Here is a 144,179-nt window from a genome sequence, read left to right as displayed (position 1 = left end):
TGCCTTTCTAAAGTGACCTTGACTGCTGGACTGACCAGATGTACCACAGCACAGAAGCTGCAGAATTTGAGAAAAAATCCCCGAAAGAGCAAGGAAGACATGCTGAGAACTATTATTGCTCACTCTGCTAGAGAGAGTAAAAACTTGCAGGAGTGGAGAGAAAAGGAAAGCAGGATCCGCCAGAGGGAAAGCAGGACCCGGCAGAGAAATGCAGTGGCCAAGAGGAAAAGCACAGAGAAGCTGCTAAGCATCCTGTCGTGCCAAGCGGACTCTATCGAGTCACTCGTTGCCATGCAAGCAGAGCACTACCGTGCTACTCCCCCACCCCCCCCGTCCCAAAGCTTTTTGCCTTGTGCACCAATGTCAGTTCAACCCCCCCTTCCCCAGCATCCAGGTTCTTACCACCACCAGCTGCCTCCAACACCTGTACGTTCACCAACCAGCCCTGATAACTACAACCCTTACCCTCTGCACTCAACCCCCATCACCATGCAGTTTATGCACCCTGAAGTGCATGATTCATTGCACAGCACTCCAGACAGGACGTATACAAACTTGTGACTGTGCAGTTCACCAACCCACACCCCTGCCCTCTTGTGTTCATGAAATGTTGTGTGTGTCTGTCTGTCTGTCTGTCAAGGAAGTTTTTTTCTTTTCAATAAAACAATTCTTGGCTTTGAAAACAGTCTTTATTATAGCAGATAGTGAAAGATACCGTAGCCCAGTAAAGAAACAGGCACTGCAAATCATTTTAGGGATACTAGAATAACAGTGTAAACAGTGCACTTCACTCCCATGCAAGGCAGCAAACATTACTGTTGGCTTTCAGCCTCAAATTCTTCCCTCAAGGCATCCCTAATCCTTGAAGCCCTGTGCTGGGCCTCTCTATTAGCCCTGCTCTCTGGCTGTGCATATTCAGCCTCCAGGACTTGAACCTCGGTGGTCCATGCCTGACTGAATGTTTCACCCTTCCCTTCACAAATATTATGGAGGGTACAGCAAGCGCATATAACCGCGGGGATGCTGCTTTCCCCCAAGTCTAGCTTCCCATAGAGACATCTCCAGCGAGCTTTTAAACGCCCAAAAGCACACTCCACAGTCATTCGGCACCGGCTCAGCCTGTAGTTGAACCGGTCCTTGCTCCTGTCAAGCTTCCCTGTATAGGGTTTCATGAGCCAAGGCAGTAACGGGTAAGCGTTACTTAAAAAAGAATCTGGCACATCAGAAAAAGGCAGGCTAATAAACAGGGACAAGTTTTTAAAGTGCTTGTACACAAATGCCAGAAGTCTAAATAATAAGATGGGTGAACTAGAGTGCCTTGTGATAAAGGAGGATATAGATATAATAGGCATCACAGAAACCTGGTGGACTGAGAGCAATCAATGGGACACAATCATTCCGGGGTACAAAATATATCGGAAGGACAGAACAGGCCGTGCGGGGGGAGGAGTGGCACTATATGTTAAAGAAAGTGTAGATTCAAATGAAGTAAAAATCTTAAGCGAATCCACAGGTTCCATAGAGTCTCTATGGATAGAAATTTCATGCTCTAGTAAAAATATAACAGTAGGGATCTATTATCGACCACCTGACCAGGACAGTAATAGTGATGATGAAATGCTAAGGGAAATTAGAGAGGCTATCAAAATTAAGAACCCAATAATAGTGGGGGATTTCAATTATCCCCATATTGACTGGGAATATTTCACTTCAGGACGAAATGCAGAGATAAAATTTCTCGATACTTTAAATGACTGCTTCATGGAGCAGCTGGTACGGGAACCCACAAGGGGAGAGGCGACTCTAGATTTAATCCTGAGTGGAGCGCAGGAGCTGGTCCAAGAGGTAACTGTAGCAGGACCGCTTGGAAATAGTGACCATAATACAATAGCATTCAACATCCCTGTGGTGGGAAGAACATCTCAACTGCCCAACACTGTGGCCTTTAATTTCAAAAGGGGGAACTATACAAAAATGAGGGGGTTAGTTAGACAAAAGTTAAAAGGTACAGTGACTAAAGTGAAATCCCTGCAAGTTGCGTGGGCCCTTTTTAAAGACACCATAATAGAGGCCCAACTTCAATGTATACCCCAAATTAAGAAAAACAGTAAAAGAACTAAAAAAGAGCCACCATGGCTTAACAACCATGTAAAAGAAGCAGTGAGAGATAAAAAGACTTCCTTTAAAAAGTGGAAGTCAAATCCTAGTGAGGCAAATAGAAAGGAGCACAAACACTGCCAACTTAAGTGCAAGAGTGTAATAAGAAAAGCCAAAGAGGAGTTTGAAGAACGGCTAGCCAAAAACTCCAAAGGTAATAACAAAATGTTTTTTAAGTACATCAGAAGCAGGAAGCCTGCTAAACAACCAGTGGGGCCCCTTGACGATCAAAATTCAAAAGGAGCGCTTAAAGATGATAAAGTCATTGCGGAGAAACTAAATGGATTCTTTGCTTCAGTCTTCACGGCTGAGGATGTTAGGGAGATTCCCAAACCTGAGCTGGCTTTTGTAGGTGACAAATCTGAGGAACTGTCACAGATTGAAGTGTCACTAGAGGAGGTTTTGGAATTAATTGATAAACTCAACATTAACAAGTCACCGGGACCAGATGGCATTCACCCAAGAGTTCTGAAAGAACTCAAATGTGAAGTTGCGGAACTATTAACTAAGGTTTGTAACCTGTCCTTTAAATCGGCTTCGGTACCTGTAGACGGGCTACTCACCGCCGCGGCGCCTCCTGCTGGTTTTCCCGGGGAATTGGCTCTTTTCCAGCCCGGAGCGCCCTCTGCAGGCCGGTGATCCCCCTTTTTACTATCGGCCCCGTGTCCCTCCCAGGACCCGGTGCCCCTTTTACTATAATTGGGTCTCCCCCTCCCAGGGGAACCCCCACCCTACTATCCCCACTTCGTCTCAGTAGTGGCCACTGACAGTCATGGTCTAGCCCCACACCCTGGGGCAGACTGCAGTATCAGCCCACTCATCACAGGCAAAGGGGGTTTGGACCTGCTGCTTTGTCCTACCCCTGGGCTGCCCTCTGCAACCCCCAGTACCTTTGGCCCTTTGCTAGGCCGCAGCCTGGGGCTTTCCAGGCTGGAGCTTCCCTAGCTCCTCAGCCTGTTCCCAGCCCTGCTTCACCCAGGTACTTTACCTCTGCTCATAAGCAGCCAGGCCCATCCCTCTCTGAAGGCAGAGAGAGACTGCCTGGGCTCTGGCTTCCCTGCCCTCTTATAAGGCCCTGCTCCTCAGTTTGGGGCGTGGCCCCCAGCTGCAGCCACTTTCCCAATCAGCCCAGCCAAAAGCCCCTTCCCAGGGCTGTTTTAAAGCCCCACTGGGCGGGAGCGGATAGCCACTCCGCTACACACCTCCCCCCTTAAAACCCCCACCCTTGGGGATAGGGAGGTTTCTTGGCCTGGCTCAGGCGCCCACATGCCTCCAGGGCCACTCGCTTTTTCTCTGAGTCCTGCAGCAGCTTCCTCAGGCGGACCTCCTCTTCTACCACGGCCGCATAGTCCTTAGCGAGTTCCACGCCACTCGCTTCAGACTCGCGGAGGGCCCGCTCTGCAGCTTCGAGCCGGGCCCGTAGACTTGAGTCCCCCAGGCCCTCTTCCCTCAGGGTCTGGGTTCCGGTGGTGGTCTGTCCCAGCACCACCTGTGTCCAATTTATCCCCTGGACACGTTGCTCCTGGGCCCCAGCCTCTTGCTGGGCCCACTCCATCTGGGTCTCTCTGTTTATGACAGGCGGGGTGATGGTCTGGGTCCCAGCCTCCTGCGGGGTCCCCACGATTGCCCCCTCCGCGGGTGTCACCTTCTCTACATTCAGCAGGGCCCCTTCTGGACCTCCAGGCACCTCCCTTGGCCAATCCTCAACTTTCTTGAGGGGGCAGTGCCTCTTAATGTGGCCCAGCTTCTGACAGCCCCAGCAGATTCCTTGCCTCCTCACTGCTTTGGGCCCTCTCTGACCCTTCATGGGCCTAGCCTTCCCTGGGCTGCTTGACACCATGTTCTCTGGGCCTGGACAATCCCTCCAAATGTGGCCCGTCTGCCCACAGGCCCAACATACAGGGAGCTGCCTGGGTTCCCTCACCCGGCGGACTGCCCAAGGGATTCGGCACCGTCCCACTCTGGGGTGAGGCACCCTGCCCCCAGCCCCATAGGGACAGTCCCGTTTTATGTCCCCTCTCCTGGCACAGAGGAAACAAGTCCTTTGTTCTTCCCTGGGCCTCCTGGCCCTAGAGCTGGGTTTCCCCCTCAGCCCTTTTCGATTCCTCCCGACCATCTGTCGTAGGAGCTTCCTCAAGGCCCGCTGTTCCTCCACCAGCGGGGCCATCTGTCTTTGGAGGGCCCATTGTACCTCCTGCAGTCCCTGTGGGTCTCCAGCCCCCTTCCACTGGGGCGCTGCCTCAAAACCCCACCCTGGGACAACACCTGGAGTCTCTGCCAAGAAGACCCCGGTGTAACAGGGATCCATTTCCCTCTGCCTCAGTTTCTCCACCTTCTTTTCAAGTCTCTACTTCGGGGCAACTGTCCCACAGTCCTTGCCCTGGCCCTTTGTATCAGGGGTGGACCGCTAGTGCCTGCATTCTCCACCATATGTAGACGGGCTACTCACCGCCGCGGCGCCTCCTGCTGGTTTTCCCGGGGAATTGGCTCTTTTCCAGCCCGGAGCGCCCTCTGCAGGCCAGTGATCCCCCTTTTTACTATCGGCCCCGTGTCCCTCCCAGGACCCGGTGCCCCTTTTACTATAATTGGGTCTCCCCCTCCCAGGGGAACCCCCACCCTACTATCCCCACTTCGTCTCAGTAGTGGCCACTGACAGTCATGGTCTAGCCCCACACCCTGGGGCAGACTGCAGTATCAGCCCACTCATCACAGGCAAAGGGGGTTTGGACCTGCTGCTTTGTCCTACCCCTGGGCTGCCCTCTGCAACCCCCAGTACCTTTGGCCCTTTGCTAGGCCGCAGCCTGGGGCTTTCCAGGCTGGAGCTTCCCTAGCTCCTCAGCCTGTTCCCAGCCCTGCTTCACCCAGGTACTTTACCTCTGCTCATAAGCAGCCAGGCCCATCCCTCTCTGAAGGCAGAGAGAGACTGCCTGGGCTCTGGCTTCCCTGCCCTCTTATAAGGCCCTGCTCCTCAGTTTGGGGCGTGGCCCCCAGCTGCAGCCACTTTCCCAATCAGTCCAGCCAAAAGCCCCTTCCCAGGGCTGTTTTAAAGCCCCACCGGGCGGGAGCGGATAGCCACTCCGCTACAGTACCCAATGACTGGAAGTTAGCTAATGTAACGCCAATATTTAAAAAGGGCTCTAGGGGTGATCCCGGCAATTACAGACCGGTAAATCTAACGTCGGTACCGGGCAAATTAGTTGAAACAATAGTAAAGAATAAAATTGTCAGACACATAGAAAAACATAAACTCTTGAGCAATAGTCAACATGGTTTCTGTAAAGGGAAATCGTGTCTTACTAATCTATTAGAGTTCTTTGAAGGGGTCAACAAACATGTGGACAAGGAGGATCCGGTGGACATAGTGTACTTAGATTTCCAGAAAGCCTTTGACAAGGTCCCTCACCAAAGGCTCTTACGTAAATTAAGCTGTCATGGGATAAAAGGAAAGGTCCTTTCATGGATTGAGAACTGGTTAAAGGACAGGGAACAAAGGGTAGGAATTAATTGTAAATTCTCAGAATGGAGAGGGGTAACTAGTGGTGTTCCCCAAGGGTCAGTCCTAGGACCAATCCTATTCAATTTATTCATAAATGATCTGGAGAAAGGGGTAAACAGTGAGGTGGCAAAGTTTGCAGATGATACTAAACTACTCAAGATAGTTAAGACCAAAGCAGATTGTGAAGAACTTCAAAAAGATCTCACAAAACTAAGTGATTGGGCAACAAAATGGCAAATGAAATTTAATGTGGATAAATGTAAAGTAATGCACATTGGAAAAAATAACCCCAACTATACATACAACATGATGGGGGCTAATTTAGCTACAACGAGTCAGGAAAAAGATCTTGGAGTTATCGTGGATAGTTCTCTGAAGATGTCCACGCAGTGTGCAGAGGCGGTCAAAAAAGCAAACAGGATGTTAGGAATCATTAAAAAGGGGATAGAGAATAAGACTGAGACTATATTATTGCCCTTATATAAATCCATGGTACGCCCACATCTCGAATACTGTGTACAGATGTGGTCTCCTCACCTCAAAAAAGATATTCTAGCACTAGAAAAGGTTCAGAAAAGAGCAACTAAAATGATTAGGGGTTTAGAGAGGGTCCCATATGAGGAAAGATTAAAGAGGCTAGGACTCTTCAGTTTGGAAAAGAGAAGACTAAGGGGGGACATGATAGAGGTATATAAAATCATGAGTGATGTTGAGAAAGTGGATAAGGAAAAGTTATTTACTTATTCCCATAATACAAGAACTAGGGGTCACCAAATGAAATTAATAGGCAGCAGGTTTAAAACAAATAAAAGGAAGTTCTTCTTCACGCAGCGCACAGTCAACTTGTGGAACTCCTTACCTGAGGAGGTTGTGAAGGCTAGGACTATAACAATGTTTAAAAGGGGACTGGATAAATTCATGGTGGGTAAGTCCATAAATGGCTATTAGCCAGGATGGGTAAGAATGGTGTCCCTAGCCTCTGTTCGTCAGAGGATGGAGATGGATGGCAGGAGAGAGATCACTTGATCATTGCCTGTTAGGTTCACTCCCTCAGGGGCACCTGGCATTGGCCACTGTCGGTAGACAGATACTGGGCTAGATGGACCTTTGGTCTGACCCGGTACGGCCTTTCTTATGTTCTTATGTTCTTATGTTCTTAAGCGGGGTCTCCAAGGATCACAATGGGCATTTCGACGTCCCCTACTGTGATCTTCCTGTCTGGGAAAAAAGTCCCTGCCTGCATCTTCCTGAACAGGCCACTGTTCCGAAAGATGCGTGCATCATGCACCTTTCCAGGCCAGCCTGTGTAAATGTCAATGAAACGCCCACGGTGATCCACAAGCGCCTGGAGAACCATAGAGAAATACCCCTTACGATTAACGTACTCTGATGCCAGGTGGGGGGGGGGGGGCCAGAATAGGAATATGTGTCCCATCTATCGCCCCTCCACAGTTAGGGAAACCCATTTGTGCAAAGCCATCCACAATGTCCTGCACGTTCCCCAGAGTCACGGTCTTTCTTAGCAGGATGCGATTAATTGCCTTGCAAACTTGCATCAACACGATTCCAACGGTCGACTTTCCCACTCCAAACTGGTTCCCGACCGACCGGTAGCTGTCTGGAGTTGCCAGCTTCCAGATTGCAATAGCCACCCGCTTTTCCACCGTCAGGGCAGCTCTCAATCTTGTGTCCTTGCGCCGCAGAGTGGGGGCGAGCTCAGCACACAGTCCCATGAAAGTGGCTTTTCTCATACGAAAGTTCTGTAGCCACTGCTCGTCATCCCAGACTTCCATGACGATGTGATCCCACCAGTCAGTGCTTGTTTCCCGAGCCCAAAAGCGGCGTTCAACAGTGCTGAGCATTTCCGTGAATGCCACAAGCACTGTAGTGTCACACGCGGCAGGCAAATCCATATCGATATCATCGTCGGACTCCTCACTGTCACTTTGGAGCTGAAGGAATAGCTCGACTGCCAAACGTGTTGTGCTGGCGACACTCATCAGCACAGTCCTCAGCAGCTCGGGCTCCATTTCCCACAGAAATCGCGATTCACACACAGAGTAAAACAGAAAGACACTCACAATGGCGCCAAACGTTGCCGGAAAGACAGAATGCTGGGATGTGAAGCGATGCACCACGGGGCGTTGGAACAGGAAGCGGAATGACCCACACACTTCCTTCCCCTTCCCACAATACTCAGCGCCAAAACGGCGCCAAAACGGGATGAGGTGCTCTGTTGGATAGCTGCCCACAATGCACCTCTCAATACAGCGCTGGAAAGTGCTGCAAGTGTGGCCACACTGCAGCGCTGGTAGCTGTCAGTGTGGCCACACTCCAGCGCTGGCCCTACACAGCTGCATGACCAGCGCTGTAACTCCCAGCGCTGCAACTTGTAAGTGTAGCCAAGCCCAGAGTGGCTGGTATGCTGCACTAATTGCTACTAAGGTTGAAACTGGTCAAGATTTGTGGGGGAAGGAGGGGTCATTTAATCACTGGGTAGAGGCAGATGCCTGTATTGCTAATTGGATTGTGTTTCGTTGTTCTGCATGTGAACCAAGCCCTAAGAAGAATTGCATCTGAAGAAGTGAGCTGCAGCTCACGAAAGCTCATGCTAAAATAAATTTGTTAGTCTTTAAGGTGCCACAAGTACTCCTGTTCTTTTTGCGGATACAGACTAACACGGCTGCTACTCTGAAGCCCTAAAGATGTTTATCTCCTCATTTTCTGTGGAGGGAATTCTGCTGCATTTAGAACTACTTACCAGTGCTCTCTGTAAGCACATAACACTAGCTGCACTTTCCCTATCCCTCTCGTGTATCCTTGGGACTTCAGCTATTTCTTAACCCTGGGAGAAAGCGGGGGGCGTTGTGGGTGCGGGGCAGAGAGAAAAGTGTTTGTAGTATGAAGGGACCACACAGTTACACCATTCCAGCTCCTGTAGTGTGAATCCTGGGGTATAATCCTGAACCTGAAACCATCTTAGGCTCATCATACTTAGGAAGGAGAGTCCACACAGAAGTCAAGGAAATGCTAACATTGATTAAAAGTACTATATTAGGCAGGTAAGTAAAATATTTTTAAAAAGAGAGGGAAACCAACAAAACCTAATGGGACTGAATCCCTGAATGGCCAAATATTAATGTCTCTGCACCCATTTCCTTGTCCTCCCCTGGCAAGGAGGAGGGGACAATGAGGGATAATTGTTCTTGGGGACAAACTGGGATGTCTCTTGCATGGAATTTGGGGGACAGGCCCTTGGTGGGCTTCAGGGACTCCCGCAGGCTCATCATTCCCCTCCTGGATGCTCAGGGGGTTCCCACTGGGAGGGATTTCAGGTGTCGGTGTTTAGACCAGAATCTTTCTAAACCCGCCCTCTTCCTTCCCCCAGTCTGTGTGGCCCTAGGAGCACCATTGCCTGAGAGCTGGCCGAAAAATGCACAGATACGGGAGCACAATGATTGTTCATTAATAATCTGCTTTATAGCTTCTGCCAAATGCCTAACAGTGGCTCATCAGCAATCAGTAAAATCATTTATTTATAGCTGTGTTTTGCATGGGGCTAGGCTTAAAATCTAGTCTGAGGCAACCAGAGCAAGAGGAGATATTGGCAGGAAGTGTGGGTGTCCACTGTAACTTACCAGCCTTAAGTTCCAGCTCCTGCCGCAGCTCAGACTCCTGCTCATGGGGCTTCCTCAACTGGTTCCTTTGGTAGAGATGCAGAATCACATGTTCCTCATCCTCCAGGTCTTCATCCTCTGTGCCCCCTCATCAGCATCCCTTCAGACAAAGAGGCTGGTGGGGTTGTGGAGAGGGTCATGAGCCACTTCAGGATCTGACAACACCAGTCCCGCTCATCATAGAAAGGGCACGTATGAGGAGCCCTCTTTGAGCAACTCTTGAAATCTTTTGCCCTCCAGTACAGGAGCCTCAGGTGCATGATGCATTCCCACACGGGACTGGAGTTCGCACAATGCTGGCCTGCTCCAGCCTCTGAAATTTCCCTGTAGAGAGGAATGTTCCCGTTGCTCCAGGCAAAGCCATGGAGGACAATGTACTCCAACCACACACTGATCAGCATCCGGTGTGGTCGGCAGACCAGGCAGCTGCTCTCGGAGCAGGATCCATGTTCACCTGTATTGATCAGAAGAGTGCAGCAGAAAGCTGTTTTAATATGGTCAGTGCAGCTCGCTATCATCAGTGAAAATGGGGGACAGGGACCTTTGTAGATTGGAAAGGGTCAGGCAGAAAAGGGTTCAGTGCATTCTGGCAATGGGGTGGAGGACTACTAAAACTTGAGACCTGGTACACACTTCTTACCCCCCCATCCACACTGCACACTGGTATGGGTATGGGGCCATGCCACAGCCTGAGAATGTACTTACCTACACCCCTCAGGCATACTAGCTTACTCCCCCTCTACTCACTTCAGACATGTGCTTCTGGAGATTAGATGTTGACAGCACAGGGATTGTGGCACGACCATGCTCATAGACATGTAAAAACATAGAGAATCAAAAAAGAGCCAGCATGCCTAAACAACAAAATAAGAGAAGCAGTGAGAGGCAAAAAGGCGTCCTTTAAAAAGTGGAAGTTAAATCCTAGTGAGGACAATAGAAAGGAGCATAAATTCTGGCAAATGAGGTGTAAATATATAATTAGGAAAACCACACCAAAAAAAAATGGAAGAACAGCTAGCCAAAGACTCAAAAAGTAATAGCAAAATTTTTTTAAGTACATCAGAAGCAGGGAGCTTGCTAAACAACCAGTGCGGCCACTGGACGATCGAGATGCTAAAGGAACACTTAAGGATGATAAGACTATTGTGGAGAAACTAAATGAATTGTTTGCATTGGTCTTCATGGTTGAGGATGTGAGGGAGATTCCCAAACCTGAGCCATTCTTTTTAGGTGACAAAGCTGAGGAACTGTCCCAGATTGAGGTGTCAGTAGAGGAGGTTTTGGAACAAACTGATGAACTAAACAGTAATAAGTCACCAGGACCAGATGGTATTCACCCAAAAGTTCTGAAAGAACTCAAATGTGAAATTGCAGGACTATTAACTGTAGTCTGTAACCTATCATTTAAATCAGCTTCTGTACCAAATGACTGGAGGATAGCTAATGTGAAGCCAATTTTTAAAAAGAGCTCCAAAGGTGACACCAGCAATTACAGGCCACTAAGCCTGACTTCAGTACCAGGTGAACTGTTTGAAACTACAGTAAAGAACAAAATTGTCAGACACATAGATTGACATAATTATTTGGGGAAGAGTCAACATGGTTTTTGTAAAGGGAAATCATGCCTCACCAATCTACTAGAATTTTTTGTGGGGATCAACAAGCATGTAGAAAAGGGGGATCCAGTGGATATAGTATATTTAGATTTTCAGAAAGCCTTTGACAAGATCCCTCACCAAAGTCTCTTAAGCAAAGTAAGCGGTCATGGGATAAGAGGGAAGGTTCTCTCATGGATTGGTGTCTGGTTAAAAGATAGGAAACAAAGTGTAGGAATAAATGGTCAGTTTTCAGAATGGAGAGAGGTAAATAGTGGTGTTCCCCAGTGGTCTCTACTGGGCCCAGTCCTATTCAACATATTCATAAATGATCTGGGAAAAGGGGTAAATGGTGAGGTGGCAAAATTTGCAGATGATACAAAACTAGATAACTTAACTCAAGATAGTTAAGTCCCAGGCAGACTGCGAAGAACTACAAAAGGATCTCTCAAAACTGGTTGACTGGGCAACAAAATGGCAGATGAAATTCAATGTTGCTAAAAGCAAAGTAATACACATGGAAAATATAATCTCAATTGTACATATAAAATGACACGGTCTAAATTAGCTGTTACCACTCAAGAAAGAGATCTTGGAGTCATTGTGGATAGTTCTCTGAAAACATCCACTTAATGTGCAGCGACAGTCAAAAAAGCTAACAGAATGTTGGGAATCATTAAGGAAGGGATAGATAATAAGACAGAAAACACCATATTGCCTCTATATAAACCCATGGCATGTCCACATCTTGAATACTGCGTGCAGATGTGGTCGCTCCATCTCAAAAAAATATATTGGAATTGGAAAAGGTTCAGAAAAGGGCAACAAAAATTATAAGGGGTATGGAACGGCTGCCGTATGAGGAGAGATTAATAAAACAGGGAGTTTTCAGCTTGGAAAAGGGACGACTAAGAGGGGATATGATAGAGGTCTATAAAATCATGACTGGTGTGAAGAAAGTAAATAAGAAAGTGTTATTTCTTCCTTCTCATAACACAAGAACTAGGGGTCACCAAATGAAATTAATAGGCAGCAGGTTTAAAACAAACAAAAGGAAATGTTTTTTCCACACAACACATAGTCAATCTGTGGAACTTCTTGCCAGAGAATGTTGTGAAGGCCAAGACTATAACAGGGTTCAAAAAAGAACTAGATAAGTTCATGGAGAATAGATCCATCAAAGGCTATTAGCCGTTCCATACCCCTTATAATTTTTGTAAGCCAGGATGGGCAGGGATGGTGTCCCTAGCCTCTGTTTGCCAGAAGCTGGAAATGGGCAACAGGGGATGGATCACTTGATGGTTACCTTTTCTGTTCATTCCCTCTGGGGCACCTGGCATTGGTCACTGTCAGAAGACAGGATACTAGGCTAGATGGACCTTTGGTCTGACCCAGTATGGCCGTTCTTATGTTCTTATGGATACACATACAGTTGCTAATGTACATGTAGCCTGCCGGAGTCCACAGTACAGCCTTGAAAGGGTTTGCTGGTAGGGGGTAGAGATACACCAGTAAAGCTCTACCAGAAAACTCTCCTTGAGGAGACACAGCTTTTACTGGCAAAAGAATTTCCCAAGTGGAACATGCTATACAAGCAAAAGGACTTGTTGCCAGTATAGCTGCATCTACAATAGGGATTTTGCTAGCATAGCTGTGTTGGTAAGGGGTGTGATTTTTTTTCACACTTCTAACCAAATTGGCTATGCTGGTAAAACTTTTAGGTATACACAAAACTGGATGGATGGAGGGGTAGGGGTAGGGGCGTGGGCGGTGGGTATAATAGGCTTGGCACTGCTGCAGCCGCCGGAACCCCAGTTGCAGGGTGTTGGGGGGGAAGGTTTTTTTTTATTATGCCCCATGCATGTTCTGGGGCAGCTGAGGAGGCAGTATATACTATTCAGCTTCCTGGGTTCATCAGTAATCTCTCTGGACTCCAGAGAGATTATTGGTGAACCCAGGAAGCTGAGTAGCAAACAGGGGCGGCTCTATGTATTTCGCCGCCCCAAGCACGGCAGTCAGGCGGCTTTCGGTGGCGCGCCTGCGGGAGGTCCGCTGGTAACGCAGATTCGGTGGCATGCCTACGGGAGGTCCACCAGTCCCGCTCCTTCGGCGTACCCGCCGCCAAATTGCCGCCGAAGCTGCGGGACTGGCGGACTGCAGGCAACCCGCCGAAGGCAGCCTGACTGCCGCCCTCATGGCAACTGGCAGGCTGCCCCCCGTGGCATGCACTTGGTGTGCTGGTGCCTGGAGCCACCCCGGTAGTAAATATCGCCTCCTTAGCTGCCCCAGAACCTGTATGGGGCATAGCAAAACCCTGTGGTGGTTTGGGGTCCTGGAAGGGGTCTGTTAGAGGATGTGGAGGGGGCGCTCAGGCCTCCGGCCAGCCCAAGACTCCTCTGGCTGGGGCGGGGCACTCTGGCCAGGCCGAGGGCGGGGTGCTCGTGGCTCCTTTGGGTGGGGGGAGGGCTCATGGCTTTCTGACCGTGGGGCTCCACCCGCTACCTATCAGTAGGAGGAGTTCCACTTTTGCTATATTCGTATAAATAAAGCAAAACAATTGTGGGTTGACAAGTCCTAGTTAAAACATTTCCACAATATCTCCTTATAACTCACAGTAATGTGTGTGATTCCCTGCTAATTTAAAGCCCAATCCTGCAAGCTTTCACTACCAGACTAAGGCCTGGTCTGTGCTACCAAGTTAGGTCGACGTAGGTTGCCTTGCATTGACCTATCTTTGAATGTATCTACATTAAAATTTGTCGCCAGGCAATGTAAGCACTTCGTTACAGTAATGCAGTAAAACCACCTCCCCAAACAGTGTTGAGCCAGGGTCAATCTAAGGTCAATGTAGTAGTGCAAGTGTAGACACTGTGTGACCTCTGTTGACCCTAACAGTCCTAGTCCAGCAGCTGTCCTGATTTTTAAACTGACAGAGCCTCCTTAACAAAGCCTACTGTATGTTAAAGAGATGAGGTGGGTGAGGTAATATCTTTTATTGGATCAACTTCTGCTCGTGAAAAGAGACAAGCTTTTGAGTTTACACAGAGCAACTCAGCTGAATACAAGATGGAACAGATTGTTTAGCATAAATAGTTAACACATATTTCAATCTGTCTCACCTTGCATTTAGCTGTGACACTCTGAGTAAGCTCTATGTAGCTGGAAAGCTTCTCTCTCTGGTCCAATAAAAGATATTACCTCACCCCCCTTGTCTCTAACATTCTGGATTGACAAGGCTACAACACTGCATACTGTATGTTAAATACATTAATTTCACCTTTTATATTTTAAGGTTTCCCAATGTAGTGTTTAAAGGAACTCCCCATGTAGTCCTGTTGGTAGACTGGAGGTTCTCCTGCTCTCACCTTGTGTTTTGGCTTGACAAACAGGGTTCCCTGCTGTGAACTTTAGTGTGGCATGATAGAAAGGGCCAAATGCCAACAAATCAAGGGTTGATGCAAGCTGCCCTGAGGCTGTCCCTGTGTACACACGCACAGTACTTAAATATAGCAAAGGCCCTTTTCCCCTCTAAATCTGCACTGGATCCTTACAACATCTACCAGAACCCTTTTTTGAATAACATCTTATTGACAATGAAAAGATAGTGTTATGCTGAGGCACTGGTGACTGCATTGATCACAAACCTCTCTGATATACACATCCTTCACTTAACATACCTCTCAGGATGAGTTAATCAGAAGCCTTCCCCTCCCACCTAAAACAAAAGCGGGTCGTAAACCTACTCAGGAGTTTGGGCTGAGTGGATGAAGGGCTTTTGTTGAGTTATGTGTGTGGGCTCATGTCTGTCTATGAAGGCAGAACACGCACAAAAACTGAGAACAGACAAGAACAGAGAGAGAGGCAGAGCAGAGGCAAAAGCCAAGACAGCCAAGCAGAAGCCTGTGAGCATAGTGTGACCCTCGAAAGGGGAGGCCCTTTGGGAGCAGTAAGCTAGGAAACTGCTCCTCTTGATCAGCCTATTGATTGAATGCAAGTTATAATGTTTGCAGAGAGTCTATAGTGACTCTTTCCATTATCCACTTGACAACAACAACAACAACAAAAGCCATTACAGAATCTCTGTATTTTTCAGCAGTTCAGATTTTTTTTTCCAATTATCCATCAGGGGAAGATGACAACCTTCACTCAGTGCTGCTGTCATGAGTAATTGAGTAACAACAAATGTCACCAGAAGGCTACTGAACATTGATTTGTTGACCTCCCAATATGATTAGCAATGTGAAATTTATTAGGAGTCCTTGTTTGGGACAGCACCAAAGCTACTCACTGGCTCACCAATCTGGACTTGGGTATTTGAATATTGTTAATCACCTCTTTTGCCATACAAAAGAAGAAGTTTTCTACTCAGGATAATTCAATACTATTGTTATTGTTACTGTTTCTAATACAATAGACGATAGAAACCTTACTAAGGATTGGTGCCCCATTGTGGTAGATCTTTGAGTGTAAGTAAGATCTCAGAACATTTCCTTGAACCCTAATGCAATGCAATATATTTGGAGTTCTCAGATCAACCCAATTTGGAATTTTGAGTAATGCAATAGTAAAAAAATGTATCAGACTCTTCCAAAAACGGATATTTGTCATTTTTTGGAGGTTGCATAGTTCAAAAATAGCTGGTCCAAATAATCAAACACTTGGCAACATGATCATTCTCTGGCAAGAGACCACACATGCAAAGTGTTTGTTAGAAAGAATAGTGTGTGTGTGTGTGTGTGTGTAAACTATATAGTGGAGGGATCATAATAATGCTTTGCACTTCTATATTAATTTGATTGGAGGATATCAAAGTGCTTTACAAACTTCAATGAATTAAGTCTCTAACTCTGTGGTGAGATAGAGAAGTAATATTATCTCCATTTTATAGCTGAGGAAACTGAAAAGAGAGAGGTAAGTAACTCACAGCGGAAGAGATGGGAACGGAACCCATTCATCTTGATTTTCAGTTCTCAGGACACAATGCTCCTCCATTATGAATTCAGCAACGCTTTAGCTGATAAACCGTGGAACTATAGAATCGCAGGACTGGAAGGGACCTCAAGAGGTCATCTAGTCCAGTCCCCTGCACTCATGGCAGAACTAAGTATTATCTAGACCATCCCTGACAGGTTTTTGTCTAACCTGCTCTTAAAAATCTCCAATGTCAGAGATTCCACAACCTCCCTAGGCAATTAATTCCAGTGCTTAACCTCCCTGACAGGAAGTTTATCCCAATGTCCAGTCTAATCTGTCCTTGCTGCAATTTAAACCCATTGCTTCTTGTCCTATTCTCAGAGGTTAAGAAAAACAATTTTTCTCCCTCCTTGTAACAACCTTTTATGTATTTGAAAACTATTATATCCCCTCTCAGTCTTTTCTTCTCCCAGTTTTTTCAATCTTCCCTCAAAGATCGTGTTTTCTAGGCCTTTAATCATTTTTGTTGCTCTTCTCTGCACTCTCTCCAACTTGTCCACATCTTTCCTGAAATGTGAACACAATATTCCAGTTGAGGCCTAATCAGCACGGAGTAGAGCAGAAGAATTACTTCTTGTGTCTTGCTTACAACACACCTGCTAATACAGCCCAGAATGATGTTTGCTTTTTTTTTTTTTTTGCAACAGCGTTACAACTGTTGACTCATATTTAGCTTGTAGTCCACTATGATCCCCAGATCCCTTTCCATAGTACTCCTTCCTAAGCAATCATTTCCTATTTTGTATGTGTGCAACTGATTGTTCCTTCCTAAGTGGAGTACTTTGCATTTGGCCTTACTGAATTTCAGGCTATTTACTTCAGACCATTTCTCCAGTTTGTCCAGATCATTTTGAATTTTAATCCTATCCTTCAAAGCACTTGCAACTCCTCCCAGCTTGGTATCATCCACAAACTTTGTAAGTGTACTCTCTATGCCATTATTTAAATAATTGATGAAGATATTGAATAGAATTGGATCCATAACTGATCTCTGTGGGACCCCACTCAGTATGCCCTTCCAGCTTGACTGTGAACCACTGATAACTAGTCTCTGGGAATGGTTTTCCAACCAGTTATGCACCCATCTTATAGTAGCTCCATCTAGGTTGTATTTCCCTAGTTTTTTTATGAGAAGGTATGGGAGACAGTATCAAAAGCTTTACTAAAGTCAAGATATACCACGACTATCACTTGCCCCCCATCCACAAGGCTTGTTACCCCGACAAAGAAAGCTATTAGGTTGGTTTGATATGATTTGTTCTTGGCAAATCCATGCTGACTGTTACTTATCACCTTATTATTGTCTACTCTAGATGGTCACAAATTGGTTGCTTAATTATTTGCTGCATTATCGTTCCTGGTACTGAAGTTAAGCTGACTGGTCTGTAATTCCCCCGGTTGTCTTTATTTCCCTTTTTATAGGTCAGCACTATATTTGCCCTTTTCCAGTTCTCTGGAATCTCACCCGTCTTCCATGATTTTTCAAATCAGTAATGGCTCAGATAGCTCCTCAGTCAGCTCCTTGAGTGTTCTAGGATATATTTCATGAGGTCCTGGTGACTTGAAGACATCTAACTTGTCTGGCTAGTCTACACTGGCACCTCAATGAGGGGGCGTAGCTCCCAGTGCTGGGGCACTGTTTACACTGGTGCTTTACAGCGCTGCAACTTGCTGTGCTATGGGGTGTGTTTTTTCACACCCCTGATTGAGAAAGTTGCAGCACTGTTAATTGCCAGTGTAGACAAGCCCTATTTTTTAACTTGTTCTTTCCCTATTTTAGCCTCTAATCCTACCTCATTTTCACTGGCATTCACTATGTTAGACATCCAATCACCAACAACCTTTTTACTATCAGAGGGGTAGCCGTGTTAGTCTGGTTCTGTAGAAGCAGCAAAGAATCCTGTGGCACCTTATAGACTAACAGACGTTTTGCAGCATGAGCTTTCGTGGGTGAATACCCACTTCTTCAGATGCAAGTCTTGCATCTGAAGAAGTGGGTATTCACCCACAAAAGCTCATGCTGCAAAACGTCTGTTAGTCTATAAGGTGCCACAGGATTCTTTGCTGCTTCAACCTTTTTACTGAAAATTGAAACAAAAATGTCATTTAGCACTTCTGCTATTTCCACATTTTATGTTATTGTCTTCCCCCCTCAAATTGAGTAACGGGCCTACCCTGTCCTTGGTCTTCCTCTTGCTTCTAATTTATTTGTAGAATGTTTTCTTGTTACCCATTATGTCTCTAGCTAGTTTGATCTCGTTTTGTGCCTTGGCCTTTCTAATTTTGTCCCTATATACTTGTGTTATTTGTTTAGATTCATCCTTTGTCATTTGACCTAGTTTCCACTTTTTGTAGGACTCTTTTTTGAATTTCAGATCACTGAAGATCTGAAAGATAAAGTGAGAGGATCAGACAGTACAACAAAACCTATAAGCCTGATTCTCCTCTCATGCCATTGACTGCAATGGAGATACTCCTGATTCATACACCAGTGTAAGGGAGAGGAGAATCAAGCCATGTGAGGGGAAAAAAGATACAGATCAAAACTGAATTGAAGCTGGAGGACTAAGGGCCTGATGCTGGTCTCCCTTATGCCTGTTTTACACCAGTGTAACTCCACTGATTTTCATAAATGGAGTTACTCTTAATATATTACTTGGATTATTTTATTGTCTGGACCCATAGTGCCTAGAGACCCCAGCCAAGGTCAGGGTTGCGTTGTGCTGGATGCTGTACAAACACACAGTGAGAAAAAGTCAAGTTGGAAAGGTAAACAGCAGCCCAGAGAGCTGAGGTGACCTAAAGTCACAGTAAGTCAGTGGCAGAGCACAGACTGGAACCTAGGTGTCCTGACTTCCAGGCCATTGCCCGACTCACTAGACTGCCTTTCTGCTTACCTCTGGCCCAAGCGAGTGAAAACAGAACCAGTCTTTAGGGCTAGATAAGGGATCAGATGACAAATACATCAACATGAGGCATTTTCTAGACTAAGAGAAACCTTACATGAAGAGACTCAGGTACCTGCGAGGGGAGATGGGAAATTGCTTTTACTGCCATGTGATTCCATTGTTAGAATAGTCGTTCAGCCCACTATTCTTCTTTGTATGTCCCCCCTTTTCCACTGCTCCTAGCCTTCCAGTTCCCCCGGGTACGGAGAGAGTATGGATTAGACATGCATTCTGGAAAACAGACTGTTCTTTGGTACAGTGTACTCTGAACCCACTACTGAGAAAAAGAGAATTACTCCCAGAAGGACTGGAATAGCTATTTATCCACAGCGAGGAACTGGTATTTGGGGGCAAAGGGCAGCTGTAATGTTTCCTTGGTACTGTAGTTGGCAGTATTTCTCTATATCCAACACTCTTTTTTAATGGACTCTTTACTCATTACTGTAACTGTAATAGAGGGAGACAATTACAAAAACCATTGTTGGGATTAAAAGGAAATACAATTAAAATAAGAATGTTTTAAACCCTTGAATTTCAAGAAGCCCTCCAGCAATGGAGCGAGATAAGGACAGAATGAGTCCCCCAAATCCAGGAGGTTGATCAGAGTGGGAGGCAGTGGCTAAGTAGTGGGAAGTATTTGTATTTGTGTTTAGCATTTTTCAGAGGGCAGACTGTTTGGAATCGTAACAATGGGGACATTAGCTTGTATCTATTTCTGAGTTCAGTGAGTGCTCAACTTAATAAAGTGGAGTGACTGCATGGATGTTGAACAAGCGGTGGGAGTTAGTTGAGGTAATTGAATTGATTGGGCCCATCAAGAAAGTTGAAAGTGTGGAGAGGAGTTGAGTGATTTACTGCATGTACTTAATAAAGCCAGACAGTGATCAGCCTCTCTTAAAGATGTGATTTTAGGCCCCAGCGCCAGAGACCACCTCTTAACCCTGAACTCGACAATTATCAATTTGTCTCTAATCGTCCTTTTTTCAGGGAAGGCTATTAAGAACGTTATGTTGAGTTAGCTCTGGCAGTACCTGCCATCACATGTAGCTTGGTTTTATGGTGGCTGGGTTAACCAGACATTGGCCACAAATGAATTCTTCATTAAATAAATTAACAGTCCTATACCGCAAGAAAAATCACAAAAGGATTGTTGAGTAAGTGATTTAAGTCATCTAGAGTTGGGAGAATCTTTCTCCTCTAATAAGTCAATAGCCCAGCTTGTGACATCAATGACTGATACAATGAGAGTACAAACAGCTCTTCCTTTTGAAGATACAGCATCATATAAACATGATACGGTAGGTGCTAGTATTAACACACATTTTGCAATGCACATTTCCAGTATGGTAACAGAGAAGCCATAGTGCATATTGCTTGTTTGATAAGATATTACAAATCTTTGCCCTAAGTGCTATGTAAAAAAATAGCTCATTTAAATGTCTGTTTGTCCTGTAGCATCATTCCCAAGCAGATGGTTGTCAAACACCCCTATCTGTATTTTCAAAGGGACTAGGGGAGCTCCTGGATAATTACCCAGGGCAAGTTTCCGCCCTAAGTGCCCACACATATGCTGGAGGGGGAAGCAAGAGCCAAATGTATCTGGAACTCACTCAGTCAAAATTACTCTTGGTTGGGGGCTCCCAAAGAATAATTTTAAGACAAATGGAGTCTGAGACAAATGAAGAAGACATCATAGTAACAGCTCCCCCACCCTTTGAGAGAGTCCAGCATGCTCTGTGCGGGCCGTTAGTGAACAGGCATCAGGTAGTGTCCCTTTACATTTAAAGAGCAGCCCTCAATGTCTACTATAGTTCAAAAGCCACAAGAACAGCAGTGTGTATATGTAGCCAGGCCTTGCATATTATACACAGTTATCTAGACCCCAGCTTGCCCATGTATTTCCTTTGTGTTATGGATGGTGTGTACACAGCAGAAGACACAACACTGGCCACTTCCATAGGACAGTGGGGACATGGAAAGGGGACCATGATCCTGCCCCCCTTTCAGGCAGCTAGCGCCCACTGGGGCACTAGCTGAGTGCAAGCAGCGTAGGCCCCAAAGAGATTCTTGCCTGCCCCTGTGCAAGGAAGGAGTGGCTCCTGGCACTATCCCTGTCTCTTGTGAATATATGCAGGGAATGGCCTGAAATAAAGTCTGCAAATGACTCAAAAATTATTCTTCTTTTCATCCCGGAGCTTCTTTGCAGACACGAGGAGTAGTATAGTGTCACCATTCATTCCTGTCCATGGCTTGTTCCTGCATTAAGCCCAGCCTGGTTATGTCCCCACATAAGATGTCCATGTCCCATCATCTAGCTGGTGGTCAGCTTCAGGGGCGGCTCCAGGCCCCAGCACGCCAAGTGCGTGCTTGGGGCGGCAAGCCGCGGGGGGCGCTCTGCCGACGCCGCGAGGGCGGCAGGCAGGCTGCCTCCGGCGGCTTGCCTGCGGAGGGTCCGCTGGTCCCGCGGCTTCGGTGGACTTCCCGCAGGCTTGCCTGCGGAGGGTCCGCTGGTCCCGCGGCTTCGGTGGACCTCCCGCAGGCACGCCTGCGGAGGGTCCGCTAGTCTTGCGGCTTCGATGGACCTCCCGCAGGCACACCTGCGGGAGGTCCACCGAAGCCACGGGACCAGCGGACCCTCTGCAGGCTAACTGCTGGAGGCAGCCTGCCTGCCATGCTTAGGGCGGCACAATCCCTAGAGCCACCCCTGGTCAGCTTCTAGGTCAGACTGACCTTGGTTGTATTTGCATTATTTTCTTTGCCATATCATCTGCTTGTCTTCTACAGTGTCCCCACCATAAGAATCTTTCTGATTGCAGCCAATCCTATACCTACTCTCCTTCTAACTTCTTCATTTGTCTTAAAATCATTCCATTTTACACCTGCCATCTTTTGAAGAACTTTCATCTCTACTGTCTCGAACTTTCTGCTCTCCATTTCATTTAATGCAGTTGCTTCCAGACTATACAGCAATACTTTTAGTATGCTGGTTTGATACATTTTCACTTTGATACCAGACATAATGTTTTTATCAATCCATAATTTCATTTTTTAAGCTCATCCTTAATGGAGCCATCAGTACTGGGAGGGATAGTTCAGTGGTTTGAGCATTGGCCTGCTAAACCCAGGGTTGTGAGTCAAGCCTTGAGGGGGCCATTTAGGGATCTGGGGCAAAAATCTGTTTGCGGATTGGTCCTGCTTTGAGCAGGGGGTTGGACTAGATGACCTCCTGAGGTCCCTTCCAACCATGATATTCTATGTTTCCTAGGTACACATAAGATTCTACTTGTTCACTGTTGCTAAATTTCAACACTTTATTCCCTGACCCTTTTCAAAATGCAACCATTTTGTCTTCTTGGCATTTACTGCACGTCGACTACACCAATTTTCCAAAGTAGAGAAAAGTATCATCATTAATACAAGCACATCTGCCAACAAAGGTTGCGAGAATGGTAAATAATTAAAGGGGAAAGTCGCTGATACAGAGTGATTTGGGTCACTTGGTAAGCTGGGCGCAAGCAATGTGTTTTCATATGGCCAATGTAAAGTCATACATCTAGGAACAAAGAATGTAGGATACACTTGTAAGATGGGGGACTCTGTCCAAGGAAGCAGTGAGTCTAAAAAAGACTTGGGGGTCATGGTGGATAATCAGCTGAACATGAGCTCCCAGTACGATGCTGTGGCCAAAATGGGAAATGTGATCCTTGGATGCATATAGGGGAATCTCAAGTAGGAGTTAGGAAGTTAGATTACCTCTGTATTTGGCACTGGTGTGACTGCTGCTGCTGGAACAGTGTATGTAGTTCTGGTGCCCACAGTTAAGAAGGATGTTGATATATTAGAGAGGTTTCAAACTTCAGAGAAGGGCCATGAGGATGATTAAGGGATTGGAAAACATTCCTTCTAGCAATAAACTCAAGGAGTTCATTCTATTTAGCTGAACAAAGAGAAGGTTAAAGAGTGACTTGATCACAGTTTCTAAGTGCCTACATGGGGAACAAATATTTAATAATAGGCTCTTCAATCTAGCAGAGAAAAGTACTACACAATCCAATGGCTGGAAGTTTCAACTAGACAAATTCAGCCTGGAAATAAAGTGTAAATCTTTACCCGTGACAATCATTAACCACTGGAACAACTTACCATGGCTTGTGGTGGAGTCTCCATCTAGGGTGACCAGATGTCCCGATTTTATAGGGACAGTCCCGTTTTTGGGGTCTTTTTCTTATATAGGCTCCTATTACTCCCACCCCCGTCCTGATTTTTCACATTTGTTGTCTGGTCACCCTATCTCCATCACTGATCATTTTAAAATCAAGATTGGATGTTTTTTTCCAAAAATATGCTCTAATTCAAACAGGAGGTGTTTGAGGGACGTTCTGTGGCCTGTGTTACACAGGAGGTCAGACTAGATGATCACAGTGGTCCCTTGTGATGTTGGAATCTATGACTCTATGAAAATTTAGGCCTGTGTCTTCATGTTGTTAACGTATGTTATAGCCACACAGAAACTTCAGACCAAATTCAGCCTAACTATAGCTTTCACTTTTTAACTTTCCACTACAATTCATAGTTGTGTGCCACCTACTGATACAACCAAGAATTGCTGTTCACTTATTAAATTTACGTTATCTACAGCAAGCAACAAACAGAAGAACAAAAGCTTACAATACTGGAGTGGAAAGTAGGTTATTTTTCAACATTTAAAAGGCACTTGTTTTTAAAATAGAACTATGATCACATTTCCCAGTGCAAGAGACTGGCACAAGCTTGTGCAAGATGGGGCACTTGTCTGGGGCACAGTGATTTGATAGATACCTGTGAAGCAAGCCAGATCTTAGGAAAGAAATTGCTTAGCACGACAAGAAAGGCTACTGAAAACCTCAGAAGTGCTTGTAATGGAGAAAGTAAACTTTTTCCATAAAGGTAGCTATGGTTAGTTAGAAAGCAATGTTGCCAACTCTCATGATTTTGTCATGATCCTCGTGATAATTATTGGTTTTTTTAAGCCCCAGCTCCTGGGGTCAAGTGGATATGTGATGATTTTAGCCTTCATTCTTAAAAAAATAAAGTAAGTTTCCAGCCCTTGTGGCTGTGGAGAAAGCTTCAAAATGTGATCCCAGTACACCCTAAAGGCTCAAAAAGCAGAAGGCAAATAAAAAGAACTCCAAATCTATTAGTTTTACATGAACACATGATTTTAAAGCCAATCTCATGATTTTTGGTGAGCCTGACTCATGATTTTTGAACATTTGGGGTTGCTAATACTGCAAAAGGCAGTTCTGTAACCACCTTTGTCTTACTCCATATTAATTCTCCATCAATGACTTCCAAAATAGAACTGCAAGCTTTGCAAGTCAAAACTGGATTTCTCTTAACTGATGGCAGTACAATCGCCACTTGGCAGCTGAAAAAAATCCATCTAAATTCCTCCTGCTCTAGTGTACACCATCTGCTCTGTACACGAGCTAAGGATTGTGTTGCTACTGTGGGAGGCACAATAGAATACAGGCTCAGTTCCCTCTTCCTGTGCTTCATTGACCTTGCCATATTGACAGTAGTAAACCCATCTCTTTGTCAGTGAACTAAGCAGATAGCATGAGACTCAAAAGACTTATAGGTATAACACCTCAATGTTCTGCACTTGGTTTTACCCTCACTCAACTCCTATTTACTTTAATAGGAGTCATGCAGATAATACCCTGTGCAATGCTTTGAAAATTTACCCCATGGGGAGTGGATAATATGCGAAGTAACAAGGTGCCATTTCCCACAGAATGAGTTTTCTGACCATAACCACCCTGTAATGGTACAATTTAGGGCTTCACTGGATTGATGTATCTATTTACCAATTACTCTAACACTAAATCAGTTAAACTATTCAATCAAGCTATCCCAAAGGGTTCAGTTTGCAGTGGTGCTGCTGTAACCTATTGACCCAAGATGCCTGTTGCTGCATGGTTTGGATATTTCCAGTAATTATGCCACTTTCTTCTGTTTTCATCTCTGCCAAAAAGTCATTTATTCTTTTTATGCACTTTTATTAGCCACTAGTATGTCTGATTAGGTTCTTTCATTATGCTCTAAAATAATTTCCTTGCCTTACTCCTGGTGAGACTCATTTCAAGGAAGAGAAGGAGTGTTTAAAAAGGCACGTTCTGTTTCTAAATCAAACAGCTCGAGGATGTGCATTCCAAACTCGAAGGTTCAAGTGCGATCTCACTTAAAAACATCTCCAAAAACAGTAGCCACCTGGTAAAGGGAGATGATATCTTTAAAATCAGAAGTCAAAGTACACATCAGACTTATTTTTCAGATGAAAAAAAAGAGAGAGGTAAGATACGAAAGTGACAACATTACAGTGTGATTTTCCTTTCTGTCCAAAACAAGGTCAGAATTTTATGCTGGTGGTGCTAGACTCATAGGTCCAGTAGATTTATCTTACCTAGGGTGACCAGATGTACCAATTTTATAGGGACAGTCCTGATTTTTGGGTCTTTTTCTTATATAGGCTCCTATTACCCCCCACTCCCGTCCCAGTTTTTCACACTTGCTGTCTGGTCACCCTAATCTTACCAGTTGAATGGTCTTCCACATAATTAGCTAGTGCCGTGGGACAAAATAGCTCCAGAGACCACGTTATCCATGACATGGCAGAAATCCTGTCTTCTATGTAGGGAGTTGCATAATGCTACCAAACCCCATTTCCTCCCCAGAGTTTTGCTCATTCTGATATTTGTGTCAGAGGATTGAAATCTAGCCTTGATAACTTCAAGATGGAACATCAGGAATGGCAGGAGCTGAGTTCTGCCCCAATACCATCTACTGTTTGCTCAACTCCCAAAATGGAAATGGAATGGCAAAATATCACATTAAAAAACCTCCAAACAAGACACACAAGCAACATAGCAAAGCAATTCTCTTGATACATCTCCCTGGAATCCTTGCCCTTCCCTTCCCCAGTCGCAGCTACCACTCCACCAACTCTGATAGTCACTGTAATGAGGCTGATTCTCCAGTGCCTTGCAAATTGGGTAATGTTTTACCCCTCTTCAAAGCAAGTGCTAAATGCTACCATCTATTGGCCGTTTACACCCATGTTGCACATGTGTAAATGACTAAGCAAGTAAAAGGAAGTGGAGGATCAAATCCACTCTGTCTAACTCAGGGCTTGAGCCTGCTTTCATTCAGATAAATGGCACCTCTCACCCCCTTGGTTTAATAAAACAAGATCAGACCCTTCACACTGTATTTCCTCAGGGCAAGGGACTGTGTAAAGTTTATACAAAGTGCAATGTACAGCTGTGTGACCACGTGGATAATAACAGTAACTGAGTCCTTCAGACTCAATGCAGGACTTTAGCTGAGAATCTGCCATAGCATCCATCTAAAGGAAGCAGTTCATTCAGATCATAAATTGGCTGAGCTTGCAGGGCCTTACACTCAACTTGCCAGCATTTGTCTGTCTGTTTGTATGTATGTAACAGGATAACTTTTGAACACCACATCCAATCAATTCCAAAATCTCAGGGAACGTTCTAGGCATCAGTGAGCGGAATTCTATTGATCTGGGGGGGGGGGAATAGAATATTGAGGAAAATACAGTAAATGGGGGACACATGGAGTTGTCATCTGTTCAGCAGAGCCACAGCTTCAAACACCCCAGCAATTGTCTGGAGATCAAAGCATCAGTTGATGACATCCATTAAACACCTTCATGCATAACAATATCTCCTATTTCAGCTCTGCCCATCCTCCCACTAGTGTGTAACATGTCCACACCCTGAATGACTTATCTTCCAGATAGAAAACAAATAATTATGTTGGGGGAAGGGAAGAATGGAGCTCTGCACACATCCCCTGGCTTGGGGAGGCAGGGCAGAAGGGGAGGCTCTGGTATGGAGGGAGATTGGGGGACCCTAATGTGATGAATTGAGGGCACTGGCTGTACTACTCCTGAATAGAGAATTATTTTATGATCTTGTATCATGAAATTACTATGGCATGGAATGCCTATATGTATGTGAGCCACCGTGAATTAACAGGGTTGTGTCATGTGTCTGCCAGGCCGGAGACAATGGTGAGCGATCAGCTCTCACCAAGTCAAAGTAAAATACCTTGGGACAGTGGATTTGCTTTGCCTGGGAGAAGACACATCCTGTCTGAAAGGCGAGGGGGTTGGGAGTACTGGAAAGTAACCAAAAGAGAGAAAAAGAAGAAGCAGGTGACTCTACCAGCAGTCTGGAAAGGGACTCAGGGCTGGGGGGAGGGGAGAAACACTACAGTGTGGGGATAGCCATTTTGCAGCAGATTAAGATGAGGGAGGCTGCTGGGGCAGGGTAGGCAATGGGGCAGAGGGCCTTGCCTGCCTGACAGAAAAAAAACAAACAGAAAACAAAAAACACAGAGGGTCTCACAAGGACTCCCAAGGGAAGGGTGATCTAGTGAGGGACATAGCGCTTAGGGTGTTCCATTGTTTTGTGTGATCTGTGCGTTATCTGTTAAGTGTGTGTGTATTATCAGCTTCACAACTGTGGCATACCCCTGAGACAGTTAAGCTGGAAACCAGATGCTTCGCAAATCGTACCTCTGGGAGAGTGGTGTGTTTAGGCGGTTTGCCAGAGGATTCTGAAACTCAGCTGGGGGTGCCAGACAGAAAGTCTGCAGCATCCTGAGAGTGCCTGGGAACCCCAAGATTGGGGCAAGGGCTAATGGGGCACACACAGCCCCTACTGGGAGGGAATGGGGGAATGGTGGTACACAGCACTCCTGCCAGGGGGTAGAAGGAATAGGCAATGTGAGGGGGAAGGGAGCTGTACACAGAGCCACTGGCTTGAGGGAGAAAATGGGAGACCTGGCATGTTGTGGACAGGGATAGGGTTACACAGAGCCCCTGCCATAGGGAGGGGGAGGAATTGGGGACACACAGAGCCCTTGGCATGAAGGAGATGCTAAGCAGAGTTGCAGAGAGTCTCTGAAATAGAAGGGGATGGGAGGGTGGCACACAGGGAGCCTGGAGGGTGGGGAAAATGGAGGCTGCAAGGGGCCGGCAGTGGATGCAATGAGCTCAGCCCACTGATGCTTTGAAGTGCTTGGCTTCTCAACAGTGTCCTCAAACCACTAGAGATAATCTCGTAGTGTTAGAAAAGTTAATTTTCATGTGGTGCAGCAGGTACCATCCAGGTAAAGGGCTTTATAGAGGGCTGAGTGGGGTGTCATCTTTCACCCATTTTGTATCCTTCATCCATTTTGTGGCTGCCAACATAGCAGCAGAAACCTCTCACTGATGCAACAGCTGAACAGCTGCATTAAACAGTTGTTGGTTTAGAGGAAGGAATTCTCTCACTTTGAAACCCTCCTGTACAAATATGACGGTGCAGAGGCTCAAAGTGCAGCTTGAGGGAGCTGACAGCACAGACTCATCACTTCTTCAGGAACCCAGACCTCTTTCTGTGTACCACAGGGAAGGAGCGGGTTTGGGTTCTTCCACTCAGACACGGCCCCAGACTTACCACTAAAAACAGATGTCTCTGTAAAAAGGCTTCACACCTGCCAAACCACCAGCCTCAAGCTTCCTTCCTTGTTTCTTCAGGCCTCAGAATAACGAGAGCATTTGAGCAACGTGCAGCATGCTCTGTGGTTTTCCCTGAAGACATGCTATCTAATCTGCTCAGAGCAAGAAATCCTACTGCAGGCCTTCTACAATAGGAGAAAAAGAGGTCAATTGTGCAGCAATGTGCACTTTATTCAGAGGGTTTCACTTTTCAACGCAAAATGCTTAGAACAGGAGAAGTGTAGGTCAGTGTTACAAATCTTGCAGGAGCGGAGCTCAAATTATACAAAATCAAAGTGGTTCTCCTCAGTCTTTTTCTATGGGGTGCAGCAGGTGACCTGCAAACCACGAAGACAGAACAACTGTGCTAACTGAAAGTTGTCAAGAGTCAGAATGTTTTAACCGTGATTCTTTTTAAAAGCAACGGCATGAATTTTGAATTGTAGTGCTGGTTTGCTTTTAGTTCCTGTTTTTGTTAACATTGAGAAATGAGGGGCTGCAGCAGAAAGCCAAGTAATGTGCAACATACAGAATACAAAAAAAGGAAAATGGTGTAGCAGGACCGTGTTGAGAAAAGATCTTATTTGTATAGTGAGTTGACGAAAAGTCATCCAAAACAGACTAGAGAGCCAGAGAGAAATGAAAGGAAACAGAATAAAGGAAATAAAACCCAAACTATAGCAAACACTGATTGTGCACAAAAGTCTAACAGGTCACAGTGAAACCTTGTAAAAATATGGCTTTTTTTTCCCTCTTTCTATATTTCATCATGATTAACTGGGAAAAAAAACAAAAAAACCAACCACCTTTGGTACTTCTTTTCTTCTGTATAAATGCCCAGTCCTGTAACTGTTGGAAATCTTCCAGTAATTCCAGTGGCAGTTATGTCTGCACTGGACTGGCAAACCAGAAACAAAGTTTTTCAAGAATGATTCCTGACTACTTTTTATCCCAAAGACGCTGACTTTCAGGGCCTTATTCTAGAGAACCTAGAATTTACAGCTGTGATTATTATTGCAGAGATGAAAAAAGCCTTCTTCTACCTTATTTTTCATAGAATAATTACATGTTTTCAGGAGCTTCAGTTCTTGGCTTATATTTGGCCTTTTCCAAAATTTGTCATGCTTCATTTCTAATACAGTGAAACTCTTTGCCTGAAATATTTGCGCATTCCAGATTATGTACAGTTATGTTAGCCTATTTCAAAATGAGTCCATTTTAAATCATCACACACTCTAACCATCTCTAGAATACAGTTTTAGTTAAACACACAAGTTCAGTGTCATATAAAATAACCTTGCAATGGAGTGTCTTGTCTCTGCAATGGGAAAATCATGTACTGCATAATCTGCATGATGCTGCAAAATGGTTTCTTCAGAATTGTTTCAAGCAGTTTATGGTCAAATTTAGCAGCCATACATATACAGAGGAAGATACTTGCAGCCAAATACAAGTGCACATAGTTCCTTTTTATTTGTGCACAGTGTTCCTGGGTGGGTGTGAGTGAGTGACTGATGTGTAATATCATGACCAGCCTCTCTGGAGCAGTACATCACAAAAGTCCCTCTTAACTGCATTGGTTATTAGAGTCAACTATTTATTAGAGTCAAAGAAGGCATGTAATACATGCAGTTCCTTTGTATTCTGGAGCGTAGTGTCATGGTGATTATCTCAGATTAATTCATTGGCTTACTTCAGCAACTGCTCCAATGGTCCATTGATTTAAAAAAAAGTTTGGTGCAAACTTGGACAGGGAGGTAAACATGCCAAGGATTGTATTTAGTGACAGTTTATGGGGTAGTTCTATGTTCTTCACCAGAGTGACTTTAGATGAGCCTATCTACAGCAAGGCATTGTGCAAAATATCTTCCCTCTGTACTTATTATTTGTATTATAGTAGCACCCAAAGGTCCCAGCTGAGATCAGAGCCCCATTGTGCTACCCATTGTGTACATATATGGTAAGAGGCAATCCCTGCCCCAAAGAATTTCTAATCTAAGTAGACAACACTGACAGGGAAACAGATGCAGGGAAGTGAAGTGACTTTCAGATGATGCCGTTCTCTGGGTTCAAACATACCTGTTTTATCATGTGACTTCTGGAGGACAGTATGAACATTTGCATCATGTTCTTCCTTTGAACAGTCAGAGACAAGAAGATCATCAACAGTGCCTGCAACTCCATTGAGTTCCATATGAAGCACCTAGATACCATGGTGATTGGTGCAATATGAACAGATGATAGATAAATGCTGGCACAGTTTCAGGTAACTCCAGCTGCATCCCACCCATGCGGTCCATTCCAGGCGTGCCCAGTAAGGTCTCAGGTCTCCATCAGTCACCTGTCTTGGGGCAGGGACGCTTGTCCCTCCCTCGCTCTGACTGGAGGTGTTAATGCTGCACAGGCCCCTGCCATCTACTGTGATAGCTGTAGCAAGCCAGTCTGCCTAAAGGAATCGCCTATCAGTCTTATGAGGCCCTAGCAGGCTAAAGTCTTTCCAACCCTTCCTCAAGGACGAGGGCCCCCTAGGTCTGGAGGTCCCATCCCTTTACTGGATCAGAAAGAAGGCTCTGTGTCTGTTCCAGCTCATCCTTTTATACCAAAAGCCCTAATCTCTGGAGAACCCAGCTTGCTCTATGGTATATGCAAACCTCTCCAGGGGGTGGTACCTCTGCAGTTGTTTAGTCTCAATGAGTCACCTTATCATCCCCTAGTGTTTTGAGTTCCTGAAGACGCCATTGTGACCCTTCCATGGAGCAGAACACAATCACACATAAGCAATTCATCATTTTAATACACAGGTCCCCAAAGATACTGCATGGGGTTGCAATATCTGCCACAGATGTGTCTCATGAATCTGGCATTGGAATCTCCCTGGTGCTGAGATTTTGCATTAAAGATGGGCAGTAAGCTGTATCAGCCAAAATCAGACGAAAGTGCTAAGGGCTTGTCTATGCACAAACCACTACAGCAGAACCGCTGCAGGGCTTCAGTGAAGAAGCTACCTACACGCATGGGAGAACCCTTCCTGTCAGCATAGGCCAGTGGTTCCCAAACTGGGGTTCGTGAAATGTTACAGGGGTTTCTCCGAGAAAAATTCCCTAATGGTGGACAGAGCTGTCCCTAGGGACCCCGGGCAGCAGCGTAGCTAGCGGGGTTCAGTGGAAGCAGCTGCTTCCCCTCAGGGCGGCAAGTGCGGAAGTGGCGCCTGCCGGCCGGCGCTACCAACAGCATGACCAGAGGAGCCATGTGGGGGCGGCAGACGCAGTCGGAGGAGGGAGGGGGCCGGCTCCTCGGCTCAGTGCTCGGCAGCCAAGCACTCCCCTCGCCCCTTGCTAATGTGGCAGGCAGGGGGAGGCGAAAGGGCCCCTGTGCCTTTAAGGCTGCCTGGCTGGCAAGCCCCATGTGGAGCGCGCCGAGCGCTGGGAGCAGGCCGGGGACAGGCGGCGGCGCAGGACGGAAGGTGAGCGGGGGGAAGTCCGGTCGGGGGGCGTGGCCAGAGGAGGAGCCAAGGGGGCATGGCCAGAGGAGGAGCCAAGGGGGGGGCGCCTTTTTTATGTTTGCACCCCCTACACTGAAAACCTGGCTACGCCACTGAGCACGGGGCCAGCAGCCCAGAGCCCCTGGACTTCCCCGAGTTAAGCAGATCAAAGCAAGTATATCTATCACACTGAGGAGATTTAAATTTCAAGACTCCTTAGAAGAAATGGAAAGGGAGGTGGATATTTTTTGCTGTTTTTTAAATTAAATAGGCAGCTAGTATTGTTTTAAAAATTATTATGAAGAACAAATTTAAGCTTTGTTGTAACATGCGTTGTTTGCCTGGACTGCTCAAGATCTGAATACTTGTGTAGGAGGAACTCTTTGAGTTGGCTTCTTAAATACCTTCCTGCTGTTTCACATCTGATACTCCTTGATGAAACATAGGAGCCTTGTCTTATAACAGGCTTATTCAAAGTGATACAAAAGTGAGATCCTGGAAGAGTGTTGCCATTTTCATAATGTAATAATAATACTGTAATGATAAATAATAATTAATAATAAATAGTGTGTAATAAGCATGTCATAAAACAACATTTTATATTTCCAAGACCAATGCTTTTATAATTTATACTCCGGTAAAAGAGAAAATCCCTTGAAATATTTATTTTTAGGAGGGGGTTTGCGAGACTTGACATTTTAGTGAAAGGGATTCAGAGGTTGTTAAAGTTTGGGAACCACTGGCGTAGGCAATCAACCTCTCTGAGAGGTGGAATTCTCCTATTGACCTAGCACTGTCTGTACCAGAGGCTAGGTAGGTTTAACGGCATTGCTCAGGGGTGTGTGGATTTTTCACAGCCCCTGAATGACAGTTATACCAACTTAATTTCCTAGTATAGACCAGGCCTAAGTTATGATGATTTTTTCCACCCCTGAGCGATGTATTTATACAGACATGGGTCTGTAGTATAGCCCTGGCCTTACAGTCTAATAGGACAAGGAGCCATCTGCAGCTGAAAGCCTGCAAAGCAGTCTTAGGGCTACACTTGCGAGTTAGAGCGCATTAAAGCAGCCCCGTGTGCTCTAACTCAGGACGCGTCCACACTGGCAAGGCACTTAAAGTGCCTGGACTCCATGGCTAGAGCGCTCCTGGTACTCCACCTCAGCGAGTGGAATAATGTTTGATGTGCCCCCGCTGGAGCGCTGCAGCACCAGTGTGGACGCCCTGGTCTGTTAATGCGCTCTTGTAGATGGGCCAGACTCACCCCTGTGGCGCCTCCTGCTGGTGACTCCGGGAATTAGCTCGTTCCAGCACTGGAGCACCCTCTGCAGGCTGGTGATCCACCTGTCCTCAGGCCCCTCCATGTCCCTCCCTGGACCCAGTGCCCTTTTACATGGGGGTGCTGCCCCCTGGCAGTAACCCCTTTTCTCTCAGGGCTTCCCCTTCTCAGGGAACCCCCTCCCTCTATCCCTACCTCACCTCAGTGTATGGCTACTGCCAGTCATTGTCTAGCCCCACATCCTGGGGTAGACTGCAGTATCAGCCAACTCATCACTGGCAAGGAGGGTTTGGACCTGCTGCTTTGGCCTACCCCTGGGCTGCCCTCTGCAACCCCCAGTACCTGTTAGCCCTCTGCTAGGCCGCAGCCTGGGGCTTTCCAGGCTGGAGCTCCTCAGCCCTGCTTCACTCAGGTATCCAGTCTCAAGCTCCCTGCAGCTAGGCCCTTCTCTCTCTGAAAACAGAGAGAGACTGCCTGTGCTTCTGGCTTCCCTGGCCTTTTATAGGGGCCAGCTGTGGCCTGATTGGGGTGTGGCCCAGCTGCAGCCACTTCCCCAATCAGCCCAGCCTAAAGGCTGTTTACTCCTGCCACAGCCCCTTCCCAGGGCTGTTTTTAACCCCTTCAGGGAAGGAGCAGGTGTTCACCCTGCTACAGCTCTGATCGGCCTCCAGAAGTGTCCCACAATGCCTGTTCTAGCCACTCTGGTCATCACTTTGAACCCTACTGCCCTGGCCTCAGGTGACCAACCGTCAGACCAGCCCTTTAAATTCTCTGGGAATTTTGAAAATCTCCTTCCTGTTTGCTCAGCCAAGTGTGGAGTGCTCTCAGCGAATCTTTCCAGGTAACCATGCCTCCATGCACCAGGCGATCCCCAGTATGGAGCAATGGCGAGGTGCTGGACCACATCAGTGTTTGGAGGGAGGAAGTTGTCCAGTCCCAGCTGTGCTCCAGCCATAGGAATTACGATACCTTCAGGCAGATATCAAGGGACATGATGTAAAGAAGCCATGACTGGGACGTACTGCAGTGCAGGGTTAAAGTGAAGGAGCTGCGGAATGCCTACTGCAAAGCCAACAAGGCAAACCGCCGCTCCGCTGCTGCCCCCACAACCCGCTGTTTCTACAAAGACCTGGACATGATACTTGGGGGCGACCCCACCTCCACGCCGAGGGCCACCATGGACACTTCATAGCCCAGTTCAGCAAGGCAGGAGGAGGAGGAGGAAAGCGGCAGTGAGGGTGCTGAGGAGGAGGAAGGCACCCTGGAGTTCCTAGATCCATGCAGCCAGGAGCTTTTCTCAAGCCAGGAGAAAGGTAGCCAGTCACGGCAGCCGGTGCTTGGGGAAGGTCAAACACCAGAGGAGGTTCCCAGTAAGCGGCTTTTATTTTGGGAAGGAAGTTATTTGGTGTGGGTTCTTGGAGTGAGGAGGGTTTGGGCTGCAGGCATGCCTAGATGCGGAATAGGGCATTGATGTGCTCTCTCACATCATTGTAATCAGCCTCAGTGATCTCTTCAAAGGTCTCATCCAGGAGTTGGGCAATGCACTTGCACAGATTTCTTGAGAGAGCCACTGTGGTCCTTGTCCCAGTCAGGCTAACATGTCCGCACCACTGTGCTGTGAGAGGTTGGGGGACCATTGCTGCACACGTGAAAGCTGCATATGGGCCAGGGCAGAAGCCACATTGCAGTAGAAGACCCTCCCTTGCTTCCCAGGTCACCCTCAGCAGCGAGATATCTTCCAGGATGAACTCCTGTGGAAAATGTGGGGACAGTGATCATTATAGGGGCCCCCTGCAGCTGTTGGCTCTCCCCAAGGCACAGAAACCCAGAGGACAGTATGGCTGTGAAATAATCAGTCCCCCTTGACCCTGTGCTTACTCACTATTTTGGGGTTCCCGGGGGTTATGTGCGCTTGCTTTAGGAGGGGCAAATTATGCTATTGTGTAGACTGTGCTTGCCCTTAAGTACGGGGGAATCATTGCTCTGTCTGGTGTGAACAATGCTGCCTCTGTTAAGTGTTGCATTTTGCCTCTACAGATGCAACCTTGAGATTTCAGCCGTCTGTGTTATCACTGCCGAAAGACTCCAAAGAATTAGGAAGAGCCCATGTAGAAGCAAAGAAGACATGCTGCATGAAGTAATGCAGCAGTCACTTAACAAGAATCTAAAAGTGCAGGAGGGGAGGGAGAGTGAAAGGCGGATCCGCCAGCAGAATGAGGAGCGCCGGCACAAAAGCACAGTGCTCTGGCAGCAAAGAAGAGATAAGCATCACGGAGTGCCAAGCGGACTTGATCTAGATGCTCATAGCTATGCAGGCAGAGCACTACCATGCCCCCCCCCCCGCAGCCCCTGCCCCAAAACTCCTTCCCTTGTGCCCTCATGTCACCTCCAACCCACTTTCCCCAACATCTGGGTTCTTATCGTCACCAGCAGCCTCCAACACCTGTAGCTTCACCACCCAGCCCTGAAAACTACGACCCTTACCCACTGCACTCAACCCCCATCACCATGCAGTATAGCCATCCTGAAGTGCAGCACTCATTGCACAGCACTCCAGACAGGAAGGCTGAATATGATAACAGGACATACGCAAATCTGTGATTGTACCAATCCCCATTCCATCCCCTTGCCCTTTCTGTTTCCCAAGCAGTTGTATTTCTTTTCAATAAATGGAGTTTTTGGCTTTGAAAACATTCTTTATTATTGCATAAAGTAAAAGATACCTTATCCCAGGAAAGCACCAGGCACTGCAAGTCAGCATAGGGGGAGGGATAGCTCAGTAGTTTGAGCATTGGCCTTCTAAACCCAGGGGTGTGAGCTCAACCCTTGAGGGGGCTGTTTGGGGATTTAGTTGGGGATTGCTCCTGCATTGAGCAGGGAGTTGGACTAGATGATCTCCTGAGGTCCCTGACAGTCTATGATTTTAAACACAGATGCCTACTAACATTGGAACTACTGCACTTCACTCCCGTGCAGGGCACCAGACATTACTGGTGGCTTTTAGCCTCAAATTGCTCCCTCAAGGCATCCCTAATCCTTGCAGCCCCGCGCTGGGCCCCTCTAATAGCCTTGCTCTCTGGCTGTGTAAATTCAGCCTCCAGGTGCTGAACCTCCTGAGTGAAGCTTTCACCCTTCCCTTCACAAATGTTATGGAGGGTACAGCACACGGATATAACCGCGGGGATGTTGTCATAGGCCAGGTCCAGTTTCTTATACAGAGAGCACCAGCAGCCCTTTAAATGGCCAAAAACACACTCCACAGTCATTCTGCACTGGCCCAGCCTGTTGTTGAAATGCTCCTTGCTGCTGTCAAGGCTCCCTGTGTAGGGTTTCATGAGCCATGCTATTAAAGGGTAAGTGGGGTCTCCGAAGATCACAATGGGGGCATTTCGACTTCCCCAATGGTGATCTTCTCATCTGTGAAAAAAGTCCCAGTTTGAAGCTTCCTGAACAGGCCAGTGTTCTGAAAGATGCATGCGTCATGCACCTTTCCGGGCCAGCCTGTGTTAATGTCAATGAAATATCCATGGTGATCCACAAACGCCTGGAGAACCATAGAGAAATCCCCCTTCCGATTCATGTACTCGGAGGCTAGGTGGGCTGGTGCCAGAATTGGAATATGCGTCCCATAGAATCATAGAATATCAGGGTTGGAAGGGACCTCAGAAGGTCATCTAGTCCAACCCCCTGCTCAAAGCAGGACCAATCCCCAACTAAATTATCCCAGCCAGGGCTTTGTCAGACCTGACCTTAAAAACCTCTAAGGAAGGAGATTCCACCACCTCTCTAGGTATTGGTAACCCATCTCTCGCCCCTCTGCAGTTAGGGAAACCCATTTGTGCAAAGCCAGCCACAATGTCATGCACGTTACCCAGAGTCACGGTTCGTCTGAGCAGGAAGCAATTAATGGCCCTGCAAACTTGCATCAACACAATTCCAACAGTCGACTTTCCCACTCCAAAATGGTTAGCGACCGATGGGTAGCCATCTGGAGTTGCCAGCTTCCAGATAGCCACCATCAGGGCAGCTCTCAATCTATGTCCTTGCGCCGCAGGATGGAGGCGAGCTCCTCACACAGTCCCATGAAAGTGGCTTTTCTCATCCGAAAGTTCTGCAGCCACTGCTCGTCATCCCAGACTTGCAGGACGATGTGATCCTACGACTCAGTGCTTGTTTCTCGAGCCCAAAAGTGGTGTTCCACGTCGGTGAGCGTGTCCGTGAATGCCACAAGCAATCTTGTGTCGTATGCGTTACTCAAGTCCATATCATTGTCGGAGTCTTCACTGTCAGTTTGGATCTTAAGGAGTAAATCGACTGTCAAATGTGACGTGCTCGTGAGACTTGTCAGCATATTCCTCAGAAGTTTGGGCTCCATTCCCGCAGACCGAAAGGGAAGACAGAGCATGCAGTACAAAAAACGTTGAAAGATGGTGCCAAATGTGGACGGAAGCATAGGGATTGTTGGGATGCGAACCGATGCATCACGGGGCATTGGGATACCCACCCCCCCATCCTCTTCCCACAAGCCACAGTGGGAAGAGATGCTCTGTGGGATAGCTGCCCATAATGCACTACTCCCAATGCCACTGCAAGTGCTACAAATGTGGCCACGCCAGTGCGCTTGCAGCTGTCAGTATGGACAGACTGCAGCGCTTTCCCTACTCAGCTGTATGAAGGCTGGTTTAACTCAAAGCACTCCACATTTGCAAGTGTAGCTATGCCCTTAACATTAGCAGTATCATCATCCATAATGGGGTGTGGTTTTCTGGCAAACACTGCCAGCCTGTGATTTTTCCTTGCAAGGTTGTTAAGGAATAATAATAATATGAAATAAGAGAGAGTGTGAATGTGTGTTATTGAAAGGTAGCAGATATGAGATTTGCCAGAACCAAAGTCGCAAATCTGAAGATTCCCAACCTTTGAGAAAATCCAAGTGTGACGCTGAATTGTGCAGCTCAGGCCAATCTGTAAGAAAGACAGCTAGATCTATGAAATACATGAACATGTACATTGCTTCCAAGTATCATTTCAAATCTGGATTCCTAGACGTTCTTTAGCCTTTTCTTTAGTTTTACTCTGTGTCTGTTGCATGTTAGTACTGTCGTAGGTGCTGACTTTTACTTTTCCCCAGGGAAAAGGACTTTTACTCTACCCCTGCTCTGCCCAGAGGCCCACCCCCACTCCATCCCTTCCCCTAAGGCCCCACCTTCACTCTGCCTCTTCCCAGCCCCACTCTGCCCCCTCCCTGAGGCCCCGTTGCTCTCCGCCCTCCCTCAAACCCCTTCCCAAGCCACCAAACAGCTGATCAGCAGCGCCACCAAATAGCTGTGGCTGGTGGGTGCTGAGCACCCCTGTTATCAGCACCTCTAAAGGCTATAGTCTCTTGCCTTGTCACGTTGAAGTATGTACAAAATATTAAACATTTCTAGGACATTAATTTTAGATTCAGTGGCAGGGATGTTCCCTGTTTCCCCTTGAGAATTAGAGTGAACGGGGCGCTGGGTGAGTTTTCCCCAGAACATGGTGAGAAGGAGGGGACAGAGGGATGCTGATATTCAGATCACTCCACAGACATATGGAGAGAGCAGGCATATCTATCCCACTGGAAGATGGAGAGGGATGGAAAAAGGAGATTCATGTGGCTCTGCTACTGGATCTGTTCCTGTTATGGTAGTTCTGTGCTAATAGCAGGAGAGTTACAGCACTAGAATGGGACTATGGACAATATAATCTCAATTCATTATTTATATCCTGATGCTCCAGGCTGACATTTCTTTCCCCAGTATCCTCTGCTGTAATATGGGCTGTTGCATTCCACAGCCTTCGAATGCTCTCTCTAGCTGATTGAATCAAAAGTTTTTGAAGTTAAACAAGGATAAAAGTGAAATGTAGTTGCTTGGTTCAGCCAATCAGTTTTTCACATCTGAATCCCATTTCTTGGTGCTAATTCCTCTTGCTCATTCTTTATTTCAACTGTGTGGAATTCTCAAGACCTTTTTGACCCTGTTTTATCATTTCCTGCTGTTTTATTGCAAAGTCATATAGGATTCATTGAGCTGACATTTCCAAATCGTGTACATCTTTGATTGTATCAGTGACCAAAATACACTTTCACATATGTCCTGGCTAGATCATTATAACCAAAGTCCTGTGCGCTTTGCAGTTTCACAGCTCCAGGCACTTGTCCTCTGACCCAGCAAGTCTCCCTTCAAATTTGTTAATTATTTACGTTTTTTTCAAAACGTAACCTTTCTGTACTCACAAAACTTGCTCTGAGCAAGTGTCCCCTCTCGTAAAATCATATTCATGCTCCCTTCATATGTTTCCTTTTTCCTCTCTCCTTGTCAGTTGGCACATCCACATCACATGCTGTTCCTCATTTGCTCCTGAAGGGTGGAATAGTCTCATTGAGGCCATCTATAAAGGTGAGTTTCTCTGCTCAAAACGTGTAAGCTCAAAACATGTTTCTACTTTAATTAACGTTCGAGCTTTACTTGTTTTGTAAGGCCAGATCTTCAAAAGTGTATGTATGTGCACATTTGCTTACCCCCACAATACATGTATCATTGAGGTATTTGTGCTTCTAAACTGGGTCTGCATAAACGGGCATATACATTTTTTGCAAACACTTTTGAAAATATGGCTCTGAATGTTTTATTGTGCCTCATGTTTAAAGCAATTTTTATGTAGGTGTAATGATTTTGTTTATTGCCACATTAGTAGAATATAGTATTACTAAAATTGGGGGATTGGATCTTCAGTGGCAACTATTTTGTGATCTACAATAACTTTCTGATCCTGCAACCCTGGGGCTGAACCAGCTCCTGGCATAATTTATAGCATCTTAATGACTGCTCCAAACTGTGCCAGCAGGAGTGGTCCTGGTCTCATAGGTAGGGCCCTACCAAATTCACACTCTGTTTTGGTCAATTTCATGGTCACAAGATTTTAAAAATTGTAAATTTCATGATTTCAGCTATTTAAATCTGCAATTTCACAGTGATGTAATTGTAGGGGTCCTGACCCAAAAAGGAGTTTGGGGGGGGGGGGTGTTGTGTTACTGCTACCCTTACTTCTGCACTGCTGCTGGTGGCACCGCTGCCTTCAGAGCTGAGAAGCTGGACAGCAGCAGCTGCTGGCCAGGAGTCCAGCTTTGAAGGCAGAGCCACTGCCAGCAGCAGCTCAGACGTAAGGATGGCATGGTCCAGTGGTTTCCCCAGGAATTGAAATTAGGGGGGGTGTTCGAATTTACAGGGGGGGTATCAGGACCAATGAGATATAGAAGAGAGATATGAATAAAGTAAATGTTTTGTTAGGATGATGCAAATTTAACATAAGAATAATGCAAGTTACACCAAAATGCATAACAGGTCTAGATTTCTAAAAAAATATAAATTAAAATTTTTTTTATTAAATTGACTTTTGAAAAGTAAGGGAAGTCTTCTCATGGATAAGTAACTGGTTAAAAGGGTAGGAATAAATTATCAGTTTTCAGAATGGAGAGAGATTAACAGTGGTATCCTTGAGGGGTCAGTACTGGGACCGGTACTGTTCAACATATTCATCTGGAAAAATGGGTAAACAGTGAGGTGGCAAAATGTGCAGATGATACAAAACTATTCAAGATAGTTAAGTCCCAGGCAGGGGCGGCTCTAGAAATTCCGCTGCCCCAAGCAGGGCGGCGCGCCGCGCCGCTCGCACCGCCCTTCCCCGGTCCCGCGGCCGGGGCAGAAGTGCCTGCGGACGGTCCCGTGGTCCCGCGGCTCCGGTGGAGCATCTGCAGGCATGCCTGTGGGAGCTCCGTCCAAGCCGCGGGACCAGCGCACCCACCGCAGTCATGCCTGCGGGAGCTCAAGCGGAGCCGCGGGAAGAGGGGACCCTCCGCAGTCATGCCTGCAGCAGGTCCGCTCGTCCTGGGGCTCCGGTGGACCTCCCACAGGCATGACTGCGGAAGGTCCGCCGGAGCCAAATGCCGCCCTGCCACGACAATGCCGCCCCACGCGCCTGCTTGGCACGCTGGGGTCTGGAGCCGGCCCTGGTCCCAGGCAGACTGCGAAGAATTACAAAGGGATCTCACAAAACTTGGTGACTGGGCTACAAAATGGCAAATGAAATTCAATGTTGATAAATGCAAAGTAATGCACATTGGAAAACAATCTCAACTATACATACAAAATGATGGCATCTGAATTAGCTGTTAACACTCAAGGAAGAGATCTTGGAGTCATTGTGGATAGTTCTCTGAAAACATCCACTCAATGTGCAGCAGCAGTCACAAAAGCAAACAGAATGTTGGGAATCATTAAGAAAGGGATAAATAATAAGACAGAAAATATCATATTGCCTCTATATAAATCTATGGTATACATGCACACGTTGAATAGTGTGTGCAGATTATAGAATCATAGAATCATAGAATCTCAGGGTTGGAAGGGACCTCAGGAGGTCATCTAGTCCAACCCCCTGCTCAAAGCAGGACCAAACCCAACTAAATCATCCCAGCCAGGGCTTTGTCAAGCCTGACCTTAAAAACCTCTAAGGAAGGAGATTCCACTACCTCCCTAGGTAACCCATTCCAATTCTTCACCACCCTACTAGTGAAAAAGTTTTTCCTAATATCCAACCTAAACCTCCCCCTCTGCAACTTGAGACCATTAATCCTTGTTCTGTCATCTTCTACCACTGAGAACAGTCTAGATCCATCCTCTTTGGAACCCCCTTTCAGGTAGTTGAAAGCAGCTATCAAATCCCCCCTCATTCTTCTCTTCTGCAGACTAAACAATCCCAGTTCCCTCAGCCTCTCCTCATAAGTCATGTGCTCCAGCCCCCTAATCATTTTTGTTGTCCTCCGCTGGACTCTCTCCAATTTATCCACATCCTTCTTGTAGTGTGGGGCCCAAAACTGGACACAGTATTCCAAATGAGGCCTCACCAGTGCTGAGTAGAGGGGAATGATCACATCCCTTGATCTGGTCACCCATCCTAAAAATATATATATTGGAATTGGAAAAGGTACAGAGATGAGCAACTAAAATGATCAGGGGTATGAAACAGGAGGAGAGATTAAAATGACTGGGAATTTTCAACTTAGAAAAGAGATGACTAAGGGGGATATGATAGAGGTCTATAAAATCTTGACTGGTGCAAAGAAAGTGAATAAGGAGATGTTATTTAATCCTTCACATAACACAAGAACTAGCAGTCACCCAATTAAATTAATAGGCAGGTTTTAAAAAAATAAAAGGAAGTACTTCTTCACACAATATAAAGTCAACCCAGGGAACTCTTTGCCAGGGGATGGTGTGAAGACCAAAACTATAACAGGATTAAAAAAAGAACTAGATAAATTCCTGGAGAATAGGTCCATCAGTGGCTATTAGCCAGGATGGGGAGGGATGCGACACCATGCTCTGAGTGTCCCTAGCCTGTTTGCCAGAAGCTGGGAATGGGCAACAGGGGATGGTCACTTGATGATTACTTGTTCTGTTCATTCCCTCTGAAGCACCTGGCCTTGACCACTGTTGTAAGACAGGGTACTGGACTATATGGACCATTGGTCTGACCCAGTATGACCATTCTTATGTAAAAATTAATTATAATAATAAAAATGTTTAGTACAGAAACTTCCCAACATAATGACCTCTCAAGATAGCAACAATGTGAGATAACAACCTTGGCAAATACTGCATTTTAAAAATCTTGGCCTACTGGGAAACATATTTATATAAGTTTCCATTCCCAGTCACAAATCTAGCATTCTGGAGCAAAGTGACTAAAATGTAGTCCAACAAACAAATGTTTATTTAACGTGCCCCTCACTTTTCCCTCCACCGCACTCCACTCACCGGTGTTGTCCTTGGTCAGTGGAGAGTAGACTCAGAGTTCAGAGGTGCTTTCACGTGAGTACACCTTCCAGGTGGGGGACAAGAAGGCACCTTGCTTGTTCATCCAGCTGCTCACTGTTCGCTCTGGCCACGGCTGTTCGTTGTGCCACCGTTCACTCCACCGCTCTGTTGCCAATGGCCCTGCGCAGTCACCTTCTGCTGCCACCTGCCACTGTGACCTCTGCGAGTTGGTCTCTTGAGGTTCCACCAGCTCTCAGTGATTTCAGCTGAGCTCTCAGTGGGGGATCCTCACTGCTAGTGCAGTCTGGGCTGTCTCTTTCACAAAAACATTGTACCCACAGGAACACTGTCCCCACAACAGGACTAAGCACTTAGACCTGATTGTCAGTGATTTCAGCTGCAGTGGTCACTTACCAAAACAAAAGACTATCTATGGAGCCTAATCAGCTCTGTCTTTAAACAGTGGAGAGGGACAGGTCCCCACCCTTTCTCTTGATGCCTTCAAATCATCACAGGCTAAGTACAGTTCTACTGCCCTTTACTCACACAATAAGACAACATTTCGTCCCCCATACTCCCCACATTCAAGTGGTTTGTAACCCAACCCCAGCCAAAAATCTATCACTTGGACAACACAGCTCTGTTTGCTGGATACCTAGGTACATTAGGTGTGAATGTAAATATAATCTGGCCCTGAAGCCTTTCCCTGCAGTCCCAGCTCATCACTAGCAGTCAGGGAGAGCTCATTTAGCCTTTGCTTACAAATCATCATTTGAAATTATTAGGTTGGCCAACATCACCGAAATTAATGCACTGACATCATAAAAAACAACAGCTGTATAAGGAAGCTGGTCTATGTTCATACTTTTCAAATCTATTATACTTTTTCAGATACACATATTTTATCATACACTGTATAAGCTTTTAAAGTGTGTATTAATGTTTCAATTTAAATTCAGATTTCCAAACAGTCACTAAATTGGTATGTAACTAGCTCACAAAACTGGGGGGGAGGGTGTTGGGGAAATTCAGAGGGGGTGTAGGGAAATCACTGGCATGGTCTGGTATTGCCACTTTTACTTCTGTGCTGCTGTCTTCAGAGCTGGGCCCTCAGTCAGCAGCCATGACTCTCCAGTCACCCAGCTCTGCAGGCAGCAGTGCAGAAGTAAGGGTGCATGGTATGGTGTTGCCACCCTTACTTCTGTGCTGCTGCTGGCAGGGCGCTGCCTTCAAAGCTGGACCCCTGGCCAACAGGTGCCACTTTCTGGCCGCCCAGCTCTGAAGGCAGCACAGAAGTAGTGGTGGCAATACCGTGACTCCCCTAAAATAACCTTGTGACCCCCTGCAATTCCCTTTTGGGTCAGGACCCCCAATTTGAGAAACGCTGGTCTCCCTTGTGAAATCTGTATAGGGGAAAAGCACACAAAAGGCCAGATTTCACGGTGGAAGACCAGATTTTATGGTCCATGATGTGTTTTTCACGGCCATGAATTTGGTAAGGCCCTACCCATAGGGATTGCTCCACCCATGGAGGATTGGCTGGAGTACTGTGCACTCTGTGGTCCTGCCTCCAAGACACCCCCAGCGTGGGGGGAGTGAGAGGACACAATAGAATAGTCAAATCTGAATTCTGCAGCTGGGCTAAACTTTCTTCCCAGTATCTGGGCTCAGCCCTGGAGATTTCCATGAAATCCTGTCTCCTACGGTACGTTCACACTACCCACCAGATCGGCGGGTAGTGATCGATCTATCGGGGATTGATTTATCACATCTCATCTAGACGCAATAAATCGATCCCCAAATGCTCTGCTGTCAACTCTGGAACTCCACCAGAGCAAGAGGCGGAAGCGGAGTCGACGGGGAGCCACGGCCGTCGATCCCACGCCGTGAGGACGGGAGGTAAGTCGATCTAAGATACGTCAACTTCAACTATGCTATTCTTATAGCTGAAGTTGCGTATCTTAGATCAATTCCCACCCTCCAGTGTAGACCAGGCCCTAGGATGCAGCAGTATCAGAGCTGTCCCACAGTCAGTACTTCAGGGTTAGAGCTGGGTAGCCAGCAGAGTCTGAGCACTCCCAGTCAGTGTAGGGTTATAGCAGGTGGATTTGTCCAGAGGCGCATTCAGTGGAGCCATTTCAGAACTTTCCCATCAACCCTTGCTACATCTCTGCAGGGAGACAGTAGTATGCCATGGTAAATTGTATCAAATGCTGCAACAGGCCTACGAGGACTAGATCGATGTCCTTCACATGCACCACCAGTGTTAAACTCTATACCATGACCTGGCCTGAACCCCAGCCGGGAGAAGGCTAAGATATGGGCAGTTAATATGTGTGCTTGGACGTGGTTCTTCACTAGCTTCTCAAGTAACTTGTTCAAAAATTGGAGGCTTGAGACAGGGAGATGGTTTATGAGGTCTGCTGAGTCCACAGAGGTAAAGTTGGCTGGGCTATGGCTTCCTTTAGGGGGGATGGTAGGTTTCCCTCTTTAAAGCTGGAGCCAGAGCCCCAGATTCTGCAAACTCTGCTTAGTGCAATTCCCTAATCCTGGAGCTATCCATCAATGCAACTTAGAGCAGCCTCAGGGTTTCTCTGAATAGCCTTTAAGGAACTGTTACACCAACTGAGGAATGTGAGGGAACACCCAATATGGTTCCTACACCGAGGTGTCTGTGGAAGGGATATAGAGCAGTTACACTAGCTTTATGCTACACAGCGATTCCTCTATATCAGAGGAAATCGGCAGCTGGCCTGATCCCCTGGCTTTCCAGATGCAGGGGCCAAGGATCTGTCCCATGGTCTCTGTCAGTAAGGATGCTAAGGGCCCCTGAGTGCCAGTCATGAAGGACATAGGCCCAATTTATTTCTGAAGTTCATTAGGATTAATGTTATTTCCTCTCCAAGGAGAGTGCTTACTTCTCAACAGCTGCTAATTTTAGCATTACATAGTCAACCCTTCCCTGGTCCCATGCCCAGAGCCAAAAGCCCCAACTGGCATACTCACTATGCAACCAAACTGTCTCAACAGAATGAATCAGGGCTCCCTACAGCTAACTGACAGGCAACAAACTCGAAAGGTACTGCATAGCCCTAAGGAAACATCTCCCAGGTTGAAACTTCATTCTGGAGCTCAGCCAGGAACCCATAAAGCCAAAGATTCCCACCCTCCTGCAAAAAAAATCACTTCCTCTTAAGTTTGGAGGCAAAGCTCAAGGAGAAAGAGGACCCCATCTGACCCCACCCTCCCCCATTCTCCTCCAACACGCTGTTCTTCCTAGTGACTGGGGGCAGGGGGCGGGGAACCAGGGTTTCTCCTTTCCCAGAAACAGCAGGGAGGAGAGACCAGGTTTTACTAGCATTGAAGAATGTGTCTTTCTTGGATACCGATGCACTAAGACCAGCTGCTGACACTGTGTATTCAAACTCCCAACCTATTAATTATTTCCTGAATGCCAACAGTGTGCTCACTGGCATGCAGTGCATGGGCCGGGCCCAAAAAGTTTCCATTTTAAGAGGGCACATGTAGGCGACAATTAAAGTGTTCAACGCACAACTGGCTTTGGCTTTCGGTTTGGTTTCATACTTCGTGAGCCATTCCGTCTCGAAGGGTGAGGCCACTGGTGGGCCGCAGGGGAGAAGGGGGGCTTGGGGAGGGATTTGAGAGAGAAGAGGGTTGGGAAGAGCGTGTAGTGAAGCAAACTATTCCAGATAAATATTGGGGGACGGTGGGAACAGACGTGACAATCTTGCTCTAAACAGTTACCCAGAAAAGACAGAGCCTTAGGGTGTGTCTGCACTGGAGCTGGAGGTGTCGTTTCCAGCTCAGGTAGAGGTGCATACTCTAGCTTTGACTGAGCCTGTGTGCTAAAAATAGCAGCTTAGCCGGGGCTGCACAGGCAGCAGGAAGAACTAGCCCCCTTAAGTATGTACCTGGGGTTTCAGATGGGGTTTGATCTATCCCATCACCTGCGCAGCTGCCCTGAAACTGCTATTTTCAGCGTGCTCACTCACTCAGGGGTTGTCAATGATACTAATGTTGCCAAGGAAAAATCGACAAAAGCGAAGTCGCCAAAGCATGTCTACATTTGCTCCCTTTCTCGATAGATCATGTCCACATTTGGACCACCTTTGTCAACAGTGAGAGCAATGGACTGTGGGTATGTATCTCACAGTGCCTGGCCACAACATCTGTCGCTAGGTGTTGTGGGAATGCGGAAATGGAGCGTGACGCATCCTGGGATGTGCAAAATGTACCTTCGTGCACTGCTTTGTGTCCCACCTCTCCAAAGATCTCTGGCTTCCTTTCGTGCCGTTTTTCCAAATGTCATTCTTTTGTAGTGCGCGCCAGCAGCTGCAGTGAGAGAGGATGGCTCCCACACTTCTCTCTTATGCACTGTTAACTCTCGTGAGGACATCGCGCATGGCAGCACAGTTACTTGCAAAGTTACTGACAGAGGATGAATCGTAGGCACCCGAGTGTGATTCCCCAGCAGCAATGTATCAGTGCTTTGTGCATTCACAGAGCAGCTACATATGGTAGACTGTGACTTTTGGCCTAGGGAAACAAGCACTGATTGGTGGGATCACACTGCCATGCAGGTGTGGGATGATGACCAGTGGGTACAGAACTTCAGGATGCGTAAAGCAACCTTCCTGGAGCTATATGCTGAGCTGTCCCGTGACCTGCGGCACAAGGGCACCAGATTGAGAGCGGCCCTTCCGGTAGAGAAGTGTGTTGCAATCGCTGTGTGGAAGCTGAGGGATCCAGACTGCTACTGGTCAGTCACAAATCAATTTGGAGTAGGAAAGTCCACTGTTGGGGTTGTATTACTCCAAGGGTGCAGGGCAATAAATCACATACTGCTGCAGAGGACCGTGACTCGGGGAAATGTGCATGAAATAGTGGATGGCTTTGCAGAGATGGGTTTCCCTAACTGTGGTGGGTTGATTGATGGCACACACATTCCAATTTTAGCACCAGACCACCTTGCCTCTGAATACATCAGTGGGAAGGGATACTTCTCCATGGTGTTGCAGGTGCTTGTGGATCACTGGGGGCATTTCATGGACACCAATGCAGGCTGGTCTGGAAAGGTGTGTGAGACATGCATCTTCAGGAACAGAGGCCTGTAAGAAAGCTGCAGGCGGGGACTTCCTTTCCAGACCACAAGTTAACAGTGGGGGATGTGGAAATGCCCATACTAATCCTGGGAGACCCAGCTTACCCCTTCCAGCCCTGGCTCATGAAACCTTACACAGGGCATCTGGACAGCAGCAAGGAGCATTTTAACAACAGGCTGAGCAGGTGCCACATGGTAGTTGAATGTGCCTTTGGCCATTTGAAAGCTTGCTGGAGGTGTTTAAATGGCAGGCTAGACCTTATCGAGGATAATATTCCTGTGGTCATAGCCGCGTGCTGCACTTTGCATGATCTGTGTGAATCTAAAGGTGAAATGTTTGCTCAGATGTGGCACACTGAGGCAGAACACTTGGCTGCACAGTTTGAACAGCCAGATGCTGGGGCTGTCAGAGGAGCCCAGAGGGCTGCTATTAACATCAGAGAGGCTTTGAGGAACCACTTTGACAATGAGGGGCACTAACACATGTCTGCTTTGGAGTTGCTTCCCTGGTGTATCCATGTACAATTTTGGGGCCCAAGATCCGTGCAACACAATGCTTTAGGAACCTGTTCCTGAGAGTGAATTGATTGCTATAGGCTTTTGTAGAACACAGAATAAAAACGCTGTACCATTAAATACCCTAGCCTTTATTTATTGTTAAAAAGGGTAAAACCTCACAACGGTGTGTAGCTCCAGCTATCATGAGAGGGGGTGGAGTGATGGGGAAACTCAGGAGTGCTGTGAAGTGAAAAGGAATGTGTGGGCATAGAGGGGGGTGAGGTTGGCAAAGAACTGTGCATCTGCTGCAGTGGTGCTCAAACTCAGATCTGCTCTGTCTGCAGATGTATCAGAGACTTGAGCATCTCTGTCTGATCCTCCATAACTTTTATCATCCACTCTGTCGCTTGCCTAGCAAAAGCGGCATTCTCTCTTCTGTCCTGCCTTTCGGCTTCCCAGCACTCTTTCCGTCCCCTGGTCTGTCTCTGATCGCGCTGTTTAACCTCGCAGAACATGTCTTCTTTGCTGCACCTAGTTTTTTTTCTTATCTGCCAGAGCCAGTCCGTGTGGGTGCGTGGTGTGTTCTTCAAGGTCTCTGCTGAACAGAAGAGGGAGTGTTACATTGCAGCAAATGATTGAAACACTTTAGTAAAAATGGCATTTTGCTAGTAGAAATCACTTCCTCTCTGAGACTCTAGGCAGGCACACAGCTCCATGAGCATCTCAATCATGGTGAGTTTCAGGAGTGGGGGAAGGTGGTTGTGCGTACGGACAAAAAGGTCCCAGCTTGCAGGGCACCTTAGCAGGGATCTCATTCTAAAATTATTCCATACCTTTTCACAGGCGGCCAACCTGCTGGCTGACATCTCGCTGCTGAGGGTGACCAGAGAAACTAGGGCTCAGCTGCTGAATGCTTGCGGCTTTCACCCTGGTCTATATGCAGCTCAGCAATGTGCCGTTTTGGTCCTAGCTCCAGTGATTGCTAAATGGCATGGTGCAGTTTCCTACAATGGGGGAACTAACAAAACTGTAATCCCTTGAATCTGTGGCAGAGGATTAACAAATATCTCTTGGAAACTTTCTAGAGCCTCTCTCTGGAGGATTCCCTGCAGGTCTCGATATCCATCGTCACCCTGCTTGGCCATGCAGATTAGCTACACAGGGCAATGTCCAGCTCGCAGAAAACACTACCCGCCTCCCACTTTTTGATTCCCTACATAAGCCACAGCAATTTACCCGGCATCTCATCTGCTTTCTGCTCCCCACAGAGCACTTCTGGAGTGGAGAAAAGTTCTTGGCTGCCTGCCCCACTGGGCAACCCCACTGGGAGCACCACATCTTCTTCTAGCTCGACTTTTTCATCCACAATTTCAGCCTCTGGGTATCCCCCCTTTCAGCTGCATGTGAAGTATCCACGGGGCAATCGGCAATGGAGGTGGGGTCACCACCGAGGATAGCATTCAGCTCCTTATAGAAGCGGCAGGTCTTAGGTGCACCACCGGAGCAATGGCTTGCCTCCCATGCCTTATGGTACGCCTGCCTCAGCTCCTTTATCTTCGCTCTGCACTGCATCGGGTCCCCATCATAGCCCTTTTCGCACAAGCGCCGAGAAGTTTGCCCATATGTGTCCTGATTCCTACGGGTCACTTGCAGCTGCGACTGAACAGACTCCTTCCCCCATATACTGATCAGATCCAACAACTCAGCGGTGGTTGAAGCGGGAGCGCGTTTGGTGTGATAGCCAGCCATGCTCACCTGGGAAGCTCCTCCGGGAAGCCAGCAAATAGGAAATGAGATTTAAAAATCGCAGGGCTTGCAAGGGGGAGGGGCAGGTTGGCTGCAGGGCAGCGGAGTTCAAACTGCTGACCAGAGTGGCAGCATGGGAATTGTGAGATACTTTCTGGAGGCCAATAAAATAATAATAAAAAAACCTGTGATGTCTACACTGGCTCTTTGTCGACAATAAAGGGAGGAGAAAAGACAAAAGTCTCTCACAGGGGTGGAAGTTTTTTGTCACCAAATCTAGGCGTTTTTTCCCTAAAGAAGTGACCTTGCAGTGTGTACACTATCGCTGTTTTGTCCCCAAAAGGCAGTTTTAGCAACAAAACTTGCCAGTGTAGACAAGCCCTCAGATGTAGCATCCATCCCACAGCTGGAAATTATGCCTTCAGCTCCAGCATAGCTATACCCTTAAAGCAGTGGTTCCCAAACTGGGGTTCGTGAACCCCTGGGGGTTCATGAAATGTTACAGGGGGTTCTCAGGGAAAAATTTCCTAATGGCGGACAGAGTTGTCCCTAGGGACCCCGGGCAGCATGGGGGCAGCAGCCCGGAGTGCCTGGACTTCCAAGAGCTAAGCAGATCAAAGCAAGCCTATCTATCACACTGAGGAGATTTAAACTTCAAGACTCCTTATAAGTAATGGAAAGGGAGGTGGATATTTTTTGCTGTTTTTTAAATTAACTAGGCAGCTAGTATTGTTTTTAAAATTATTATGAAGAACAAGTTTAAGCTTTGTTGTAACGTGCATTGTTTGTCTGGACTGCTCAAGAGATGAATGCTAGTGTAGGAGGAACTCTGAGTTGGCTTCTTAAATACCTTCATGCTGTTTCACATCTGATACTCCTTGATGAAACATAGGAGCCTTGTCTTATAACAAGCTTATTCAAAGTGATACAAGCTACAAAAGTGAGATCTTGGACAGAGTGGTGTAATAAAAAATATTGTAATGATAAATAATAATTAATAATAATAGTGTGTAATAAGCATGTCATAAAAACAAATTTAATATTTCCAAGATCACTGCTTTTATAACTTATACTCAGGTAAAGGAGAAAATCCCTTGAAATATTTATTCTTAGGAGGGGGTTCGCAAGACTTGACATTTTAGTGAAAGGGATTCACAAATTGTTAAAGTTTGGGAACCACTGCCTTAAAGGGACCCATCAGCATAGGACCTCAGGATCCATGGCTCTCTCAGTTGTTGTTTAGATCGATAAAAGCACTGGTGATTGCTGGAGTCTGAACAGTCATCTGGGGCTGAGTGTCTGGTCTCAGTCAGATTGGTCAGTGAATGCACATGAGAGACTATCTATTCACTCAGCCTGCAGGTCCACTGGCAAAAGAGATCTTATTTTATGGACCTTGACCTTTGTTGAAAGTTGCACTGCACGGGCTTTGGGTGTACAGTTTAGTAGATTATGCCTGGGACTCAATAAATTTAGGTTTGATTCCCTGTTCTCCCACAGACTTCCTGTGTGCCTTCGGGCAAGTCATTTGATTCTCTCTGGACCTCATTTCCTCATCTGTCAAATGGAGATAATAGTTCCTACCCTCCCTACCTCACAGGAGTGTCATGAGGATCACCACAGGAAGATTGTAGGGTGCTTAGATACTACCATGAGAGTGGGCCACATAAGTACCTAAAAGATAGAAAAAGAGACGTCTTAGATATCTCTAGATGAGCACCCAAATCAGTAGTGAATTTTGAAATTTAACATTTTCTGTTACGTTTTCACATATTCTGCCCTGCACTTTTCTGATTCAAGCCCTTCCTCTGAGCTGCACCGCTTAAGAAAAATCAATCTTTACCCAAGGATGATTGGCTGTAGAGGGCCAGTCCCTTCTGCAACGGGCTCAGCACCTCACAGGATCAAGCCCTAGAAGACATGCATCTGAGCTTCCATCATGTAATTTTACACCCCGTACAAATCTTGCTTTTTTTTTTTAAATCACAACGAAATAATATAGGAAAAAAGTGTGTGTCAGATTACTTTTTTGTTGTTGTTGTTCAGAAAAATATAAATGCTTTAAAGTGTGAAATCTACCTTGCTTGGTTGGGTTGTTCTCCAACAGATTTTTAAATGTTATAATTCTTGACGTCTGATTTGAGTCCATTTATTCTTTTGCATAGAGACTGTCCGGTTTGGCCAATGTACATGGCAGAGGGGCATTGCTGGCACATGACGGCATATATCACACATTGGTAGACGTGCAGGTGAATGAGCCCCTGATGGCGTGGCTGATGTGATTAGGTCCTATGATGGTGTCACTTGAAGATATATGTGGACAGAGTTGGCATCGGGCTTTGTTGCTAGGTTCCTGGGTTAGTGTTTTTGTTCTGTGATGTGTGGTTGCTGGTGAGTATTTGCTTCAGGTTGGGGGGCTGTTTGTAAGCGAGGACTGGTCTGTCTCCCAAGATCTGTGAGAGTGAGGGATCATCTTTCAGGATAGGTTGTAGATATTTGATGATATAGACCAAGTCAGCGGCACCTTCCTGTGGTACCTAACCATCCAGAGATTGGTTAGGTGCTGCTTTGCATGGCTCCCAGTGGTGACGTGGAGGTATTGGTCACACAGGACTCCACAGCCCCCTATTGAGCCATGAATCTTAATGCTCCTCATCCACTCTCAGAGTACGCACCAGCAAGGGTGCTAGACTTGTGCTCCCTGAAACCAAGAAGGGCATTTGGGCCTCACTTGGGCATAAGTGTCAACACGGGGCTGTGTAGTAGTAAGCCCTATGTAATGTATGGCATCTCTCAGACCTGTTTTATGACACGGGGAAGAGGAAGGAGCTCTATGGAAATATAGAGAAACTTGAGTTGTTCTGTGTTTGTGTGTATGTCTGCTTCAGTCTCATCCTATAAAATACTACCAAACAGAGGGCCAGAAAATATAACAGATCTCAGCTAACCAGGCTTGCACAGAATAAATGCAAGGTTTTTCTGACTGAAGTAGGTAGCCGTGAAGAAACCAGAAATAATAGTGCTTCTCGAAGGCTTTGCCAAGCCCCAGGCAAGAATTCTAAAGCAAACTCTCCATTCAAATAAAAATAAAATCAATAAATAGACAGTGGCACGATGGATGGCAGAAGGTTGTGTGTGAAATTCACAACTGTGTGTGGTTCTTGCGATTGCTGTCTTTCATATGAAATTGAATGTAAAGAATTGTTTTGCCTTGGCCACACACTGTGAGGCTCCTCCCAGCCCCCAGTCATCCCAGGTGGGAGATACTGGAAGCTGTGGATGTGTACACAATGCGTGGCTCTGACAAGCAAAGGCATGAGAGTGAAGACAAGCTGGGGAAATGAACATGGGTCCCATCTTGACCAGCTGAGAGGTCAAAGCATGTGGATCCCAAGGTGACTGGTGCTGTAGAAAGCCCTGAGAAGTGGGAAGCTAAGAACAGGAAGAGGAATGGTGTTGGCAGGTGTACACACCCAGCTAGGCACAGGAGATGTAGTGCCTAGAGACCACAAGGATGGGCACCCTAGAAATAGAGAGAGTTCAGAAAGACTAGGAAAAATGGAAACTCTCTGAATAGTACTCATGTCACAGTCAACTAGATCAAATATGATGGAGTAGGAACAAGTTTTGTAAACTAGATCTAGGAGACTTTTTTATAAGATAAGGACGCCCTTACTTCTAAAAGCTGGGCTTTCTCAGTTCGTATACAATCCCATTGCCCTGGATCCACTGTGACCACCAATATCAGGAGTAAACAGTGGGCTGGGCAATCAAGAGGGGGAAATATATGAACCCTGCCAGGATCAGCCCTCTTTACATTTGCCAAGCTACATCTGTATACATGGTGGGTTTCAGTTCAACAGTTCCCAAATTGAAGATGACATAATGTCATAACCAAGGGCATTCACGTCTCTACACAACATGACAAGGTCTGTCATGACCCTGTCCCAGGAGACTCAATGTTCTAGGATGGAATCCCATGCCCAAAGAAGGCAAGCTGCAGGAGGAAGTGTCTGTATGGGTGTTTTATAGGTCCTGCCCCCTGGGATCCTCCCCAGCCTCCTGCTGCAAAAGTTGCTCTCTGCACAAGGAAAAAAAAAAGACACTTTTTAAAAGGAAAACCTAGATTCTCCTTTCCATTCTGATTCTGCCAAGCCAGGGGCCTCGGGGACATGAGCTTTGCAGGACCCAAAAGCTACCACCCTGCCACCAGAGATAATGCTGCCTGGTCTCCACACAGTTATTCTACCAGTATAACTATTTTAGTTGAAGTTTTCTTTTAACCACTGAGGACAGAAGTAGTAACAGAAGTTAAATTGCAGCAAGGGAAATTTAGGTTAGATGTTAGGAAAAACTTCCTAACTGTCAGGGAAGTTAAGCACTGGAACAAATTACCTAGGGAGGTTGTAGAATCTCCGTCATTATCTAACCTGTTCTTCAAAACCTCCAAACACCTGTCAGGGATGGTCCAGATAATACTTAATCCTGCTGCAGTGCAGGGGCGTGAACTAGATGGCCTGTCCAGGTCCTTTTACTGTAGACATGGCCTGAGTGTATCTTGCTAATTTCAGACCACAATGATAAAGGCTACTACATGGTGGGGAGGGGTGGCATTTTTACAGCATTAACCACCATTATTATCTGCTCCTATGAAGGCTAAGTGTTTCAAAAATTAACATCTATAGTTAGACAACTGAATAAGTAGGAATGACAGAATATACCCCTGTATTAACACCCTATACACTATTATAATAATCTTTGTGCAAAGTATGCCTTATTTGGTATCATTTGAAAAGTCATAATTTGCTGGTCATTATTGTCCTGGTAAAATTTGTGTGGCAGCATTGTATGTGAAAGATTCCCCTCTGTGATGTTATTAACACATGTTCCAAAACCCACAGTCCTGCCCAAACTGAGGTTGGCAAACAGGTCTGACCTAAACAAAGGAATGTGTGTTCTGCTTAATTTGCATTTAAGCAGTAAACAGAGTCTTCAAGCAGGAAAGGAAACAAAGGAAGCTCAAACAGGTGAGAAAAAAAAACAATAGAGAGCAACCTTCCCCATAGACTTTTTGTCTCCTGGTGCCCAGCTGGAAATGTTTTTCAAGAGGGGGACTGAAACTATAAAAAGGAGGGACAAACACCCCGCCCAAGGCACCCCTCTCTCTCCTTCCCCATCACAATCACTGCACCTGAAGCAACATAGGAGGCCTCCATTGGGCTCTGGGAGAAAGGGTCCTGACCTACAAGATTTGGCCAGTAAGACTGCAGAAAGCATGTGGTGAGAAAACTTTGCTTGGAATGTAACATAGTTGGTTAAGTTAGGCAGTGGTAAGCGTTTTATCTTCATTTTTCTTGTAACCATTTCTGGTTTGTATGGCTCATTACTTGTACTCACTTAAAAATCTCTCTCTTTGTAGTTAAGAAACTTGTTTTATCTAATTCAGTGTGTCTAAGTTGAAGTGTCTGGAAAACTTCATTTGGGGTGATAAGTTGTGTGCATATTATTCTTTTAAAGAAATAAAGGACTTAAGACTGGGGGTGTGTTTGAGGTCACCCTGAAGTTTAACCAAGGCTGGTCAGTGCCAGAGTGTCACCCAAGTGTGGCTGGCAGGTTGCAGTTACACACAGACACTCAGGGTGTTGCTTTCATGTTGGAAAGCTGTTTGTGAATACTCCAGGTGGGAGCTGCTTCAGCAAGGCATTGTAATGGGCATCCAAGGTTGCAGGGATACAGCTGCTCATTAGTCTGGATTATACCCTAGTATTTCACAGCAGGGTTGGTAGAAAAACAGTAAGAATTTCCCATGACAAACATTTGTTGGTTTTGGTTCCCCTGCAACTTTGGAAACAAAATTCTTCATTCACAAAAGTCAGGCAATACGATTTTGAAAAGCCATTTTCCATTGAAAAAGCTTTGACCAAATAAATGTTGACTAGCTCTATAAATACATTACCTATTTTTCCAAGAAGTACTGAGCACCCAGCAGCCCCTATCACCTTGGAGGGGGACTGGCTCAGTACTGACAGAGGTAAGGAAGTCAACTAGCAAATCATCAATATCACTTCTTGCAGCACCTAGGTATTGGTGGGAGGCCTTTCAGCCAAGCACCAACTCCCCAAGTCTATACTCTCAGATGCATTACGGTAAAATTGGACCCTGGTGCCAAAAATTCTGCCCAGGCCAAAAACACCTAGTGGCTCTTCTCCTAGCTGAACAGACTCTTCCTTCCAACATTCCCTCCCAAGATGGACTCTTGCCATCTTCCACCCCCAAGACCTTAATCTTCCTGCCACATAAGGCAGCCCAATGCCCTCCAGCAGGTAGCTGGCTAGCAGCAATCGATTATGTCATGCCCTGCTGCCCACAGTTGTGTCAGGCAATGATCTTGCCTTAATCTTCCCCAGTCCTGCTCAGCTGGTGAAGTCTGACAAGATTATAACCAAAGGAGTTATAGCTCCAGAGTAACGTCGCCTCGGGCTTTGTAAGGTCCTGAAATGCAGCAGCTCTAACAGCTCTGGCAGAGTTTGAGAAGTCCCAGTGTGCTTCAGAGAAAACGAGAGGAATGCTTCTGAAGATGTTATTTTCCCTTCTGGCAAGCAGCAAAGGGCCCCACCCTAAACTCACTCAGTTGTCATCACTCCCATCTTATATGAAAAAACCCACTAACATTTGCTACTGTATCTTGTCACTTGTGCCACGTGACCCGACCTTGTGATTATGTTGTTGTTACTTGTTATTTTAAAAGAGAAGGATCAAATTCACTGTAGCTGTAAAAGCTTGTGTAACTTGTCAGTGCAATTCACCGCCCTGACAAGTTACACAACGAGTCGTGGAGCCTGTCATTGCCCCAGGGCATCCTACATGTATGTACTTTATCTCTTGCCAGTTTTTACAATGGTTTTAAAAAGTAGTGACTAGGCTCATTTTTCTAAACATGGGGACAATTCTTTTTAGACATGTAAGATGCACTGCAAGGAGCCTGTGTTAATAAAGTAGCAGCTTCTGGCCTTTACTCAGTTTGGCCCTTGTTGCCCCAGTGTACATTATACAAAAATGACTGGGCACCAACTTTCAACCCAGTAGTTTCCCCAACATGGTTAAAACACTTGGTTGGTCTTGCAGTGTGCACAGAGCTGAGCCCTGTTTAAATTCTGAATCACGTTACATGACTGGGCTTTGCAGGGCTGTATGGTTTGGAGATACTGTTCATTCCCAGCTACCCAGAAAGACCATATTGGCAGACTGCCATATTGTAACTGGGTCCCCCCCACCGCCCGTGATGTCATTTTGTACAGCGTGGATAGGACCTACAGAAGGGTGCCATGGAGCCCTTTCGTAAGAGGACAAATATTAAAAAAACCAAAAACAAACCAACCCCCCCGCCACCAGAATTCCCTTTTACTGGAGACTTAGGTGCCTGCTTTAGATGGTGTCTTGCAATAGTCACAGTGATCAAAAATGGACCAGATACGATTCTGACACTCCTCTCCAGTCCCTTCAGTTCCTGTCAAACTGAAACTTGCATTGGACTAGCTTCCCAGGTCCAGCCAACGTGCATTTTATACAAGACCTGGGCAGGAGGGAAAGGTGACTTTAAACCGCTTTTATGATCCTCTAGTCCTGGAGCTGGTCTGGGATTGGTCCAGTATCTGGTGTAAGTTTGAGTGTTAGGTTGCTTACCCACAGCTGTCCATGGTCCCAAGGGGTTTTTCCAGCAGCTCCAGATCATCCAGGTGTAGCTGCAATCTATGCCTGTTTTGCTTTGGCCTCGTGGTACAGGGATGGGGAAATAGGAACTGCTCTGTCAGCCCTACTATAGGTGAGGATTTCTATATACAAAGGCAATCCTCAGGCAGACGAGCTTTCCAGCTGCTTTGTGCTGCTGGATGGAGCAGGGACCAGAATCTGGCCCTATGTTTTTAGATATTATGGTTGCAAAAACCTGAATGTGAAGCATTGCACTGTCTGTTTTTCAGTGTGGAGGTAAGGGAGATGTGAACTACCCTCATTCACCACAGTGGAGCATTAAGACTGAAGCCTAATGGTGAAGTGTGACTGTTGTTAATCCCAATCACTGTAGCAGAAACCTGGAGTTGATGTGCAAATCCATTGTAGACAGATATCACATAAAAGAGCAATGGAAGAGATGAGGGGAGCAATTCAGCCCCCGGTCACAGCAGGATTGTTCCCTGGAATATATTATCCAGTGTTCTGTCCAGTCCCGTTTTAAATAACTCCGTTTACCAGGTGTTCAGCACTTCACTTGTGAGACTAATCCCCAGGCAAATAAACCTCATTTCTAAATTCTGTGTTGGGACACAATATTTCACCTATTGTTACTTAAAGTCCAGCAGCCCCATTGCGCTCTCAAGGAAAGGTAAAGGGGGCATCAACCATCGAGGGAGGGGGCAGATGGGAAATACAGTAGGTGGCTTTCCCACCCAAGCTCTCTAGAGCCTCAACTCAGGCCTTACCAGGGATTTGGCTTCATTTACAAAGAAACAAATAGTATCATAACAAATGCCAGCCCAAGCTTTCTCCTGCAGATAGAGGCTCATCTGTTCAGAACCTTCCACTCAAAACCATTCCCACCTCCTTTGTATCTGGGTTGGAGTTAATGAGCATCACCTGCTGCAGTGGGATAGCAGGGGTCTTTCTGCAGCTCTGTGCTGGGCTTCATCATCCGTCAACAGAAAAACCCACACACTGTTACAGAGAATTACTTGGGATTGGGAGCTGTACAGTTCTATCACCTTCCCATCCTCACCTCCCCAGCACAAAAAAATGGATCCCTGTCTAGACCTGTGCTACTGACCCATTAGCCCATGCTGTCCACAGACCTGTGCAGAATGACTGAGAAGTCTATAACCTTCTGTAATCCCCGCCCCATGTCACGTGACTTCAACTACTAAGCCAAGATCAGTATTTCTGACTAGGGAATATGCTATCTTCTTAGGACATTCTGTTTTGCTTCTTTCAAACATAAAGCCCTGAGGCAAATAGCTGAGAAACAGCTTGTCCAGTCATCAGTATGTTTCCAGCTCTCTTACTTTGCACCTCTATTTTAGATGGTGACTGCTTGACAAGGATATTTATAAACAGGCCAGCATTTAGAGGGTAGCAAGTTTTGATTGGTACCAGCGGGATACTCAGGCCACTTATTTATGTGCCTAAATACAACTTTGGTGCCTAACTTTGTGGTCAAAATTTTCAAACTTGTGCCCCAAATGTATACGGTAGAATTGTGAATTATTACTTTTGCATTCCCCTAGTGCTTAGTTTTACTGTATTCCTACCTTACCTTTCAGTCATATGCTACATGAGGAAGAGTCTGCTTCTCTGCTGCCCTTGGAGAGAAAGGTAGCAAAGTCACACACACAAAAATCTATAAATGCTCCTCTGCCTTACACCTGAGCACTGGAGGTTTGGCTGTAGGTGACCGAAAAGCTGGGTACCATGTAAAAGATTAAATTATCTGCAGCCACTTAGCATGATCTTCCTTGGCAGGTCACTCATCTACTTACGTCCTCCTCCTGGCTCAGCCTTTTATACTGCATTCACTTGAAACTTCCTGCCCTCACCTTCACGAACAGAGCCGTGTAGAGCTTCTCTTACATCCATGTATCTTATCACCTTCATCCTACTCTCTCACCAACTATATCAGTGCCCACACCACACTGTTTCCATGTATGGAATTCCCATGTACCCCAATTCACCAAGCCACTGGCACAAGAGTGCTACATATATATGTAAATGCTAGTTAGTTAAGAGTGGCCGCTGCTCAAGAATATGTATTATAGTTCCTGAGTTTTCTGCAAATGACTACCTCTGGCAACTCGGCATATCAGCTTTCAATAGCTACCACCCTCTCATTCAAAACTAATGATATCTTTTTTGGATGAGATTACAAGTTTGCTTGATAAAAGGTAATAATGTTGATGTGGTATATTTAGACTTCTGTAAGGCATTTAACTTGGTATCACGTGACATTTTGATTAAAAAACTAGGAAGACATAACGCTACCATGGCACATATTAGATGGACTCAAAGCTGGCTAGCTGATGGGTCTCAAAATGCATTTGTAAACAGGGAACCGTCATTGAGTAGGTATGTTTCTAGTAGTAGAGTCCTGCTGGGATCTGTTCTTGGCCCTACACCAGGGGTGGGCAAACTACGGCCCGCAGGCCACATCCGGCCCGCGGGACTGTCCTACCCGGCCCCCGAGCTCCCGGCCTGGGTGGCTAGCCCCCGGCCCCTCCCCCGCTGTTCCCCCTTGCCCGCAGCCTCAGCTCGCTCGCTCCGCCACTGGTGCAATGCTCTAGGTGGTGGGACTATGAGCTCCAGGGGCAGCGCAGCTGCAGAGCCCGGCCTGACCCGGTCTCTGTGCTGCGTGGTGGCGGCCATGCAGCTGTTGCACCACCAGCCACCGGTGCTTCAGGCAGTGCGGTAAGGGGGCAGGGAGTGGGGGGGGTGGATAGAGGGCAGGGGAGTTTGGGGTGGTGATGGTCAGGGGGGTGGGGGTGTGGATGGTGGTCAGGGGGGAAACAGGGTTGAATGGGGGCAGGGGTCCCGGGGTGGCAGTCAGGAAGGAGGGGGGGTTGGATGGAGCGGCAGGGGGCAGTCAAGGGCAGGGGTTCCGGGGACAGGGAGAATGGGTGGTTGGATGGGGCAGGGGTCCCGGGGGGGGCCGTCAGGAATGAGAGGAGGGGTTGGATGGGGCAGCGGGGGTCCAGGGACAGTCAGGGGACAGGGAGCGGAGGTGTGTGGCTGGGGCAGGGGTCCCAGAGGGGCCGTCAGGAAACAGGGGGGGTGGATGGGGCAGGAGTCCCAGGGGAGGCAGATGGGAGCGGGGCCACGACCCCCTCCCCTAACTGGCCCTCCATACAATTTACAAAACCCGATGTGGCCCTCAGGCCAAATAGTTTGCCTGCCCCTGCCCTACACTATTTAACATTTTTATCAATGACCTGGAAGAAAACAAAATCATCACTGACAAAGTTCGCAAGAGACTCAAAAATTGGAGAAGTTGTAAATAATGAAGAGAACAAGTCACTCAAATGAAGTGATCTGGATCACTTGATAAAATGGGCACAAACAAATAATGTGCATTTTAATATGGCTAAATAGAATTATATACATCTAGAAACAAGAACGTGGGCCATACTTATAGGACAGGGGACTCTATCTGGGAAAGCAGTGACTCTGAAAAAAGATTTGGAATCTTGGTCGATAATCTGGTGAACACATGTTCCCAGAGGAACACTGGGAATGTCTACACTGCAATAAGACCCCTGCCAGGTGACTTGGGCTCACGGTTCTTGGCCTAAAGGGCTGTTTAACTGTGGTGTAGACATTTGGGCCAGGGCTGGAGCCCAAACTCTAGGACCCTGTGAGGGGAGGAGTGTCTCAGATCTCAGGTTCCAGCCCTAACCTGAACACCTACACTGCATTTAAACAGCCCCTTAGCCTGAGCCCAAGTCAACATGGGTGTCTAATTGCAGTGTAGACATACCCTAAGTGGCCAAAAGGGCTAATGCAATCCTTGGATGCATAGCCAGGGGGATCTAAATAGGTTATTTTACTTCTATATTTTGCACTGGCACAACTTCTGCTGACATACTGCACTGAGCTGTGCAGTGCACAATTCAAGAAGGATCTTGATAAACTGGAGCAAGTTCAGAGAAAATCCACAAGAATGATTAAAGGATTAGAAAATATGCTTTAGAGTGATAGATGCAAGGAGCTCAATCTATTTAGCTTAACAAAGAGAATGTTAATGGATGAGTTGATTGCAGTCTGTAAGAACTTACATAGGGAACAAAGATTTAATAACGGGCTTTTCAATCTAGCAAAGAAAGGAATAACAGTCCAAGGCTAGAAGTTCAAGCTAAACTGGAGGAGAAATTAGGTGTAAGTTTTTAACAGTGAGAGTTATTAATCACTGGAACAACTTACCCAAGGTAGTGGTGGATTCTCCATCACTGACAATTTTTAAATCAGTATTGGATGCTTATCTAAAAGATGAGCCCTAGGAATTACTTTGGGAGAGTTTTGTGTTATATAGGAGGTCAGACTAGAGGATCGCAATTGTCCCTTCTGGCAGTGGAATCTATGAAATCCCTGCTAAGATGCCTTTCCTCTGAGGTGTTTATAGTAAGAATAAGCAACATAAATATTTACAATAGAGCTGGTTGACATTTTCCAAATGTCATTTTCAAAAACATTACAAATTTCAACACAAAATGATTTTTGTGAAAAATTTACACGTTTTCAACCTTCAAATTCACTGTTTCATAATAGTAGGTTATGCAAACTTCAAAGCAAATGGAGAGACAAAGAATCCAAATCCTTCTAAAGCTGTCCTCATGCCTAACTTAAAACTGTTACCAAAGGTTACATTTTCACTGCCCCAGAGCCTCACTATGCAGCAGTATGTAGCAATGCTGAGAGGTGCCCATTTAGAACCAAGCATCCAGAATCTAAATTGCAGCTCTGTTGCTATAGCACAGTTGATCAAATAAAAATTCTGTTCACACAGAAGAGCCAAAAACATTTTTGATTACAGCCTCAAGGGGTATTTCTTGGCTCAGATTTCTGGATGTTTTAAGCAATATACAGCTCTACAAGTCTTTAACAACATTTGAAATATCTTCTTATTTCGTATTATCTGAGGATATGTGGGATGGAGACTATTTGCCTTCCCTTCATAGCTAATTATCATTATTAAACCACAGGAATGAAGACATGTACATGAGAATTTATTATATCAAGGCTCTTCGCGTTAACATTATTTCCAGAAGAGCAAAGTATATTCACCTGCTTTAGTCCACTTTTTAATCTGTCTTCTCTTATAATTGTATTTACGTGCAAAGGTTTCATATTTTTTGTGTGTAATAATTTACTATTCATTACAGTAGTAATATAAAGGTTCTCATTGCCATATTATCTAGACACTTAAACAAATCCCTTCACTAGTCTAATTGTCTTAGCTTCAACTTCACTTCCTCACCTTTACCTGCCTCTGACCCTGCCTGCAGCTCAGCTGTCCTCTCTCCCTAAGCTCTTTGCTTTTGTTTCTTCCACCCTCATCTTCTCACTGCCTTCGTGTATGGAAACCCTGCCCCTTCCTACTCACTTACAGTGCCCTCATCACAGCATTATTTTAGCCCTTCACAGTCATTAATGGAGTTTGATTCTTACAACATCCCTGTGAGGTAGGGAAGGGCTAAACCCATTTTACATATAGGGAACCAAGGCCCAGAGTAGATTAAATGACTTACCCCAGGGCACTAAGGAAGCCTCTTTCTGAATCAGGAATTGAATCCAGATCCGCTCAATCAGAGCCAGCGCCCAATCCGTTGGACCATCATTCCCACATCTATGGGTGCCAAATGAACATCTCTTAATTCAGCAGTTTCCTTCTCAAAAACTCTACCAATGTTAATCCAGCAAGGGCTGCATGTTCACCAGAGCAGTAGGTGTAATTTCCAGCTTGGGTAGACATGCACAGTAGCTTTGACTGAGCTAACACACTAAAAACAGCAGCATAGCCACATTAGCTTGGGTGGCAGGATGGGTTAGCTGCCCAGCTACATACCTAGGGCCTTGGACAGGATTGTACACGGGGCAGGTATCCCCCGTTCCACTATCTGTGCTGCTGTGGCTAACTTGCTATTTTTAGTGTGCTAGTTCCATCCAAACTAGAAGTAAAAGTGGTGGGGTCTCCCAGGGAACCTGATGACAAAGGGGATTGAAAATGAACTATGGAGTCTTTCATCTCTAGCTCACTGGCTTCAGTCTATCCTATGCTGATGATTGCTATTGTTTTACCAACTAAGAGGAAGGGTAAACTCATGATTCAATTTCTGGGCCAGGGATCAGGAGGTGTAGGATCTATTCCTGGCTCTGCCACAGACCTTCTGTGTGATTTAAGGCCAAACACAGTTTCCCCATCTCTGAAATGAGAATACTACTTCCCTACCTCACAGGAGCATTATGCAGCTAATGTTAATGTTCAGGTTCAGATATTAAAGTGTTCAGCCTATAAGTATCTACATAAAATAAATAAGGGTAAAAGTTTCAAGGGTGTATAAGTGACTTAGGCACTGAGGACTTTCAATGAGATTAAGACTCCAAAGTCCCTGAGTTTCTTTCGAAAATGAGACTTAGGAGCCTAACTCATGTAGGCACTTTTGAAAATTTTACCCAAAATCTGATGGATTCTACAAGTGCATTGGTTACATCAGTCCAATGCTTGGAGGACAGGAACCCCACCATCCAGTTGGCACCCCTGAGGGCAGTCTCAGTAGAGAGGCCAAAGACTGAATGAGCAGAGATGGCACTACTCCTGCAGGTAGCCCCTTGAACATTAGGTTTGGGAGGTCACCCTGGAGAAACTTGACCTACTGCTGGACTTGTGCTGTAGCTGAAGAGAGGACTTTATTCACCTAGGCTTTTAGCCTATCTCCTTTCATCAGCACAACATTTAAATTCAATCAAGCTGAGATACCCCCCTCTGCCCCATGTGATATTTTAAATCTTCTTCATTTTCCTACTGAGTGATAAACCAGTGCACTTGGTCACTGCCCACTCTGAAAATGTGCTTGTTTGTCTGCTACCCCGCCCTTCCACCAGCGGTGTGCCTATCTTACACGCCCATTGCATCTTATCATAAGTCTACAGTGTGAGCTCTCTGGGCTGGAAACCGCCTTATTACTTGTGTGTATAGGGCCCAGCAAAGTGGGGCCCTGATCCTTGATTGGGACCCTTAGGTGCTCTACTGTAATATATATAATAAAAACTAGTAATCTGGGACCCCCGATCACTGCTCTAATAACCCATTACAAGCTATATGAAAGCTAGAATACACTCTGGCTCCTAACTCAGTTTAATTCTAAGATAAACATACTCTTCTCCTGGCTGCCAAAAGCATACAGAATAAAAACTTATATGCAAGGAACAATGCCAGTAGCATAATTAAACTTCAGAAGCATCTCAGTGGCAACCTCCAGGGCGAGACTCAAGAACTTTTCCTTCCCTACAGATGTTTTGTGGTGTTTATACAACGTTGTTGGGTGTTGGGTTACATAGAGGTTAAAGGTTTCCCCTCTCTTCATGGCAGTTCAGACATTTTATTTAAAGGACAAAACCTGACTGCCTAGTAAGAATGACATTTAAATTATTTCCTATAGAGCCCTTAACAGCAGACTAGCAGCACTATTTAGTTACATCGTGCTAAGAAAAAGTCAGCATGATTAATTCATTATTGTTATTTGTATTATGGTGGTGCCCAGGAGCCCAAGTCACACACCAGGACCCCACTGGGCTAGGTGCTGTACAACCCCAGAACAAACGGATGGTCCCTGCCCCAAAGAGCTTTCAATGTAAGTAGAAGACAAGAAACAGGCAGATACAGACAGAGACTGGCATGTAGAGCCAAGTGTAAAACACACCTGTTCACTCTGGCTTTCCCCTAATAGTATCCTCATTCACGTACATTAATTCATTAAACATGCCCTGGTCCTGCCTCTGGGGGACAGCAAGGAAGAACGAGAGAATGCACATCTTTTAAGTAATAGGTTATCATAAACAGATAGTTAAGGGTTAAGGTCTCTTTTACCTGTAAAGGGTTAACAAGCTCAGTAACCTGACGAACACCTGACCAGAGGACCAATCAAGGGACAAGATAATTTCAAATCTCTGTGGAGGGAAGTTTTTGTCTGTGTTCTTTGTTTGGGTTGTTGTTCTCTCTTTGGCTCTAAGAGAGGCCAGACATATCTCCAAGTTTTTCTGAAGTATTTTCTACTATCCAGTATAGAAAGGTGGATTAGTCTTATAATTAATTTCTGCATTTGCAATTGTGTGTTTGCTGGAGAAATATCTTATTTCTGTTTGCTGTTACTTTGATTATTCTGAGAAAGGGGGGGAGAAGTCTCTCCAGTTTTATAAGTTAGACCCTGTAATTTTTTCCATCCTGGTGTTACAGAGATAGAGTAATTTCTTTCTTTCTTTTAATAAAATCCTTTTTTTAGAACCTGATTGATTTCTTCCCTTGTTTGGATTCTCAGGGGAAGGGAGGGGGGAAAGTGAATCCCTCTTTGTTTTGATTCAAGAAGTTTGAATCAAGGTATCTCTCCCAACGACTAGGGGAGTGGGAGGAAGGTGGGGGAATGGTTTTTTTCCCTTTGTGTTAAAATTCAAGGAATTTGGATCTGTGTTCCCCAGGGAAAGTTTTGAGGGAACAGAGTGTGTGCCAGACACTAAAACCTGGCTGGTGGCAGCTTTACCAGATCTAAACTAGGATTTAAGTTTAGAGGAGCCCATGCAGGTCCCCATCTTGTGAACGCTAAAGTTCAGAGTGGGGAATAAACCTATGACATAGGTGTTCAGATACTAAGCTATTGCGGACCATTTCAGTGCCTGCCTGCCTGGATTGAGAAAGAAAGAGAAGTACTAGTGTGTGACGCTGGCCAAGGCTGTAGGCAAACTAGCTCACCTGTATGTTATTTTGTTCAAAATAGGTATTAGTCTTACAAGAGTTTATTTAGCGTTTAGACTCTATGAAATGCTTGTAAGTTGCTGCATGCATTAATCTCGTTTGTAATGCCTATATCCATGCTATAAGGAAAGATGTAAGTTTTGCTTTATAACTTTGAAAATGTTTGCTCTAAGTTTGTAAACCCAGGCACGGAAATCGTCCCACCACCACCCAGGCAGGAGTCCTATCAAGATTAAATGGGCCATTAAGGAACATCACAATACAAAGGATTGGTGAATGGCACACCTTGGAAGTGATACATGCAAGGAAGCTTGTCTCGTGGACTGAAAGGCCAAATGTAATAGATAAAACAGGGTCAAAATAAATGTTTTCATTTCGTTCAAACAACAAACTAAAGCAGAGATCCCCAGGGTCAGCCTGGGTCCATCCTGAATGACACTGAAAGGACAGATTACTACATCTCTGTCACCTTTAGGGACCATAGATAACTCATTTGTGTGTATGTTTGCTTGCTTTAACCTGAAATAACTCTCATTTCTTTTTCCTAGTTAATAAACCTTTGATAGTTTATTACAGGATTGGCTACAGGTGTTGTCTTTAGTGTAAGATCTAGGTACCAATTGATCTGGGTAAGTGACTGGTCCCTTGGGACTAGAAGCAACCTGAATCTTTTGTGATTTTTGGGGTAAGTGACCATTTATCGCTGTTTCCAACTTGCCTTGGTGGTAAGATAGATTGGAGAGCCCAAGAGGATTGTCTGTGACTAATACAACGATCCAGGAGTCCATATTTGTTACTGCGTTGGTAAAATCTAATTATAGACCATACAACCAGCTAGGGGCGTCTGCCCTGTTTTTGACCGTTTGCCCTGAGGTAGGCAGTCAGTCATGAGACATTCCAGCCATTGTGACATAGTGAAAGAAGTTCTCCAGAATGACTGCTTATCTAAAATGTCATGCCTCCAAATGTTGTGTTTCTGTAACATCAGGGGTTTCAGATTATAGCAGGGGTCGGCAACCTTTCAGAAGTGGTGTGCCGTGTCTTCATTTATTCACTCTGATTTAAGGTTTCACATGCCAGTAATACATTTTAACCTTTTTAGAAGGTCTCTTTCTATAAGTCTATAATATATAACTAAACTATTGTTGAAGCAGCAAAGAGTCCAGTGGCACCTTATAGACTAACAGACATATTTGAGCATGATGCATCCGACGAAGTGGGTATTCACCCACGAAAGCTCATGCTCCAATACGTCTGTTAGTCTATAAGGTGCCACAGGACTCTTTGCTGCTTTTACAGATCCAGACTAACATGGCTACCCCTCTGATACTAAACTATTGTTGTATGTAAAGTAAATAAGGTTTCAGAATGTTTAAGAAGCTTCATTTAAAATTAAATTAAAATGCAGAGCCCCCCGGATCAGTGGCCAGGACCTGGGCAGTGTGAGTGCCACTGAAAATCAGCTCACGTGCCGCCTTCGGCACCCGTGCCATAGATTGCCTACCCCTGGATTATAGGGTCATATCCTCAGCTGGTGTAAAGGGACACAGCTGCATTGAGATAATCACTGCTGGATTCCTTCTCACCACCAAAGGAACTGGCCCATAAGTGTAACAATGCAGGTCAATGTATGTCTTATTTTACATATTAGTATTACTATACTTAGTAAAAAGTTTCAGAATCCAATTTCATAGATGCACAGATTGCATTAATCTTTTGTAATAGCTAAGTAATTCAGTTTTGAAGATAAGAACAAGGCACAGAATATTCTCTGGTGGTTCAAAATTACCTAAACCAGCCTTAAAATCCTAACTAATGAGCTCCTAACAATGGAATTGATTGTATCTCTTCAAACAGTAACTCTGAGAAACTTAAGTGAGCTCCTCCTTTTAGAATATCATGTAGTTGTCTGGGCTTGTCTGTTAGGAAGCAAGCACAGACTGACTTTACTTTCAAACAAACACTCCCACATCTCACAATGTGATTTTGTGGCTTGTGGAATGATAACTCAGGTTATCAAAAACAACTGCAGACTGGCTTCTAGTTTGAATGCCTCCTTGTATCTGGGCTCTTTGCCTTAAGATGGCTGTTCTCTTTGGCCATGTCTTGATGGGTGAAAAGAGTGTGGTTTTTCATTCATGTCCACTCTATTGAGTTAGCATCATGTGATTGAAAAGCCCACTCAACACTTAAGTCAGGTCTCTGGCTAAGGCCCGTTCGATACTGGAAATTTTTGCAGCTATAGCAATGTCGGTTGGGAGGGGTGTTATTTGGTGACATTTTTATACCTGAAAAAGCCCAGCTGTAGACACAGGTATAGCAATATAAATGTGCTTTTGCCAATATAATTCATTTCAGTCAATGAACCTATCTAAGCTATACCCACATAACCATCTTTTTTTACTGGTATAATCCATGTCTACACTAGGAGGACTTGCCAGCATACCTATACTAGCATAGCTAGCCTGGGAAACCTTTTAAATGCAAACTAGACTTAACATGTTTCAAGTTGTTACTGGCTGTGTTGCAGGTTAGGCTCTCCCCTAGACTACATGGTCAGCTAATAGGACTTCAAATGTATGAGGAAATCACCCCTCAGATTCCACTCAGGAATATCCCACTGGAGTAGGAAGCCTCCACAGCAGGAGCAGGACCAGGACCAGCATAGCTGGTGCTATGTTCCCCCATAAGAGCTTTTGGTATGTGGGCATGAGAAGTGACTGACAGGTGGGAGGCATGCCTCAGCCCCACCTCATCTTGAGTGGCAGCGACAAGTAGGGACCATTGCATATTAGGTGCAAATTAGGGCAGCCCAAGGAACTGCTCTAACCTGTGAGAAGGTCCCCGGGGTAGAGGAGGCACAAGCTACCCCTCCACAATCTCTGGGCTCAGTGCTGACACAGGGCTGAATCAGCAGCTTTTGATTTCAGTGGGAACAGCACTGGGCCTTAAATATACAACCAAAAAGAACAAACCTCACCTATAAGATTTTCCAGGCTATGCTGTTAATATTTAAGATGCTGTTTAATACCTTTTAGAATTCACTTTCGCCTCAGAGCTATAGACAAGTACGGTATGTGCTGCTCTGTGCTAAATACTTGCACAGTAAGTACAAACAGATGTTTGAAGATATGCTTTGAAGCAAAACTTTACCCCCCAGATTCTCTCCCAGGAATTTTTAGAAACAATATACATGAATGTACCCAAGCTAAAAGACTTGAAGAGCTGAAGACCAGCAAAGTTGGTGGAGGGGGATGTGCAGGAGCAGCAACTGATGGAGCAGGAGCACATGCTCATATCTCCACCGCATAAAACTCTTTATAGCAGTGCTTAGGCATCTTTCCATCACTAGTTAATTGGCTTGGCCCATTTCTAAAATGCATCTGCAGTTTGTGTGTGGATCTTTCTGGGCACCTTTTGAGCATTAACACCTCTAGGCCAGATTCTGCCCCTTTAACCATTGAGAGTTATCACCAATACACAAGGAGTCCCATTAATGTCAACAGACAAGATGCTACTTGTTGTGAAAATGGCTGGTAAAATGTGGTCCATGTGCACAGAAGGATCTGACACATGTCAGTTCTATTGACTGCATACACAGGTGTTAAGTAAGGGTGTTAAATATTTGGATCCCAGAGGGCTCTAGAGACCCACAATCAGGGTCCCATTGTGCAAACTTCTGTACATGCATTAAACAGGACAGGTAATCCCTACTTCAAAGGGCTCACAATCTCATGTCAAGATACAATAGGGGACAGAAGGGACTGCAAGAGAAAGATGACAAGGTAATGGTGAAACAAGCCAATGTTGCACAATCAACAGTAGTCATCATTTGGAAGGCCAGGCTGAGGACAATCCAGTGCATTACAGTAGGTCTTTGGTTTTGTCTCTTCTGGCCCCTTCTTTTGGTCCAGTGGCTGGGCATTAACTTAGGACTTGGGAGACCTGGGTTCAAGTCCCTGTTCCTCCACAGATTTCCTGTGTGATTTTGGGCAAATCACTGAGCCTCGGTTCCCCATTTATAAATCAGGGATAATAGCAATTCCCTACCTCACAGGTTGTTGAGAGGATAAGTACTTTAAAGATTGTGAGGTGCTCAGAAACTATATTAAAGGAGGCCAAATAAATATCTAGATAAATTCACTCTGTTTTATCTTTCTACTGTATACAATGGACTATTAAGTAACTTTTAAACATCAACTATTCTAAGTGCTCTAAACAGAAAGTGATGCTCGGTCTTAACTATATTGCAGTGCTGGTGCACTACTATACATCTTTCTACCATATACCTTCAAATATTTTCCCCTTCGTCTTTTTTTAATTTCCCCTTTCCCTGATAAGCCTTGTTCCATGCTTGTGAAAATCCACTTATTTTTAATTCTAAGACCATTGTTCTTCCCTTTCTCACCCACTACACTTTTTCCTCTATCCAGATTCTACCTCACCCTTTGCTTGCGTTCCTTATCTGCTTTTCCTTTCAATAGTCCTGCCCCCTCTCCTTGACTTCTCTTCCTCCAGAGCGTTTCTGTCCCTAATTTCCCCTCTCAGTCGCTCCCCATTATGGCAGAAAGGATGGCCTGGTAGATAAAGCACAGGCGTAGGCCTCAAGAGACTGGGGCTCAATCACTGTTCAGCCACGGACACCCTGCATGGCTTTGGGTGAGTCACTCAGTCTAATTTGGGTCTTAGTTCCCCATTTGTTAAGTCAGAGGAACATGCGGGAGGGTTGTGAGGATCAAACCCATTAATGATCATGAGATACACTTAGATACACTGGGAGCAAGGGCCATATAAGTACTTAGGTAGAGTCCTTCTAACCCAAGCCCATGTCTCCATTTACTCAATCCCCACTAATGGAGCTTTAGGGAGGGCATGATGGAGAAAAACCTTTCCTGTTCTTAGGGTAGCATGTTACTGCTACCTGCTTCTTTGTGGACAGCAGCAAGGCCAGGCAGAGCTATCTTGCCACTTCCCCTAAAGCGGTGTCTGCAGAGGGTGTCTTCTCTGAAAACATCCCTCCATTGCTTACATCCGTGCAGCTGGTAGCAACAGTGTGCATGCTTGTGTAGACAAGGCTGCAGGAGTCTGCCCTGTCATCACAGCTGCTCAGAAAAACTCTTCATGGCATGGTGGTGAAAATGCTGATGCCTTGTCTTCTGTTAGCTCCTTATTCTAATACAACAAGGCAGGAATTAAACAGGAAAAGGGGACAGCAGATCATATTCCACCTTGTGTTTACGATTTTCAGTTCAATTCCATTTCTTTGTTAAGGAATAACTCCCTGCTAAAAACAGCTTCCTCTGTCAAGCTGTGACTAGTTTTGGATACTGGCAACTTGATCTAAGTTCATGGAACTAAGTGTCTGAGTGACATGTTCACACACTGTAGGACAATACCAAACACCAGAGCACAGTCTACATTTAGGCCATTTCCTTTTTCAAATTGGGGTGCCTAAAGTCAGACATCTAGATTCATATTTAGGCATCAGTGAACTGATTTTAAGTGGTGCTGAGCACCCACAAAAGACAGGCCACTTTTATTTAGTCCTTATTTAAGCAGTTTAGGTGCCTAACTTTAGGCATCCCAGTTTGAAAACTTGGGCCTTATTCTCTGCTTAAGGGCACATTCAGTGATTTCACTGAGTAAAACCAGAAAAGTGTGCAATGGATTTATATAATATCACTGGCGTAATGTGCTGGGCATGTATTGACCCCCATTGGTTTATGGGTTAATTTAATCTAAAGCAGGAGTCCTTCATTTCTAGCCACACTATCTTTCTAAATAAAGTGTCTCCTCATAAACTAGACTGAATATTTCCCTCGAACGGTGTATTCATAGTTCACTCCCTAGAAATCGAGAGCTCTCCCAGTGTGCTTTATTCATGTGTGCTGCACATGACAGCTGCTCTGCATAACTGGCAACCATAGTCTGGTTTTGGGTTGTGACAGGACAGCTTGGACTTTAATTTTTAAATCTCATAAAATAGTGAATGACCGATTAAGATTTAAACACAACTGTATCAAAAATTTGGCAACCACTCCAGGAGCAAGTTAATTCATTGGTTGCAGTAAATATCATTAGAAAAGCCTGACAAAAGAAAATGGGAAGCAGCTGGGGAAAAAAAAAAGTTGGAAATGAGTTGCAGAAGACTTCTAGTGGACCCTGGGGCCCCAGGCTTTAGAGACCAGACAGGGCAGACTGGTGAAAAGAAATAAAAATCTGAGTGATAGGCAGGAACTGATTGATATTAGAGGGAACAAACTTTACCATTCTGGGGACAAGTTCAGATACCACAGCTACGATATTTAGAGCTTCCTGGAAAAGGATGTCTCCCATTTATCCCCAGTCCTGTCAGGAGCACATCATATATTCTCCCTTCATCCTGTTTAATAGGAAACTTTCATCCACTATTCTCCTAATTCCCGCCACAAACACACCAGAGGTTAATTCCTGATCCCAATGAAGTTAAGGGCAAAACTTCCACTGATTTCAATGGGGCCAGCCTTTCACCCAAGGTCTGGGCATGATACCTATTCTTACCAGTCCTTACTTCATCCTTTCTGGAACTGAACTCCATAGCTGGCATGGCACAGGAGTTTGGGGCATGTGAGAGAAAGTATCTTGAGCCTGTAGTTTCGGTACCCCAGCTGAACAGCTTTACAGGAAGCCTGAATTTTTCTGAAGCTAAGTTCTGCTAATGAACATGCAGAAGAGAAAAGGAACTAGTTTGTTTTGACCTATTGAATAAACTATTTCAAGAGTCTTTTCTACCTCCTATGGGACAAGTTCTGATCTCACTTGCAGTGGTCTTAGGAGTAACTCCACAGAAGTGAATGGTGTTACTCCAGATTTACATTGATCAGATGGAGCAGAATGTGACCACATGTAAAAAACAGAGCAAGCAAACTAAGCCATGGAATTCAAACTGAGATAATAATGAAAATTCCCATCCCAGCAACCACCTGGCAAAGTCTACAGGTGGACATTATGAGTTTAGTCACAATGGTACAAAATCTGCCGGGGTTGCTGGAGGTGTATTTACAAACACCTCCTATCAACCAAAGGATTGTTATACTGCCCACTCCCTGCTGCACTAAATAACCACTTCTAGAAATACTGGATCCCGACTGACTGACAGGGGCTGACATACTTCCAGAAGTGCCAATTATGTGCAGCAGGGAGCAATGGTCAAGCCAGAAACGAGCATTTGCTAACTCATTGGCAAAGCTACGTTAAAGCTACAGAATCATTTGTTTGGGAAAGGACCTACAGCAAATCATCTTGACTCTCTCCCGGCTTCCTGGCAGAATTAGCTTTGGTACCTGTCATCCCTGATACATTTGGTTCAAGTCTAGCCTTGCACATTTCCAGTGCAGATGATTCAAGACAGCCTTAACAGTTCCAGAGTGCAACTATTCTTATGCAGGGGTTGGGGGGTGTGAGGAATTATTTTCCTAATATTTAAGCTGAGTTAAGCACTTATCACTCAGCAGTGAAGTGCCACACCCTGAATTCTTACCCAGTGCTCATGCTGTTCTGTACAGATGGTCTTCCACCATGCCTAGGCCCATGGTATATGAGCATCTGAAATCAATGGGCATTTGACCTGCTTAAGGATTGTGTAAAAACTGAGTAAAGACCTCAGCGTTTGTCCCATTTAAGAATGGGATCTACAGGTGCTCAAAAAAGGTAGCCTAACAAGTTGCTGCTATTGTTGTATCCGGGAAGCCTCTGCAGCAACAGTGACTTCAGCCAGTCTGGAGGATGTTATAGGGCGGAAAACAATCAAAGCCAAACAAAATAAACATACTTTATAACATGCCCTGAAAACAGCCAGGTTAAGCCTCAGGAGAAGAGGCCCAGCTACTCCACAGAGCAAGCTCTGCCACCAGTCCCTGAAGTGTCACCCTTAGGAAGTGAGAGCAATTTCTATGATGAGACACAGGGCAAGAGGTGGTCCCTGAAGTAACTGGGTCCCAGATCATTTCAGGTTTTAAGGACTTAGTCAACACTTTCAATTGCACCCAGAAGAAAATGAGTAGCCAGTGCTGCTGAACACAGGTAGTTGTGCACCCATAACAAGCTGTCCCATATAGAAGATGAGAAACTATCCTTCACTGTCTAAATCTGCTGGGGGTATCCATAGCAAGTCCTAAGACTAGGCTATTGCAATAGCATAATGTCAGTCTCCGACATTAGCAGGGACTCTGGAAAGATTTGGGGGTCATGGTGGGTAATCAGCTGAACATGAGCTCCCAGTGCAACACGGTGGCCAAAAAAGCTAATGCTATCCTTGGATAAATAAACAGAGGAATATCAAGTAGGAGTAGATAGTTATTTTACCTTGGTGTTTGGCCCTAATGTGACTGCTGATGGAATACTGTGTCCAGTTCTGGTGTCGACTACTCAAGGCAGATATCCATAAATTGGAGAGGGTTCAGAGAAGAGCCACGAGAGGTATTAAAGGATTAGAAAACATGTCCTATAGTGATACACTCAAGGAGTACAATCTATTTTGCTTACCAAGGAGAAAGTTAAGAGGTGACTTGATTGCCATCTAAGTGCCCATATGGCAAACAAATATTTGATAATGGGCCTTCAATCTAGCAGAGAAAGGCAATGACTGGAGGCTGAAGACAAATTCAGACTGGAAATGAGCATAAAGTCTCAACAGTGAGAGTAATCATTGGAACAATTTACCAAGGGTTGTGGTGGATTCTACATCACTGACAATTTTTAAATCAAGGTTGGATGTTTTTCTAAAAGAGCTGCTCTAGGAATCATTTTGGAAATTTCTATGGCTTGTGCTATATAGGAGGTCTGACTAAGTGATCACGTTGGTCCCTGCTGGCCTTGGAATCTATAAGTTTCTTGTGACAAAAGCATGACTGACTTCTGGATGATCTGAATTAGAGAGGAAAGTTTACAACTTCTTGGCTAGTCACAGATGTAAAAAGTCCCTATAGGCTAACCCTACTATCTGATATTTCAGGAGCAGCAGTGGCTCCAATCTGGCCAAATATGACCACACACTCTCAATAGATGGTGAAGGCAGCATGAAAATAAAACTTAGAGGCTTGACTTTCGTAGGGACCAGGCTCTGGCCATTTTGACCTTCATGTAAACAAGAGAACACATCACCCACCTTTTTGATGGCATCTAGAATTCCCCCTACACAGACCTTCAAATTCAGCAACATCATGTGGCAAACAATAAAATAGACCCTTGTTTAAAGCATAAAGTGCATAATAAATTTGCAACTTAATCTTAACACATCACCCAAAACCAAAACCAGCACCAACACTCAAAATTTAAGACCTAAAGATAGACAATATGCTGATATTCTATCTGGGGGATCCATTCTTTGGCCTTGTCCCCACAGAACCCCATTCCCTGGATTCAGCGGGGAGAAGAGATCTTCTAGTGCCCAGTGGCCCTCCCTTCCATATAAGCCCAGTACAAGAAGTGTGAAGATGTCTCACTGACCACATATAGGCCCCAGCCTGGGACCAGCTTCAGACACGGGGTGGGAAATGATCATTCTGAAGTTCCCCCTTTTTCTTGGCCCCTTGTGGCAAGGGGAATGTTCTTTTTTACCTTCTCCAGTTTCCCCTCTCTCAAGATGAGGGAAGATTTCCAGATCCCTTCCCTCACATATTCCCACCACCCTTAAAAGGGAGGGGAAGGGGATTTTTCCAGCATTTCTGAGAGGAGAAGTGTCAAGAAGTATCCTTGGCTCCATGTGTTGGTACCAACTGTGATGGGTTCGGTCACAGAGAACCCCTGGGGACTGTCACCTGATGTGCTGAGATTAGCTCTAAGCCAGTTTTCCCCGCCAGCTTGGGACTCCAGAACCCTGCCTTGTTGAGCCAAACACACTAGCCTGTTGCAACACAGACCCAGATCTGGTTCATGCCCCCAAAGCTGAAGAGTTTAACCAAGAACTGCTCAATGGGTCACCGATCTCCAGCACCCAGTTCCCAATGGGATCCAAACCCCAAATAAATCCGTTTTACGCTATGTGAAACTGATAGTGATTTTATTAAGTATAAAAAGTAGGATTTAAGTGGTTCCAAGTAATAACAGACAGAACAAAGTAAGTTACCAAACAAAATAAAACAAAACACGCAAGTCTAAGCCTAATACATTAAGAAACTGATCACAGGTAAATCTCACCCTCAGAGATGTTCCAATAAGCTTCTTTCACAGACTAGACTCCTTCCTAGTCTGAGCCCAATCCTTTCCCCTGGTACAGTCCTTGTTAGTTCCAGCAGACATCTTAGGTGGAAAGCAGGGGTTCTCTCATGACTGGAAGCCCCCTTTGTTCTGTTCCACCCCCTTTTATAGCTTTGGCACAGGTGGGAATCTTTTGTCTCTCTGGGTTCCCACCCCTCCTTCTAAATGGAAAAGCACCAGGTTTAAGATGGATTCCAGTATCAGGTGACATGTTCACATGTCCTGTGAGACCCCCTCCATTCAACCAGGGCTGACCCGCACATATATAGTGGAGGCTTGCAGGTAAACAGAGACATTTACAGTCAATTATCCTAATCAATGGGAGCCATCAAGATTCTAAACCACTATTAATGGCCCATACTTTGCATAGTTACAGTAGGATCTCAGAGTTATACTTCATATTTCTAGTTTTAGTTCCAAGAATGATACATACATCCAAATAGGATGAACACACTCAGTAGATTATAAGCTTTGTAATGATACCTTACAAGAGATCTTTTGCATAAAGCATCAAAGAGTCCTGTGGCACCTTATAGACTAACAGACGTATTGGAGCATGAGCTTTCGTGGGTGAATACCCACTTTGTCAGATGAATAAAGCATATTCCAGTTACATTATATTTACACTCCTAAGCATATTTCCATAAAACATTATGGAGTGCAACATCACACCAATGATGGGGGAACAAAGACCCTTTCTCTCCACACTTAAGACCTTGGTCCTTCCTACAGATGCCAAGTTCCCTCTCCCTTACATGGAGTTATCTTCTACAAGGCATGGTGGCCTGCCCCCATTTGCCATTGTTTTCAGGTTCCTCTTTCTCATCTTCTGTCTGAAAAGGAGGGCATGGGAGGCATCCTGTCATCCAATCTCAGTCACAGAAGAAAGGAGTGGCAGGTGGGCATTAGTATGTGGTGCATTTTGAGGGAAGAAGTGAGACACCAGCAGGTGGGGGAAGGAATGAAACGAATGATACGGTGAAAGATACGGAGTACTCTAATGGAGATTCAGTGGGAGTACTCCAAAATCTTTGCAGGATCTGGGCCTTAGTTAGAAAGTGCACAGCAGTTTCTTTCTGTAACTAATTGATAAAGACTTTGCACCTTGGATTTTTACAGTCTTTCCTTTCTGTTATTTATTACTGGATAAGTGTGCATTCCCTGGGTACTCCTAAGGACTAGCGGCTAGTATTTGAAGGGCCGTTGCCAGCTATCTAAAAGGGCTTGTATACAACACACCCAGCAACACCCTCAAAAGGGTTAGGGATCCCCAAACTAATTCATATAACAGCAACCCTGTCCACAAATCCATCCTCAAACCTAAATCTACTGTGAGACACAAGGTAACTTGCCAGCTGATAATGGCTGGATAGGCAATCAGTGAAGATTATGGACATCATCAACATCTTCTGTTCATTTATAGATATAAAAAAAGTCCTGCAAAGTGAGCACACAACCTGGTGTTCCTATTACTTTTACCCTCATCTGCCACCCTCCTCCACCCCATTTCTTTGTTACTTCAGTTTGTTGTGTCTTAATTTATATTGTAAACGCCTCTGTGACTAACCAGCCCTTCCACAATGGGGTCTCAATCCCTGTTGGGGCCTTTGGACAATACTATCATTATTCAGTTACATCTCTATAATACAAAGGGCTGGCACCTATCCAAGGCTGCAGATGCCCCTACCATAAATTACAAAGGCAGATCAAATTCAGCAGCCAGCAGAAAGCCAAAGTCTCCTTCTCACCACAAACTATATCCCCCTAAGATGGCTACACACCAACTAAACACCCACCACTGGCCCATGACAGCCAACTTGGGCTTATGGGTAGGGTTGCCAATTTTAGTTGGACGTATTCCTAGAGGTTTATTTAATATTAATCTTTAATTCCTGGAGACACCAGGACAATCCTGGAGGGTTGACAACACTACTCATGTGGCTTGGGCTGTGTGGACGTCTGTGTTTGTGCTAGAGTCTCGACTCTAGGACCTTGCGAGGTAGGAGGGTCCCAGAGCTTGGGCTCCACCCCAAGCCTGGAAGTCTACACAGCAACAAAACAGCCCTGCAAGCCCAAGTCAGCTGGCATGGGCCAGCCATGGGTTTTTCTTTGCTGTGTAGATATACCCTCAGATAGATGTGCCTTACTGTCGGCTCTGATGGTCAGACCTGAGGGAAAACTTGTTCCAGAGTTGAGGAGTCCCTGACAAAGAATGGTCTACCACAAGGCTCTGTTAAGTTGAGGAGCATCCAGCTCACATGTCTCAGCTGGTTGCACTATGGTAATATTACTTAAGTAAATAACATTTAGAAACAAACAATGTGTCAAACATGGCCTTTTACAAAAACAGATGTTTGTATGGAAAAATCTATTTATTCCAATATTTTCCTCAATGTTCTATTTATCTGCTTCTCCAACAGCATCTTCACACCAACTTCCATGCAGCCTCACGCTCATCCATGGCACATTGTTCTTGAACTGGTCCATAAGGCCACCCCATTCAAGCCCTCCTGAAGACTCACTACTTACCGTGACACCTACAAGAACTTAACCAAGTACAAACAGCTAGCTCAAGGGACAACTGGATAGATTATGCAAATTTCATCTCTATCTGTATAGAATGTACGTAGAACTAGCGGTATGTGCGGCAGTCATCCCCACGAACCCTCCGCTTGACTGTTTCATTCCCCCTTTTCCCCTCCCTACATCTGATTCAGGAAAACGTTCCTATTCAGGAAAACACTTAACCATGTGCTGAACTTTGAGCATATGGTTAAGTGCTTTCCTGAATCTGGGCCTCAAACCGTAAGCTCTTTGGAAGGACTGAAATTCCTCTTGACTCTTTGTACAGCACCTAGCACTTTTTGCACGCTATGGTAACATGAATAAATAATAATTTCAGAATTGTTACTACTAATGATCAAGTGTGAACCAAAAAACAACACAGCTTGACTGCCAGGTCCTAGGGGAAAGAATTGGCAATTAGAAAACCAACATCTTTTTACTTGTAAGCTAAGCACATTTGCTATAGAGTTACCAGTATATACTATGGAATACCTTAATGCCATATTCATAAGAACAGGTAAGGTAAGGTAAGAAGTGGAGATATACCAATATCCTAGAACTGGAAGGGACCTTGAAAGGTCATGGAGTCCAGCCCCCTGCCTTCACTAGCAGGCCCAATTTTTGCCCCAGATCCCTAAGTGGCCCCCTCGAGGATTGAACTCACAACTGTGGGTTTAGCAGGCTAATGCTCAAACTACTGAGCTATCCCTCCCCCAGACATACAAACAGACAACAAAGGTCCATCCAGGCCAGTATCCTGTCTTCCAACTGTGGCCAATGCCAGGTGCTTCAGAGGGAATGAATCATCAAGTGACCCATCCTCTGTCACCCATTCCAAGCTTCTGGAAAACAGAGGCTAAGGACACCACCCTCACCCATCCTGGCTAATAGCCATTGATGGACCTATCCTCCATGAACTTACCTAGTTCTTTTTTGAACCCTGTTATACTCTTGGCCGTTCACAGGGCCACTTTTCAGAGGGTAGCTGCACATTAATGTTAATGGAGTTCACATTACATTCAAAAGAAAACCAGTGTGTTTTCCTCTTTAACCACTAGAACATAAAGTGTCTGGGTGAGTAATGGACAGGTAGGAAGCAGATCTAAGATCCTAACCCCGTCCTCAGTCTGGTCTCCCTGTGCTGGGCAAAGGGGCTGGAGCAAAGTAAAGGAGCTCCAGGAGTCCTGGATTCAGCCAGGGAGGATTTCCCTGGCACAGGTACCGCAAAAGACAATTACAGTCTATCCTCTGAGGACCCCCTCGCAAGCCCAGAATCAGGAGAGTACAGGGGTGGCTTAAAGTCCCATTAGCCTCCCCCACACACACACTCCTCCTGGGCTGAGAGTTCTGTGCTGCGCCGGATATCATCCCTGCAAAGTGAAGGTGTGGTTGTAGCACAGAAAGACTAGCTACCAGGTAAAAATAGCAGTAAAGACTTGGTGGCATGCAGGCTAGCCACCCAACTATAGACTTGGATTCATACTTGGGTTGCCAGCCTGCACTGAAACCCATGCCACCATATCTTCACCACTGTTACTCGTGCTGGCTAGCATGGTATGCCTACCTGTGCTCCAATCATACCATCACTTGCAGTGAAGACATACACTCAGAATCTTAGAAACCGGAACAGAATCTCACCCCTAGGTTCTATTCCCAACTCTGACAGACCTGGGTAGGTAGTTCATATAACTTCTTGCCTCAGTTTCCCTTTCTGGTAAATGAGGCTTGTAATGTTTAGCCACTTTTATAATGCGCTGTGTGATTTTGGACAAAAGCGGCAAGTGCTGTACAAAACATACATTATAAAAACAAACAAACAAACACCAAACTCTCTCCCCCTGTGAAGGTATTTATTTTTCTGCCTAAAATGACAAGCAAGTTCTAGTACAGTGTTACAGGCCTCAGGGAAAATGCAGATCACATGCAACGGTTGAGATAAAGAAAGGGAGGAGAGAATTTTTTGACTTCTGTAAGGGGAGGGAAAAAGGGAAAGAGAAGTCTCTTAACATGACACTTACAGTCACTCCTGACTTAACTTTCTTGAACATCAGACCTGAAACATCAGCACAACTCTCTCAGAGTTTAGAGGAGTGGGCCTTGTTCAGTGGCAATCTACATCTGTCCAAAATAAATTTAATCTATTTCAAAATGTGTATACAAGGTTAAAAAAAAAACAGACATAAAAAGTAGTTCTGCTGTGTGGAAGTTGTATTTCAGTGATTTGTTACTGCTGTGAAGCTTCTGTAGAATTGCTCACCCTTGACACACTATGTAAGAGCCAGTATTGTATTTTTTCCTGTTTAACGGAGAGTTGTAACCCTACTTAACCTTTCTTTTTCTAGCTGCCAACACTGGGTGGCACTAAATAACTCCTCCTGACGTTTACAAAATCAGCTCGAAATACAGCACTTGCAAAACAGACTTTTGGCTTCAGCCTATCCTACCAGCAAATGGTTTTGTTTGAGAAACTTTTTGATCATATGGTTGTTACAGTAGAAACATCTGACTCACATGGCATATTTTGTAGTTAGTTGGTTTGTTAGATTGTTAGACTGCTCCTGAAAAACGCTTGCTTCAGCAGTCTTGCTGGGAATGGGGAGGGCAGGGAGGGCGGGGGGAGGAGTGACTGTGCTGCCTGGGCTTTAAAGTTACATTTCCTGTATTGAGTTGCTGAAATACTTTAAAAAATGTCTTGCTGGATGCTAGAGACAAACCAACTCCCTTAAATACTTCAAAAATAAATCAACTTTGGAAAGGACTGAATCAATTGATTTTACTTCCCAAAGTTAGTGTTTATGGTACAGATGCTGAAGATGCCAATCTTATAACATAGTAAAGGCTTGCAGTTCTACTTTGTTACTCAGTCACTTCACTGAGTTATGAGGTTGTGAAACTGGAGGAGCACGAGGGTTACCAGATAGCAACTGTGAAAAAATGGGACAGGGGGTGGGGGGTAATAGGCGCCTATATAAGAAAAAAGTCCCCAAAAAACACGACTGTCCCTTTAAAAACGGGACATCTGGTCACCCTAAGGAGCACAGTGGGCAATCGGGCCCCCAGAAGGACATTTTCAATGGAAGTTCGGCTTCTGTCTTAAATGCTGCCCTACAGGTTGAAGCCACAGAATGGCAAACTTGTGAAAGTGTTATTTTGCAGTGATAATAAATTGACACCATTTTGTGTGTAAAGCTCCCCTTCTCCCTACTGAGGTGAAGCATGGTTAAAATGTAATAAACATTTAAAACAAGATAACAGGCGTGAAAGTACTCAATGCTGAAAGCAAGTGGAGAGGTCTATGACAATCCTGATATGAGGAAATTAACTTCACTACCCAAAGCTAGTCTCAAAGGGTCAAATCTTCTGGCTAATATTAGGCTCCCATGAGCCCCAGGCTGTCTCCATCCTCTGCACAAGACTCCCACAGCAACCTCTGAAGGATCAGAGATCAGTGACTGAGGAAGGGTAGATTAGGACAAGATAGGGGCCACTGGAAGACACCCCACCCCTACACAGGAAAAATTGGCAGAGGGATAGTACAGCTTGGAGCTACACTAAGGGCCTGATTCAACTCCCAGTTAAATCCAGGGGAGTCTTTCCATTGACTTCAAAGGTAGTTGGACTAAGCCCGTAAAAATGGGATTGCAAGGGCAAAATGACTCCAATAGACTCATGCTATCAAGTAAACAGGGAGAGCTCTAGGGTCAGAGGCACAAGGTCTTCATGCAGAGGATCCTGGCCTCGCAGGGATCTGGGGTTCATTGGCAAAACTGCTCCCATTCAGTGGGAGAATGAATCCTGCCTCCCAAGGGAATAAATCAGGGAGAACTCTGTGACGGGAATCTTGCAGGTTTCTCCACCCCTCCAAGAATCTTTCCCATGATCCAGCCCACACTGATTAGCTAGACACTGGCTTCTAAAGAACAGATTAATGACATCATATGGGAAATAGAAACAGATGTACCATCTGTTCTGTGGTATACAGTTTTGAAGGGCGGTTTTGTTAAAACAAATACTGCTGTTCTAGATGTCAATATTAGACTCTGCTTGACTGTAACACGGAACATCTTCTTGCTCTCCCCCAGAAACCAAACTCCCTTCTAGAATACAAACCAAAGCAGGGGTATTCATGATCAGTGGACTGATGATGTACTTCTGGACAATGGCTAGACTATGGCCTTGTCTATACAGACATTTCAGCCACTGATGTCTACACTAGAGCTTCACAACAGTGCAGCTTCCCTAGTGGTTAAATCCCAGGGAAGGCAAGACCTATGCTTCAATCTCAACTTGCATATGTGCTTCACAGCATCTTTCTCCAATACAGACAGATGTCCTTTCTTTGAGGCCCACACTACTTCTTTGAATACAATTGTCAGGATTAACCCTTTCAGCTTCCATTGTGACACAAAGTACATACTACAGTAACCCCACCTACTATCATCCATCACCAGTCAGGCAACCACAATCATCTCATTTTCTTCATTTCTATTTTCCTATTTTCTCCCCTTACCTTTCCATCTGAACATTTTTCCATTGTCTTAATTTAAAGGACTTTTAGCAGGTTCAGTAACTTTTTATGGAAACATATCCTTCCCCTGCCCCCATCTCTCAGAGGGTTTGACAGCCTTCTCCTGCTGGTATCTATATCCCCCTTAGTTCCTTATGTATGTATGTATGTTTGTCCATCGTTTTCGAAGAAGACCTTGACATCTAGCAGATTGTGAGCTGTCCACAGTGCGTCCGCAGGTGGCTGATAAGGCCAATATGGGCACGAAATGTTCTGCCACATGTCGGGCAGACATGTGTGGGCACCACTGTTACAACATTTAGAGCTCTGGCTTTACGGAGTGCTCGCTTCTCTTGTGCTATGGTTATCCTTCTGGCTTCAGATGTCTGGCAGCCTTGGTGGATCAGCGTACGCCATGTCGATCGGTCTTGTGCCAGAGTTTCCCAGGAGGTGATGTCAATATCCAGGGACTTAAGAGAGGCTTTCAGCGTGTCTTTGTATCACTTCTTTTGTCCCCCGTGTGAACGCTTTCCTTGAGACAGCTCACCATAAAAGAGCTGTTTGGGGATGCGGTGGTCTGGCATCCTTACAACATGGCCTGACCAGCGTGTCTGGGCTTTCATAAGCAGAGTGTAAACTGACGGCAGGCCTGCTCTGGAGAGGACTTCTGTATCTGGCACCTTATCCTGCCACCGGATCCTCAGAAGTCTGCGGAGGCAAGTCATGTGGAAGTGGTTCAGTTGCCTAGCATGCCTCCTGTATACAGTCCAAGTCTCACTGGCATACATCAGGGTAGTTAGCACTACTGCTCGGTAGACCTTAAGCTTTGTAGCAAGGCTTATTCCACGGCGGTCCCACACGTTGGTCAACAGTCTGCCAAATGCAGAACTTGCCTTAGCGATTCTGCAGTTGACCTCGATGTCAATTGTCACTGCGCAAGAAAGGGTGCTGCCAAGGTATGTAAATTGGTCCACTGCTTGCAGCTTTTGTCCCTTCACTATGATGGTGGGCTCTTGGTGTTGGGCTTTCAGAACTGGCTGGTGCATCACTTCGGTTTTCTTTATGTTGATGAGGAGGCCGAAGTTATCGCATTCTGCTGCGAATTTATCCATGCTAGCTTGCGTTTTCTGCTCTGATCCAGCATTCAGGGCACAATCATCAGCAAAAAGAAGGTCTCTTAGTACAGTCTCCTTTGTTTTGGTGACAGCCTGGAGTCTTCGCAGGTTGAACAGTTTCCCATCAGTCCTGTATCTCAGGCTGATTCCCAAGGAACTGTTCTGAAAGGCGTCTGACAGCATAGCTGAAAACATTATGCTGAACAGGGTCGGTGCCAAAACACACCCCTGCTTGATGCCGTTTGTGACGGGAAAGGCCTCTGAAGCTTCTCCGTCGTCCAGAACACGAGCTGTCATGCCGTCGTGGAACTGACGTACCATCAGGATGAATCTGTCAGGGCACCCAAACTTCGACATGATGCGCCACAGACCTTCGCAACTGACAGTGTCAAAAGCCTTGGTAAGATCCACGAAGATGGTATACAGTTCACGATTCTGCTCTTGACACTTCTCTTGGAGCTGCCGAACTGCAAAGATCATGTCCACAGTGCCACGCTCTTTGCGGAAGCCGCACTGTGTCTCGGGTAGTAAACCCTGTTCCAGGTGGTCAATCAGGCGATTCAGCAACACTCGTGCAAGGATCTTACCTGCGCTAGAAAGCAGTGATATTCCTCTATGACTATCACAGACTTTTTGATTTCCTTTCCTCTTGTAGAGGTGTACAATGGACGCATCTTTCAATTCCTGAGGAATGGACCCTTGATTCCAGAAGGACTGGAACAGCTGAGTGAGTTTGTCAACAAGCATTGCACCACCATCCTTATAGATTTCCACTGGAATCGCATCAGATCCTGAGGCCTTGCCACTAGACAGCTGACTGATGGCCTGTAGGGTTTCAGTCTCTGATGGTGGAACGTCCAGGCTGTAATTAATATCCGCCTGGGGCATTCTGTCAATCGCCTCATTATTGATGGAAGATGGGCGGTTCAGTACGGATTGGAAATGCTCAGCCCAACGCTGTAGAATCAGAGTCTTCTCAGTAATGAGAGTTGCACCATCTAAGTCCAGTAGAGGGGAACTCCCTGAAGGCCGAGGTCCGTACAAGGATCTAAGGGCTTCGTAGAACCGTTTGGCATCGTTTCTATCAGCAAACTTCTGGATTTCATCTGCTTTGGCACTCAACCAGGAGTCCTGCATCTTGCGAAGCTTGCTCTGTACGGTCCTGCGAATGTTGTTGAAGGCATTTTTCTTAGCTGTTGACGACGGGTCGTTCTGATGAGCACGGTGAAGGCGGTGCTTTTCAGCAAGTAAAGCCTTGATCTCTTCATCGTTTTCATCAAACCAGTCCTGCTGTTTCCTGTGTGAGGGTCCAAGAACCTTTAGTGCAGAAAAGTGCACAATATTTTGGAAGCGTTCCCAGTTCCTCTCAACGTTTTATTCTAATTGCAGCTCTGAGAGTTGGTTGTCGAGATCTTCTACTAGTGAAGCTGCTGTGTTGGGGTTCCTCAGTTTACTGACGTTGATCTTTTTCATCACAGCTTTATTTCCCTGCGGACGTCTCTTTGGCTTGATGTGAAGGCTTAATTTAGAGATGATAAGTCTATGATCAGTCCAACAGTCAGCACTCGGCATGGCCTTAGTCACCCTTACATCCTGTCTGTCTTTCCTCCGCACGATGACATAATCAATGAGATGCCAGTGCTTGGAACGTGGGTGCATCCAGGATGTCTTTTTGCGAGTGGGCAGGCGGAAGATGGTATTGGTGATGATCAGATCATGAGCCGCACATGTCTTCAATAGTAGTAGGCCATTACTGTTGCATTTGCCGATTCCATTTTTTCCAATGACGCCATCCCAGGCAGAGTGATCGGATCCTACTCTCGCGTTAAAATCGCCAAGTAGAATCAGCCTGTCGGTGCGCTTCACAGATGAAAGTAGGGCATCGAGATCTTCATAAAACTTGTCCTTTACTTCATCCGGATTCGTCATTGTGGGTGCGTAAGCGCTGATTAGTATAACTCGCTTTCCTCTCGGTAGTGGAAGATGCAGTGTCATGAGTCGATCGTTCACGCCCTTGGGAAGACTGGCAAGTTTGTGGACAAGATGATTCTTAACCGCAAAGCCAACTCCAGATTCACGACGTTCGTCACTGCTACGTCCACACCAGAAGAATGTGTAACCACCTCCTGTTTCTGTGAGCTGACCTTCGTTGGCTAGACGAGTTTCACACAGGGCTGCAATATCGATGTTAAATCTTGCGAGCTCTCTGGCAACCAGAGCTGTTCTTCTTTCTGGTCGATCTGCTGAGGGGTTGTCTTGAAGCGTGTGTACATTCCATGTACCAATAATGAGTGGTGTCACCTTGCATTTTGTTGTTTGAAATTTTGTTATTCGACCGCATAAGATGGGATCCCCTCCAGCCGCGGTAAGCTGGCCAGGGTTCTATGAAGCAAACAATGTTTAGGGCACCTTTTCTAGCCCCTTCCTCTTACTACGGAGGTGAGCAGTGCAGTCCTAAAGAGGGCTGCTCAGTCACTCAGGTAGACGCCGAATCCAGCTGTTGCTTCGGTCAGCAAGAAGACGACCATTAGACCTGAGCTGCCTGTGTGCAGGTCCGCGGCTACAGCTCCCAATGTATCCACACCTGCTGCTTCGTCGCTCGCCCATCGCCACAGGACTTTAAAGTTTACGGGAATTGGAGGGATGTCAAGACTTGCGCGTGAATTGGATTAAAGTGAGGGAGAGGTGCACATAGTCAGCCTCACTCTCTCTTCCCAGATTCCATCTTGCTCCAATGGCAGGACAAAAGTCGAGACGGTTGGAGATGGGCTGGGCGCAGTGGTTGACCAGGGCGTCTTTCGCGTCTTGCCGTGCTCTTAGCGTACCACGTCGCTTGCAGAAACCGCCTTCATGACCGTTGGTCCTATTCCAAAAGGTCTCATCCGCTCAATCCGCCGGAGTCTGTCTTCACATGCTCGGGATAGACAAGGCCCTATCTCACCGAAGGTCTATGCCCGACGGCTACTCTCAACCTGGTTTAGCCAGCCTGTCGAAGCTGTTCCTTATACTGCATTTTTCAAACCCTAAAAAGGCTACGCCAAGTGTTGGGTGTGATGTTCCCCCCTGGTGATATCTGGACTGGTGAACTGCTAGGTCACTCCAATCCTTGACTCTGGGAGCCAGCCTTACCCTGCTCCACTGTGAGAACCCCACACCTGGGCTGTTCATGCACAGCCTCTGGCATGTAAGCTGCTCCTTGGATTGTGCAACCGAATGACACTAGCCAATGTCTCCAGTCCCAGACAACCCTAGGAACCTCCATCTTGCAGTGTCCAGTTATGCCCGCTGGACGTTGTAAGCTTATATGAGTTCATCAATTTAACAAAGAAATTGATATGTACCAGGCTTGTTATCCCAAGGGGAGTCTCTGAAACACTTCAAACCAAATACACTGCTTCAGGTAGAATAAACAAACAGATTTATTAACTACAAAGATAGATTTTAAGTGATTATAAGTCAAAGCATAACAAGGCAGATTTGGTCAAATGAAATAAAAGCAAAATGCATTCTAAGGTGATCTTAACACTTTCAGTGCCCTTACAAACTTAGATGCTTCTCACCATGGGCTAGCTGGTTGCTCTTCAGCCAGGCTCTTCCCTTTGATCAGTACTTCAGTCGCTTGGTGGTGGTGTCTATAGATTTAGGTGGAAGAGAGAGGAAAAGCATGGCAAACATCTCTGCTTTTATCATGTTCTTTCTTCCCTCTTGGCTTTGTCCCTTTTCCCCTTCAGAGTCAGGTGAGCATTACCTCATCACAGTTCCAAACTGACCAAATGAAGGGGAGTGACTCATTGAGAGTCTAACAGATCCTTTGTTGCTGCCTAGGCCAGTGTCCTTTGTTCCTGTGAGGCTGAGCTGGGTTTGTTCCATACATGCCCTGATGAGGTGTGAACTGCCTCTCTGCTCTTGGAGAGTTTTTGCCTGGGCTTATTTTAAGCCATGAAGACACATTTTCAGCCTCATAACTATACACGTGAAATTACAACCTATAACATTACTATAACATTACTGTAACAACAATGCTCAGTGCATCATCAGCCTTCCGAAGACACCTGACATGACAACCTTTGCATTGGATACCACACAAGAATGAACATAGGGGTGCTGGGTGTTCCCCCGAAGTACAGAGCGTCACATTGGGGTGGGCTGATCACTAAACAATACTGCCTAGACAGGCTACCCCAGCACAATGACCATTTGCATGTGAGGTCAATGTGATACTACAGAACAGCATCCACAAGGAACAAGAGGAAGCAGAAGCAGATGAGCCTGCCACTTCTTCCCGTTCCAAGGTTCTCATTTAAACAGAACCCATCCCAACAAACCCACGCAGGGTCTGGGATATGTCTCTCCGTTAAGGAAGGCATAGCTGTCCCAAGCTCCCTTTTTCACACACACCTCCCCACAGAGCTGATTCAAAAAAGATTTTGGCAAAATATCTTAAGGATTTTTCAGACAAAAAGCTCTCTTCAAAGTCCAATACCTCCTCTTCTACTTCAGAGCCCAGGAAGCAGAAGGGAAAAGTCCTAACGATACATATAAAAATAAAAAATATCTAAAAAATCTGGATTACACTTCCCCATTTCCCCATAATCTGAGGAACAAGAACCAAGTGCCTGGAGAAACACTTCCTGACTGATATATACTTGACACTGTGGCAAAACAACTGATCAATCCTTAGCCCTGTGAACTCTGCCAGAGTAATCAGTGTCCAAGTCCTCTACCATAACATGTTTGTCACCCAGTAACAAAAAAAGATTCTGGTCTCCTCTGTCAGGCCATAATGAATAAAAGGAGAATGGGTGTTTCCTGCAAAGGCAGATGCATAAACAGACTAATAATTATGTTTTAAAAAGTCAAGAAAATAAATAACCTTATATCCAGATTCCTAAAGGGGATGTCACATAGGTCACTGAAGCAAATTAGATTCTCATTCCCACAGAGGGAGATTTTTCCAAAGAAATTACAAAGGAAAAACTAGGAAGAAATATGGGACTTTTCAGGCATTTACATGAGCCTTAAAACAGGGGTATATCTTCACTTCAGAGTTAGCTTGAGCTCTTACGTGGGCATTGCCCCTAATCCTTCACACACAAAAACCTCTCATCTGTGTTTGGTGGTGCCTTAAACTCAGGTGGGGGTGCGGTTAGAACCCACATTCCACTTTCACTTGGGGTGAGAACCTGCCCACTTTGCAGTAAGGATGCAGGCTAAACCACTTGAGTATGATAGTCCTCCAGTGCCTTCCCACAGTTCTCCCCATGTGCCCAGAAAGACAGACATGTTCTCCCACAATTCACTAGAAAATAATCAGAGTGGCTCAGTTTACTGCATCACAAAGAACCATGGAATATACTCCCCCCAAAAGTCATAGTGACACATGCAGGAGAGTGCAGCCCCAGCGAGGTCACAATAACTCAGGTAGGGCTTTCCCTGGGTGTTTCTTTAAAATATAACATCTGAAGATCTGCAGAAATCAGCAAAATATGGGGGGAAAATACAAATCCATGAAATCAATGAATTTTCCATAATTTTTCATTTCCATGTTTGTCATTTTAAACTGTGTCTACACCAGCAAGGGCCCCACCCCTCACATTTCCTCCCTATTGCTATAACTTTTCCTCAGATTATCTGCTTTTGCTCTCTTCCACCAGAAACTTGAAGGGAAAATGGCTACTTTAGACAAACCGTGATAGGACAAAAGCTTTCCCCAGATATTAACTGACCCTTGCCTTCAATCTTCCTTTACTAGCTACAACCGATCCCAAATCCGAATTATACATCATTAGTAGTAGCTAAGACTGAGATTTTCAAGAGAGTCCCCCTGCTTTGCCTTTTACCTCTCTGTTAGTTAAACCTGGTGAAAACAAGTCTAGCTGACACAGCGGTAAAATGGATCTGGCTATGAGAGCGAACTAGGACACTTACTGGGCTATTGTGACAGCCACCATCTTGGCCAACGGAGGGACCTCCAGAACCAGATACATGAGTTTCTATAGCTTGAGCTAAAGAGCCAGTGTGTATAGCTGAGTGCTTCTACAGATGCATCTTCTGTGAAATGGGCACAGAAAGGAAAGCATGACATGGAGTGACCAGTGGGTTACACTTCCATCAGTTCAGTAAATATCCTCAATATATAGAAAGTTATCAAGCACCTGCTGTATATCTAGCCTCCCATCCTGAACATGGATTGGCTCCATTTCACAGACTTGGGCTAAGGATGTATGGCCATGCTCACTTGCTGCTTTTAAAGGTGACCTGCAAAAGAAAGAGAAAAAATTAGGCTTATTGCCCTTTTTTGCTTCTTTACGATGGATAATAGACCTTCATATTTTTGCTTGGGGGAAGATTATTTTTAAGTTTGTTTGTTTATTGCTTGTTCTTTAAATTAGAACAGGGGTCTGCAACCTCTGGCACGCGGCTCACCAGGGTAAGCACCCTGGCAGGCCAGGCCAGTTTGTTTACCTGCCGCGGCCATAGGTTCGGCCAATCACGGCTCCCACTGGCCGTGGTTCGCTGCTCCAGGCCAATGGGGGCTGCAGGAAGTGGTGCAGGCTGAGGGATGTGCTGGCCTCAGCTTCCTGCCGCCCCCATTGGCCTGGAGCGGCGAACCGCAGCCAGTGGGAGCCGCGATCAGCCCAACCTGCGGACACGGCAGGTAAACAAACTGGCCCGGCCCGCCAGGGGCTTTCCCTGGCGAGCCGCATGCCAGAGGTCACCGCCCCTGAATTAGAAATTCAAGTCCTGTCTAGTCTGGAAGATTCTATGATGACTGAAGAGTGATGTAATAATTTCACTCGAAGTCAAGAAAGTGAAAGTTGAGCAACTGAAAGAAGCAATTTTTAAAATGCACTGAAATAGTGTAAACGTCTGTCCAAATGAGTGCAGAAGGAAACTTTAATTGATCTTAGATTTTCTTCAGGATACTGAACTAAAGCAAACTCTTGCTGAATATCTGAGGGGAGGAGTTACACTGCCATCTGCCACCAAATTACCGGCATGTTCTGAGTTGGAAAAATGATAATCAAGACATTTTCTGGTAGCAGCCACTTGCCCCTAAACCTTTGATAAAAGGAGAAATCAAAATGTAATATTGGTCTGTTTTAAAATGTAGAGCACATGGGAAACCCCTCCAAGAAACTACTGTGTCTTTTGTATGATTATCTCATCAGTACATCGCTACCTGCCAAGGTACATATGTGGGGCACACTGTGTGATAAAATCCCCAAATGAGGGTGTCATCAAGCCAGGCATCTCTCTGGCTTCAAAGTAAGCACTGACATTCCTAGTATCAGTCAAAGAGGATTATTTCTTTAACAGCAGTTAAACAAATAGAAAACAGTCTTAACTCTGTCTTTGACCCCAGCATCCAGGACCACTCCGCCCAAGGATCTCTAGCACTTCAGGTCTTGACAGCTTCCTAACTTCAGCCAATTCTGCTCCCTTCCTGGAACAGCAGCTGTAAGGCTGCTTCTCTTATCCCGTGATCCCTTGCTCTAGGAACTCAGAATAAGCGCTAACTCCATTCCAGTGTGGCTTTCCCTCCCTAGGGGTCAGCCTGTATCATTCCATCTTCTCCAGCTGCCTATTAGCAGCCCTTTATAGGCCCAGGTGTAGCCCAGCTCTCTTTAATTAGCTGGATTGGGCTCACTTGCTCCAGTCCAGGGGAGCTGGGCTTAATCTATCCACAGGGACCAGCTACCCTGTAACATACGGCTACAAAAAATATTATGCAGGGAAACTAAAATGCTGTGGGATTTATTCCTTTGTAAATAACTCTTTCTATAACCGCAATTTCATCATTCTTTGTTTTGGATATAAATAATTTTCAACAATACAAACTGAAGGAACATCGCATTTGTGTGGAAGAGGTATGTTTGGGCCTAAAATTAATGGTGTCCCTCAAAAGGAGGGACTTTTGAGTTGTACAACAATATTGAAGGCAATGGTACTAAGAACATCTTGTTTTTCATATGTTTACAGTGAAGCTTTTCCCGTCTTTTAATTCAACAGCTATGGAACTGTCTAAGGAATATATTAACTTCCCTACTGGTTGGGGTTTCTCTGAAATTTGCACTTAGGTTGTATAATCAAGTTATGCCAAGGACACATAGAAAGAATGGCTAGATGATCGTTATAGATTTTTGTTTAAAGCTAATAAATAAATAAATAGAGTATAATACATTTTGACGTACAGTTTACAAAACATTTAGATATTCCAAGCGTAGAACATAGAATCATAGAAATATAGGGTTGGAAGGTTCTTCAAGGGGTCATCTTGTCCATTCCCTCCTGTGCTGAGAACTTACATTTTAAATTGGTTGGACTAAATTACATTATCATAATCAAACTTCAAATCAAGAATCAGTGCACCATGTTTTAAAAGTGTGCCGAATGTAAGCAAAAAACCCTTTACAGTTTTTTCAATTATCAGCCTCATCTGTTTCAGACTACTAAATGTTCTCAAAGGAAAATTATAAATAGGCCTCTGATGTTCTTCAGCCAAATTAAAACATAGGGGGCCTGAATCTCCTCTGATTGACACCTTGTGTAGCCATTCACACCAGTGCAAAGTGGGGAGTAAAACACTACTACACCAGAATGATAGTACTTTACACCCACTTTACACTGGTGCAAATAACTATAGCAGTTACAGGACAACAGAGGATCAGATCCACCAGTTTCTATAGGACTAAATAGATATTTGCCAGATTCATTCTGTCAGTATCAGATTCCCCTTTTGTTTATGCCTTTGTCATTTATTTGACTTCACTGGAATTACACAAGTCTGAACACACAATAGCTCCATGGGCTCCAGTGGAATTTCTCCCAATTTTCACAATTATAACTGAGATTAGAATTGGCTCATTTCATTCAGTGGTTATGACTCGGTATGTTATTTCACTCTATTTAATCTAACTAAAATATTATTATTAACCCTCCCAACAATATTTGTTGTGTTTGCTGCTGTTTTATCTTCCATTCAATTTAAATAACAAGTGAACCACAAAATTATTAAACATTCTGGACATTGAGATATGCCATTTCATTAATATCTCTGTCACTGCCAGTTTAAAGGCTCAGAGTCTGTGGTTCAATTTGTCAAATGGAATAATTATTAAATACTTTCAATTATCCTGATAATTAATGCTGATTTTGTTTTTCAAAAATATATTATACTACAAAGTATTTATTATACTAATTTACATGTAAGTTTCCACATATAATTCTACATATTCATAGCAGCAGCAAGATAATGTATTTATTCTTTTATGGAAGCATAAAGTGTTTTAATTCTGGGTTATAAAGATAAATACTCTCAATCAGTTGTCCCAAAAAATCAGCAACCAGGAAAGTAAGACACTCACTCATCCATCAGCAAAACAATGTAATGTTTGGCTTTATCAGTTTCAGAAACCATAATCCCAAACCCGCTGTCTTTGAATCATAGAATCATAGAATCTCAGGGTTGGAAGGGACCTCAGGAGGTCATCTAGTCCAACCCCCTGCTCAAAGCAGGACCAAACCCAACTAAATCATCCCAGCCAGGGCTTTGTCAAGCCTGACCTTAAAAACCTCTAAGGAAGAAGATTCCACTACCTCCCTAGGTAAGCCATTCCAGTTCTTCACCACCCTACTAGTGAAGAAGTTTTTCCTAATATCCAGCCTAAACCTCCCCCTCTGCAACTTGAGACCATTACTCCTTGTTGATTTGATATCAATGTAAGTTTTTTGGACCAGGATCTATCTAGCTATCTAGGTACTTGTCTGGTCCCCATCATTGTAGCATCTATCTAAGCACCTCCCAAAGTGTAATTCCAGCCTAGAGCCACCACTGATGGATCCATTGAAGAGAAAGCTGTTGGAAGAGCTCAGAAAACAATTTTTATTCTCCTTTCCCCCCTTTATTCCCTCTCATTTTTATACAAAAGATGCTGCCAATGAAATGAATGCTAAATTCAGGCCCCAGTCATGCACTGGAATCTATTATCATGGACATCTGAGCATAGACACAGGCTTGCTGTGGGTCACCACATGGACACAGAAGTCTTCATTAGTGGATCCTGATGCATGATTGGGGTCTAAGTTACCATTCATTGTCCTGTAGCATCTTCTCTATGAAAGGAAATAAAAGGAGAGCAGTGAGAGGAAAAAGGGTTTTGAACTATTTTACCAACTTTCTTTCCAAAGGTTCCAAGAGTGGTGGTTCTAGGTTGGAATTTTAGGTGGGGCACAGGAGCCTTCCTTAGCTGCTCTACTGCCACCAACGCAGCCTCAGTCTTCCAATGTGAGCACCCGGCAGTAGTGCAGATTTCCTTCCAGGCATCCTGCTGCTGCTGTTTTACATATGTGCAAACTAAAACACAGAAAAGTTAAAGCCAAAATTTGCAAGTGCATGCCTAAAGTCAGTGCTTAAAATGGGGGGAAAGAGAGTCATAAAGGGATGCATCCCCAGCCAAAAAAAGGTGGTAATAAAAACAAACTGAGTGAGCACACTTTAAGCACCGTGGCCCAGATCCACAAAGGTGCTCGGGCACCTAAATCCCAGACTTGGACACCTAACTCCAAATTTTAAGGCCCACAAGAGTAATTGGAGCAGGACCCTGCATCTCCCACATGGGTGCCCTAGCAACCAAGTTATCAAGTCATTTTCACATTCTCTCTGAAAAATGTTGGTCTGAGTGACTTGCTCATGGTGACCCAGCAAGCCAGTGGCTGAGCAGCAGATCTCCTGACTCTCTGTGCTTAAAACAAGACCAAGATGTGCTGCCATTTTACTCCTCTTTACAGCATACTTGTGCTAACCCATCTAAACCCGTTTAAAGCACAATGTACAGCCTCCCCAGTTCTCAACAGACTCGTCCTTCGATATCATCTTGAAGTTTATCCAGGAGCTTTAGTCTTGGCACATTCTAGTTATCTACTGAAGTGTATGATTGCTGGGAAGAATAGGCTAGCTTCCCTTCTCTGCTGGACATGTTATTACAACCAGACTAGTTGATCACATATTGGCAGCTTCCTCTGAGTAACAGTTATAACAAGACAGCCTTACAACTCTCTTTTAAGATAGCATTATTTACCTATCTCCATTTTATAGATCATGAAACTGAGATATGGAAAAATTAATTTGTCCATGATTAGAATTCAGGAATTTCTAATTTCCAATCCTGTGCTGAGCCTGCTAGGCCATGCTGGAAGGATCAGGGCAGAGATATTTTTGCTCAACCTTCAGTATGAGAGAGTCCTCTCTCCTGGGCTCATTTTGACCCTTTAGTTGAATCGTCTCTTTTACAAGATGCAGTGCATCTCCTCCATGTTAGATCCATGCCTGCCGTATTTTTGACAGGTCATGCCTCCCATTTCCACAGCTGCTGTCCAGGCTTTCTGAAAAAAGGTGAAGCCCTGAAGACCATGAAGAAGGCTGTTGTCAGACCCTCTCAATAAGGCATCAGTAGGTCTATGTACCCTATGGCATACAAAATAAGTTCAATTACATTGAACAGTTGTTAACAACTTTTGGTCAATACCGACATGGGCAAGGTTTGAATCAGTGACCAAGGCCATGTCTACACTATGAAATTAGGTCAAATGTATAGAAGTCGTTTTTTCAGAAATCGTTTATATACAGTCGGTTGTGTGTGTCCCCACAAAAAATGCTGTAAGTGCATTAAGTTGGCAGACTGCGTCCACAGTACCAAGGCTAGTGTCGACTTCCAGAGCGTTGCACTGTGGGTAGCTATCCCACAGTTCCTGCAGTCTCTGCCACCCACTGGAATTCTGGGTTGAGATCCCAATGCCTGATGGGGCAAAAACAGTGTCGCAGGTGATTAATAAATAAAAAAAATAAAAATAAAATTCTGGGTACATGTCATCCTGGGACTCCATCATGGTCACCTCTGCTGATGAGATCTGCACTCACCTGCACCTTGCCACGCTGGCCAAACAGGAAATGAGATTCAAAAGTTTGCAGGCCTTTTCCTGTCTACCTGGCCAGTGCATCTGAGTTGAGAGAGCTGTCCAGAGCAGTCACAATGGAGCACTCTGGGATAGCTCCCGGAGGCCAATACCATCGAATTGCGTCCACACTACCCCAAATTCGACACGGCAAGGCAGATTTCAGCGCCAATCCCCTCGTCGGAGGTGGAGTAAAGAAATCGATTTAAAGAGCCCTTTAAGTTGAAAAAAAGGGCTTCGTCATGTGGACGGGTGCAGGGTTAAATCGAGGTAACGCTGCTAAATTCGACCTAAAATCGTAGTGTAGACCAGGCCCTAGAAGTGAAAGGCTCTATATCCTATTACAGATTCCCAAAGGAAGTTGGACATGTTTTTTTATTAAATCAAGCCATAGTTCTCAAATAATTTGTTTTTGGAAATAGGAACTGAACCTTATGTTTGGTTTCCTGCCAAACACAGGATAGTACATGAAGGCAAGGAATACATATTTTTGAACTGCATGTTTGTGAACTGGCTGTTAGATAAAATTAAAGAGAATATTTATAAAGAATCCTCTGATGGTGACACAAATGTGGAGGCTGACTTGCTGACAACATGTATTTTTGGTGTTCAGATGTATAATATTTTTCATTCAGATTTTTTATAATCTATAATAGCCTATTTCACTAACTGAACTTGGCATAATGCCTAATATCTCATGATAAACCTATTTGTTTACTTAATCCAGGGTAGCTAGAACATTGGATTTAGGTTTTATTACTCTCCTTAACATTACACCTCTATTTAGTGATGTTGGTATATTGTGGCTGTTTTGTTTAGTTTCAATAAATGTTGTTCATAGGGTAGAGGAAGATTGTAGCTGCTGGACTACTGCTGTGTTATGGACAACATAGACTCCCATGAGGATTTGTTAATTCAAACTACAGGGAACGGTAGGCCAAAATTTGATTCTCAGTTGTAGTGATGTAAATCCAGAGCAATTTTATAGAAGTTAATGGAATTACTCTTGATTCACACCAGTGCCAACTAGTAGCAGGATTTTGTCATAGTGTCATTTATTTTGGGGCTATATTCAATATTACAGAAAATATTCTTCTGTGGGTCTGAATGTGACAGTTCTGGTTGTCCTGAGTGTGATGTCACACTCAATATCAAATGGTAAATTTTTGCTTTGATGTTATGGTGTAAATTAAGCAAAAAAATGTCAGCCTTAGTTTAGAATTTCCTGTTTGTTTGTTTTTCAATTTGTGTCACAGGGTACGTCTACACTACGGAATTATTCCGAATTTACATAAACCGGTTTAGTAAAACAGATTGTATAAAATCGAGTGCACGCGGCCACACTAAGCACATTAAATCGGTGGTGTGCGTCCACGGTCCGAGGCTAGCATCGATTTCTGGAGCGTTGCACTGTGGGTAGCTATTCCGTAGCTATCCCATAGTTCCCGCAGTCTCCCCCGCCCCTTGGAATTCTGGGTTGAGATCCCAGTGCCTGATGGGGCAAAAATCATTGTCGCGGGTGGTTTTGGGTAAATGTCGTCAGTCATTTCTTCCTCCGGGGAAGCAACGGCAGACAATCATTTTGCGCCCTTTTTCCCTGGATTGCGCTGGCAGACGCCATATCACGGCAACCATGGAGCCTGTTTTGCCTCTTGTCACTGTCACCGTATGTGTACTAGATGCCGCTGACAGAGGCGATTCAGCAGCGCTACACAGCAGCATTCATTTGCTTTTGCATGATAGCAGAGATGGTTATCAGCCGTACCGTACCATCTACCATGCCATTGTAAATTGGCAATGAGATGACAGTTACCAGTCCTTTTGTGCTGCACCATCTGCTGCTGTCATAGGTGCCCCTGGCTGAGATCGGCCGGGGGCGCAAAAGACAAAAATGGGAATGACTCCCCGAGTCAATCCCTCCTTTACGGTATCTAAAAATAGAATCAGTCCTGCCTATAATATGGGGCAAGTGTACTAGAGAACCAGTGTATCAGAGAACCAGAGAGCACAACCGCTCCGTGTCAGATCCTGCAGAAATGATGAGCTGTATGCCATTCACAGGGGGTGCCCCTGCAACAACCCCACCTGTTGATTCCCTCCTCCCCCAGCCTTCCTGGGCTACCGTTGCAGTGTCCCCCCATTTGTGTGATGAAGTAATAAAGAATGCAGGAATAAGAAACAGTGACTTGTTAATGAGATATGAGGAGAAGGCAGCCTCCAGCTGCTATGATAGTCCAGACAGGACATTAAGCAGTGTGGGGGAGAGGAGCCCAGCATCCCATTGCTATGCTAGTCCAGGCAGAACAGAATCTTTTCTTTACACATGAAGGGCGGGGGGCTGATGGAGCTCAGCCCCCTGTTGCTATGATGAAGATGGTTACCAGCCATACTGCCGGGAATGATCTACCGGGAATGATCAGGAGTTTTTTACCCAGGCGCCCCCAGCCGACCTCACCGGAGGCCAGCCAGGAGCACTCACGGGCTGATGATGAGGACGGATACCAGTCCTTTTGTACTGCACCATCTGCCACAAGGCTGATGATGATGATGGATATCAGCCATATTGTACCATCAGCCACCCATGGGGGGGGGGGGACAAGGATGCTGCCATTGACTGCTGCAGCATCGCGTCTATCAGCAGCATTCAGTAAACATAGGGTGACATTTAAAAGTCAAGAGAGGATTTTTTTCCCTTTTACTTCTGGGGATGGGTGAGGGGAGTAAATTGACGAGCTATGCCCTGAACCACCGCGGACAATGTGTTTGACACTACAGCCATTGGGAGCTCAGCCAAGAATGCAAATGCTTTTCGGAGACTGCAGGAACTGTGGGATAGCTTGAGTCCTCAGTCCCCCCTCCCTCCCTCCATGAGCGTCCATTTGATTCTTTGGCTTTCCGTTACATTTGTCACGCAGCAGCGTGCTGAGTCCCTGCTGTGGCCGCTGTCTGGAGTTTTTTTTAAAATGCTTTGGAATTTCGTCTTCTGTAACGGAGCTCTGATAGAACAGATTTGCCTGCCCATACAGCCATCACATCCGTACGGTCCACGCTGGAGCTCTTTTTGGATTTTGATTTCGGACTGCATCGCCACCTGTGCTGATCGGAGCGCCACGCTGGGCAAACAGGAAATGATATTCAAAAGTTCGCTGGGCTTTTCCTGTCTACCTGGCCACTGCATCCGAGTTCTGATCTGATTGCTGTCCAGAGTGGTCAGTGGTGCACTGTGGGATACCGCCTGGAGGCCAATACCGTCGATTTGCAGCCACACTAACCCTAATCCGATATGGCAATACCGATATTAGCGCTACTCCTCTCGTTGGGGAGGAGTACAGAAACCGGTTTAAAGAGCCCTTTATATCGATATAAAGGGCCTCTTAGTGTGGACGGGTGTGGCATTAAATCGGTTTAACGCTCCTAAAACCGGTTTAAACGCATAGTGTAGACCAGGCCACAAACTGACCATGATTATTTGGGGTCCTTTAAGATTTTATTCATCTTCAAAAGTAGAAACATACAAACTAGACTCAGTTGACCCTTTTAAAGCCAAAGCTCCAGGTTCCAATAAATTTTCATTTAATGCAAATACATTTCACATATATCAAAACAAACTATAAAAAAATTAAAATCAACATGTGTGGCTCACATATTCTACCTGGATGCTATTTGATAGTTACAATATTAGTGGATAAAGGGAAAGCAGTAGATATAATGTATTGTTATTTTACTGTGGCATTAGTTAGGAGACTTGAAAGGAGGATTTCATGAAAAACTGTGAGGATCTGGGAGTAGTAAATGGGCCTGTAACATCTCTAAACCAATTCAGAAGTAATTCTGGTCTATGTTGTTACTGTGGTAAACTCAGGACAGACAGCTGCAAGGGAGGGGTAGGAATCAGTCCCAGAGGGTTAAAAGGCCCTCCTCCTTATCAACTGGGAGGCAACTACAGGTCAATCAGTTTCAGCTGAGAAAGGGTTACCAAGGTAGCACTTAGAATCAGCTGAGGGGGAGCTACCTGAGGTTAATTAGGATCAGCTGATTCCAGCTTAGGGCTGCCTGAGACCTTTTTAAAACCCTTCCCTGGGAGGAAGGCAGAGCAGAGAGAGAAGGAGCCCTGCTGCCAGGAGTGTTGGAGCAGCAAGACAGCGAGCCTCACCAGGAGGAGAGGCAGTACTCTCCCCCACAAGGGAGTAAAAAGACTCTAAAACAGGACTGGTGGAGATACAGGGAGCAGACTTCCCCAGTGTCCCAAGGGGGACCATATTACCCAAGCCTGTCTCACCAGGGCTAAAAGCAGCAAAGGCTGGGGAGACTGAGAAGGTGCCTTGCCACATTACATAACAAGTTGCCCCAAGGACAGCTGGCAAGCCAAGCTATGCTGGCCCATGAGCCAACCAAGAAATGGACTGTGACCGAGAATCATAAATTTGCTCTCTAGTTTCCCCTTGCAGGTTGCTATTGGTCTATACCAGCAGTGGGTTATTTCCCACCTCACACCGGCTCAGCTCTGGTGGCTGGTGTTTTAGGGGCAGGTTTAAGGCTGCTAATCATGTTAATTCAAACTTGTCCCTTTTCACAGGATGGGGAGTAGTAAACCATGGATATTCTTCCCACCATCCCATCACATCTCTATTCTTTCCTCTGGACCACCTGCACACCTGTTGTCAGTCCGTCTTCAACCTTCTAGTCCAGTTACCACGCAGTCCTATCTCTCTACTACTTTCTACAGACTAATTAGTGGATAGATTCAGTGGATAAATTTGAGTTTAAATCCATCTTCATTTCTGCTTTGCAGTTCACCTTTAAACCGAGTACTTTCTGGGCCTTTTTGCAGTTTTAGAGTCACTGGATTTAAAAGATAAAAGAGGTAGTGGAGTGCCTCTTTTAGTCCTGCTTTGAGCAGAGGTTTGGACTAGATTACCTCCTGAGGTCCTTCCAACCCTGATATTCTATATGCACTCAGGCTGGCCTTACCATGAGGCGAACTGAGGCGGCCGCCTCAGGTGCCAGACTGGGGGGTGCCACTAGGACCCAGAGTGTAGAAAATTGTGTCTGCTGCTGGTGCATATGTATTCTCTCTGCTCTAGATGCACAGAGATGGTGGAGTGCTGTGCTGGAGGAGGGAGGGCACAAGAGGCATAATAGGCAGGGAGGAGAAAAGGTGAGAGGGAATAACAGAAAGCAGCAGGAGCTGCAGGGAGAGAGAGGAGGAGGAGCAGCCTCTTATGTACCTCCCAAGCACCCCCAGGAGCCTGGACTGATTAACACCAGCTTCTTGGGGAGCTTCCTGTTTCCTGCTGCTTCCCTGAACCCACTTGAGGAGAACAGGCAGTCAACTGAAGTAGTAGGAGCCAGTTAAGCCCTTAAGACACTGATATCTTCCCTCACTCAGGCCCTGCTACCAGCCTGCTTATTTGTCCCCTTAAATTGAGTGTTGAGAGCCACTATAGCTAGCACAGAACAGCAGTCATGAGTGAAAGAAGAAAACGCCCCTCTGGGGCAGCATTCAGAAAAAGAAAGCAATCAAAGGAAGCTTTTCTATCTAAGCAGGAAAGAGCTCTCCTGAGATACATAGGCACAAATGTTCATGGTGAGCCTTCCAGACCCAGTGAGGATGTGAGTGGTGAGGAGATGCCTGATCTTCCAGTTAGTCAGAGTGCAGGTGACCTGGCAGCTACTGCAGCATCCATATCTCCATCTCAAATGGATGTAACCATGCACATTCCTGAAGAAAAGTGTAGATCAGAGAAGAGTGTGGTAGAGGCACAAGGAACAGCTGCTGCTGAATTAAGTTCCTTAAATCTAGATGATCCAGGACTGTGGACCCACTTGAGCAGTAGCCTGAGGGACTTCCTTGTACTGCCTGGGCCACAGCAAGTGAAAAACTTCATGTTCCCCAAAGACAATGAAAATAGAAGTTTCCATCCAACACATTACTGACATGAAATTCCCAATGGTAAAAAAGTAGAAAGGCCACGGCTTATGTACTCAAAACCCCAGAATGCTGGATATAGTTTTTGTTGCAAACTCTTCCAGTCTAATGTTCCAGCCACATTGGGTTCTACAGGAACAAAGGACTGGAAAAAGTCTGGCTAGAAATATGGCATGCCATGAGAAGGCAGCAAATCACCAGAGAGCATTCCATTGATGGAAAGAGCTTGAGATGAGACTAAGGTTAAAGGCCACCATAGATGATCAGCTTCAAGAGAAGATTGCATCAGAGTCTCTTTACTGGCAAAATGTTCTGAAAAGGCTCATTGCCATTGTGAGGATGCTTGCTACCCAAAACCTAGCAGTGCGTGGCACTTCAGATCAGCTGTATGTGCCAAACAATGGAAACTTCCTTAAAATTGTGGAGCTGATGGCTGAGTTTGATGCTGTACTCCAGGAGCACCTACGAAGAGTCACCACCCAAGAAATGTACACATACCACTACCTTGGAAAAGCAGCAAAGGGTCCTGTGGCACCTTATAGACTAACAGATGTTTTGGAGCATGGATTTTCGTGGATGAATACCCACTTTGTCGGATGCATGTAGTCTATAAAGGTGCCACAGGACCCTTTGCTGCTTTTACAGATCCAGACCAACACAGCTACCTCTCTGATACCTTGGGAAAACAATTCAAAATGAGATCATACAGTTACTGGCAACAAAAATCAAACAGAAGATTGTGGCAGATCTGAAGTTAGCAAGATATAACTCTGTTATTCTGGACTGCACACCTAATATCAGCCATGTGGAACAAATGACTTTAATGGTGCATTTTGTAACAACAACAGAACCTAGTGAAAATGTCCCTGCAATGGTGACTGTCAGAGACATTTTCTAGACTTTATTGACATTGATGATACTACAGGAGCTGGTATGACAAGCGTGCTTCTTAAAAAGCTGGAAGATACAGTAATTGCGATAGCTGACATGAGAAGTCAGGGCTATGATAATGGTGCCAACATGAGAGGAAAGAACAGAGGAGTGCAGACACAGATCTGAGAGTTAAACCCTTGAGCTTTTTTTGTCCTGTGCAGTTCTCATTCATTGAACTTGGTGGTCAGTGATGCAGCATCAGCTTCTAGTGAGGCTGCTGAATTTTTCAATGTAACTCAAAGCATCTATGTATGTTTCTCTGCATCAACTCATCGATGGCAAATTTTGAAGCAACAGCTGGGAACATCCTCTGACACCGAAACCACTGAGTGCCACATGATGGGAAAGTCGAGTGGAGGCGATAAAGCCTATCAAACACCAGATTGGGAAGATAGATGGGGCCATAGTTGCCATTATGGAAGATAATGCTACGAGAGGAACTGTTTGTGGGAGAACAGTGGCAGAGGGAAATGGAATCACCAGAAACATACATAACTTCAAATTTCTGTGTGGCTTAGTGTTATGGCATGACATACTGTTTGAAATAAATGTTGTAAGCAAGAGACTCCAAGGTGTTGACCTTGCTATATCTGGAGCAATGGAACAACTGGACAAAGCAAAGTCATACCTACAGTCTTACCAGTCAGATAAGGGATTTCAAAATGTTCTGAAGGGTGCACAGAAGTTGCAAGAGGAACTTCACACTGAAGCTATTTTCCCACCCATTCAAGAATACAAGAGTCACCGAAGAAGACGACATTTTGATTATGAGGCATGGGATAATCCCATAAGAGACCCCAAACAACAATTCAAACTTGAATTCTTTAACCAGATGCTAGATTGTGTAATACAGTCAGTTGAAGAACGTTTCATGCAGCTCAAGGAACACAGCAGTATATTTGGGATGTTGTATGATATTCCAAAACTCCACACTATACCTGAAGAAGACCTACACCAGCAATGCAGGGCAGTAGAGGCAGTGTTGACACATGATGACATGCACAATATTGATGTGAGTGATTGAGGTGATGAATTGAAAGCCCTTTCAAGACATTTCAGCAGGATCAACTCCAAAGGCTGTTCTGGAATATATGTGCACAAATAAGATGACCACCCTCTTTCCAAATGCTTTTGTTGCTCTGCGCATACTTCTAACACTTCTTGTAACAGTTCCTAGTGGAGAAAGCAGCTTCTCCAAGCTGAAGTTAATAAAAAACACATCTACTCCACAATGACACAGGAGAGGCTGGTCGGCCTTGCAACCATCTCAATAGAGCATGAGCTGGCCCAGATTGTAGACCTTCAGGAAGAAGTTCAAATCTTTGCAATCAAGAAGGTACGGAAAGCACCACTTTGATTATTCAAACAGATAAAAATGCCAGTGTTTACTATGCAGACAAAAAAAAAGTTACCATTTGCTGTTCAAGCATTTGAAAGTTAAGTGTTACTTACAATTTTTGAGCAAGGCATTTTAAGTTGTTAGTTCTCCTTTATTGGAGTAGGTAGCAGAGCAGTACCATGAGAGGAGTAGAACAGGAAGAAGGCAGAATTAAGACCTTTCAAAGTTTTGGCCCAGGCAAGGGGGCATGGGGGCATCATTTGAGCTCCCCGCCTCAGGTGTCAAAATGTTGTAGGCCGGCCCTGAGTGCACTGTTTAGAAGTCCAGCCTGTAGGGAAGTGGATGGCTTGCAGGACTGGTACTGAGATGTAGAGCCTTTGACCAATAGGTCATTGATTCAAATTTGACCCAGGTTAATACTGGGTTTTAAATTTTTTTTTTACCATTTTAGGTTCAGCGGCCTATGAGAAATTAGGTTAGTATTCTCATCTCAATTCTGAGTGGTAACAAAAACCACTATCTTTGGCACTTGTTGAGTGTTACCAACTGTCAATTTTATTGTGAGTCTCAAAATATTTGGTGTTTTTCTTAAAATCCCAGTTCCTGCAGTCATGGCATGATGGGAGAATCTCAGCTCTCTCTTTTTGAAGAAAGCAAGATTCTAGCACTCATGGTTGGAAAGAAAAGCTTGAACACATGACCCCAACTGCCCCTTATACATTCAAACAATAGGAGAGGAATAAAAAGAACAAACATTAATTATTTTTAAAAAATTATATTTTTTATGACAGTTTAATGATTTTTTAACACATTTGCTTAGCTATGCTGCTTATTGGCAGTCTCAAAAGAAAGGCCAATGTTTGAATGGGCAGTGTGAGGAAGCCTGAACTACTCTCTTGCTCCATTTGGTGGTCTCTCCAGCTCAGGATTGAGATATTGGCATGCCAGTGTGGAGAAACTTGTGCTGATGGAGATTGCATTGCATTTGTTGTGAGGATAAATACAGGACTTCACTCTCCAGGGCCTTCATTTTGGCATCTTAGATAGGCTATTTAGGAAGGAAGAAGGAAGTCCCACCCCCTTTGCTGAAGAACTTCAGATATGCAAAAAGTGCATTTGGTCACTAAAGAGGAGGACAGATGGAAAAAATTGCATGTTTTACAGTGACTGGCTGCCCAAGCAGGCCTGTAAGGCCTCAAGTTTCATTTTTAGAGTGATGGCAAAAGAGACAAAGGGGTTGTCTGCTTCACCTGAGACTAGGACAGATGTAGGGATGTAAGCACAGAGGAAAAAAAAAGTAGAAAAAAAGCTTATGACAAAACAAGTGAAAAGTTAATTTTTAGCTAGAAATTGGCAAGTGTATCCCAGGAAAAAGTAAGTGCCATTGAAATATATTGGTATAAGAATTTAGATTAAGATGACATTTGTTTTTTTTTTTTTTAAAAAGAAAAAATATGGTTCCTGTGGTCCCCATATCTGAAGATAAATTATCTTCTAATGTGTTGTACCTTCTACAACATTTAATGAACAGAAAATCCTGTAAAAATGAATTGCTATAAGATGAAGAACTAATTGGCACCAAGGTTGACAAAAGACAACTGGGCATTCTCCGTTTCACCCACTTTGTAATCAATAAGTCGCAATGCATCTGGAAAAGGTTACTGAGAGGAAGGGAACTTGAATGATCAGGAAATTATGTGATAACTTTGGAGCCAGATGCTTCTCCACACTTATGCTGAAGGAGAGTATCAAAAGCAACAGGAGCTGAGCAGTGGCATACAGAAGTGGGGAGTAGAATATTTCCCCTTGCTGCCAGAAGTCTCTCTGCTGATATATTTCCTGTGGGTTCTGTGGACTGGGAGGAGAAGAAAGGATGGAGATGAGGAAGGAATTGAGTCTGGGGGATTTCCAAATGGAAATTAACTATTAACTTATACTATATTGTTCTGGACCAGGGGTCGGCAACCCTTCAGAAGTGGTGGGTTCACCACTTCATTTATTCACTCTAATTTAAGGTTTTGCGTGCTGGTAATACATTTTAATGTTTTTAGAAGGTCTTTCTATAAGTCTATATTATATAACTAAACTATTGTATGTAAAGTAAACATTTTGAAAACCTTGTTTAAGAAGCATCATTTAAAATTAAATTAAAATGCTGATCTTACACCGCCAGCCTGGGGCTCTGTTCACCTAGGCTGGCAGTGGGCTGAGCAGGGCCTGCGGTTGGGACCCCAGATCTGGGTGGGGGTTCAGGGCAGAAGGCTGGGTGTGGGGGGGGTGCAGGGGTCAGGGCAGAAGGCTGCGGGGGGATGCAGGGCAGAGGGATGGGACTGTGAGGATGCAGGGCAGAGGGACGTGTGTGTGTTGGGGGTTCAAGGGTCAGGGCAGAGGGATGGGGGTGCAGGACAGAAGGCTGAGTGTGTGTTGGGGGTCAGGGCAGAGGGATGTGTGGGAATGCAGGGCAGAAGGCTGGGTGTTGGGGTGCGGGGATGCAGGGCAGAGGGCTGGGGGTGTAGGGGGTTCAAGGCTCAGGGCAGAGGGCTGAGTGTGTGGGGGGTGCAGGGCAGAAGGCTGAGAGTGTGTGGGGGGGGTCAGGGAAGAGGGCTGGGGTGCTCGGCTAGTAGGGGTGCTCCCAGCCCCCTGCCCTGAGCGGCTCACGGCAGGGGGCTGGAAGGGATATGCCCTGTTCCACCTCCTTCCCCCAGGCTCCGTCCCTACCTCTCTCTGCATCCTCTGTGGAGCTGTGTACATGCTGCTGCTCTTCCTCCTCCCTCTTGCAAGGGCCATCAGCTGATTGGCGCAGGGAAGGAGAGGGGGTGGGGCAGGAAAGCACCATGCTGGGGGTGGGGAAAGCTTGGCTGCCACAGAACCAAGCTTCTGCCTCCTGCCCCCGCAGGGGAGAGTGGTGGGCAGGGGGGCTGAGTTAGGCTGACGGCTGGGACCGCGGCGGGCAGCTGCATGCTGCTCAAAATCAGCACGCGTGCCGTAGGTTGCCAACCCCTGTTCTAGACCCTGAGAGTCTACACTGTTCTTAACAGATTTAATTCCTCCTCTGCACTTCCCACCCACTTCAGAGGGACCTGCAGGCACTAGGTGGAGAGCCAATGGCAGCATGCTTCTGCAAGAAGGGCTTAGGGTTTGGATGAGTTTCCAGGCTATGCCTCTTCACTCACAGATGAAATTAGAAGCCCTTCCTTGTGAGGGGTTGGGAAGGAAACAGCAAAAGGAACCTCATGGAAGGCCCAGTCTTGAAAGATAAAGTGTACCCCAGTTTCCACCTGAGATTTCCCCCTCACCAAGTTTTTCTGCATGAGAGAATGATCAAGTCATTTATGAAAGTAAGAACATGATTATGAATGACATATTAACATTAAATATATAGTCTTAAAGTTTACTTTCAGTCACTGCTTAATGTAAACTAACATTAAATTAAAATGATGTGTATTAAATGGATACTAATCCGGATTAAATATAGATTGAGAAGAATCATTTAGAACACTGAATGCATTATAAAAAGCAGTGTTATAACAATTTCATTGAGCGAAGTTTTTGAAAGTGCCCATTTTAACCCACTGGTTCCCATCTGTCATTTACTTTCTAGTACGACATTGGTCTAGGACCTTGGCAAAAGTGCCAAAGGCAAGGGGTTCAGTGTAAATGTCCCTTAAAATGAGGGTTTTACCATGGCAGAATAAAGGAAATTCAAGATTAAAACTCAAACACAATTCCTAACTTGGGTCACTGAGAGTGGAGGGAGAAGTAGATGACAAGCGATAAATCCATAATAGCAAGTGTATTTGTGCCACTTTATTTAAAGGCAATTTTTGTGAAAGTTGGGGGGGGGGGCCTGTATGGGAGAGTTGTTTAAAAATAGAAACAAAACTTTTGTAGAAGGCTATAATATATAGGAATATATTTTTTAATTGCTCAAAAAGCATTTACTTTATTAAATATTTACCTATAAGCATTTATAGCAACCAATATTCAAATGTATAGTTTAATACAGGCATCCATATTTTTAAGTTATAATCCCCCCCAAGTGGTTTTAATGGAACTTGTTATATTGTTAGTGTGACAAAGTTCCTCCTCTACCTTGGTGGGTCCTGCGCTTATTGGTGGATTTGCTCACCTCAGTGATCTTCCCCTCTGGTGGAACCCACAGTCTGGGTCAACTCTTCCTGTGTCTGAAAAGGAGTTAGGAGGTTTGGGGGGAACCCGGGCCCGCCCTCTACTCCAGGTTCTAGCCCAGGGCCCTGTGGATCGCAGCTGTCTATAGTGCCTCCTGTAACAGCTGCATGACAGCTACAACTCCCTGGACTACTTCGCCGTGGCCTCCGCCTCCGCCTCCACCTCCCGGCTCCTGACACACACACACCTCACTGACTAACTGGGAGGCTTTTAACTAGTTCCAGCCAGCCCTTGATTGGCTTCAGGTGTCCCAATCAATGTAGCTATCTCCACTGCCTTCTAGAAAGATCTTAATTGGCCCCAGGTGTCTTGATTAACCTGGAGCAACTGCCATTTGGTTACCATGGTACCAGGGATTTGTTTAGCCTGGGGCTAACATACCTGTTCCTCACTACTTTACTGTAGCCATCTGGCCTTGCCCCATCACATTAGTTAATTTATAATTTGAAGTGCTGGTAGTGGTCTGTTGGCTTAAAAAGACAGATTGTCAGAAATGAGTGATTGAGTAAATGCCACTGCTCAGTTATTTGGGGAAATGTATTAATTCTGTGCTGCTATTCAAACAGCAAGAAGACTGGCATTTTTGGGTGATGGCCCCTTAATAGGAAAAGGAATAGAATGTAGGAGTCAGAAGGTTCAAAGGCAGGTGGAAATGACAGTTGGGGGTGAAGGGTTGGAACTGAAATAGTAGGCATGGCAGTTGACAGGGCTGGTGGGGTCTGACAGTTGAAGCTGGAGATAAGTGAGGGGCACTTGGAACTGGGCAAGTGGGAATGGCAGTAAGAGGCAGTTGGAATTAGGGGTGAGGTGATGGCAGTTAGGAACGGCAGTTGGGAATGCCAGTTGGGAGAGGCAGTTGAAATTGAGGAGGTTGGAGAGGCCACCTCCTGCCCCCCAGCCTTGTTTGACTCATCTGCCTCATCAACCAGCCTTGCTCTACCTGCTTTCACCACTGCTTGACACACACACACCAGCTTCCTGCACCATCTTGCTTCTCCCCCAACTGCCTAAATAGTCTCATTCATTTCCCTTGTCCCTGTGCTGCCTAGTCTGCCTCCTTGGCACTTCAACACAGAAGGGGGAAGGTTCTTGTGCTGAGCAGAGCTAATGAGGCAGGTTGGCAGCACTGAATAATGGAAGCAGCTGGTGGACTTGACATTTCTATTAGCTCAGAGATTCCCAAAATATGGGACATGCTTCACCCTGCCCAGAGACTAGCAGGGTTGTGTATTTAATAAGGCCATTAACATCATGAGAAGGTTATGGAGAGATGGGTGTGCAACTCGTGTCATTTTCTTGAGGGAGGCACAGCTTCAGAAGTTTGGGAAATGCTGCACACACTTTTTGTGGCAGAGATTAGAATATGAATAACTGGTTTGGGGTTTAAGCTTAAAATGTTAAAAGCGGCCCATGTCCAAGGAGTATGGTAAAAAAAAACATTAAGAAAAATACAGAATTTTTGGTAAATTTGAAATATTTTCATTCTATTGTTTTTGTAATGGACCATTTTTTTTAATTTACTGAATTTTCCACATTTTTTTCTACACAAAAAACATTCAGTTTCAAAATTGAAATTTTTCAAAAGCAAGCTGTTCTATTTTGAAACACAACAATTTTAAAAACATTTATATTAAAAAAGATACCAACATGTGTCTATTCAGCAGTAAAAGCAGCCAGTACAAAAACTAACCCAAACCCTAAAAACCATTTCAAACAGCCACAATATTTTGTTTTTCCTTTAAAACTTCTGTTGACAAATTTTGGAAAATGACAAATTCCTAAAAATTGAAATAACACTGTAAAAAAATCTGGTTTTGGAAGACCAAATTTAGACCAGCAACATCCACCCACCCAAAAATTATTGTTTGAAAAATTCTCTGTCTCAAAGGAATGGCTGAATGTGAGAATTTGATGTGTATAGGGACTGTGGTGCTAATACTACAATAAAATCCATATGGGCAGATCCCTGACTATGGAGTTCTTTAAGGATGCCGAGGTCCACTAACATGTCTCTCCTTGTGCGATAGGGACCTGTAATTCTTTTGCTATGAGAGCTTGAAAAACCATTATAATCTCAGGGGAAATTTCAAACAGGACTCTGCAAATGTTTTCTCTTTGAGATTTACTCAATATTTCACCACACAAATATTACTGTAAATTAAACTGTCCCCTGAAGAATTAGTATGTTAAATTTTGAGGCTAAATTAAATCAATAAAGTGTGCAATAAAGGGAGTTTCATCATGATTTAAGTGTACATCTCAGTGCAACCTTAATTATGGAGCCACTATGACACCTCCATAATATTGTATCAGTTTGATTTAACATTTGCACAGTTCAGTGCTATGAACAGCTTCCAGTTGAGTCTAGAAGTCAGGTAAACCTGTTTTTAATAGTTCGGATAGACAGTGAATATTCTTCCAAAATGCACAATTTCATATGCACGTGAGTGAAAGTATTATTCCTGTGATGTGGCCTTCTTATAGGAATAGAGTGATTTGATTTTGTTAAAGAAGGGCTCTTTACTGTGACTAAATATTTTATTTTCTTGAAGAATTTTGGTTTACTTTTACAAGCAGCAGCATTTACCGCTCTTTGTTTCTACATCTGGTTGTTGTATTATAGCATCCATATATTCCCAAATAGTACCAACAATATCATAACATGATTCTCTACACTATAATGCATTCCCTCTCTTTTACTGGCATTATAATGGCTCTTTCTAGTTCATAAAACTGTTGAATCTTTTTGATTGGCTAGCCAAAGTTTGGGGTCCTCGGGATGTTACAATCAGGAGAAGAAATTGGTGATAGTCGGGAATTTTCTTTGATGTAATCTTGTTTATTTACAAGGAATGTACAATGTCCTGCTTCTCCAAATGCTGGAAGAACCAAGAACAAGAACAGTTTCTAGCTCACAGACCCATGCCTCTTCAGTCAGCAGACCCAAACTGTCTGGAGACCCATGACTTCTTGCCTACTCCAGGCAGGAGCCTGTAGTAGCTGTCTGTGTTCATGGAGCCAGCATGGTTGTATACACTGTCGGATGCACACAACAAAGATGAGGTTGTAGGTGTGCTTCCCAAAGTGAGCAGAAACTGTTTTCGGGACAAAGGCATTGTGAGACAGCTGCTGGAGGACTGCTAGGAACAACAAAAGTAATGCGGTGATTACACTCACCCTGTCTCGGCCTAATACTCTTGGGGAAATTCGGTCCCAAAAATTAAAACTTTTGCACACAATATTTTAAAATTCTGCATATTTTATTTATCAAACTAACACTATATAATCATGCAAGTTTCAGTTATTTTGGTAAATTATTTCAAAATACGTGTCAGCAAGTATGTCTGTAACAATACAAACACACACAAAAATTCCCCCAGGAGTAGAGAGTTAAAGAAACTCCTATGACAACCCAGTTCATGTTTCCCTGCTCCCTACCATCCCCACCAGGGCTCAGCCGTGGGGAGTCCAGACACCCACACCACCTCCCCTCCAGAACCTAGCTGCAGGGCCCCCCCAGCCAAGATACCTGCACACCCCTCAGGCCCCTGGCCCAGACACCCACTCCCCTACCCAGAGGGAGAAACATCCTGATACTGGGTCCTGGGCTTATATGGAGTTCCCTGCACACTGCCTCCTTCCTTCAGGGTGTGTTGAGACCTGCAGCTGCGGGGAACTCTCCAGCTCCCTGCCCCTCCTCCCAGCAGTGTCTTCTATTTGCAAAGTGGGCTCTGCCAGGTCCAGCAGCCCCTAGTGGCATCCAGGAGCTCTGCAGCCCATTTCGGTGGGGGGAAAAAGGACATTCTGTGTGGAAACTGCATTGTGCAGTGGTGCAGAATTCTCACAGAAGTAGCCTATGTAGGTCGACCACGGCTCCATGTCACTTGTGGAGGTGGTGCTACTGTGTTGCTGTAAGAGGGTGCTTACATTAGCGGGAGACCAATTTTATCGTAGATGTGCACAGCTAGGCCAATGCAAGTTGACTTAAATTGACCTGACCTTGTAATGTAGACCAGACCTTCATTTGCTGTATTTTTAATATACAATCTATAGTTAATAGTCTTCTCTCTTTGCCTTTTCTTTAAAAAATAAACAAAAATCCTCAAGAAAATTAAATCCAAAAACTACATTTAAACATACACTGTCAGGTAGTTTGGAAAAATGTTTGTTTTAAATGTAGTATGAATTTAAAAGCTTTCATGATTTTATATGTCCATCAAAACAGATTTTTTTTTTAAAAGTAAGCATCCTTACAGTATTTGAAAAACGCATAACACTTCAGTATTATGCTAACATATTAGAATCAGAATGTGAAACCAACTCATTTATTTTCATTTTTCCAGTTGTGAATTGCAAAATAAAAATTAAAAAACAAAACACCATGAACATAACCAGTGAAAAGTAATTTTTAAAAATATTTCCTTTTTAATAGGATTGTTGATTAATCGTAGTTAACTCACGTGATTAACAAAAAAATTAACTGCGCTTAAAAAAATTAATCACAATTAATCACAGTTAAACAAATTTCAATTGGTATTCTATTAAATATTTGTGGATTTTTTTCTACATTTTAAAATATATTGATTTCTATTACAACACAGAATACAAAGTGTACAGTGCTCACTTTATATTATTTATTACAAAATATTTGCACTGTAAAAATAAGCAAATAGCATTTTTCAGTTCACCTTATACAAGTACTGTAGTACAATCTCTTTATCATGAAAGTGTAACTTACAAATGTAGATTTTTTTTGTTACATAACCGCACTCAAAAACAAAACAATGTAAAAACTTTAGAGCCTACAAGTCCACTCAGTCCTACTTCTTGTTCAGCCAATTGCTAAGACAAACAAGTTTGTTTACATTTACAGGAGATACTGACGACTGCTTCTTATTTACAGTGTCACCTGAAAGTGAGAACAGCTGTTAACATGGCACTTTTGTAGCCGGTGTTGCAAGGTATCTATGTGCCAGATATAAAAAATTTTATTAAAGCTAATGTTAAAAAAATTTATGTAATACATAGGTTGAGAAAAGAGTTAGTTTTTAAAAGTCATATGATACATAGAGTACATAATCAGCAATAACCAAAATTTAGGTGAGTAGATTTAACAATACAGTTTAGATATTAGAATTAGAATGCTTGGGTACATCACTCATGAAAAGTTGTACAGAGATTTGGTTGTGGAAAGCAAAATATATTAATGAGTGGAGACTGTCCCTCAGTACTTGAGAATTAGGTTGGTCATCCATTTAGAAAATACAATCCATGAGGAAAATATTTGTTATTTTCCTGACTGCGCTTCTCATCGGCACTCCAGCTTATCCCTCCTGGTACTGCTGATGTCCGGTGATGTGTTCTATGTAGATGTCCCTTGACCATCTGATGGCATCTGACACCATGAGTTGCCACATCAGCAGAGCATAGTGTTGACCCAGTCCTCATTCTCTCTGCACTCGCTTGTTACTGAGGTCCCATGCGCCTAAGGCTCCAACGATCAATGCGTGTGTCTGGACCTGATAACCCTTAGCTCTCAAGGTTTCGTCCAGAGGGGCATATTTCTCTACCTTTCGAGCTCAGGCATCATGGAAGGCCGGGGTCCTGTTCTCAAACAGCACTGTGACATCCACCATGTTGATGACAATATCCAGTCGCAGTTGGCTGTCGGTTCCGGGGATGGCGGAGTTTAGGGCAACCTTCCCCATTGGTGGCGGGATGGCTCTGGCCAGGCGATCTTGGATGGCATTGTGTCGCAGCTGCCAAGCTCTCGAATGGGGCTTGTAGCTACACAAGTTGTGGACTAGTATCTCGTTGGCGTAGCCGCACTTCCTGCATCACTTTTCCTGATTTCCTTAGCAGATGTCTCCATTCAGTGGGACGCAGTTGAGACAGGCCCTGTGGATGAACCTCCAGTCAGCAAATTGGGTGAAGCTGCCCCCAGGGAGGAAGTGGTTGCTGGTGTCCCACTTGCATGTCACCTCGAACACCTTGCCCTAGTCCAGCTTCCGTCTCATGTTTTCCACGTATTGGCAGTGGATGGCATCCTTCAGGGTCTTCTCCAGCGTGGTTCTAGCTCTCAGAGTGATGATAGTGTGATCTGTATTCTTCACCTGTGGCACCAGGACTCCCAGCTCCTGGCGTTCCTTGCACCACATCCAGTGGCAGCAGATGCACTTCTCCAGTCATTGCGTAGCATTGCGGGAATGAGTCCAGAGCGAAGCAAAGTCTCCCCGTCTCTTCCAAATTCACCTTCCAGCAAGCTGCTCAGGTAGGTGGCAACATCTTGGTTGGAGGGGGTCCTGGCGATTCACTTCTTGATGGCATCCTGCAGAGCACTCTCCACAATGTTCCTCACCATAGCGTCCGGGCATGCCAGAAGGCGGAAGGCATGAGTGATCACAGCAACATCACACAGATCACCCATTCGAAGGACATTGGCACTGCCCTGCCTGTGCGAGATGTACACCAGTTCATTGCTGGCCCTCTAGGGAAGAAACATCCACTTCTTCACCAGCTGCCGGATAAGTGTTGTCTGCCTTGTTCAGAGGTACCTTTGCCACGGAGGATCCCCTCAGGACGAATGAGATATGGGGGATCAGGAAGGTGTTCAAGGCATTGATCTTCTGCCATGGTGCCAGTAGGGAGGAGTCGATCCTGGCCACATCTCGTAGGATCTCCACAATGGTATCCTCAGGTGTCTGCTGGATGCAGACCCTCGTGGGCATGCTGAGATGTTGGTACACCTTCCCGTCCTCGAGAAAGATCATGGGTTCACCCTGGATCTGAAACAGCATCTCCTGGACCAAATCCCTTCTACTGCCATTGATATGCATGGATGCACAGTTCTTGGCACTGAAGCGGAGTCCCGTCCAGTTGGCATCCTAGCTGGTGATGTCAAGCATTTGTTGGAGACCCTCGGGGTTGTCTGTAATCAAAACCAGATCATCTGCGTAGGCCAGGATATTCACTCTGTTGTCGTATAGATTGAAACCACCTAGACTGCTTGAGATCACTTGAATGAGCAGCTCCAGGGCTAAGTTGAAAATGATGGGGCTCAGAGGGCAGCCTTGCTTCATGCAGCTACGGATAGGAATTTTGGGTGTCTCTTTTACGGAGCGGATGGTGGTGGTGCAGCCTTCAGACAGTTCCCGGACCAGTTGGAGAAAGTTTTCAGATATCCTGAATTCTCGCAGCATGGCAAAAGTGTGCTGGTGGGGCATCGATCCAAAAGCATTAGCCAGGTTGAGCCATGCTATGGCACATTGCCTCCGTGCCCTCCTGGCTGTGCAAATGGCAGTCTGAAGGACAAAGTTGTGTTTGTAGCAGCCTTTACATGACATGAAGCCTTTCTGGATGGAGCTGATGGCTCCTCAGTTCACTGACCAGTCTGTGATCCTAGCCGCAAGGCAGCTGGCATACAGTTTGTACATGGTGGAACAGAGAGAGATGGGTCTCCAGTTGTTGGGGTCATCTCCCTCGCCTTTCTTGTAGATGAGCACCATCACAGACTTCTTCCAGGAGCTGGGAGTATGGCAGAACTGTTTTCATTTGTTGAAAATGGCAGTTAGTACCAGGCAACCGGGGTCTTGTCTTTTCAGGGCGTTGTAGCGAATGCCATCTTTTCCTGGGGCTGTGTTTTTGGTCTTTGTAAGTCTGGTATCTACTTCCCATGATGTAAAGTCTTGTTCCAGGTCCTCTGCATAGTCAACCCGGAGTAGAGGATGAAGGCACTCTGGATGCTGCACGTCATTCTGAGCTACATGGTCAAAACACTCTATTGACTTACGAGAATAGTCTTTCGAATGGGATTGCACAGAAGGATGAGGGCCCATCAAAGATCTCTCTCGTAGCCTTAGGGCAGTTTGACTGGTAGAGCTTCTGGATGCTGTGTCATAGCAGTGACTGATGTTCCTTCTCCTGGCTTCCCTCATGTTGTCATGATTCTGTCTGGACGCAGAAGCTCTGTGCGCAGTCAGTGTGTCCTCCTGAGTTCCCTTCCTCCCAGATAAGATTTCTGCAGACAGATCTTTAAAAAGAGTCTGTCTACAAGGAGGTCATAGTCCTCGAAGGAGGCTGTCCTTGCCACCTCCTCCATCCACGCGGCTGCTCAGTCCCCACAGGCTCAGGCAGAGCTGCTGGTGGCATCTGACTCAGATGATGAAAATGAACATGCGTCGGTCTGCTCTGCTTTGGATCATTATTGAGCAGAACCCATCATCAGCATGGACGCATGTCTTCTGGAATGGTGGTTGAAGCATGAAGGGACATATGAATCTTTAGCGCATTTGCAACGTAAATATCTTGCGATGCTGGCTACAACAATGCCATGTGAACACCTGTTCTCACTTATAGGTGACATTGTAAACAAGATGTGGGCAGCATTATCTCCTGCAAATTGTAACCAAACTTGTTTGTCTGAGCGATTGGCTGAAGTAGGTCTGAGTGGACTTGTAGATTCTAAAGTTTTACAGTTTTATTTTTTGTACATAATTCTACATTTGTAAGTTTAACTTTCATTATAAAGAGATTGCACTACAGCACTTGTATTAGGTGAATTGAAATGTACTATTTCTTTTTTGTTTTTTAGGGTGAAAATATTTGTAATAAAAAATAAAAAATGAGTACTACACTTTGTATTCTGTGTTGTAATTGAAATTAATATATTGGAAAATGTAGAAAACATCCCAAAATATTTAAATAAATGGTATTCTATTATTAACAGTGCAATTAATCAAAATTAATTTTTAATCACACAATTAATCGCATTTACTTTTTTTAATCGCTTGACAGACCTACTTTTTAATAACGCTCCAGAAATCCTAGCACCTAGGTTATTGGCATGCCAGTGTGGAAATGGCAGGGCCAGTGCAACCATTTAGGCGACCTAGGCGGTCGCCTAGGGCACTAGGATTTGGGGGGCGCCATTTTCTTTGGCAGCGACTGTGGTGGCCGGATCTTCGGCAGCCCCAGTTGCCACCGGCATTTAGGTGGAGGGAGCTGGGGCAGGGGAGCGCGGGGAGGGCTGCCTGCAGCAAGTAAGGGGGGGAAGGTGCTCGGGGAAGAGGCGGGGCAGGGGTGAGCTGGGGCTGAGGGGGGGTGCCTCAGGGTGGAGAGCTGCCGCAGGTGGGGTGCCTCAGGGCGGAGGGGGGGAGCTGCCGCGGGGGGGGCACTTCAGGGTGGGCGTGCGGGGGGGGGGGGGAGGGCACAAGATGGAAGTTTCGCCTAGGGCGCAAAACATCCTTGCACCGGCCCTGGGAAATGGTTTCACTGTACAATTCAAATGTGGCTTAGCAGTGTGGATGTTCACAGACAGACTTGGATCCAGCTAAACCCTGGGTTCTTGGACCTGGGTAAAGTCTACAGTGAAGACATATATTACAAGTTTGCTGTCTTGCTTACACACACACACACACACCATGGTTATACTACATAGGACAGTTATTATGGGACCATAATCTGACATTTGTATACATTTAACTTCAAAGTCTTGCATTAACACAGACTGTTTTGTTTTGGTATTGCATTAATTATAGCACACACTATACATTTCTTTTACTATTAACATCTAGTCATGTCCTGATCTTTTCAGGCTCTATATGAGCTAATTTGCTTTTTGTTTCTGTAGGTGAGCCACAAACCTTTCATTCTATTTTTCTGTATTTTTTAGGGAAAAAACTATAGAAATGCATGGTTTAGAGCTTGTATGAATTTTGTTGTGATAATCAATTACAACTTCTGAGTTAATATTTTTCCTTTTGGGCTCCACTCCCACATTTATCTGTAGCATCTGCATTATGGTGGAACCAAGGAGCAGAAGGTAGCTATTGATATATTTATTCAAGAGGCATGCATGTTAACATTAACAAAACAACTTTTACTTTTTCAAATTAGAAAATACCTTGCAGTCACATAGATTCATTAAATTAGTCACCCACATTTTCAAATTTCTTTCAGAAGCTGTTATTCACTAATGCATGCTACAAATATACACAGGAATAACTTTACTCACATTAGTAGACCTGTTGAAACCAATGCCTATGCTAGACTTTTTAGTTCAAGTTAATTGGCTAACAATTAACACAAGATACTCAGTATGTGTATAAGGTTAGTGTAAACACTCTATATCAAGTAATCAAGTATCTACTCACATAGTTGATCTACAAGTGGAGCATCCACACTGTTCTTTACAAATTGCCAACTCTTTGTTTAAAAACATAAGTCGATTCTCATGCATAAGAATTAGCAGGAATGGGTCCTAAATAATATATTTTAAGAGTATTTTTAAAGCATTTTCCTCCATGGAACTATTTAAAATTATGTTTTTACAAAAGCAAAGCATGCCAGAAAGCCAGTAGTTTCTTAATAAAGCCAGAGGCCAATTATTAAACAGGAGTATCAGCCTAGCTTTCTAGAATGCTGAATAGCTTAAAAATGCATATAAGCATGCCCCCAATTTATACACAAGCTTTTAAAAAAAAACAAAAAACAAAAAAACAACATTGTTTAGTTTTTTTCCCCATTGAATGTTCTTATTAAAAACAAGATGTTTCAATACCCTGAGTCTTTTTAAGAAAAGTGTATGAATCATAGAGCTCAGTGGTATTCTGTATGTTTATATTTCAGAGCTGTACATGATTAATCCTGTGCTTCATTTTATTATATTGTGTTCTTTTCTGCTACTGGGAACAGTAAATAAACAGGAAGTTGTAATAAGAGCCTCCTTTTTATTCACAGACCTTTTATTTCCTTCAAACTGATGGCTTTAAAAAAAAAATCACAACTGTCCTGTACTCCAAGGACATATTAAATGAATCAGTTGGGAAAAACAAAAAACAAAACAAAAAAAAGTGTCTAAATAGAAACAAGGGAATTTAAGGGAGTAGAAACAAGAGATATTTGTATGAAAAAATGCAGAATAGTAACATTATGATCCAAAGGTTTCAGAGTGGTAGCAGTGTTAGTCTGTATCAGCAAAAAGAACGAGGAGTACTTGTGGCACCTTAGAGACTTAGGGTATGTCTACACTACAAGACTATTTCGAATCAACGTAATTCGAATGTGTGGAATCGACCTTATGAAGTCGAAGTTGTGTATCCACACTAAATACACTAGTTCGACTGTGCGAGTCCACAGTAACGGGGCCAGCGTCGACTTTGGAAGCGGTGCACTGTGGGAAGCTATCCCACAGTTCCCGCACTCCCCGCTGCCCATTGGAATTCTGGGATTTCCCCCCAATGCATGCTGGGGGGAAAAATGTGTCGAGGGTGGTTTTGGGTAACTGTCAATCACGCCCTCCCTCCCTCCCTCTCTGAAAGCGCCTGCGGGCAATCTGTTCGTGCACTTTTCTGCTCAGTGACAGCACGGACACCACAGCACTTTGAGCACGGATCCCGCTGCAGTTATGGCCGTTGTCAACTCCTCGCACCTTATCGTCCACCTCTTCCACAGTCAGCTGCTGAGAAATAGGGCTACATTTCAATGGTGCTGCGAGCACTGGTGGACCATGGGGGACGTTTTACCAACATCAACGTCGGGTGGCCAGGCAAAGTTCATGACGTGCGTGTTTTCAGGAACTCTGGTCTGTTTAGACGCCTGCAGGAAGGTAGTTTCTTCCCGGACCACAAAATAAGTCTTGGGGATGTGCAGATGGCTATAGTGATCGTCGGGGACCCAGCCTACCCGCTAATGCCCTGGCTCGTGAAGCTCTGTGCAGGCGCCTTGCACAGCGACAAGGAACTCTTCAAGTACCAGCAAGCAGCGAGCAGCATGACCTGTGACTGTTCAGTTTCTTTACAGAGAAGCTGAACCTGCCCGTTTCTTTACCAAGTGACTGTTGACTAGCATCTGCAGTTACATACCCCGCCCACCCCGCTTCCCCAACTTCCAAGACACGTTTAAAAATAAAATACATGTTCCACTGTAACTTTACAAAGGTTTCTTTATTGATGACTTTGCGTTACAGGGTTGAAACCGGGACACGGACTGTGCTGGGTAGGGTGTGCAGTGATGTAAAGACCGCCTGTAAACTCGAGGAATGACAGGCTCCTGCTCCCAGAGCGGTCTGCAGTGCCGGACTGGATGTTTCAACGGAGCCTGCCATCCCTCCTTTTTGGGACTCTGTGCGGGGGCTATGTGGCCTTTTGGCGGGGGAGGACGGATACAGATTCCTCTGCTGTGTGGCTCTGTGGTCCAGGACAGGGACCATTGCATGAGATCTGTAACTCCCCTCCCCCGCTACAAAGTCACGTACCCCCCCACCCACACAGAACCTGCAAACCACCTCCCATACCGACCAGGGTGCGTACTGACAGCAGTGTGTGTGTGACCTGCTGCTGATCCTGCCCCCATGTCTGTACCCTGGTAAAGGTGATTGTCCTGTCAAATTACCAACCCCCTTTCCCCCCTTCAAACACAGTCTCCTCTAAAAGAACATGACGGAAACAGTAATTAACAGAAAAGTATTTTTTATTATCAACTAGACAGTTAGGGGATGAAACTGGGATGGGGGCTTGGGTGAGGCGGGAAGGAAAGGACTTCTCAAAATTTAGGGTATGAGAGCTTTTGGGTACTTGAGCACTCTGCTGGGGTGCAGTGACAGTTTACATGGGCTCTGGCGCCCCTCCTTCTGGTTATTTTGGGTGAGGGGGGTATGGGACTTTGTGGCGGGGGAAGGCGGTTGCAGATACACTGCAGGGGGGCTCTGTCCTCCTGCCTGAGGTCCTGCATAACATGCACAAGGCGCAGGAGCATGTCCGTTTGCTCCCTCATTAGTCCAAGCAGCGTTTGAGTCGCCTGCTTGTCTTCCTCACGCCACCTCTCCTCCCCTTCGCTGTGTGAGCGCTGGTACAGAGAGAGGGTCTCCCTCCACTGGCTCTGCTGGTCCGCCTCGTCTCGGGAGCACCCCATAAGTTCAGCGAACATCTCGTCCCCTGTCTTTTTCTTTCACCGCCTAATCTTTGCCAGCCTCTGTGAGGGGGATGCTGTGGCGGGTCTGGAGACAGTCGAAGCTGTGTGATGGGAAAAAGGGAGTGAATTCCTTGCAAAGATAAATTTTTGCGAACAATGAACACAGTCTAGTTTGTCTCTGTGAATTCTGGGTTGAGATCCCAGTGCCTGATGGGGCAAAAACCATTTTCGCGGGTGGTTCTGGGTAAATGTCGTCAGTCATCCCTTCCTCCGGGAAAGCTACAGCAGACAATCATTTCAAGCCCGTTTTCCCTGGATTGCCCTGGCAGACGCCACAGTGTGGAAACCATGGAGCCTGTTTTGCCTTTTGTGCCTGTCACCGTATGTGTACTAGATGCCGCTGACAGAGGCGGTCCAGCAGCGCTACACAGCAGCATGCTTTTGCTTTTGCATGATAGCAGAGATGGTTACCAGTCATATTGTACCATCTACCATACCATAAATTGGTAAGAAGATGGTTGACTCCCTGAGTCAATCCCTCCTTTTTGGTATCTAAAAATAGAATCAGTCCTGCCTAGAATATGGGCAAGTGTACTAGAGAACCACTGTATCAGAGAACCAGAGAGCACAGCTGCTCTGTGTCAGATCCTGCATAGATTATGAGCTGTATGCTATTCACAGGGGGTGCTCCTGCAACAACCCCACCTGTTCATTCCATTCTTCCCCCAGCCTTCCTGGGCTACCATAGCATTGTCCCCCCACTTGTGTGATGAAGTAATAAAGAATGCAGGAATAAGACACAGTGACTTGTTAGTGAGAAATGAGTGGAAGGCAGCCTCCAGTTGCTATGATAGTCCAGATAGGACATTAAGGAGTGTGGAGGAGAGGAACCCAGCATCCTGCTGCTAGTCCAGGGGCAATTGAATCTTTTCTTTACACATGAAGGGTGGGGGCTGATGAAGCTCAGCCCCCTGTTGCTATGATGACGATGGTTATCAGCCATACTGTACCATCTACCACGAAAAATTAGGACCAGGCGCCCTTGATTGACCTTACCGATGCTAGTCGGCATGGTTACCAGTCCTTTTGCACTGCCCCATGTGCCAATAGGCTGATGATGAGGACAGGTACCAGTCATTTTGTACCATCAGCCATCCATAGCGTGGGGGGAGCAAGGATGTTGGTGTTGAGTGCTGCACCATCGCGTCTATCTGCAGCATTCAGTAAAGATAGGGTGACATGTAAAAGAGTCAAGAGAGGATTGTTTTCCCTTTCACTTCTGGGGGTGGGTGGGGGGCTGCGTAAATTGCCTAGCTATGCCCTGACCCACCGCGGACACTGTTTTTGACCCTAGAAGCATTTGGAGCTCAGCCAAGAATGCAAATGCTTTTCGGAGACAGCAGGAACTGTGGGATACCTTCCGTCCTCAGTCCCCCCTCCCTCCATGAGCGTCCATTTGAATCTTTGGCTTTCCGTTTCTGCTATGCCGTCTGTCCAGAGATTTTTTACAAATACTTTGGACCAGGCGTAACATTACAGTAATTCTCCTAATTAGATGCAGGAGTCTCCGAGCAAGATCACCCTGAGGACGGTCACTGAAGGAGATACAGAGCGCATGCTGCGTGAAAGCCAGCACAAACCAGGGCCCTATGCAGCCGTGCTCGGGGAGGCAATGCTCCCTGAGTAGCTCATAAAAGTCTCGCGCGGAAAACTGTACTACCACGGAGCACCCAATAAGGCAGCTCTCCCCAGGAACCTCCTGCGGAGGCTTTTCGATTACCTCCAGGAGAGCTTCGTGGAGATCTCCCAGGAGGATTTCTGTTCTATCCCCATATATAGAGAGACCTCCTTTTCACATACTTCAGATTCCTGTTATATTAAGAATAAAAGTTTACATGGTTAAAGCACTTACCGACTGCTCCTTCCCCTGATTCAGGATCCGGGTTAATGGCCGGGGACGGTTGATAGGGGATCTCCGTGACGGTGATGAAGAGATCCTGGCTGTCAGGGAAACCAGCGTTGTAAGCGCTGTCGCCTGCCTCGTCGTCCACAAACCCTTCCTCATCTTCCCCGTCCGCGAACATCGCCGAGGAACTGGCCGTCGACACAGTCCCATCGTCAGAGTCCATGGTCACTGGTGGGGCAGTGGTGGCAGGCTCCGTAGCGTCCGTTTGCCGCTTTGATTTTTTGGTAGCCTTGTCTGGGGTCCTTGATTTTCACGCGGCGCTGCGTTGCATCCCGGCTGTATCCTCTGTCTCTCATGGCTTTGGAGACCTTCTCGTAGGTCTTTGCATTCCGTTTTTTGGAGCGCAACTCCGAAAGCACAGACTCCTCGCCCCACACACCGATCAGATCCAAGAGTTCCCGGTCAGTCTATGCTGGGTCCCTCTTTCTATTCAGAGATTACATGAACTCCTCTGCTGGAGAGCTCTGCATCGCTGCCGGTGCTGCTGAACTCGCCCCGATGTCCAACCACGAAATGAGATTCTAACTGTCCAGACAGGAAAAGGAATTCAAATTTTCCCGGGACTTTTCCTGTGTGGCTAGTCAGAGCATCCAAGCTCGGACTGCTGTCCAGAGCGTCAACAGAGTGGTGCAGAGTGGGATAGCTCCCGGAGCTAGTAAGTTCGATTTGCATCCACACCTAGCCTAATTCGACATAGCCATGTCGAATTTAGCGCTACTCCCCTCGTTGGGGTGGAGTACCGAATTCGAACTAAAGAGCCCTCTAGGTCGAATTAAATGGCTTCCTGGTGTGGACCGGTGCACGGTTAATTCGAATTAACGCTGCTAAATTCGAATTAAAGTCCTAGTGTGGACCAGGCCTAATACATTTATTTGAGCATAAGCTTTCATGGGCTAAAACCCACTTCATCAGATGTATGCAGTGGAAAATACAGTAGGTATAACACTAACACACACACACACACACACACACACACACACAGAGAACATGAAAAATGGGTGTTGCCATACTAACTATAACGAGAGTAATCAATTAAGGTGGGCTATTATCAGCAGGAGAAAAAAAAACATTTGTAGTGATAACCAAATGGCCCATTTCCAACAGTTGACAAGGTGTGAGTAACAGTAGGGGAAAAAATGAGCATGTGGAAATAGTTTTTACTTTGTGTAATGACCCATCCACTCCCGGTCTTTATTCAAGCCTAATTTAATGGTGTCAAATTTGCAAATTAATTTAATTTAGTTAAGGGGTTAGGTCTCCTTAACTATGGTGTTCATATCCCCAAATTTGTCACCCACCTAAGCAATGTAGATAGGTCAATCTAATTTTTAAGTGTAGACCAGGCCTTCCTTTCAGAACAGGTCAGCTGGGAAATGTAATGGTCCTAGGCCTCACTCAATTTTCACAATGGGACTTGTCTAGCTAGAAAAGGAGAAACCACATCTGCTACATTGATGGCCTTAGCTGCAAACACATTTTGCCAGCTATCATAGCATGTGTGGATGACGTTAGAGACTTTATTTTCCACAATATTAAAAAAAGAGGGAGAGAGTGTGCAATATCTCATCTTAGAATTTTTTCTCTTCCAGATATCAAGAGATTCCTTAGTCTATCAAACTCCTTTAGAACTCCTTCTCTTCCTCTCAATTAAGGTACATTCTTAAAGATGCTCTGCAAATAATTGCACCCTCTTTTTCTTTATGATGGAGAGAGAGCCTGAAAAGGGTTTTTTTTTCCTTTTTTTTAAAAGCATTAAAAATATATGTGATTGAGGACTTCGGTGAGGTCTTAGGACCATTTCTTGTGAGTTTATTACACAGTAATAAACAGTGACTAAAAATACCTTCTCTATTGCTCAACTTTTCATTATTTTAGCTCTTTGGGATGTCTCCATTTCACTAGCTCTCCAGTCTTCCATCTGAGACGGAGCCTGAATTTCTAATGTAAAAACAAGTGGACATTCGTATTCATTTTAAAGTGCAAGATTTTTATCCATCATAAAGATGCAAAAAGGAGAGCTTCTCCTTTGCAGGTCACTTTTAATAGCAATCACTTCCACAAGATGAGTTTCTAAATTAGGTACTCTCTAAGTGGAACCCAGTGCTGTATGATTCAATGGCACAAATTAGCTTTAAGAACAATCTGATCTTCATCCTTAAAGGAAAACCTATTTTCCTAGGAAATAATACTGCCCTCTTTTGCCTAAACCCATGGAATCAAAAGAAAAATTGTGGCATCATTATCAGTAGCCATGAAAATGTATGTTAACTGAACAAAATATTGTAAGTTTTCATTCGTTTGTACTTTGTTACTCAAATGTCGGAAGAAAGCCTGCACATGAAAATTATTTCATAATTTAAAATGGAATAGTTGTTATGGAATAACCATGTGTGGACACTCATTCTGAAATAAGAGTGCCTTTTACTAGTTTAGCTTGAAGTGGATTAAGACAATTTGGAAAAAGGCATTTTTATTCCAGAATAAGGGTACACACAGAGTTATTATGGAATAACTCATGTATAGACAAATTCTGAGTTGCCTATTTTCAGGTGGTGTACATCAACCCACAGAGCAAAACATCCCCACGATACTTTTCCTTTTTACGAGCATTTCCTTTGACAACTCTGAATATACATACACTCTTATCCATTATAGGAAAGAAATGTGGAGGTATGCCAAGAAGGGAAAGAATACAGCAAAAAGGAAAGAGTAAGTGGGGCTGTTTGAAAAACTATTAGATGAATTTCATTGTTTGTCAAATGATTAGTTCAGTATGTTTTTATTGTAGTATTTGACCAGCTGAAGAGCTGGTCAAATACTATTGGCAAATATTTGACAAATGCAGATGAAAGTTCATTAACTAAATATATGCAATGTTTTTTGTATTTTGACATACATTTTAAAATGTAATTAATGAAGGTATGTAGAAATAATGTTACAATACAATAAAATTTTTCTCCCTCTTTCATTTTCAGCATGCATGGCTATGGAGCAAGAGGTGGCACAGGTATTTGTATCCTAGGGTGACCAGATCGCAAGAGTGAATTATCAGGACACACTGGGCGAGCGGGAGCGGGGGGACACAGATGCACAGCCCTGACTGGAGCCAGAGGCACACTGGTCCGCCTGGCCCTGCGCTACCAGCGCCCCCTGGATCCACTATGCCCAGAGCCCCCCTACAATCCTTCTACCACAAATGCACATTGCTGTGTGCACACACCCTGCCCAGCATCCCCCTGCCCACAGCCCCACAACTGCCCAGCACCCCACACAGACCCCTCTGACTCACTAGTTTCCCAATACACAGATTTCCCCCTCCCTTCCCTTCCCCACAGCCTCACCACAACTACACAATGCCCCACAGACCCGCATTGCCCAGTGCCCTGACACACAGATCTCCCCCACTAGCACCCCAAAACACACAAACTTCCCCCACTGCCCAGCACCCTCCACACCTTCACAGCCCAGCGCCCCACACACACACTTCCCAGACACTCCATCGCACCCTGCCCCCTTCCCTGGCTGCACTCACCAGCCCTGCTGGGAGGTCTCTGGCTCCTAGGGTGAGAGTGGCAAGGGGAGTCTCCAGACTCTCCACATGCCGCACACTCCACAAGCGCGAGCTCCATGGCTCCCATTGGCCAGGAAACGTGCCAATGGAAGCTGCTGGAGCTGGGTTTGCAGGCACCAGCGGGTGGTGGGGAAGGGGAGCTCTGCATGCTTAGAGCCAGAGGGACCTGCCAGGGGGTGAGGTGGGGAGTCCCAGTGGTGCTTACCTGGGGTGCTTCCCATCCCAGGAAGCATCCAGCAGGCTGGTCCCTCTGGATCTGGGGGGGGGGCTTTCCGCCTGCTCCCGGCACCTGCAAGCCCCGCCCCTGCAGCATGCGGTGCTCCTCCCAGCAGGTGGGTGCCAGGAGCTGCCCCAGGAAGCCGTGAGCAGCGCTGCCGCAGTTGCAGTCTGGACGGTCACCAATATTGGGACAAAGGGCGTCCCAACCAGTGTAAGATCAGGACCCAGGACAAGTCCCCTAAAATCAGATGTCCTGATATTATCAGGACAGTCCCGGTCACCCTATTTTATCCTGGCTAGCAGGCTTAGCCCTCAGGATAGTAAGTGTTGGTAAACTGTTCCAGCTTTGTCCCCCACAACAACAAAAGTTTTAATTCTATTTTATATAAAGCTGTCTAGGTTATCCTCCTGTTAGGGGTACTTTTAAAGTTCATAGAAATTTGGAATAGCAGTCAAAGAGAAAGTCAATTTGTGCACAGCCCCTACTTATGTTCTTGATGGGCTTGCTCTACTAATAAAAGCCATTAAAAAGGGTTCAGGCTCAGAGATGTTAGCATTGTCCTAATTATGCTGCAGAAACCTGGAATCATTTGAGACCCATTACCTCAAATTTCTAAAGGTTTGTCTACAATCAATTTTGCACTTTTAACTAAAATCAGTAGAAAAATTGATTTAGTTAAATTGGTGCAACCCTCTAGCTTGGACCTATGACTCTGTATTGGTGTAACTATTAATTATATATTTTGTTAAAATCAGTGCAAAAACAATGTGAATTCTCTAAAATTAGGTGTGGGGGAGGGGGGACTTCAGCTTGCCTCAAGATCTATGAGAAATCCAAAACTAACCAATAGTTATTACAAATGAGTCCATAATTTGAAATAAGATATTACTCCTTAGTCAATCTTCATGCAAAATATTTCCCCTATCCTAAATACCAGATTCCATATGCCAGCAATGTCCTAGCCCAAAAGCAAGTTCTTATATAAAAGGTTAAAGTCTTTAGAACATGTATCCAGTTGTTTTGACATTAATAGATGGCTCTTATAGAGAACCATACAGTAGAACCTCAAGAGTTATGAACACCAGAGTTACAAACTGATCGGTCAACCACACACACTCATTTGGAATCAGAAATACATAATCAGGCAAGGGGAGGGGGGAATGCAAATACAGTACAATACTGTTAAATGCAAACTACTAAAAAATTAAAGCTGAGATTTGACAAGGTAAGGCAACTGCTTGCTTCATTTAAATTAAAAATGGTTAAAAGCAGCATTTTTCTTCTGCATAGCGTTTCAAAGCTGTATTAAGTCAATGTTCAGTTGTAAACTTTTGAAAGAACCACCATGTTTTGTTCAGTTACGAACATTTCAGAGTTACAACCAACCTCCATTCCTGAGGTGTTTGTAACTGATGTACTGTATCTAAATAGCTGCATCTCTCATTCTTTAGCAATCACAATCAGGAACTTTTACAGATCATATTAAGGCAAATGCAAAGATGTCAGCAATAACTGGCCTCAGAACAGTCCTGCAGCTAGATTGATTTATTGCTGCTGCAGAACCAGTTTCTAAGGCCTGGTCTACACTACGGGGGCGGGGGGTCGAACTAAGGTAAGCAAATAGCGTAGCTGAAGTCGAACTACCTTAGTTCAAATTTCCTACCTGTCCAGACGCCGCGGGATCGAACTCCGTGGCTCCCCCGTCGATTCCGCCACCACCGTTCGCGGTGGAGGAGTTCCGGAGTCGACAGGAGCGCGTTCGGAGTTCGAACTATCGCGTCTAATTTAGACGCGATAGTTCGAACTCCGAGAAGTCGAACTCTCTGCGTCGACCCGGCGGGTAAGTATGGACCTACCCTAAGTTTATAATCCCAACTCCCATCTCCTAGATGTATATTTTATCTTAGGACAGTAATAGTTCTATATTGAGATATACTGTAACAAGAATGAAACTTTATATGTGGAAAGAAAAGATGCCTTTCAGCTTCAAAAACTATCTCACTGAATTTTTTTACTATACCTGCAACCAATATTCTTAAACCAAAATTTTGCCTTTACACTACCCCACACACAAAGGCAGAATTTAGCCCTTTAGTATTTCAGAGAGATCCATTAAAGCTCCAGAGATCTAACTGTAGTTAGATTTTATGAAAATTTTACCTTTGGTTCTTGTTCTCAAGATAGCAGTTATAATTAGAGTTGGAAGGATTAATTTTCATATGTAAATGTCAAATTTCACTGTACATTTGCAACCCAGTGAAAAATATTTCCATTCATATCAAAATTTACAGATAAACACTAAAAAAAGTGCTGCTTACTTTGTATGTTTTGACATGTTGAGAATGTGTTTTAATGGCTATAAGGCTTTAATTTTTTGAATCTCAACATCTAGTCATTAAATTATTGTAACCTTCCAACTATTAAAATTAAATTGATAAAAGTAGAAAAATGCTTAAAAACAAACATTGCTATCCATCAAAATTATAAAAAATAATCAAATTCTTCCAAGGCTAATTATTACAGATCCCCCACCACTTACATACTTTGGGATGCTGGGAGTTTTTTCTTCCTGCATTTTCACCTCTACTGAAGACAAAGACACTGACAATTGTGGCAAGAGAACTACTGTCCTTTTCTGGCAAATAGACACTTACCACCCATTTTATGAGACAGAGTAATTACTCTGAGTTTTAGTTTTGTCAATCATGGATTTAGAACACATATCCCTTGTTTTGAGAACAAAAAAATATCAAATCTATTTTCTCCAGCACGTCCAAGAGAAACAAAATCTACTGTATAAAAGGTTATTTCTAGTGAATTATGATTTAAGAGCAGTGTCTAATCACAAATATTTAAATAAGTTTATAGGATTCTAATCACAAATATTTAAATACGTTTATCTATCCTATATTTCCTGCTCTCCATGAAGAGATCTTTTGATTGGCAACTCCTCTTTTGTTTGAGGCTGAAAGCAAATATGTAAATTTTTACAAGATACAAAAAAGCAAGTCAGTTAACTAAATATTTAAAACCTCTGCAATTATTAGTTTATTAGTATCATTCAGGATTCAGGTGTTCAGTATTTCTCCTGAAGTTATACATAAACAAATGCAAATTGAAATAAGAATCTGAAAGTCAAAATTGTATAACAAAACAATACTCCATCACAAAAGCGTGTAAAATTACAATGCTATTTTTAAACACTGGCACTTGAGAACCATAATTTTATAACCACAAAATTGCCAAATTGTCCCCAAACTGGTAAGCAGGTATATGTGAAAATAGTTACAGTTGCCAGCACTTGAAGTTTTACTGAATATGCAAAAAACTTAGCTTTGGTTTTGGAAGAGAATTATATTTGATCAAATTAGACATTGTTGGTATATCATAGTTAAACATTTCACTTTTTAAATGCAAAAATTTAATAAAATGTACTTTTCCATACAACTATATTTAACTTATAAATGGGCAAACATGAATAGTGCGGTATAAAACCTAACAGGAAAAATACATCTTATCTCATTTTAGTTTGAGACAATATACAACTTTGTTTAAAGGGCTAAAACTAGAATTTTAAGATTAAAAATATGAATTTACATAGATTTAACAAATAATGGTACCATTTATAAAAATGTTGGAAAGTAAATTCCTTTCTTGTGGGCTATTTACTACCAGGAGCGTTTCATGGTATAAAGTCCATAGCCGTCACTATGTTGTCACAAAAAAAAAAAAAAAAAGTAATATGGTACTTTTATCATTTTTAACTTCATACATTTTAGGGGCATGTTTCTCTCTTAAAAGTGCCCAGAGATTTACAAATACAACTTCCATTACATAGTAATGGAGTCACATGTAAATTCCCCACACACCATGATGAGAGTACCCTTCCTACTGGTCCTTCTAGGACAACATTTTAGAGGGTTTTTTTCTGAAGTATTCCATACTGTAAAATTGAATTCAATACTTCTCAACTCTCCAAGACTGGTAAACTTACGCAACTCAATATTACATTTCACAAAATCCAAGCAAATATCAGTTGGATAAGATTTTGTTTGTTTCCAGTTACGGAAGAAAATTCTGTTTTGTCATATGCCTGTATATTTCTTTGCCTACCCTATCATGATTTTGAAGGGTATGCAGATCAAAGCTTTGTTTATGAGCTGGTTATATGAAAAGATGAAAACTGTAATAATCACGTGATCCCAAATGGGCATACAATAAAGCAAAGAGGAGTTCCCCTCAAAAAAGAAAAATTATGATCTTTCAAGGGCACCTATTAAAAGGACAACAATACTAATAAAAATTGTATTTACTCAGAAGCATTCAGAATGTCAACAAAAACAGCTGCAACTTTTTCTTTTTCTTTTTTTGCAATTACAGAGTGGTATTCAGTTAACAGAACAACAATTATTTTTATGATGCATCAGAGACAACTGAAGATGAAAAATGAACTACATCCCCATATATAACTAATTTGTGCTGTGCACCAACAAGAACCTGCTTTAAAACTTCCATGCCAATTTACAACCCCCACACTGTACCAGGCAAGTTTAGTGGCCACTGAAATACCACTAAGGACAGGGCTATCTAAAGACACGTTCGGTAGTGTGTTAACTATACAAAAAAAGAGACACTGTACAGTTTAAAAACAAATCTTACACAGCCTTACATTTCAATTTTTTTTTCTTTAAAAGGAGTGAGTTGTGTACAGGGGGTTTAAATGCTTTATAGACAAGAAATTGCTCTAGAAGAGACTTATTCATCATCATCTTCATCATCCTCGTCATCTTCCTCATCATCTTCATCCTCATCGTCATCTTCCTCATCATCTTCATCCTCTTCCTCCTCCTTCTTTTTCTTGCTCTTCTCAGCCTTGGCAACTACCTTTTTTCCTACATCAGGCTTTCCTTTAGCCCGGTATGCAGCAATATCCTTGACAAGAGAAGCGGGAAAAGGATCTCTTTAAGAGATTTAACCAGAGAAGAGCTCTGCCTAAATGTTATTTGAAAGTTTAGAATTTGCAGATATGCTGTAACCACTGAGATATCTACATCTTCACACATACAACATATTATAAAATTATAATTAGCCATCCACAACACATCAGAATGACATGGTCTAATACTAGCAATGTTATGCCTCAGTGAAATGCAATTATATGAAATTCTGCTTAACTGAAGTTTATTAAACAAAAAAGGTACAAGAACTTTGAAGAGTAGACAGTGCCACCTTCTGTGTGCAGTAAATGTATTCTATAGGCTTACACTGCATAAAACTCAAAATTCATACTTTTTCAAAACTTCAATCATAAAATGAAGCTAGATGATTGCCAATAGAATATCAAGTCATAAAAATCAGTTTGACCCCTGGCTTTATCAAAAAATTAGGAGTATAGAATATAATTTATCCTAGCATATATTAAACCTATGACTGGGCAACACCTTTACGCAGACGGCCTAAATCTTGATGTTCCTCCCATACAGTATTCTTTAAACTGCTCCCTTTGCAGTTCTTTCGGTATCTCTTAAAATTAGTAATTTATTTCAGAAGTGGCATTCGCTAACTAATATTAATGGTCTAAGTGAAATATTTACCAACTCAGATTTTCAGAACTCAGACATTAGTTTGCTCTAGAAGGAAACTTTACACAGATCAAATCCCAAGCATATGTGCAAGTTTTGCTGACAAATTTGGGTGATATCAGTAAAGGGAGAAACAGCTGCAAGTAAAAGTTAGTGGCTTCAGATCCCTCCCCTCCCCCCATATTTAAAATAGCCCTAAACTAAAATGCTTCAGTCAATTTATAATTTAAACTACTGGGGAAAGTTCACTTGCAGTTCTGAATTTACTCTTTGTTTAAATCATACCAAAAATGTAGATTTATATGTGAATAATTAACATACTAAAGGGCAAATTATGCCGTGTTGCACTCAAAGGACTAACACAGGAAGTTTTCTAACCCACGGTGTATCTGCAGGGCATGATTCCTACCTAGTGCTAGAAGCCCCCACTCCTTAACTGGTTTTGTTTGCCAGTAAGGAGACACTATTGATCAGGATTTCAGCATACATGCTAAAGTGTGCAATACACAACAGCCAGGGATGTATACTATTCCTTTGTAAAGGAGAATTGGTATGTATCCCATCATACATCTCTCTCTCCCTTAGCTATCTTGTCCTGGGATGGGAATATGGAAATCAAAATGTCATTGCCACTGCTCCATAGCCCTATTACTCAAATAGAGTTCCTATCACTGAAGTAGGATTTAGCCTTAATGATACAAGAAAACAAGTTAATAGATTGACAATGGCGTCCTAACATGCATTAATAGCTATGTTACTTGTTTGAAGGAAATTAACACAAAGTGGGTGCAACAGAATACACACCTAATACAAACATCTTGTCCTCTAATATTTAACCCTTTAGGTATAAAGTAAACTAAAAATTGTTCTTTAAGATAATTAATATGAACATATGCTATGACTATTTCTTCAACAGTATGTGGCAAACAAATTTAAAGAGGACATTTTTCCTTATTGGCATTACTTAATACTGCAAACTGGTTGCAGAAATCAGCTGCTGCTATGAACCATTACTTTTATTATTCAAAACAGATACAACGATATGTACTAAAATATCAAAAGATAAGATCTGAAGTATGATGAAAGAAAGTGTCATAATCCTCACAAGGACATGCTATTAGAGGCACTCTCGCTAGATGCTAAGGTAATCTGATATTTTCATAATTATATTTGTGACGTACAATGCCAGAGTACTCTAGAAGAATTTTCTTTTTAAAAACCAAGTCAATCACCACTTAGTCCTTTGATACACACAACTCATTAATTTATGCACATGGAGATGTTTTATTATTTTGCCAAAAAAAAAAAACGGGGGGGGGGTGATAGCTCAGTGGTTTGAGCGTTGGCCTACTAAACCCGGTGTTGTGAGCTCAATCCTTGAGGGGGCCACTTAGGGATCTGGGGCAAAAATCAGTACTTGGTCCTGCTAATGAAGGCAGGGGGCTGGACTCAATGACCTTTCAGGGTCCCTTCCAGTTCTATGGAGATAAATAAATGGAGATATACCTATTTACTTACAATTATTTAATCATTCAAATTTGAATTGGAACAGGGAAGAACCCTTGGCTCACACTGAATCCTATTATTTACCTTTTCATACTTCTCCTTCAGTTTAGCGGCTTTCTTTTCATAGGGCTGTTTATCATCAGCAGCAGTGTTATTCCACATCTCTCCTAGTTTCTTTGCAACATCTCCAATGGACAGACCAGGATGTTCTCCTTTGATTTTCGGACGAAATTCAGCGCAGAATAAGAAAAAAGCTGAACTGAAAAGAAAAATCGTAATTTTAAGTATAAAGGTTAAACTATTGTACTAGACATAGCAAGTTTTGAGACCTTCACTACATGATACAGTAATACTATGTTAAAGCACACTAGGGAACATTTAGTGTGCACCAGCACGGTCTACACTGACCAATTAATGTGCAACACGTTAGTGCGCTTTAGAAATCACACTCCCATGTTGTGCATAACCCCACCAAGTTTCTCTGATTTTAACAGTTCTGAGAACAAGGACCATACAAACTGTTTCATGGGAAATATTAAAATAATCTCATGATTACTGTAGAAGGATTTCCAGATGTCAGTACCAGCCACACTCTTAGTTTATCTTTTAGGGTTTGCTCCATTTTAAAAATGGAAAGATTTAGCACCATACAAGCTTGGTATCATGATAATTTCACATTTATCTTTCAGTGGTATGGCCTATTTTAAGGAAAAAGGCTCAATTCTGCAAACTGTTTCATGTACGCAGGTCCCTGTGCCGGTTCAGAGCCCCAGTGACTTCAAAGAGACTCTGTGTGGACATTGTTCTGCATTTGCCAGAATGGTTCCAGGACTGGGGCCTAATATTCTACCACTGTTTTAAACTAGAGTTATTTCGTCTGGCTGCTAGCAAAATTCTGTTAATAAAAACGGTCAACATTGATCATAACAGTATGGGTTTATTTTTTAAAGATAATCTATTCCAACAATTCTATGTCATGTTCCAAGTAAACGATAATTGAAATGGACCAGATTTATAGATTCATAGATTCTAAGGCCAGAAGGGGATCATTATGATCATCTAGTCTGATATCCTGTAGATCAGAGGTATAGAACTTCTCCAAAATAATTCCTAGAGCATGTTTTTTAGAAAAATATCCAATCTGGGGTTAAAAAATGGTCAGTGATGAAGAATCCACCACAATCCTAGGCAAATTGTTGCAATGGTTATTTACACTCACTGTTAAAAATGTACATCTTATTTCCAGCCTGATCTGATCTTTTTATAATGTGGTATTTGTAACACTAAATCCAACTGATTTTTAAATGTGGTTACTGGCAGCACTACATTTGGAAATTGTGTACTCTTCTATACTTCAAATCCTCTAACTTGGATTTTTAAAAGACCATTTTATGTATACATTTCAATGCAATGCTCTTGTAGAAGATACACTAACTGGAAATCTACTTACGGAGGTCTCTTCGGTGCATTAGGATCCTTGAACTTCTTTTTTGTTTCCCCTTTGGGTGGTATATAACTTTTCATTTCTCTTTCATAACGAACCTTGTCAGCCTTTGCCAGATCTTCAAACTTTCCTTTTTCCTTAACAGACATAGTCTATAAAACAATAAATAGGGGTGAGTGCATGATTTAAAAGTGCATCCGATCCCATTCCAAACTGTAGCGGGAGGAACATTAAAGGCAGGAAATGCATTCACAGGTATTTGAACAATGTAAGTAAATATAATTAAGACTGAATTGATATTCATCTAAAGTAAACTATGCTGTAATCCTGTAAATTAACACTTTTTTTTTTGGTTTATCTTACCTTCCACCGTTCTGAACATTTTTTTGAGAACTCTGAAAAGTTCACTGAAGCATCTGGGTGCTTCTTCTTGTGCTCCTCCCGGCAAGTTTGCACAAAGAAGGCATATGAAGACATTTTACCTCTTGGCTTCTTAGGATCACCTTTGCCCATTTTTGCTGATTTTCTGTAACACAGAAGAAAAACAAACTTTTAAAACTATTTTTTGACTCCAACAAAACCATACAAAGTTGAGAAGAATGAGTTTGTTGACTAAGATCTATAGAAGAAGTTTTCTTAACTTTTATGAGAGGACTTCTCAGATTATATACAAACTTTCTAGGAGAGGGCTGTAACTATATATAACTTGCAAAAAAAGGACTGCTATTACAGGTTGGGTTTTTTGTTGTTTTTTTTTAAGATCACCTGGTCAATACAAACAACCTCATCTTCAAGACATTTGGCTATTATCAAAAAAGTCTTCCTGTTATATTTAGAGTCATCAGCAATCAAGTATTGTCATTAGTCTCAAGGGAAGTTGCTCCCCTCAGCTAATGAAGGGCTAGAAAGGCTTAAACAGAGAAATTATTGTGGGGCAGGGGGAAATATTACAGTATCCTATCCTGATCAGCCTGTTGGGTTATAAAATATTTTCACTTTTTTTTTTCCACTTTCAAAATGCTGTACAAATATAACTTTGCATGAAAAAAGTACAGAAAGAATATGCCAAGTTACTTTCCACTTTAATTATACTGCAAAAATCTGTTCTCCCTACAATGTGCAGCTGGAAACAGTGGAATTAAATACAGCACTGAAACATGTTATGTTCCAACCAATGGCTTTAAAAGCATGACACTTATATATATGACATATGTAAGATTGCTCAATGAGCAGACATCCCCATATCTTTTAAAGGGTACACTGGATGGAAAAATATCTTTGCACCACATTCACACACAAGGTAGATAATTTCTCCATAAGTCTGGGAAAAAACATCTCCAGCCCACTGCGGCATAAACTTTGCTCTTCCAGAGAGGAGTGAAACAAGTGGGTGGTGTGTGCATGTATTGCCACAGAAGCAGCATTTCCGATCGGTTTGGCGTATGGACAAACAGATTTCTGCTCTGTGACTAAACACATCCGGTTTGAAGTTTCCATTGAGTAAACAAGACTGTAGAACCAGGAGCCATTCCCGCCAGCAATGGAGATGCTTCCAGAGCAACCCTTTCACTCAAGGATAGTTTACCGACACCTGGGTGGGATGAGGGGGTTCACTTGTTCCTTTTCATAGAAAGGAAGTGAGAGGAAAATAAAGAAAAAATGAAACAGGCGAATTCATATTCCACAGCACATTTTATTAACACTGTAAATGTCTTTTCACCTTAAACACCCCAATTAAAACCCTGCAACTATCATATTAACTTGCATTTAAAAGCCATCTTCCAGCTATCTTGAACATTAGGAGGCAGAGGAAAACTTAAGACCCCTTAAAAAAAATTTTTTTTTAAATGCTGCAAAAGGGGTCAAAATAAGAGAAAGGGAACAGTGTGTGTGTTTGCATCAAAAATCTTCCAGCTATATGCATTCTGGAAAGACATGAGGCAATAACTTTAGAGGAGGGGGAGATTAATGTATTTTATTAAATCTGAAGGCACAGTTGTGGCTTCCCTTGTATAACCAATTCCCACGCCCAAGAATTAAACACAATTTTTTTTTAAATTGTGTTGTGCGCCGCTGTTGCTGGGGGGAACCCTGCGTTTATTAATCATGTCTTCGTGTTAAGCGTACAGAGGCGACTGCAGGATCTAAACTAAGCCCACGGCTGGCGCTGCGACGAGCTCTCAGGCTAAGACACCCTCACTGCAAAGCCTGCGCCCCTCTGTCGTGTCTAACGGGGAGCGCGTGTCTGATCAGTCTCTAGGCAGAGCTGCGGCGGGTCCCGCTCCCGTGCGCGCTGGGAGAAGGTTTGCAGTGGCGCAGGCTGCTCCCCGGCAAGGGCAGCAGCGCCAGCGCTATTCCTCCCATTTTGTGCGAACGGCCTGACGATGAGAGAAAGTCCCCTTGAAATGTGCGCGGGGGCAGCTCGGGTGCGGCCGCGCTTTAGGCAGGGCCCCCGGCTCCCAGTCTACCTACGGCAGCGGCGCGGGCCCCGCCGCTCCCGCCAGCTGCGAGCGCGGCGGCCTCCCGGAATGGCCGCTGCCGCGCAGAGAACATGGCTCCTTCCTGCCTCCCTTTGTGTGCGCGCCCGGCGCACGCTCAGCCATGACAGCGGTGGGGGAGGGGGGCGGCGCGCTTCCAAGCGCGGCCCGAGCCCCCGGCGAGCGGGCCGGGTCCGGCCGCAGCCCCCAGGCGCCCCGCACACGGCGGGCGGCCACTCGCCCCGGATGGGAAAGCCCCGCCGCGGCCTTGGCGGAGGGAGAAAAGGCGGCTGGAAAAGTTCCTCCGAACTGCGCCCCCGCCCTCCGTCCCTCCCGCGCCTCGCGTCCTCCGCACGGCGCTCGTCAGCCATGTTCCAGCGAGCGCAGCTCCGGCTCGCCCGCCGCGACACGGCCCCGCGCCCGGCCGCAGCCCCGCCGGGGAGCGCCCGGCCTCCCGGTCCTGCGGCGATAGTTGCCGCAGGACGCCAGGAGCAGCGAGGCGCCGCCCGCGCCGCGCCGCCCCCCCTCCCCTACCCTCCCAGTCCCCAAGACCGAGCACGACGGGGAGATTTTCCCTTCCCACTTCACGAGCTCGCCCGCGTCCCCCCGGCCGGCCGGCTCCCGCCCCGCCCGCGGGCCCCGCCGCCCGCCAACAGCCTGCCTCAGACGCAGCCTAATTCGCCTTTGTGTGGCCGGGGCAGAGCGAGCGCTGCGCTGGCGCCGGAGCGCGCAGCCCGGCCCGGGATACTCACCGCCTCCCTCGCTCGCACACTCACTCGGTCACTCAGCAGCGAGCCACAGGCGCTGAGACACTTGCCCGGCTGCTCGCGCTGGCCCCCAGTGCTGCCTGGTCTCGCTGTAGCCCAATGCACCGCAATGGCTGAGAGCGGGATCGATACGCAGCCTCCTCACGCTCTCAGCGCTGGTAACATTACTCTCAACACAGCCCCGCTCCTATTGGCGGCCGCCAAGCCAGCGGCCAATCTAATTGGTGGAGCCCCTTCCATTGTCCTGACCAGAGGGCGCCACGGATTGGCCGCGGAGCGGGATACGTCACTGAGGATTGAAAGGGCGCGCAAATATAAAAGTGAGTGGAGGGGAGATTGGCTGAGGCGGGATGTACAGCTCGGAGAGACTTAGTGCAGTGCTGCTGTGCATGAGGAGAACAGCTCATAGGCAACCATGCACTCCCAGCCTAGCCAAAGAGCGCCTCGCTCCCCCAACCGCACAGCCACTTCTATCTCCCCAAAGAGCACCCAGAGACCTGCTTTGAGAACCCTTTCCCCACACACCCTACCCCCCAGGCTCCTGCTGCTACAAGGCAAGGGGACAGCAGGCCATTTTGTTACACCAGTGGCAAATACTGACCCTTAGTAAATGGTTCATGTTGCTGAGACAGATGCTCCCAGAGCATCATAATACAGCCACCACACATTTCTGTGGTGCCTTCTATCTAAGATATCAGCACACTCTACACACTATGAATTACTATATGATAAATAACACCATTTTACAGATGAGGAAAGTGAGGCACAGAGACATTAGATATCAAGCCGTGGCAGGTCTCTAAGAATCAAATCCATGTCTCCTGCCTCCCCACACACCCTATTTAAACCTCTAGGTCACCCTTCCCCATATAGTAATGTCTATAGAGTAGTCCAATCTAAAAACACATTATATGCCATGTATGTTTTTACCTATATGGATTACTTTATCTGACATAGCTATATTTCAGGCACAAAGCATGATCTATTCTGCAACTTAAACGTCAAGAGTAGGAGGCAGTAGATCTGGGTTCTATTTACAGCTTTGCAACAGACTTCCTGAGGGCTAGTCCACACTGGGAATTTACATCAGCATATGTACGTCTCTCAAGGGTGTGAAAAATCCACAACCCTGAGAGATGTAGCTATCCTGACCTAGCCCCCAGCGTAGACAATGATAGGTCGACAGAAGAATTCCATTGGAGGTCTCTTGCTGTAATAAAGCTGTAAATAGAACCAAGATCTACTGCTCTACCTCTGCCTCTCAGGGAGATGGCTTGCCTATGCCAAAAGGAGAAGCCTTCCCTTTGGCATGGGCAGCAAGCAACTACACTGAAGCACTACAACGGTGCATAGGCAGCAATGCAGGTGTGCTGCTATACCGTTTTAAGTGTAGACATACCCTAGTGACTTTGGACCAAAATTCTTAGTCCAATATTTCAAAGAACTGTCCACTGATTTTGGGTGCCTCAGATGACTTCAATTAGATCTGTGGGTGCACCATATTTCTAAAAATTAGGCTCTATACATCAATTTGGGCAGAAGCTGAGGCATCCAAAATTAATGAATGCTTGAAAATCTGGGCCTTAACTTTTCTAGGCTTGAATCACCCTGGTTTCCCTGCAACTTGTGTAGTCATTTACACCAGTGCAAAGTGGGTGTAAAAGGCTACCAAATCAAAATAATAACCTTTAGCATCTACTTTGCATGGGTGTAGGTGACTATACCAGGTTCAGGTTAATGATAAGTAAGATAGAAAAAACAACTCCCTCCCTCATAGGGATGTTAGAAGTTTTTTTATCATTTGTAAAACACTGAGATTCCAGAATAGAAAGCTACACAAGTGTGCAAAGAATAATTTGTTCTTACCTGTTAATTTATTTTCTCTAATAACAGGGCTAGCAGTCCTTACTATTAGGTGATCCATACAGTCTTCAGAGTTTGGAAGCAGTCTAAAAGATGGAAGGAGGACAAATCTCTAAGTAGCTCCATTCCCAGAACATATGGCCATATGAACACTTCCAAAGCGCTACAGTTAGAAAAAGTGAACATCCAAGCATGACAACTAACTAGATATTCAAAGTTAACTATTTACATGTGATCACTCCTGCACAAGAATAATATGAATGAAAGAAGATAGGTGAAATACCAGTGATCAGCTAGGTAAAGTATACATTCTGTTAAATTTAGAATTATAAATGGACCAAAATAAAGGGGGTGGTTGAATTTTCTAGCCATATCATATCACCAGACAAATACATTAATACATATACATTAATACTACTGTATTAAATCATACAAGAGGAGGTCCAAAGTTTTTCAGTACAGGTTATAAGCACTAATCTTATAGAATGAATTGCAATACTTTCCAGAGGAGGAATATCCTTAGCAGTATACCAGCTTTGATCCAATTTGCTATAGCAGACTTTGAGGCTTAGTTCCCCCTCTTCTTCATGGATGATGGATCACAAATATTGCAGTATATTTCCTCACTAGCGTGTTTCTCTTCAGATAAATCCAGATTGCTTTCTTGAGGTGTTTTTACAATCAATATCCCTTTCTGCTTCACAGAAGAAGTGAATGGCTTTTTAGTTAAGAGACTGGTTGCAGGTACTCCCCTCCTTGTTTAAGGTATGTTACACTATTGTCTAACCTCACAAGGAGATATATGTCCTTGATATATTTTCAAAGGTACAGAAGGGCAAAGCTTATTGCTCAAAGATCCAAGAAATCTACACTGGGGTTTCTTCTCTGCATCATCCAAACTCCCTGGATTTTAATTTTTCCAACTATGAGCTCTCCATCCCTGCAAGTTCAGATCTCTCATTAAAGTTTCACTATGTGGCTGAAGAAAGGAAGGGCCCTGGAGAACATGGTCCCTCATTCTGCATGATCAGAAAGCAGATCTCATAATCTTAAACCTTGTTTAAATCTAAACCTGTCTTCTTTCAGAATATTTTGGTGTTGAGTTAGGGCCCTGCTGAAGATGAGACTGTTTTTATCTTAAACTGGTGATAAATAAAGCTACATGCTCTCTGATTATCATATTTGATGTCTTCTGAATTGTTTCTTCCCTGGTTGGTGCCTTTTTCAGAATGTGTTCTGTGAGAAGGCAAAAGGATTTCCTTTCTAAGTCCTCCATCACAATTATTAAACGTTTATAAATATATTTGGGGCTGTGCAGAGGGCAGTGGCCCTTTGTAATTGTTGTTCTGGTAGAAAAACCTGAGTACCTTTTGGTGAGAAGGATGGATGGGCTCATGTTGGCAGGCAACTGTAATACAATCAAAATTCTTCTGAGAAATCATTGGCAAAATGGAAGTGAATGTTCCCTCCTGAAGGGAGTCTTCTTTCTGCATCTGATGAAGAGCTTAAGGTCTGGTATTGCCTTTGGCATTCCATTCACCCTTTACTTCCAAAAACAGAGTACACAACTGTGAAGGGACTACTCCTCTGGCCCTCTGTGTAGAAGGTGGTGTCTGTGGTCATACTGAACTTCTTCAAATTGTCTTTGAGAAATGGGGTGAAATAAAGGAAGTGGAAAGGCATTTACAAACTTTATTCTTAAGATGACTGTCAGTGGTAATCTAGAGCCAATGTTTTAGAAAAGAGAAAATATATCCTTTGTGATATGACAGTAGAAAGGTATTGATACTCTACACCATGTGGAGGTTCTGATTGTTTCGGAAACTCTTTGTAAAAGTAAGTTTTCTTTCATCACCTCTGGTATTTCTATTCCAGGTTCTGTATACATCTCCACAGTCCAATAACTTTCTGAGCTGTCCTTGTGTATAAGAATATGAGGAACTTATTAGCCAATTGATAAGAACATAAGAATGCCATACTTGGTCAGATCAATGGTCCGTTTAGCTCAGTATCCTGTCTTCCAACAGTGGCCAATGCCAGGTGCTTCAGAGGGCATGAACAGAACAGGTAAACATCAAATGATCCATCCCCTGTCGCCCATTCCCAGCTTCTGGCAAACAGAGGCTATGGACACTTGAGAGCATAGTTTTGCACCCCTGCCCATCCTGGCTAATAGTCATCGATGGACCTATTTTTCATGAACTTATCTAGTTGTTTTTTGACCCTTGTTATAGC

The 144,179-nt window shown here is 44.7% G+C and overlaps 1 protein-coding gene and 2 long non-coding RNA genes across 6 annotated transcripts; 1 reads left to right on the top strand and 2 right to left on the bottom strand.

Moving 5' to 3' along the window:
* Positions 1–63,652: 63,652 nt before the first annotated feature.
* LOC123370286 lies at positions 63,653–109,709 on the bottom strand. Of its 2 annotated transcripts, none has more exons than XR_006579357.1 (3): positions 109,581–109,709; positions 91,451–91,553; positions 63,653–63,752 (listed from the first exon to the last, which is right to left on the bottom strand). It is a non-coding gene; the product is annotated as an uncharacterized LOC123370286 (long non-coding RNA). The 2 variants fall into 2 exon arrangements; XR_006579356.1 differs by lacking the exon at positions 63,653–63,752 and adding an exon at positions 91,224–91,346.
* Positions 109,710–110,353: 644 nt separating this feature from the next.
* On the top strand, positions 110,354–127,521 carry LOC123370284. Of its 2 annotated transcripts, none has more exons than XR_006579353.1 (4): positions 110,354–110,441; positions 126,104–126,166; positions 127,170–127,223; positions 127,490–127,521. It is a non-coding gene; the product is annotated as an uncharacterized LOC123370284 (long non-coding RNA). The 2 variants fall into 2 exon arrangements; XR_006579354.1 differs by lacking the exon at positions 110,354–110,441 and adding an exon at positions 119,427–119,459.
* Positions 127,522–131,329: 3,808 nt separating this feature from the next.
* HMGB1 (high mobility group box 1) lies at positions 131,330–140,247 on the bottom strand. 2 transcript variants are annotated; one of them, XM_045016659.1, is made up of 5 exons: positions 140,067–140,247; positions 137,201–137,363; positions 136,844–136,989; positions 135,478–135,652; positions 131,330–133,237 (listed from the first exon to the last, which is right to left on the bottom strand). In XM_045016659.1, the coding sequence occupies exons 2-5, from the start codon at positions 137,348–137,350 to the stop codon at positions 133,061–133,063; spliced, it is 648 nt and encodes a 215-aa protein (XP_044872594.1). In that variant the 5' UTR covers positions 137,351–137,363; positions 140,067–140,247; the 3' UTR covers positions 131,330–133,060. The 2 variants fall into 2 exon arrangements, with proteins under 2 accessions (XP_044872594.1, XP_044872590.1); XM_045016655.1 differs by lacking the exon at positions 140,067–140,247 and adding an exon at positions 139,310–139,455.
* Between the last annotated feature and the right edge of the window lie 3,932 nt (positions 140,248–144,179).

The sequence above is a fragment of the Mauremys mutica genome, chromosome 1 (assembly GCF_020497125.1).
Source record: "Mauremys mutica isolate MM-2020 ecotype Southern chromosome 1, ASM2049712v1, whole genome shotgun sequence".
Taxonomy (NCBI): domain Eukaryota; kingdom Metazoa; phylum Chordata; order Testudines; family Geoemydidae; genus Mauremys; species Mauremys mutica.
This window is presented reverse-complemented; position numbering and strand designations above follow the sequence as displayed.

Coding starts and splice junctions, on each gene's coding strand:
- HMGB1 (XM_045016655.1), bottom strand. CDS start 139,440: ATGGCTGAGCGTGCGCCGGGCGCGCACACAAAGGGAGGCAGGAAGGAG. Junction 137,364..139,309: donor GCGGGGCCCGCGCCGCTGCC/GTAGGTAGACTG, acceptor TCTGTGTTACAG/AAAATCAGCAAAAATGGGCA. Junction 136,990..137,200: donor AATGTTCAGAACGGTGGAAG/GTAAGATAAACC, acceptor ATTGTTTTATAG/ACTATGTCTGTTAAGGAAAA.